The 107,069-nt window shown below is 39.9% G+C and overlaps 8 protein-coding genes across 12 annotated transcripts; 4 read left to right on the top strand and 4 right to left on the bottom strand.

Annotated features, from left to right (window-relative positions):
• Positions 1-4,295: 4,295 nt before the first annotated feature.
• LOC147150455 (myoblast determination protein 1 homolog) lies at positions 4,296-5,820 on the top strand. Its single transcript, XM_086025313.1, has 3 exons — positions 4,296-4,932; positions 5,231-5,303; positions 5,558-5,820. The coding sequence occupies exons 1-3, from the start codon at positions 4,387-4,389 to the stop codon at positions 5,701-5,703; spliced, it is 765 nt and encodes a 254-aa protein (XP_085881439.1). The 5' UTR covers positions 4,296-4,386; the 3' UTR covers positions 5,704-5,820.
• Positions 5,821-6,685: 865 nt separating this feature from the next.
• Positions 6,686-20,262, bottom strand: LOC147150454 (troponin T, fast skeletal muscle isoforms-like). 3 transcript variants are annotated; one of them, XM_086025171.1, is made up of 15 exons: positions 20,104-20,261; positions 17,773-17,812; positions 17,642-17,655; positions 14,290-14,433; positions 12,028-12,045; positions 11,774-11,794; positions 11,203-11,221; positions 11,081-11,126; positions 9,727-9,843; positions 9,564-9,641; positions 9,183-9,296; positions 8,955-9,064; positions 8,742-8,832; positions 8,183-8,223; positions 6,686-6,966 (listed from the first exon to the last, which is right to left on the bottom strand). In XM_086025171.1, the coding sequence occupies exons 2-15, from the start codon at positions 17,790-17,792 to the stop codon at positions 6,927-6,929; spliced, it is 873 nt and encodes a 290-aa protein (XP_085881297.1). In that variant the 5' UTR covers positions 17,793-17,812; positions 20,104-20,261; the 3' UTR covers positions 6,686-6,926. The 3 variants fall into 3 exon arrangements, with proteins under 3 accessions (XP_085881297.1, XP_085881298.1, XP_085881299.1); XM_086025172.1 differs by lacking the exon at positions 20,104-20,261 and adding an exon at positions 18,839-18,975; XM_086025173.1 differs by lacking the exon at positions 11,774-11,794 and having other exon boundaries at positions 20,104-20,262.
• An 8,354-nt stretch (positions 20,263-28,616) lies between these two features.
• LOC147150451 (uncharacterized) lies at positions 28,617-57,540 on the bottom strand. The gene is made up of 14 exons (XM_086026092.1): positions 57,408-57,540; positions 48,130-48,267; positions 45,917-46,169; positions 44,807-44,925; positions 43,709-43,901; positions 42,754-42,876; positions 42,268-42,291; positions 41,186-41,227; positions 40,976-41,007; positions 39,546-39,630; positions 39,283-39,417; positions 38,801-38,893; positions 38,185-38,290; positions 28,617-28,850 (listed from the first exon to the last, which is right to left on the bottom strand). The coding sequence occupies exons 1-14, from the start codon at positions 57,464-57,466 to the stop codon at positions 28,846-28,848; spliced, it is 1,407 nt and encodes a 468-aa protein (XP_085882218.1). The 5' UTR covers positions 57,467-57,540; the 3' UTR covers positions 28,617-28,845.
• Positions 30,606-33,166, top strand: LOC147150453 (uncharacterized). The gene is made up of 4 exons (XM_086025430.1): positions 30,606-30,735; positions 32,176-32,384; positions 32,451-32,741; positions 33,161-33,166. Exons 1-4 carry the CDS (start codon positions 30,606-30,608, stop codon positions 33,164-33,166), a joined length of 636 nt encoding a protein of 211 aa, XP_085881556.1.
• Positions 34,410-35,759, top strand: LOC147150452 (uncharacterized). The gene has a single exon (XM_086025429.1). The coding sequence runs from the start codon at positions 34,410-34,412 to the stop codon at positions 35,757-35,759; it is 1,350 nt and encodes a 449-aa protein (XP_085881555.1).
• Positions 57,541-60,680: 3,140 nt separating the features above from the next.
• foxr1 (forkhead box R1) lies at positions 60,681-67,685 on the bottom strand. 2 transcript variants are annotated; one of them, XM_086025826.1, is made up of 7 exons: positions 67,468-67,685; positions 66,878-66,970; positions 65,118-65,332; positions 64,909-64,965; positions 64,675-64,802; positions 60,892-61,124; positions 60,681-60,768 (listed from the first exon to the last, which is right to left on the bottom strand). In XM_086025826.1, the coding sequence occupies exons 1-7, from the start codon at positions 67,586-67,588 to the stop codon at positions 60,740-60,742; spliced, it is 876 nt and encodes a 291-aa protein (XP_085881952.1). In that variant the 5' UTR covers positions 67,589-67,685; the 3' UTR covers positions 60,681-60,739. The 2 variants fall into 2 exon arrangements, with proteins under 2 accessions (XP_085881952.1, XP_085881951.1); XM_086025825.1 differs by having other exon boundaries at positions 64,903-64,965; positions 67,468-67,684.
• A 1,177-nt stretch (positions 67,686-68,862) lies between these two features.
• On the bottom strand, positions 68,863-78,487 carry atp6v0d1 (ATPase H+ transporting V0 subunit d1). Its single transcript, XM_086026592.1, has 8 exons — positions 78,243-78,487; positions 77,405-77,576; positions 76,941-77,119; positions 75,798-75,877; positions 75,436-75,513; positions 73,087-73,263; positions 71,242-71,319; positions 68,863-70,108 (listed from the first exon to the last, which is right to left on the bottom strand). Exons 1-8 carry the CDS (start codon positions 78,367-78,369, stop codon positions 69,947-69,949), a joined length of 1,053 nt encoding a protein of 350 aa, XP_085882718.1. The 5' UTR covers positions 78,370-78,487; the 3' UTR covers positions 68,863-69,946.
• A 5,534-nt stretch (positions 78,488-84,021) lies between these two features.
• Positions 84,022-92,782, top strand: LOC147150448 (low choriolytic enzyme-like). Of its 2 annotated transcripts, none has more exons than XR_015086080.1 (10): positions 84,022-84,037; positions 84,105-84,209; positions 84,314-84,341; positions 84,434-84,481; positions 84,648-84,779; positions 86,575-86,695; positions 87,912-88,090; positions 89,267-89,348; positions 91,775-92,336; positions 92,564-92,594. XR_015086080.1 is itself a non-coding variant. In XM_086025220.1 (10 exons), exons 2-10 carry the CDS (start codon positions 84,144-84,146, stop codon positions 92,566-92,568), a joined length of 786 nt encoding a protein of 261 aa, XP_085881346.1. In that variant the 5' UTR covers positions 84,022-84,037; positions 84,105-84,143; the 3' UTR covers positions 92,569-92,782. The 2 variants fall into 2 exon arrangements, 1 of the variants encoding a protein (XP_085881346.1); XM_086025220.1 differs by having other exon boundaries at positions 92,212-92,336; positions 92,564-92,782.
• The last annotated feature ends 14,287 nt before the right edge of the window (positions 92,783-107,069 follow it).

The following is a 107,069-nucleotide window of genomic DNA, read 5'->3' as shown; positions in this document are numbered from 1 at the left end:
ATAATGAATTCAAATAACATTTAATTGACTTTTTACGTGTCTGTCACTTTTAAGAAGGATAGTATGCAATATGCATCTCGAGAGACCACCTGCTGCAGGCAAATGACAACAGCTGAAGATGCTGTTTCATCTTTGCAATGGAAAAAAAAAAAAAGATAACAAGGACAAGTCCGCTGACATCAACTGCCCTAAAAAGAAAGATGTTTAAACCATCTGCACACTTCTGCGTCGCCGCAGTTTAATCATGTCCTATTTGAACACTTAGCGACACTCAGTTGGCCACTGTGTGCCCAGAGGTCAACCTCCTCACTTACACAACAGGAAGTACTAATTCCCAGTCTCAACCGTGACGTTGTTCCACCTGTCAGCAGAGAAGTTGTACACCTGTCTAACTCCACCTCTGCATTGACACGTGTCTCAGCAGTTTCTTGCTGGACAAATATCTTTAAAAAAATCATTTTCAGAAAAAAACAACAACCTACATGCATTTGAATGAACAAGCAATGGAGAACCTTGCATTTGGGACATGATACTTCAGTGGGGACTTAAAAGTAAAGCAAGATTCTATCCCTCTGGACTGGACAGCCATATCTGTCCCTTCCTGCAAGTCCAAACACATCCCTGAACAGAATTTTCATGGTTTCCTCATTTGGGCTTTGATGGTCAGGTTGCTGACATGAGGGTAGAAAGAAGATTTAAGGTTCGTTTGTTTTCAGTTGAGTGTCTGACAAACAAGCAGTGCAATGATTTATGACACATGTATGACTGGCAAACATTTCTTGCTTAATCAGATTGACAAGCTTCATTGAGTGATGCTTGATTTTTGGGTGAGATTTCTGGATAAGCCAAATCATTCTTAAATTGATACATTAAATAAAACAAAATATATTGTATTTTCTCTTGTCATCTTCCTCATAAACAAATCAGAGGAACGGACAAATGTCAACATTATTGTGGCCCCTGCGACTTGTTGGCTCTTGTCAGACTGGATTGAAATGGCCGCACACAGAGGCTAAAATCCGATTGACCAAAAAAATCCGACATCCACATACAATGATTTACTGGAAGCGGAGCAGGCAAGAGGAAATGAAGGGAATATACCGTTGGGAATAAATTATCACAATTTCATGGAGCAAATATTAGGTCGGTGTTTTTGATCGTGTTTCGGAAACTTTTCAGACGCTTAAAACTGAAATTTAAAACAAAATCCTCGTATTGCACAATTAGTACATTTGAATATCATACTAACCGTTATATATTTGGATGTGATGTTACCATGATCATGTTGAATTAGTCGTAGGCCTAAACTAATCTTGCACATTTTGTTTTTAAAATGTGGAGCATGTCATGTTGTTCTGTAACGTTTCATAAGAAGATCAGGTCAATAATATGCATCATGATGACAATATTCCTTAACATCTGCACCTGTTTGTTGGAGCATGCAAACCACTAATACTATTCGAACAAAGCTTTACCATCATCCCGCATTTGGTAACTTCTGTACTGAAGGCCAGCTCACAACAATGCAACATGCTGGAGTGTAAACGTGTGTAGGGGAGTATTGTTCTCAGGCATCACACTCATCCGTGTATGATCAGCATGCGGAGGAGTGCTGAAATTCACATTCCACAACAAGAGTGAAAAAAAGGGAAGAATCGTCTAAGGAACTTGAAAATAGCAGTAAAGGATCACAAGTTGACGAGTGAATCACTGACAGATTGTCACTGTTACAGTAATAAATGTTAGGAAATACAACTGGAAAGCTTTTTGATCCCATGAAGGCCTCCCAATTCAAATGTAGAAGAAAATCCCAAATACATTTGCTGTCTTCAATGTAACTGCAATGTAAACAGACTGTGGAGTTGAGCTCCGGGTTAGATTTACGCTGCAGATCTATAATATATAATAATTTTATACCTTTATCTGCTTTTGTTGTACAAATGTACTGCATCGCTATTTGAAGCGGAAATCAACCCAAACACATTTTTTTCAAGAATTTGTTCCCAGCAGGCCCACTAGTTGAAAAACGGCATTCTGATTAATATTGCGTTTGTGGAATATGAGTTATGCAGCAAAATCCACCCTTTTTTAGCCATCTCAGGGGGCGGCCATTTTGTCACTTCCGTCGACTGAAAATAACATCTCAGTTTGTTCAGGTAACAACCTCAGCTTGAGAAAACATTTCAGCAGTGATTGGTCGTTACCTGAGCCCAGAGCAGTTGTGATGTCATTTTCAGTCGACTAAAGTGACAAAATGGCTGCCCCCAGAGATGGATAAAAACGGGTGGATTAACTCTTACTCCACAAATGCAATATTTATCAGTATGACTTGTTTTAACTAGTGGGCTCGCATCGAACATATTCTTGAAAAAATATGTTTGGGTTGACTTCCCCTTTAAGGTTAGTAAAATATTAGACACATAGGGAACTGGCTATAATTAGACTGAACAAGTGGTCATAATCCTTGTCTTGCTTGACGTACAGAATATTTACATTTCTCATAGTTTTGTCTTAATGATGAACTTGCTTTACAATATATACTGTTAATCTGGTATAGCAAACACAACCACACAACTTCTTTAAATAATAAAATAATTTAAAAAATGGAGCTCAATGCAAGTGTTTCCTGCATCGCAGCCAATGTCAACTGGGAGAGGACCCGAGGGCGCAGTTGTAGAAATGTTGGAATACTCGAGTGTAATTAGTGACACATTTGGACACAATGGCAGCCAACATTAATAGATTCGCACCTTCTTCGTAGCATTCAACAATTTGGAGTGAGTCTCACGGACAGGAGGTGAGGTGAATTATTTCACAATAATACCGGCTAAAGCTCAAAGGTCACCTGTCTTGAATTTCATGAGCTGCTAAATTTAAGCGTCTGCCATCCCATCAAAGTGTAAAGAGCTTTACTCTCTCCATGTATCAGCTGTAAAACATTTCGCTCAATTGCACAGGACACATTAATAACACCCTTCATCAACACAAAAGGTTGCTTACAGAACCCAAATAAAATTTATATTCAAAACGACATTGCTGTGGGCAAAAGAAAAAAGGACTTGGGGAAAAAGAAACAACAGACGGGAACTTCAAACGAACCTTAAGCAAAAACAAATGAAAAGTGAATCTGCCAGTGAGTTTCCATCATGTCACCTGTTGAGACAAAATGTCTTAAACTGTTGTCCAGTGATAACCCTCACTGGGAGGGTGCTTGTCCTCCCCAGATCAGAGACCATCTTAGGAGCTTGTGATCTCCTCAGCAGGCCTGTAGATTGACGCACCGATCGGCCCCGTTTTGGCCTCACTCACCAGTTTCATGGTGCTCTCGCAGGACTGCCATCACCAAAATGCGTTGAAAACTTGTTTCCGTTGAAAATAAAGAAAAAAACATAGAATATTGTATTAATGAAGCAAATGTTTTTTTTTTGTTTTTCATAAAAGGTTTTACGTCATATTTTTTTCAAGTCAGTACAACCATTCAAAATATCTAAGAATTTTTCAAGAAAAATAAATCAATAAATAATTACTCTATTTGACTACATTTTATTATTGAGGAAATAAATGATTGCAACAAAAAGAATGTATCAAATCTCTGTTTAAAACTAGCGTCAAAATGTGATGTTACATCTGTGTTGTTCTTAACTGTGTGTCTAAAATGAACTGAATCACTTGGAACAAATTAGTTTCCTGTTATAACTGATCTATTTTCGAAAAGTCAATTACTAGCTTAATTGGGACCATTAAACCTCAATACGGTATTGTTTTAGCATCAGTTACTGAAAGTTACTTACACATATACATATTAAGCTTTTCTGAACCCTTCAGTTTAACAAATAGTGATTAAAAATAAAACATTATGTTTATGTTACGCTATAGATGATTTGAAAACGAATTGATTGAAACAGAGATTGTGAATGGATCCAAAAGATTTGAAGGTAGTCATTGGAGAAGGAGACGTCAACTGTATCCATGTTGTTTTACTGCTCTTCTATTTTAGTTTGTGCTCATCAGATACAAAAGCAGACAAACAGAATAGGAGGCGAATATGGATTAGCTTGCTCTGGAATGTTTTGTGATGTTTTACTTGTGGAAGACTTTCTACACTTGCTACATTTACCGCTGCCTCCCCACACCCCTGTTCTCATAGGTCAGTCACATAGCCCCGCCCCTTAAGTGACTGCTACTGAATATAAACAGTGACCAAGAGCATAGAGTGTTAAGTGCGACTGATCCTTGAAAGAAAGCTGCCCATTACTAGCAATCTAACCAAATCACCTTTTCTTCTGCCTTTTTGTTTTTCATTTCACCATCTTTGCTCAGCCAACGGAATTATTTTGGAACTCAACAGAGGAACTTTTGAAGAATTTCACATTCCTGCAGAGAAAAATGGACCTGTATGACTTTTCTTTGCCTCTTTCTTCTGCCGATGAGCTCTACGAAGACCCTTGCTTCAACGGGGAGGACATGAACTTTTTTGACGACCTGGATGGCAAACGAAATAGTGCCGAGACGCTCAAGTCGCAAGACTTTGACAATTACCATTACAACCATCAAGTCCCAGTGGCAGAAGAGGCAGAAAAGCACGTGAGGGCTCCACGGGACCTCCACCAGGGAGGGAGCTGTCTGCTGTGGGCCTGCAAAGCTTGCAAGAAGAAGACCACACACGAAGACCGAAGGAAGGCGGCAACAATTCGGGAGAGGCGACGTCTCAGTAAGGTCAACGACGCCTTTGAGGCCCTAAAGCGCTGCTCGGCCGCCAACCCCAACCAGAGGCTGCCCAAGGTGGAGATCCTGAGAAATGCAATCGACTACATCGAGTCTCTGCAGGCTCTGCTGAGGTCAAACAGGGACGACAGCTTCTACCCCGTGCTTGAACACTTTGGTGCAGACATGAACGTCTCCAGCCCCCACTCCAACTGCTCCGACGGCATGGTGAGTCCACAACAGCTGAGCGGCTCATAAAATGTTAACTTTGGTTGCTTTGGTCAGTATTCACACGGAATATCTACGTTCACTTCGTAACGTTGAACCGAAGCAACTATTGAACGGACTTGCAGCGCTTCAGTGACATTCACGCTGTTATCATCAACTTTTATGATGTGTTGATTTTTTAATTGGCAACACGAACAGATTCAGAACATAATGTCATGATTTTTTTAGGGTTTCAGAAATGCCTCTCCTTAATCAACACGTTCATTTTGGAACATTTATTGAACAACTTTGTCTTTAGGCGGATTTCTCCTCCCCGTGCTCGACCAGGAGCGAAAACAGCGATGCGTCTTACTGTGGCCAGACAACAGACGGTCAGTTTCCAATTTCTACATGAGTGCCAGTTTACTTCTGTAATTTCCTATTTCTTCTTCATCTGAATCATTCATGCTGATGGATTTATCTCAGTATGGTTGATTTTAAGTATGATGGATTTTAAGTATACAGTTAAATGAAATAGACTGTAAAAGAAAATGTCTATTCTAAAACTTGGCAGTTTTTAATAGTCTCTGCTGTCACTTATTAGAACTCATCAACTAACATTTTATTCTCTTTTGAACTTTCCCAGATTCGAACAAGAGCGCACCATCACTCCTTTCCAGTTTGGACTGTTTAACCAGCATTGTGGAGCGCATCAACACAGAACAGACAATAACCTCCCTGGGCGATAGTGTGGTCCCCGTGGCCCTGGATCCCCTCAGAACAGCCTTATAGTTTGCGAAACTTGTCTCAAACAGATGGACCAACGGACTGACCATTTTCCAAAACAGCAGAAGAGGTTGTCATTAACTTTAATGAGCAAGTCATTTATAAGGACGGCAGTGCTGCCTCACAGCGAGATGCTTCTGTTTGGATTGGGGGTCTGAAATTTAGGCCAGGCCTTTTTTTTGTGGACTTAACACACCCTTCCTGTCCAAGTAATCCATAACTTTAAAACAAGAGCGACTGTACTTGCCCTTGTATTTTTAATTGATGTGTAATTTATGAGTGACATACATTTATTAAAGAATATTTATCTATTGAAATCTCCAGTCTGATGAGTAAAAACACTGTACAAACGTTTGCGGGAAGATGCACTCTGGTTTTAAGTTGTAACTTTAGCTCTGCAGAAGCTTGGGAGCTTTTACGTAATACAATTGTGTGCTGTCAGAATTTGTTGACTCCACTCTTAAATAAGAAGTGTAAGTTACATACGTCAGTATTAATGACTCATATGCAACACAGAGTAAAGGAATCTACTTTTGAGTCTCAAATATTGCCCAACAAATGTAACGAAATAAACATGTAATCGGTCACAGAGGAGTTGATTAAAAGGGTATCTACATAGCCTGGGCTAATTTCGATCCTATGTTTCACACATATACGTAATTTTTTTAAAGAAGTTGTAGTCTAAAAAATGTATTCATGTGAAAAATGCACTAGCCTCCATCTTTAAAAAAAAAAAAAAACAATTCTCAATAGCGAATTCATACATGTGGTTCCCCTGGATCAAAAATCAAATTAGGATCAGATTCAACTCAAATCATCTTTGTTAAAACTCTCATCTGTTTATGTTGTAATTATAGATAAACACAGCCCAATCCGTGGTCAGAAATGGCCAAATCACTGCTTAACGTTTGAAAGCTAACAGTTAAATTCAATTTTGTTTTTGTATTTTTTGACTTGTCAAATGAATCAATCAAACAATGAAACATGCTTAATTATTTCATATGCAGTATTTATTTTCTGGACAGTCACACCATCTTTATACAAACACAATGATGAACCTTTGATGTATTGAGTGGAGGTAAATCCATCCAGAAAACTTTACTAAGCAAACAGAGGCAGTAAGATGTCCAGGTGTCGTTGTACTGCAGGTTTCTTTCTCGTGGTTGTGGTGGTCGCAACATGGGCAACGAGGTTTCCTCTCCGGCCTGACTGGCGAAGACCTCACTTCCTCACTTTCTGCGGCGGCGTGTGGCGGCTCCTTTCTTGCTACTGCAAGGCACACACACACACCAAGGAGAACAGTGTCAGCTCTGGAAAGTGGTTTTGTAAGGATAAGGAAAATAGAACATGAGGTTCAACTAGTACATCTGTGTTAATTTTGTACAGTTTGACCTATTGAAAATAGGCTACTTATTTTAAATCCACTTGTCTATAAAAGGCAGAGTACATCATTATTTCAGCAAATAAGAATATTAGGGTATATCTGGACTCTTCAGTATTTCGTACTTTTAAACATGATTTAGCTTCAAATAAACAACAATGAATGTCCATTCTGTATATTGACAAAATAACATCAGCATTGAATCAGTCTTGTCAATGTCAGTCAATGACATTTGTTATTATAAACTCTACCCCCCATAAAAACAAACAAAATAACAACAAAAAAAACAGCTGTCTAAATCGTTGTATTGCACTCTATCCGTTGTGGTGTAGCGGGAAAAGCGTTAAATGCAACTGACTTTAAAGTGGCAGTCAACCAAAACATTTTTTTTCAAGAACATGTTCTATACAAGCCAACGAGTTGAAACAAGGCATTCTGATAAATATTGCGTTTGTGGGATAAGAGTTAATCCACTCGTTTTTAGCCATCTCTGGGAGTGGCCATTTTGTCACTTCTGTCGCCTGAAAATGACATCACAACTGCTCAGGTAACGACCAATCACGGCTGATCTGTTTTCTGAAGCTGAGCCGTGATTGGTCGTTAACCCTGATAATAAGCGGTGGATTTTGCCGCTTAACTCATATTTCACAAACACAATAATAATCAGAATGCTTTGTTCCAAGCAGTGGGCCTGCTGGGAACATATTCTTGAGAAAAATGTGTTTGGGTTGATATCCACTTTAATCTAATCAAAACAGAATAAATAAAGACATGAAAGACACGTGAAAGATGGCATGCTAAAGAAAGTAGTGCATGCACTAAGAAAACCCACAATTCATCAGTGTCATGGCATCATGTCTTCAAATAAATATCCTCTGGTGTAACAAAAGTCACTTTAACACTTACACTAGTGTAAAGTGTAAACACAACATGAGAACTTTCAGACTGGTCCAGCAAGATTGTAAACCACTCTACTCCTCAGTTTCATCAAATTGATTATTAAGATATTGTTTGAAGTCATTTTACAATATTATGATGCTTGCACTGTGTTTTTTTTTTTTTTTTAAAACAAGTGGCCTTTTTGTACTAATTCAGTATACTTACTGTTTTTGCAGCTCATCAATGCGATTTCTGAGAGAGATCACCTGAAAGACAGGATGATTGAATTGCAAACACTTTAGATACATTTACCGGTATGTTTCCCCATTTTTTTGTTTGTTTATCTTTTATTCCAAAACAACATTAAACATGAAACCCATTCCTACACTTTCCTTACAGTACAACTATTTACATTTGCTCCATAGGTTGTATAAAAAGACTGATGAAATGATTACAATGCATGGAATGTATGTGACAATGTGCTGTTTATCACATGACTGCCCAGTCGATCACATCATTAAAGAATTCGGATTCTTTTTACAACGGGAGATTGTGGATGTGATAGGAAAAACTGTATCAGGCAGATGTGTCACTGCTGGTAAACTGAACCAGAGTGTATGTATCATCAACATTCACACATTGTCATACTCATATATTCATCCTAATCCTTTCATACTGCTTACCGTATGATGGCTGGCTCACAAAATTGTCAGAAGTGTGAGGTGCAATATATATATATATATATATATATATAAAAGAATCCTAATCAATGCCCTTCACAGACCTCATATCGCTGTCTCTTGAGCTTCTCTAAGTGGTCATATTTAATCTCCTCCAGGCTGTGCAACCACTCCCACATCTGCTTTGCCGTTTCCCTGATAAACACAAACCAGCAAGTCAATGTCTGTAAAAATTCAATGGAATGGAAATTGATCACAAAACTGTGAACATGATCAAATAAATGATTGCACTGAGCTTGAGGGCTTCAGCGCGTTACCTCAGTTTGTCGTCACTCAGATCGTCGACGTCCAGAGGTTGGCATCTCTCTGCCAGGATCTTCTTCTTCTTTTCCCTCTCAGTCTGCTTCTTTCCTCTCTTCTGGTCCACCTGGAAAGTCATGGGAATCCTTTTTATTTTTTTTATGACAGCATGTATAGGACCGTACGTTTTTTTTTAATGTGAGCAAGGAAAGGACAAATAGGCTATAAAGAATGCTCCATCATACCCTCTGGAGATGGCTGGTGAAGCCTGATCCCATACTGGACAGAGCAATCTTCTTCTTCGCTTCATCCTCAGCCTTCCTGTGGGCGTCGGCCTCCTCCTTTCTTATCCTCTCTGCCTGTCACATTAATATTGACAATCAGAACAATCAAGTAAGTAAACAGAGCCTAAGAAGCAGCAAGGAAAGTAGCGCTCCAGTGTTGGCGTTTCAAGGAGAAACGCGTTTTTGCTGCCCTCTAGTGGTAAGATCAACTGTCCTGGCTCAGATGTGATTTTCGTGCTGACTTTGGGGTTGCATTTCAAGGAAAAATGTATTCAATGTTCCACTTTTTCGACTGTTGCGAACAAAATGGTAGACGCAAGTTCAGAGACAGGCGCTTTGTACCTCCCGTCTGGCTTGGCGCTCTTTATCCTTTTCAGCTCGAATCCTTTGCTGCTCCGCTCGTTCAGCTCGACGCTTCTCCTGAAGGCAGCAAACAAAAGGCAAGGTCACACACTGAGCAGACGCAACAGCGCTGCTGAACCCTTCTGCTTGGGGGACTTCTCACAATTCTTTCCTTGAGCGCAATTAACTCCTCTTCCTCCTTCTTCCTGCACTCAAAGTGAGCATCGATCAGCGACTGAAGCTCAATTAGGTCTTTGTTTTGACGTTTCTTCTGGATGTCCTGTGTGAAATAAATCAAAGACGACCCTCATTAGAAAGCACGACTGCTTTTGTGTTAGTTTTAGGATTCTTCACATGTGGATTATCTGTCAAGTGCAAGTAAAAAAAGGTCACAATAAGTATTTTGTAATAAGGTAAACCCAAACGATTATTCAACCTGCCTTCATTTGTACGACTGAACAAAAATACCGCAATAAATACATACATACACTGAAGGTTCATGTATGAAATTAATTCACAAGGACGAAAATGAAGGACAATATTGCTTTGAATATGGTTTGTTTTAGTTAGTTTTATAAATGGAACATTTCGTTTGTTAGTTATTGTTTTTTTGTTTTTCAAAAAAACCCTCAATTTTTTATTTTATTTCATTAATAAAGATGTTTTTTCAATTCTAGTTTTGCTTATTTCGTCATTTTTCATAAACTAACATTCAACATAACATTTCATTTCATAACCTTGCTGCAAACTTCTTTGATGCGCATTTACCCATCACTTACAATATTTTGGCAAAACTATTTGGTGACCAGATCATGACTGACACCGACAGGAACCAGAAATGAAAAAACATAATGTTGGTCTTTCCTCACCATCTCGTTTCTAGTTCATCTCAACTTTATGCATGGACTTTATCTCAACTTTAGCAGAAAATGTTTCATTCTCATCTTCACAATGCTTAATGAAGTGGCTGTTGTACTTTCACTAGGATTTAGTCTTTTAGGAAGGTCGGCCATTATTCTCATCTCATCAATTGTTGTTTTTAACAAGGTTTCCATTATGGGTTTTCCACTGCTTACAGTGGCGCTTGTGAACAACAAAGCCCCCTTTTATAATTGCCTCTCAGTCAAACTATATATCTTCAACATATTTCCTTGGCACCAAGAGAGGACTTTGGCACCATCTTGTGGCATACTTGAGCATTTCAGAAAACACAAAGAATGCAAATAGGTGAGCTTTTTTGTGTTTAGGATAAGTTATCCCCTCCCACACACACACAAAAAAAATAGCGAATGGTTGCATTTGTGGATAGCAGTATGTGTGAGTGGCAAATTTGCGAATAGGCGGGAAATGACTGCACATTGTAAAGTAGCGAATTATATATCTGGTGTCTAACCTCTGCATCCCCTGTGGCCAATAAAGATTTCCGTGGCCCTCAAAGTGACATTTGATTGATATGATGTATACTATCATAAACATAGCGACATCGAGCTACATGTTGATCAGAAATGTAGTCTTACATCAAAGTCGACCTTCTCCCCATCAGGGATCTTGGGAGCAGTTGGTCTGTAACAAAATCACACAATGAGTAACTCACATGGCGACAACAAAATCTGTCCACAAAAGCAAGAAATTTCCTCACTTGAACTTTGGCTTCTCTTCTGGATATTCAGCATCACAAGAATGAGAACGAGAAGAGGGAGAGAGGTGAGAAAGCACACGGTTAGAGTTCAAATGTGGAGGAAGACGAAGTCCAAAATGTTGGTTAATCAGGGGGAGGATCCATGTGGATGAGCTGTGTTACAACACAGGGCTGCAAGTGGTTTCACACCTCCAGTCGACGGTTGAATGACGTGAGATTTAGAAAAACTTTCCACAGCATCGCTGCCTTAAATCTGTTAAGTAACTCGAGTTCATACTGTAGTATTACCCGATTTATTGAGTTAATTTGGTCAATTAGTGTGTAAAGGAGACAGGACCAGTTAATCAGTACTACAAATGACCTCAAAAGTTTGACACTTGTTTGACACCCATGAGTCGAATAACTGTTAATAGATGTGCATGGAAAAACACAGCTAGATTCCTATAGGGACAGTTTATAAACTGTGGTTTGGGATGATCTTAGAGTTGTGGTAAAAGGGAGCCCCATTCACACACGGGAAGAAATCAAAAACAAGCAAAGCAACAGCGACTCAGCAGGAAATACAAAGTACCATCTTGATCTCCCTCCTCCACTGGCGGGACACATTCATGCAAAGAAGAGAAGAGGCAGAGATGAGTTTTTTAAGCACGGCTCTGCGTCTTTGGTTCTTCATGTTCCTTTAATGACACCTCAGTTGGATAATGCAGAGGCTAAGTTACGTCCGCCTTTCTTTGGAAACCAAGTTGGTGCATAAAAAAAAAAAAAAAAAAAAAAATGCGCACAGATAAACATGTAAATAAATTAAGATAATCTAGAGCAACATACCTTCCTCTTCATAGTCGTCTGCATGCAGCAAGCGTCCAAAGCAAGGGCAGAACAGAAATCATTAGTGATCAGACTTGCTTGCTGCCGCTTTACAAATGCATGGCTTATGAGGCCCATTTACCAAACTGGGGTGTTGCATCGTCAGCAGGAGCCACTGCACAGTCCCGATACATTTACTACATGCCCAGCTGCTTGCTTGACTCAGTTTGATCGAATGGTCGCTTTGACACGACACGGCAGGGAGGCTAGCTTGTTTCGAGTTGTACTTCAAACGTGAAGTGAAGTGAAGTTAAATCTCGGCAGAATTTGGGGTCAAATCATATTGGTCCTGAGTAGTTACTTTATGGCATAACAACTGACGTAATCACAGCAGTGGGCGGATTTCAAATACTATATTCATATTCTATGATGACTAGCCAAATTACCAGAAGATCAAACATACATTTATGGGATTTTCTCAAAAGGATATTCAATTTTAGTTTGGATTTGGAGCTTGTGTATTTATATACCGTTTTGCTCCCTTTTGAAATGTTGAGAGCAACACATTAACACTTGAGACGAATGCAGTAACTCCCTGCTCTGAATGACGCATTTACAGAGAGTGGGATTTGAAGTGCACCAATTTCAAACCATTGCATTTAATGCCCACACCCCAGTGTAAATATCATATTGCAGTTTGCCACGCTCGCGTCTCATCTACTCACAACAAGAGAAAGACTAACAATGGAATAATGGGGGTTGAACAAATAGCTTTTACATGATGTCAGAATAAAATGACACGTCATCCAAGGTGCGAACAATAGTTCAGTATCAATTTTAAAAATGGTTTCTGTTGATTTCAACACAACAAGATGCAATTTTATTCAAGACCTCGGATGAGATGGGGGCAGTTTAATCATGTAAAAGCAGCTGAATTTCCTCTTCACGCTTATCATTTTATGCACATTTCATAACACACTAATGCAGGAAACACGACGGAATGTTTTGGTTTGATTATGTATCAGCTAACACTGATGGTGATGTGAATGCCTTGTAAATGTTTGCTACAATTCACTCCCATAACAATGGTTCATGAGGGTTTCATAGGTGCACTTTAGGATTCTTTCTGAGAACCAGACTGAAGTGCAAGGTGCAACAGAGCCCTGTTCGCCAGAGTCTACCCACACATTGAAAAGTGTTCTTTGAGGATTTGAATGTCCAAGTGCTCAGTTTTGAGGGGAAAAAATGTGAGGCAGTAATAAAAAAAATCTGGAGCATAATACTGTACTGTGACATTAACATGCTTCACATTTAACATGTTGTGATGCATTGGCTGGTTTGTACAGTGGTGGCAGTGGCAAAGAGGCTTACACTTGGAACACTTACCATACTGAGTAAATTTGATATATGTGGATGATAGATAGGTAAATGGGCTGTTCAGAATAGAATTTGCCTTTTGAGAATCAGCTTCATCTATTATATATGAACAATAATCCCATTTTTGCTCAGTCAGAATCTGTCTCTTTTTTCGGTATAGGGGCACAGCCTCTGGTGAGCAGGTCATCCTCCCAAAAAGATACACATGGTTTTATGATGGTCCAACCACCTAAAATTTTAAATCCCAAATCGTCGAATTGAGTTTCTTCCATGCATGATTGTGATTTCACAAAGCACAACAATGCTGCCTGCATGCTTCTATAAAGCGAAGGCCATGAATCATGTAGAATGATATCATTTTAGTATCTAGCTTTCAAAATTTAAAAGAAAAATCAACTTTTATTGTCATTTATTTCATCATTTTCTAGAAACATTTAACCCTTTAAAGGGCAAAGGGTTGAAATAGGCTAATTTTAACTACAGAAAATTAGTGGGTAGTACTGTACACAGTAAGAGGCTTGTTTTACTAGAGTAATTTGGAAAAATGCAAAAAAATGAAAAATTGAAATAGAATAATGACAAATATATTTTTTGTTTTGCTTTCATTTCTATTCTGAATGGCTAATTCACATTCTAATTCTCCTGTCTTTGAGCGATTATGGGAGGCATCTGTTTTGACTTACTCTTAGTTTGAGTTAGCAAATGTGTTTCCATGCCCTATAAAGAGATTCAAGTTTGCACAGTTGGACAGCCAAGGGTCAAATTTGGGTAACATATTCAATTTATCTGGCAGTAGAGTTGGTTGGCTATTGAAGCTGACTATGTTTTTGAGTACCGACTGTCCTCGAGAGCAGAGAGCTGAGAGGGTAGCAGGGGAAGGGTGAACAGACTGCCCACGGCACGTACCTTCCTCCTCACGAACCACCGCCTGTGGCTCTGGTTCAGGCTCAGGTTCAGGCTCTACCTCAGGTTCAGGCTCTACCTCTGGCTCTGCTTCTACCTGGGCCTCCGCCTCAGGGGCTACTTCTACTTCTACTAGCTCCTCCTGGGCTACGGCATGCACCAAACCGCCAAGGAGAGGGTGTCGAAGGAGGCCATTAATGAAGACCACAGACATGACAGAGCCATTAAAAAACAAAAGTGAGAGATTGCTTTAGTTACACAGAAGATGGATTGGTGAGCGACGGACGGCGCTGCTGGAAAACAAAGAGAGAAACAGATGATGATGATGATGATAATGATGATGATGGGAGTCATTTGATTATTCACACAGAAGCCATGGGGAACTTGGTGACGTGGCAAACTAACTGAAACATTTTACATCTTAAGCTAATGTAAAAACATCTCTAAAAAAATTAAATGAAAATGTTTACCATAATCATGCATTCAATGTAAATATAGATACATTATAAATATCTTTGTATACATTATATCATCCATTCATCCGTCCACCGATCCCTTTTCTGGAGGTTTTTCTTACTAGGGTTGTGGGTGAGCTGGGCCCTATACCAGCTGACTTTGGGCAAGAGGTGTGTTACACCCAGGACTGGTTGCCAGTCAAGCAATCATTCACAGACATTTACATCTAAGGACAATTTAGTTTCAAACCCAAAACCTCAGAACTATGAGGCAGACCAATCACTTGGACCACCTTGTTGCTGGATTATATTATATTATATTATATTATATTATATTATATTATACTATATCATATTATATTATATTTAATGCTGTCAAGCGATTAAAACTATCCATTTAACTATCCATCCACCTATTATCAATACGGCTTATCCTCACAAGGGTCGCGGGGCGTGCTGGAACCTATCCCAGCTGTCTTAGGGCAGTAGGCTGGGGACACCCTGAATTGGTTGCCAGCCAATCGCAGGGCAATGTTTTAACTAATTAATCGCAAAATTTTCCATAATTAATCGCGATTAATCGTATTTTTCAATTACAATTTTTTACAAAGCTTGGAACCGATAATTACTTGAGTAAAATCTTAACGTGGAAAAAAAATAAAGTATATTCCGAATGTCCTAATGGCTTTCTTTGATCCTTGAATACAATTCTTTTCCTGTATAATACAACAGTTGAACGATACACCAAAGACGTACAACTAATATGGTACTTGAATTTGGATGTGCAAAGTGTGCATATTGTTATGGATTTCTCCAATGAGTCATCAAGCAACCTTTTAAAGTAAATACGTAAAAAAAAGTCCGTCTTTGCGACAGTGACTCTCCTCTAAGTGCACAGTGAGCAGAGGTCAGCTGCTACAAGAAGTAAAAAAAAACTGAGTTAACTGAGTTAATTTTTTTAGTGCGTTATGCAGTTTAAATTAATTTCCATAATTAATGCTTTAATTTTGACAGCCCTAATCATATTATGTTGTACTGTATTGTATTGTATTGTATGATATTATATTATATTATATTAAAAACACAATAATAGAAAATTGTGAACTCATTATTCAGATAGTTTTCCACGACCATGGCAGTTGTGTGAAAGTTGTCAATGACAGTTGCACTAATCACATGGCAAGAAAATAAATGCAGTGAGTCTAGGAGCTCAATCCCATTTTTTGCTTAACCATGTGATTTAAAATATCACTCTGAAGTCAGCAGTACACCCTTAACTTGAACTGTTTGCCCGACAGCTGTGTGTTAGTTAACTTTGTGCCAAACCAGAAAATCTTAAATTTTCTCTTTGTACAGACACATAAGTAGAGCTCAGTACCTGGATACCTATCATTGCTCCTCATTTAGGAAAAAAAAAATACTGGCTGCTGTTTTGCGAAAGGACAGAATGTGTTTATGGCAGTTAGGCAGACTTCACTGTTTATGGTACAATTTGAACTCCCTGTGTCTCAATGTGTTCACTTATTCTAGGTTTTGCTTATGGTGAATAAAGTACAGCTGGCCACTCATTACATTTGTGACTATATGTTTTCTATGCTTAACACCAGGCTGTCTATGCCAAACACTTCAACTTAAGCATGGAAACCAGAAGCTATCAAATTAGTGGAGACAGGTCTTGAGAGCTCAGAGCTGGTTCAGTCATGTTTACCTTCCTCGTCTTCAGTTTTGAATAGATAACATGAAATGGGAAAAAAAACAAAAACATATTTTCAGTTAACATCATCTTTACTGTACTGTATACTGTACCACATTATGTTTTATGAACACCCTTGACACTCTGGGCTCTATTTTCGAGAATGGCATAAAGTCTGCACAATGTCACTGCACGGAGGTGGGTTACACCCAGTGTTTGTAATTTTGCAGATGAATGCAGGCTGGCTGATCTCAGAGAGGGAGGTCTGTGCCGCTGTGGGAGTGGTCACAACCGACTTCAATCACGGCCAATCAAAGCGGCTCCTCTCCGTTTAAATGTGGTGCGCTAGTCGTGCATTCGAGTCTCCACGTGCAAGGTGGAGCACACATCTGCGCCGCAAAGTGGGCACTGGGCGACTGCTTCCCCATCGTTCGTGCATGCGGCTGTGCTATTTAGTTGGGTGGGTAAGAACTATAATAATAATAAGAAGAATAAGAATGGTAAACGGAGTGCACTTATACAGCAGTTTCATCTACATCATGCCCAAAGCATTTTACAATATTACTAATCATCATAATCATAATCAATTCAGAGGTTTTGAGGGCGGATCTCAGACATCAACCACATGTCTATGGAGCTCGGTATCTGTCTGCCTGCCTCACCAAAATCGCGTTAGACCAGCTGTCTACCCACTGAGACGTGGTTTGAGCAGGCCCAAGTTTAGATCGACATTCAAATTGTCACCCTGCCAGGCGCATCTTCAACAACTCTCCCTCTGCTGCGCTGGCCCACCCATCTTGGCGGAGAGCCGTCTGACAAATTGGCAAGCGTGCAGAGAGCCTTGCGCTGGCCTCAAAATTGGGATCAGCCGACATTTGTGCCTCACCGCAGATGCGGTCTACGAAAATAGAGCCCTTTATCACATTCCACACAGGTACAGTATGCGTTGCAGTTTGTACTTTAGCATTACACAATATTACAGATCAATCTACTTTGAGTGCATTACAGTCATGCACATTATTGTCAACGCCTTATTCTAGGACAGGTGTTGACATGGGAACATTCTCCAACAAGGCAACAACAAGAAAAAGAGCTAATTTTGTCAACGTCAAAGGACATTTTCATGCCTAATGTGGACACCGTGTGACAGCTGAAATTATTGCGGATGCTTGAAAACTCATTCAAACATTCCTGAATGCTTACTTACCCTCGAACTGATCCCTGAAATATCAACACAAGTCACAATCAATGAAAGGTGAAAATAAATCTGTCTTGAAAATCACCAGTCAACGTGTGACTGCAGGGTGTTTAGTGATTGACAATGTGCGATGTACTTACACTTCCTCAGTGTCGGACATGGTGACAGCAGACCTTGCAGCTGAGGGCAAAGACAAGGAGCCTCATGAGACCACAGTGCGGAAATAACTGCGTCTGCGTCACTTTCACATTTATTTCTGTATTTACTCTTCACATTGTTTTGATGGAAATGTGTAAAAATAGCACCTGGACAAATGCCAAGCAGCCAGACACATCGCACAGTTTGGCTCGCATTTATACATCTAATCACAAAATCAGAATCTGAATCACCTTTATTGGCTAAGTTTGTGAGAAGACATAAGGAATTTGTCTATGGTAGTGGGAGCCACTCTCGTAGTACAGCAAAAGCAAGAAATAATGATCAATAGTTGTTTTTTTTAAAACGCCACAATCACAGAACATGCATTCAGCACCTAAAAACAAATGTATACATCACTGAGAGTCTTTAAGCAATATAAAGCGTCCAGCAAAAGTGATCAGCAACAAATCTAAAATGATGGAGAGTGCTGGAGCTACAACGATGCTTCCAGCGATGTGTAAATCGAAAAAGTGTCGCTGCAAAATGATGAATCAACAGTTAATGGCAAGAGGAAAGAAGCCATTTGACGGACTGTGATAGACACTCAAGTGATGACAATTCCCAACACAAGAGCAATTCTATGATAAAGTGCGAACATGCGACAACGGTGTGTGTCGATGCTAAACACCCCTTCCAACACCCTTGCTATTTAAATCCAGCAGAAGCGAGAGAGGAAGAGCTCAATTGGAGCCGAAGTGTCAGGATTTCAGCATACTGTACTCAACTGTATCACATTTGATATATAAAAAGTCCCGTTGGATGACTCCTTCACACTTAGCGGTGGGCACAGGTGCGGAGGACTTAAAGGATTAGTTAAGGATCATATTTCTACCCATCAGCTGAGGAGCACAGTCCAAATAGTTGCTTTAATCCTCGGGCTGGGACCAGAGGGAGGATCCTCTGCAGTCCAGCAGCCAATCAGCATTAACTTCCAACAAAGCAGCACTTTGATCGACTTACAGCTGGCAGCCGTGTCTCCTTTGTGTTCAGCGTTCAGGCAGTACATACCTACACATCAGCGCTCTGTATATTTAGTGGACGGCCACTTCATTTCTTCTGTATGAGAACATTGAATGCTGAGGAGTATTTCTGAGTCTTTCTGAAACTAAAACTGCAGCGGAACAGGTGAGCCCGGGGAGACGCGCATCTTCGGCCAAACTGATTGCGGATATGCGATGTATTTATAGTCCAATACGTCAGTTTGACACACGCGGAGGGAGAGAGGGAGAGCGGGGCGGACAGCGAGAGAGAGAGAGAAGCCCCTACCAGCCAACAGGACTTAGTCTATTATTACTGTATCTAAATGCCATATATCAACAAAGTGACAGCCGGCTTCCCAGGCCCGGCATTCATACCAGATTAAAGTTCGTTACAGTGATATGCAAGAGGAGCAGGATTCAGCTGGTGATATTCCATAGGTGCATGTGATAAATATTCGAGCCTTTTAGTGCTTAAATGAAATAGAAATCATTTTTCCACTCTGCTTGTGTAGAACCCGAGACCTGTTGCTAAATCTGTGAACACACATAGACATCATTTGCAGATGTTCGGGCACAAGTGCCCGCATAGCTGTCATACAAAAGAGGGGCTCCATTTCAGCCCTTGACAGAAACTTAAGAAATACTCTATATAATTATAGGACTAAAGAATGGGAACTATGTGAACTTTGGTACGTCAACAGGAAAAAAAACCCCAACATTTTAACTGTAATCCTAGTGAGTGTTAATCGAATAAATCGATATCAAGAGACAAGATTATATCAATGTGTGACGCTTTTATTATATCATCTCACTTTAGCGTGGCTGACAGTGGTCAACTTCACCATCACTAATATTGTCTGTTGACTATTATTCGTCTCTTAGTCGTAGTAGATCAGTAGGATCTACTCATTATTCATTTTTCTTTGGTGATATCCCATCGCTTCATCAATTCAAAATCATGAAAAGAATGGCTTACACCAGTGTGCATGAACTAGCTGAATCACGCTACTCAAATAGTGTCCGTGGAATTTGAAATGGTTTTAAATTTTTGTGAAAGTTTCACAAATAATTGCTCATCACTCAAGAGCAACATGAATCAAATTATGAAAAATACTCCCACATGGAGTTTAGAACTCTCCACATTCTTAAAGATATGCCAATTCACGATTTATTCCGACCGTCCTGAATCACATGGTTCATATCGGCCTGCTCGGTGTATGCTGCATATGCAGTAAAAATGGATTCAAGCATATTTAATTTGAAAATGGATTTGCCCGTGCGCCCAGTGCTTACCTCAGGGAGGAAGAGACGCTCCTGTGACGACCAAGATGAAGGTGTGTACAAACTGCTGCCTCTGCTCAGAGAATATGTCCTTGTGTTACAGTGATACTTGAGCTCATCTGGCCCTTATTGGCTGCGGGATGACAGTGAGGTGTGGGTGTAGTCTATATGTTTGTGTGTGGGAAATGTGGGGAGGGGGCCAGCCATGACCCCAGAGAAGGAGATGGATGAAATACTGTGGATGGGAGACGAGGGCTCGGGTTTTGGAAAGGAGCAGCTGAGAAGCTTCTGTTGCTAAATTTACAGTGATGGAAGGCTGAGAGGAGGGCGAGTTACACATCAGCTTGGCATCCAGACAATGGGGAGAGAGTGTGTGTGTGCCTGTCTGGGTGGTTGTCAATGTGTGTTTGTCAGCCACTTCATGAATCAATCCGCCAATCAGTCGAGCATCCCACTCGGGGATTGTCAAATGAATAAGTACGCAACAATGAAAAGTCAGAAAGCCCTAAAATGGAACTATCACAACCACTGAAACATTGTTTCCAAGTTGGACAACTACAGTACAGGTTGTGTCATTTTCACATGCACCTGCAACCTGCTGTAATATTTGGGATTCATTTCCATAAAAGTCGGAAAACAGCAGACCCTTCAGTCCGAGGGGATCATCACTGGAGTCATCACCGCATCATTGATTCTTCTTGCAACTCAGATTAACACATTGTGTCGACACTTTTAAGTCCATTAGATGCTTCTATGTTGTAAAGTCCAAAAAGGTGTAAACAATTCCCTGTTCGATTTAGAAAGGCCCAGAAGGTCTCCCTGGCACGGTCGGTTGAAATATGGTGCCAATGGTATGTTTGACATTCTACAGAATATCCATCAAGTAACAATATGTCTTTCTGTTACATACTAGAACGCCAGCAGAGGTGCTAAGCTCATTGTAGATGCCCACATTGTTTTCACATTTCCAAAAGGCTATTTAGGGCAGTATTACGCATTGTCGCATTCTGTGTGAAATCAAATTAAGCCTGTGAAATGCATGCAAGATTCCCTGTGTAAATCTATGCAACCCACATATACATTTGGGCACCTAATGTCATCTAAAATCAAAATGAATTGAAATGTAATTTTTGGCATCGTTGAGTTATTTTATGGATTGCAAAAGCATCAAGGTTCAGTCCAGTCCTCCAGAGTCTTGGATCCCCTTTACAACTGGTATTAAAATGGCATCTGTGTCCGGACACGTTATCCAGATAATAACAATCCAATCTTGCCTTTGGGTTTGCACCTGTTATTTTTAATGCATTCTCATTATCCTCATTGAGATCATATCTCTGTCTTGCAGAGCAAAACCTGCATGGGATTCTAAACAGTGAATAAGCTGTGGACCAAGTATCAACATTGTATCCCTGTGTTTTGTTGTACCACTTTTGTATTTACCGGTAGACATTCTATATGACGTAGAAGTAGTCAGGAGACAGTTTTTCATCATTGTTCAATGCAAAGAAAGATTATGACTGAGGCAATGTCTGTAAGAAATGATTAGCTGGTACAGGGTCTGACAAAACTGATGTACGCTATTTGACACCTCAAATGGTCTACTGTCACTCAGTCGTTGCCAACACTTGACAACAGTACATTTGAATATTACAGTTCAATTATTTAAATTCTGCGGCAAGGAAAGTGTAGATTTTTAAGATTGAAGCAATGCGTTAGTTTCTTGCGAAACACTGGAATTTACAAGAAAGCAGATTGTCTTGACGTGTAGCCTATAGCCTTTGCAAATGCAGAGTGAAATATAACGGGAACCCGACTATTTCTCGATGCGTCTGGGCCATCGTCATGGCATCACAAACGGCAACAAACCGTGAATGAAAACGTGATTATAAATCTCCTCGTGGTCAAAGAATTACTTATTATTGTGACGCACGCAGAGAATTGTCTTACTGCCAGGCCATGTAGAACAGCTAATATTTTTTTAAAGAATATGCAAGCCTTTGGCAAAATTGTTTACTGTTACATACAGTTGTTCTTTAAACAGAACAATAACAGCAGCAAGTTAATTTGATGTGAAAATATCAACATCGTATTTTTTGTTCTACAAAAAGAGAATGTTGAATATTGAAGCATTTAATCATAAGGGTTTTAATGCATACAACGAACCACCTTATTCTGATAATGAGGTAAGTTGGTGTATAAAAAAAAACTAGTTTGTTCTATTTCACTTTGTTTATGATAGAATATTAAGAGAACTAGCTTGTTCCGATATCAATGTTGCTGTTTTTTTACATTTTTGAAAGTGTATATATATTTATATAAATATATTTATATGTATATATATATATATAACTTTATTTATTTATAATAACGTTTATTTATATATTTATATTTAAATATACTTTATTTATATAGAACATTTCCCAACAGCTACAGTTGTAACAAAGCACTTTACATATAACATAAAATAGCAATAATACAACAACAAAGACAGTTGAATAAGTAAATTAAAAAACGAATTAATGATACTAACACATATACAATAGACACCAGAAAACTGAAAAGCTGAACAGTGTCAGTCTCATGTTGGGTCAAAAGAATAAAAATGTGTCTTCAAACAAGTTTTGCAGAGAAGTTCTTGTGAGTTAAGTTTTACATTTCTATTTTTATTTTTGGAAAGAGTGGGATGAGGAGTTTGTGAAATGGTATTTTGCACCGCCGCCCCAATAACACCAATCCCACCCAAACACCAATCCCCTCACCGACCCCCCACCCCACACTCCTTTTCAGAAGGTGGCAGTAATGCACCAAAAGTTGTGTGCCAACCGCTAAATGACAGGAAAAAAAAAAGAAGAAAGCGTCGCAGTCTCTGCTCGTGCTCAGCACCTCGATTTAGCCAAGCTTGCGATCGCCAAAGAGGACTTTGCCACCATGGAATGCCTTTGCATTGCCCACCGCTCGAACAGCCCATGGGCCTCCCTCCTGCACCTGGTGACCCAGGCTGATGGCGGTTGGTACCCCTGTGGCGATTTCCACCATCTGAACACCGCCATGACCCCCAACTGCTATACTGTCTCGCATATACAGGACTTCGCTCACCTGGTGGGGACTACCATCTTTTCCAAGGTGGACATGGTGTGCGGCTACCGGTATACCAGCAGAATGTATCCAAGACAGCAGTTATCACACTCTTTGGTCTTTTCAAGTTTCTGCAGATGCCTTTCGGCCTCAAGGAGGCAATTCAGATGTTTAAGATGTCTGCCCTCCGGAGTCTGACCCGAACCTGGCTACGGAACCACCACTGGCCCCTGACCCGCCTCCTGCGAAGCGCGGCCGGTGTCGGCCGCTTATGCTGCACTCCACAGCTTTTACCTGTTCAATTATGGACTTTTGTTGTGGTGAATTCTGGGGGGGACTGTGTGATGACCCGCAAGGAATAGACATTCAAAAGGAATGAATAAATGAATGATTTATTTGAACATGCAACATAAACAATAATTACAATAACAATGAAAATAAAATATGAAAAATAGAAATAACAACAACAATCAAAACTTGCCAAAGCACACACCGAACAAAAGTCTTCCATGCTCAAAAGGGCGATTAAAATAAGCTAAAATAAGTTAAGCTAAGATGGCGGACGGCGCGTCAGTGTCGGTATGGTGATACTCCTGCTACAACGGCTTTATTTTCTATTCACAGTGCTTGGTGCTGTTCTGACTGAGTCTGTGCTATGTATGATGGACAATCTTTATTGGATTTTCAACAATGCGTCGGACGTTCGGGTTCAGGTGAGAAGATGTTGCCTCCGCTTCTGGCAGACATACCGGCTGATCTCTTCCACGTTCATGCATGCCGTTTACGGTCAAAGCGCCGCCGTGGCAAAGTGAGGAATACAGTGTGTATGTGTGTGTGAGGGCTCCTTCAAACGCGGTGATGGAACGGATTACATTCGTCAATCAAGGTACCAAGTGCCTGCATACCACACGCATGCACTTTGACACAAATGAATTGGAGGGGGAAAAAAGTTAAGTAGCGTTGGCCTACCAAATACATAATGGCAAGCCATTCTGCCTGGGCTTCATTCATTCATTATCTCTACCGCTTATCCTCATAAGGGTCGCGGGCGTGCTTGAGCCTATCCCAGCTGTCTTTGGGCAATAAGCAGGGGACACCCTGAACTGGTTGCCAGCCAATTACAGGGCACACAGAGACAAACATCCGCACTCACGGTCACACATAGGGGCAATTTACAGTGTCCAATCAACTTACCATGCATGTTTTTGGAATGTGGGAGGAAACCAGAGGACCCGGAGAAAACCCACGCAGGCACGGGAAGAACATGCAAACTCCACACAGGGAGGCCGAGGCCGGCATCGAACCCACGACCTCTTAAATGTGAGGCGGACGTGCTAACCAGTCGCCCACCGTGCCGCCCTGCCTGGGCTTCATTAGAACCTTTCAAGGCTTCATATCTTCAGCAGCACTTGAGTTCCCTCCGTTCTAACACCAGGAATGAACTTCTCAAACACAGGTTGTTCACTAAAGGTCAGGCAGAAAAGTACACATCGTTGTTTCCAAAATTTATTGAAGCACTTGTATCAACTTTCTTTGAACATTTCACGGGCTAAAAAGGTATACAATGAGGGGGAGTTTGTCAAAACATGCAAACGAGTGTTAAAGAGTTAGGGGACATGAGGGAGCAGTATACTGTATGTATGCATGAATGTCTATGCTGTGGCTCTTTGCAGTAACACAGTCAAAATTGTGGCTAATAGAGGACTGTAAAAAGCAACCCAGGCCAGCCAAGATTGACTTTTCTTACGCGCGGGACAGTGGAGGCCACTCGAGGTGGTTGCTCCCCCAGTCTGTCAGTTTCCGTGCCCCCCTCGTGCTTCTTTTGTTCAATACAAGCAAGATGCATTCAAAGATACAGACACATGACAATAGCGGTACTTCCTCTTATCTGCACTTTGTAACAGTCTGCGGTTAAACGTCTTCTGCTGACAGCTTCCTATTTCACACTTTGCACGGCACATTTTATTGCATATGGAGACGAACCGGGGTTGCTGTATCTAATTAATCCCTCTTTGTTTACCCAGAAGTGCAGTTACAGAGCCTGTTGAAATTCGGGGTGACGTTTAGGGAGACAGCGAATTGAAGAGACTTTTAAGCTACTGTGACGACAACCACATTGGACTTAAGTTGAGACTCGAGCAAATAACAATTTGCAGCCCTTGGAAAGCAGAGCTAGGTGTGTTTTGATGAATATAATTGTGGACACTGTAATTTATAATTATTGTACATTTCATTCACTCATTATCTTGACTGCTTTGTCTGTTAATGGGTCACGGGTCGTTAATTTACTGTATGTGGGTCAAGTGTATGCTTTCACATGATGTATTTAGCCAATGTGAAACTCGTTTGTGTTTAAAGCCAATCGTGTGTAAATTTTTGTCCAGCCATCCATCCAAGCCGCTTATCCTCACAAGGGTGGTTGTTTTGTCAAAGAACAACCGATGAAAAATCTCGTTGAATTCATCTTTTCAGGTGAAGGATGCTACATTTGGAGAGTTTGTTTTACAATTTAGAGGTTAAAAACTTTGATTCAAACACACACACACAGGACACAGTCTTGTTCTTATCTGCATGTTTATTTTCTAATCTACATGAGTATTTAACAAAATAATACAATAAAATAAAAATAAACGATCTTTGCAGGAGGTGATGGACATTTCCTAGCCAGACAAACATGCGACTAGTAAGGTTAACCTAACTACTTCAACTATAAACCATTTAAAGCACCAACTGATTCAATCTGGTCAATTCTGCATATGTTAAATTCATAGTTTGTCGAGGTGGGCCTACATTATATCATCAGCCTCTTAAAATAATGACTTGAGTGATATTTTGACAAAATGTATTTATTTTTTTGCTGTCCCGACAAGCTAAGTGGTTTTCGATCATTCATAAACACAAGTTTAGAACTACAACTCTTCCTAAAGCAGGTGGCACAGACAAATTAGGAGTGAACGCTTTGGTCTGAGAGGTGACCAAGAACCCGATGGTAACTCCAGCGATCATCTCTGCGGCACTTTGTACCCTACTTGGAGTTTGCCAAAAGTCGCCTAAAGTTCTCTATTCTTTAACTCCTAAGTCTGAATACCATCACTTGACCAATACGAGCCCGATAGTGAGGCATGGTGGCGTTTTATTGTGGGGTATTTCTCAGCGGCAGCTGTTAGACGTCATACTGAAGAAAAGGTCCACTTTCCAAAAGCACAAGCGACTTAAGCACGCGACTTAGATAACAAATGAATGGCTTCGTTCAAGTGTGCGAATGTCCTTGAGTGGCCCGGCCAGAGCACAGACATGAATCAGATGCAGTTAGATTTGAAACCTGAACCTCAGAACTGTGAGGCAGAAGTGCTAACCTTTAGGACAATGTGCTACCCGTGACTTAGGCTTTTGTTAAATGGTGCCAGGCTATACACACTCCTAAAATGGGCACACACTGTCCAATTTTAGAAGTGTTGTTTTAAATCTATAACTCGCGGCACACTCAACTGTGAGGATATGCCTCCTTCCTCCAGGTGAGGTGGCTATCGGCTGCCTGTAGGGGCTGCACCTTGATCATGTCAGACAGCCTGGGAAAAAAAAAAAACCATGTTTGTCTGCAACATGCATTGGAGGCAAGTGTTTTATTTTTGGAGTACCCACCGCACTGTGACTCTCTCCTTAAGGCTCCAGTTCACGAGAGGATGAGACGGGGCCTAGTGGCACTCTGAGCCGGATTAACAAGCAGAGAGCAGTTTGTCCCAACATCCTCTCACCAAAGGTAAACCGGTCAAACTGTTGCTTGATTGACAAGCTGGTGATATTTCGATGTATCCTTCTCTGGCCTGGCGCCAGATGCTTTCCTCCATACTTGCTAGCAGCATGTGGGTAATTGGAAATCTTAAATGCATGATACATATAATACAGGAGGGGCAACCAAAAAAAGATTGTACTGTGTGTCTGCACAGTGTTGGGCTTGAAAGTCAGTGAGCGGGAGCGCTTACCAAAACATGTGCAACAGTACATGTGACATCTTTTTACTTTTTGCTGGTATTGAGCATTACTTGAGTGTCTCTACCGCACCTGCCTAGTTGAGCTGTTATTGCATCTCCAGAATTAAGGGCAAAACAAAGGAAGTATGACAGTACGTCCCTCAGATTTACAATATATGAACAAGATATGATAAAAGGGCTCGGTCTCCATTTGGTTTAATCGCGTTATTCAAAGACACATTTGTTGAGGTCATGGCACAGTTTTATCAGAGATGATCTTACACTTTCCACCTTTGAGCTGCTTCGACGTAAGCCAAGACACCCAAGCACAGAGCCCTAAAAAGGGACTTCTCATGTGTCCGCTTGCTTCCTTGCCATTGGAGTCGCTTTGACAACCCAAATTTATACTTACTGTTGACCGGCTGAATGGTGTTCATTTTTAAAGTTCAATATGGACACGCGACACCCCTGTTTTTAACTGTTGAGCATTTGTCACGAAAAAACACATTTTACGGTTTGCGCATTCATTCAAAATCTGTGAATGTGACTCCAATAAACTTTCAGTGACACAAGTCCAAGCTTATAGAAGCTCTGAGAGGATTTTGTGCCTCGTATTGATTACCAACAGACTGATGTTGTTTCTGTGAGTGTAAGACATCATGCAGCAGGTGCTCACTGTCAGAATGTTTGCTCTTATTTCCCTCAGACTAAATTTAGACTAGAGACCCTTTCTAGTGGCAACCAAATACACTATTCGTACTGAAAGGAGGCAATTTCACTCGTCTAGCCACCGTAGTACATGGAGGAAAAAAAAAAAATATATATATATATATATATATATACATACGCCATCATTATAATACCAGGTGTTATTGCATGCTGTGTTTACTGCCATTGAATGAATTTTTTTTTTTTTTTATTAGTAAAATAAAGGTCCGCTTTTCTTCATCTAATATAGTAGATTCCTAAGTACTCCCTCATTGGCCAAAAGTCTGTGCCCCTCCTTCATGCGAGCACCTCTTTAGCCTCTTCTGCATGTGTCAGTTACTTTTATATCATGCCAAGGTCATTCTCGAATTTGACCGCCTCCTTGGAGGACTATTTCCATAAGAAGCTTGTCATCGCTTCAATGCATCCTTGCCATAAGCAACAGCTTTACGTTCCTTTCTATTTCTAATAGTATTGCCTTTGGTAGAAAGGCATCATCTTCAGGACCCAATTAAGACTTTCAAAATGTTCAAATGAGTCAGTGATGAGAGCTCATATTCTAATTTCAGCTACAGATTTAGCTCAGAGACATGAAGCCATCTTATACAGTGTCAGAGCAGGCAAGAAGAATTCAGAGTAGAACACGATGGACATGAACACGACTTATGCAAACTGGAGAACGACTTACGCATTAAAATACACAGATACAAATCAGAGAAATCACATGAGATTAAGAAAAAATATATAATCATTTTATTGAATTCCAAAGTAAAGTACTGTAGTACTGATGAATATCTGTCTAATAAACAGAGAAGTGATTGTGTTTGCAATTTTTTGCACATAAGATAAATAGGCGTGGCAGAGAATCTTCAGAACAGTTGAGTAAATTGGTATCATAAATGTTAAAATATAAAGACAACTGAAATCACAATGGCGACAGTTTTAGCAGTAAAGCATTTATTTTGAAATCCCAAATGGCATGTTCCACTTCTGTTTTTCTTCAGGCTGAAAAAAAGAAGAAAATATCACACTTATCAAGGTGAAACGATTATTAACATGGCTCTAGAAGTCAAGGGGAATATATATATATATATATATATATATATATATATATATATATATATATATATATATATATATATATATATATATATATATATATAATGAAGTAATTACTGAAAAACGTTTTGATCAAAGAGATATATTATTATTTGTGTTTTTGAGTTCAAATATATTTTGATTTTAAAAAGATGTGGAACAGTAACAGACTGATAGTAACAGATGTCAGTGTACTGACATTTTGAGTACCAACCACTAACTCTTTTAACTGTTCCTAGTTGAAAGTCCTAAATCATTATCAGGGCCCTTTTTTCCCTTCATTGTTCAGAAAACAAATGTCGCTGACATGAGGATATAAGTTGTTGCTTTGAGACAAGCTCTTGCTCGTGCTGTCTTGTGCCACCCTCTCACGTGCATAGATGTAAACAAAACAAAATAGAAGCATAGATTTAAGATAAGAGTCAGAGCAGAAATGAACTGATTATTATTCTTGGTTTGTGTGCGAGTGGGGTGGCATTACTAAACTGGGACAAGGAGGATTTTTTTTTCCGGAACCAATGAGCATGTTTAATACAACACAATACAATAGTTAAATTGGTCAGCCAAGACCCATTTCGGACCCTACTGTCAGTACAAATCTGCTCTTATCACACCTCAGACAAAAGGTTAATCTTATAGGACGATCTTATAAGACATAAAATAGTCAGCCGTTTGACATCTTTAGTTGGGAAGGGGGAAAATCGGGACAAAAACAGCCCGATTGTCTTTATGTGTACCCATCTTGAAATTCCCTGTCTTAGTGAGACAAAGATGAAATTCTTTGGCTTGAATGCAAGACATCATATTTGGAGGAAAGCAGGCTCATAGCATGGCCAATAGCATTCCTACCGTGTGCCATGGTGGTTTCAGCATAATACTGTGGAGATTTTAAGTGGCATCAGGATGAATGAAACAAAGTACAGAGACACCCTGGATGAAAACCTACTGCAGATCAGTCGTGACCTCTGACAAAGGTGAAGGTCCGTCAACAGGACAACAACCCCGAGTACACAGCCAAAATACACGAAAGGAGTGGCTTCATGACAACTCTGTGAATGTCCTTGTGCGGCCAAGCAAGAGCCTAAACTTGAATCTGATCAAACATCTCTGGGGAGTGTTCTCCATCCAACCTGATGGATCATGAGAATACGAAGCTGTCTCTACTTGTCCATCACAGCACAGTACACTTTGTACAGTAAGCTGTACAATATGTGCCAAGCTTGTGGCATCAGATACAGAAATACTTGAGGCTGTTATTGCTTACAAAATAATATCAATGAAAGCCAGTGAATACTTGTGTACATGTGATTTTCATCCATCCATCCATTATCCGGGCATGCTGGAGCCTATCCCAGCTGCTGCAGGAAGGCGGGGCACACCCCGAAATTGGTTGCCAGAAAATTGCAGGGCACACTGAGACACACAAACATTTACACTCACAATCACACCTATTTAGGACAATTTAGAGTGCTCAATGAACCTACCATGCATGTTTTTGGAATGTGGGAGGAAACACAACATTTAATTAATTACATCTTTCAATTTCTGTCCTCCAGGGGAAAAAGAACAGATTTTTCTGCTCTGAATCTTTTTGTCAGGTTAACATTTTGTATGCAAAACAATGCCAATTGGTTGATATGTCTATCTTTTACAGAACTTGATATGCTGATGGAAGTAAGCAGCGGGTTTGAGTCTGGTCTTTCCCAGCAATATCCACCACCCTTACTGCCCAAACCTGCCAAAGACAATGTGAGACTTCAGAAACTAAAGAAGAAGAGAGTCAAGAAAAAGGGTAGTCTCTCTCAGACACCAATCCCATTTCGTTCCTGCTTGTCACCTGTCAATGAAGCCAGCACAGATCTCGAGCACAGTGACCTGTCTAGCCCACCAAAGACACCAGATTCAGTCTGCACTGTGGAATCCTTGTGGTCCACTTTCCCACTGGACCCCTTTGATCAATCTGCATCTGCATTTCCTCTCATTAAAAGCAGCTCCTACAAGCAAATTGATGGCGTTCTGCCACAGACCTACAAAAGACAGATCAAGACTTCTGAGCAGGTGGCACCACTCTACGAATGTTCCACATTCTTATTTGATGAGTTGACTCCTGGCATGATGCCTCCTATAAATTCAACACCCGTATCAAGAATGAAGGAGGTTCCACCATCCTCCCTTCAAGCTGCTTTCAATTCAGTGTCGCCAAATTCCCTTAAGTCAGTCACAACAGCCCATCCTGTCACTGTGTCGGAGTCCAATCCTAAAATATCAACTCATAACCTGACACGATCCTCAGCCATCCTCAACTATGGCCCAGACCCAACACCTTCTCAAGTTGCAGATCTGCCTAATGTTCCTCCTGTGCTGTTATCAGTTTCAAACACACAAAAAGATAATTGTACTCCCAACCACGTGGAAACAGACACTATTTCAAAAGAGCGTACTCTCCTCCATACACCAACGTCTTGGGTCCCAAGACCTATCAGTGATGGTAACTTGGTAAGGAAGTTATCCCAAGAGACTAGGTGTGATGGCCGTAAAAATTCACGGTACACATCAAAAGCAACATTCAATGAGATCTCTGAGTCTCCTTCCAATCTAGACCTTACTGCCGTAAAGCCAACATACAAAGAAGAATCATTAGCGGTTAGATACACGCGGAAAAAAGCTACAGAGGAAATAAAAGATCTGAAAGCAACTGTGCCCACAATTTTATCTGGAAAACCCGAGACTACATCTTGCACACAGTCAAGAGTATCCACTCACTCTTGTGAAATATCCAAAACGGATCCTCTATTATCTGTAACAAGTACAGCTTTGAAATCCTGTCAAAATGGATCTGCTCCTTCAATTTCCATTGAGCCTCTTAGTAGTAACATGTGTGCTACTAAAAAAGAAGTACAGCAGATTGTTAATGACAATTATAACAAAAGGCAAAACACCAATTACCAAGGGAGTGGTATTCGAAATACCTGTAGGAGTACTCTGAATTTAAGCCTTCCCACTGACACTCTCGTTCCCAAAGAGATTTGGACATCAAATGTTACTACGCCTGACTGTGCCCATAGAGAATCCATCCCAAACCTGAAAACAGACCAAATATCAGGAAGAGAAGCTGCATATTTGCCCAAGGTCCCATCATTTTTCTGCACTGCACCAACGACTCAGACAGCATTGATTGATCCACAAGAATCCACAAGCTTGAACCACCTGTCGCACACCTATCATCGTCCAGTTGCCGAGGTGCGCAAATCTTTGTCATCAGTACTGGAGAATCAAATATCATTAGCCACCTCCAAATCAAAAGCACAATCAACATATTATGGACTTACGCCTCATCAGTATGCTGCTCATGGTGGGATTCAGACTCTAACATCATACCAAAGCCTTGTATCCCGCAGAATTGAGCTGACCTCTTTCACCGAAACACATTCAGAGGATTATGTTGGTGTCTCGAAATTTGATTCAACAAAACAACTTGATGGCCATCAAAAGCAACCATCGTTGGAGAGTACAAATACTGTGCATCCACTTTCAACGCCAAAGGATTCAAAATACCAAACAGAGCGGATTGTCAAAAATAACAAAGATGTATTTGAGAAAAGTCGTGAAGTCAGAACTCAGCATGTGGAAATACCTTCATCTGAAACATCTAGTTTGGAAAAAATGAGACCTGAGCTTCCCCTTGGCTTGGTACGGAAACATATGTGTCAGTCCACAGGTGATGTATCTACACGAAAGGCCTCATACTCTGAGGTTCCAATGCCAATTCCTAAAGCAGGTGAGGTACACACTCAGACTGTCAAAATGTTTCCTATAGAGACAGCTGTAAATGTGACCCCATGCCCAAACAATAGCAGTAGTTTCTTTGATGCAATGGCGCAAGATTCAACGACAGAAACACAGTGTATTCTAAAAGTGATAGATGTTGTGAAATGTGCAAAGAATGACAAAACGTGCATTTATAAATCAGACAATGTTTTTGAAGAACCCAATGTCACAAATTCAAAGCAAAAGCTTGGCAGAAGTATAAGTGGAGTTGGCTCAATATCAGCCAATAATAGAAATCATTTACAAAATACCAAGCCTTTTATCAAAATGGATAACAAAGCTTTACAAAGCCAAAGAGAGCAGTTTAAACAAAACATGAAAGAAAGCAATGAGTTTATTCTACACACTAACATTAACATTGATGATATTTTGCCCTCTGCCGTGACCAGTACTAACGATATTCAGCAAAAAGCAAACAGAGGCTGCCAATTTCAAACTGAAATTAAAAACACAACTTTCACTACGACAGAATCAATGCTTCAACATGAGCCTGCAGCAGCTTCTGCATATTGTGCACACAATCACAGACCCACTGAGACGGTAGGCCACAAAATGTGTTCCCTAGGAGACACTTTTAGTTTGAAAACATGCACTAGCCCTGTAAATACTTTGTCAACCAATAACCCTATGCTAGATACCAAGCTCCCTGACATACCAATGATTACAACCAAATCCCCTTACATATTCCCTTTGGCGAGAGACCACCAACCAAATATAGAAACCGTCATGCTACACAACACAAGTGACAATGGCCTTCCAGACACCAGATTGCAAAGTAAAGTGAGCCATGAAGAAAATTGCAACGTTATCGCCAGCAAGGCCTCAACAGACAGACCACAAGAAGCTCTAACAATTCCAAATGATGTTGCTAAAACTACTATAGACCCGAGCAAAACAAATATGAAAGCCCCGGCACGCAATTCTGATGTGGCTTCTGCGCCGACCAATGGCATTGGTTTTGTAGCCGGAAAATTACCAGGAGACTCTCTACCTACCATACCAGGAATGGCAGGAAATGAAAAAGCAAAATTTACTGATACCAAAAACACCTCTAATCTTTCAAGTGGAAAAACACTGCAGAACATGCTTGACAGCATCAGTAAACAATACAACACACAATTTGTACGATCACATGCTTTCAGCAACAACATTGTTACCCCTCTGGAATTAGGTGATCTTAACAACCTAAAAGATAGAGGCCTTCTGCGTACACCTAAATCAAACAAATCCAACATTCGTGGGAATATTCTCGCCGCTGAAGTTATTTTAGCAGACCCACTGGTAAGTGGTAAACCATTATGTAATACACCCCACATCAAAAGTAATGTGCCCTCAAGCCCTGCAATGACTCAAAAAAGTCCTCAGCTAATAAAACCAGTAACTACAACAAAGGTTCATAAAATAGCTGAAAACATTGAAAATGGAACTGTTTTCACACCATCTGTAATTCAAAATCCTGTGAAAACAATGAGTAACAATGCCGAACAGAGTCAGAGTCAAGGTCAAAAAAAAGTGAAGTTATCAGGCATTCAGACGAAAGAGGAAAAACATATTGAAAAACAACAAGAAGCAAGTGTAGCTGTTGAAAGTGACATGCATAATGTAAACATGAAAAACATTTCACGTAGTGATGCAAATATGCAAACTGCTAAAATCACTCGATGTGTTCCTACCCCGCTGAGCCCCACAACGCAAACGAAATCTTTGGTTGTCCCAAGAGCCTCCTTGTTACAAGAATCAAGATTGTGTAATACACCGACACAAGCATTTCATTCCATTTTACGCCAGTCCTGTTATACTCCTGTGACCAACACCCCATCGCCAGTACCTGTTCAAAATGAGAACATGTCTTTAAACACATTTTCTACCACTGTTCAGGTCTCTGTTAGACCAGATTCCCTATTCAAAAACATTGAAACAAAGTCAGAGTCAAACATGGAAACCAAAAGCAGCCCCCCTCTCCATCATTTGACTGGCAATCCAAACAAACATCCAACTAAGCAGATTGAAATAGGCCCTTTGTCTACCACTGTAGAAAGAAGCCCTTTTGTCGTAAACTACCGCAATCCAGGCAAGACAAACCTTTCTGCCAGTAAGGACAAGCATTTGACAGAGCAGCCAGTTGAGAACATTCCCCCTGCAAAGCCAGCAACAGATATCATGAAATCATCCATAATTAAATCCGCTGTGATTGATTCTCCCACTCCTGCCTCTTTGCCTCAGGCCTCAGTGTCAGTCTCAACTCCATCCCCAAACAAAGGAATGTCAGTGCCATCTCAGCAAATCACTGGACTCAAAGACGAGGATGTTTTGAAGATGGGGGATACATCAGGAACGGCGGAAAGACCAGCAATCGAATCCTCCATGAAGTCAGCGATATCAACTGCATCTTTAATTGCTGAGAAAAATACAGTCAGACCAGGAACATCTCCTGTGCCTACCGAGCCAAAGGCAGCTGAGAAGCCAAAAGGCCTGAAGGCTAAACTCAGTGGATGGACCCGGCTCAAGAAACATATGGTGGTTGAACCAGAGGAACCTGCCTTTCCACAGACACTGACCCAATCTCAGGAGGTGTCCAGTGACACCAAAAGCACAGACGGTGATAGTAAAGAGATGTTGTCAGCAGACCAATGTGATCATCAAGACTTGGTCAAGGAGAGTCCAAGGGCGCTGAAGATGTGGGATGCCCTCCTCTTTCAGATGTTCTCGACCAAAGCTCGAATCATGCACCAGATCAACGCCGCCAAAAGAGATTGCGAAAAGGAAAAGGCCTCCAAAGACAGCCAGGCAGAGGTTCCTTCCTTTGTCAATCGCTTACCAGTTTTGCTCTACAGTCCTCGATTTGATGCGAGGAAATTAAAAGAGGCAGCGGAGAAGCCGTTGACAAAAATAGCAGCGGTGTTTGAAAGGGGACTACTGAAGCGAAAATCTCAGCAGGATGATCGCAAGGACTTCAATAGAATGGCCAAAGGATTTGGACCAACTTGAACAAAATGTATGTAGCTTGGACAGATGTGTCTGGGGTTGGTTGATTAGTCTCTTGAATCATTCAAGACGACAAGGATTTTCTTTTTATCTCGTGTATTGATTTTCTTTTATCTCGTGCGAGCATTGATCGAAATATACACCTTGTGTGTTCAGTTATTAATTGTTTTAATGTAACACTGATTAAACATTTCTTCTTAGTTCTGATCACTCATGCATTTACCCAGTAATGGACAAATTTTTATGGTCTTAACAGTGTAAATGGTTGGGGTGGAGGGCCGTGGTAATGTATCGCGTGCTAAAGCTGTATTAAAGGGGCAGCTTGGCACTTTTCATTTGCAAATTAAAAAAAATGTCAAATCATATAGAAAACAAAACAGGAACCCTTTTAATTTGATGATGAATTTATAGCCAAGGTTGATTAGTTGTACAGTAGCAAGTAGGACTAGATCGTTTACAATGCTGCATCTTTGTAGTTAAGGGTGTTAACTGCTGAAGTCTAAACCACTGTATTAAATTTGGATTTACATTCCTAGATCAATTAAGATGATGCATTTTGAAATGATTAATGGACAGAATGATTCTGTAAGTTAGGCTTGGAGGGCAGCGTGTATGTCAGTCGGTTTTTGGCCAATCAACCAAGTCAGGAAACCAAAGTGTAGATATTGTATAAAATAAGAAGTGCAATCTGAATGGAACTGTGAATCACATGAGAGCATGACCTGTTTTTTGTTGTTGTTTTTTTTTAGGGTTACAGCCGTAACAATACAAACAGCAATAATACTGAGCTGAGGTTGGAATTTGGAAGTTAATAATAATGATGCAATGCTGGTTGCATCTTCTGTTTGCAAACTAATAATGAAAAGAAGTGAAGAGAATGCATTATTTGGTAGTGACACACATCACAGCTTAGAGGTCATTTCTGCTGTGCTATTGTAAGATTATGCGCAGACTGGTTGTAAAGGTTTTGACTATGAATGTCCCTCATACTGTCTTATAATGAAAATGATCTTAATCATGTCTGTGATGTTTTTTGCTCGCGATAACATTAATCATCAAACAGGCCACGGCTCACTTTTCCTGCACGTCCATACACGGAACTGGTCTGTTACCAAATGACTGTAGTGTCGAATCTGCACCAACAGAGGGTGCTAACTCTTAGTGAAACAGCTGTGGAATCCTGATTGCAAGTTAACTGTATGCAAACATTACCACGCCAAGGCTTCTTTATCCCAATAAGCTATCCAGAACCTACTTTATTACGCTGATGTTTTAATATGTTCACTGTGTGATCCCAACAAAGTATGCATACATTTGAATTTACATTTGAAGATTTTTTTACTGCTTGCATTTTCCAAAATCACAATTTAGTTTGTCATTACAATTCAGTAAAATATCAACTGCAAGGTGATACATGGCTTCGAATAAGTTGTGTCTGAAAGATAAAGCCAGTAAATGTGATTTTGTTCTTTTTGTCTGCCACCTCTACGAAAAATTAAAGCTTGAGTTGGTTCAATATTATGCTTGTTGAACACAAACACATTAAGTTACTCTAACATTACCCTAACATACATACACCATATAAAACTTTTATCTACACAGCCATAATCAAACAACATGTAATTTTGTGAAACAGTCGGACAAAAAAAAGAACAACTTTTTTCATCTGGTCGAAATTAATTCGAATGAATTCTAATGGCAATTGTAATATGCCCTTCCACTTTGACGAATGATGCATACTGTGCCAAACTGAAAGAGCCTGCAAGTGTGAAACTTAGCTGGTCAATTACAGCATCCCAAAAATAAATGAAAAATGACAACCAAGACTTGCATAGCAGAGAGGGCAGTTGACCCCAAGGCAAGCTGAGGCCAACAAAGTGCTGTCATAGCTTGTGTTGGTAAAGCAAGTTACGACAAAGGACAGTGGTAGGGGTTGCATTAACGTGACTCAGCCACCGAAAAAAAGCTACTTGAAGATTCACGACAACAAATTTCCCGTCTTTTTCTGTTTTCTGTGTTACACTTTTAAAGCTGTACCTCAACTTCTTCAACTTCCTATGAACTGAGTTTATTTCAAGTTGCTGACTTGATGACTTTTAGGATGTACCTTTGATAATACTGTGGTCCATTGTAATGGTACACTTGACGACTCACTTAACACCACAGGGAGGTGTCAAAGGCAAAACCATTCACTTTGGAATTAAAAATTCAATCCCATGCTGGACCTCAACCCTAGAATACTAACGTTAAAATGAGTAACACCATCAGTAACGTTGGGTATACCAAATATAATATCCCGGATAAAATACAGTTTTCGTCAATTTTTGTAAAACTACAACATTGTATGTCAAATTGGAAGTTGTCTTCTTTAATTTTGCAATATACATTATATTTTAAAAAATTGAGAGTTGCTGAACATCAAGCTTACCTGTCCAGTTTGCATCATCATCATTATGGCCGTCCTCATCAGAAACCTTCTCATACTTGCCATGAGCCATCACAACAAATTTATACTTTTTACCAGCCGAGCAGTCCTGAGTTCATTTCAAGTTCACAAAAAAAGAAAAGAAAAACATTGATTAGACTTTAATTGATGTTGCAATTTTTGATACTTTGTACATCATTCATGTTCATGTCACTTCTAATGTCGTACAATGCAGTTTGCATCGTATTTGCTAAAATCCATGCACAGCCAAACCACGTTGGTAGTGACATAAAATATTTTATGTCACGTTGGTAGTGACATAAAATATTTTATGTCACTACCAACGTGGTAGATAATTATCTAATACAATAATAAATGATAACTATCGATATTTGACATTGGCATGAATTCCATTTGTATATGGTACTTTCTTTTGCATCACTTTAAGAAGATTTACTGGCCTAGGAAGTTGAAATTTGGCAGTGTGTTTGTGCAGCAGTTACTGGATACATAGTTTGATGTAATTATGTAGATTTGTATGCTGCTCCTCAATAAAGAAGAAACGAAATGAAGTAAATGTACCACATTACAGCATTACATCAACACTAAAAGCACCTACTTTGCTATCCCTCCCAGTAGAAGCGAGAGAAACTATATCACTGAAGCTCTCCCACACATTCTTCTTGTTTAAAACCACACCAGGTTGTATTTCCTGAAAATAAAAAGACGTGAAACAAATAACAAAAAACAAATCATTGTTGGACTGGAGTCTATCTGACGGCTCAATTGTCTGAAACAGACACGTACAGTTCTTCCGTTGATGTATGATGAGATGAGAGTGGGTAGTTATATTTATCAAAGCACAGCAGAAGAAAAAGTGGAATGATCTTTGAAACTGAATATACAAATATAAGTACTGTATTGAATAAATGTTCATATTTCATTCACATTTTATATTTTGCTTGTAATGTGGGCAAATGCGAGGTGTGTGTGTCTGCGTGCGTGAGCTTCACTGTAGCAGCGTGTGGGTGAATTGGTGCATGTACAGTATGCACTGTCGCCACTATCATATTACAGCAGTCAGATATTAAATTAACTGACCTTTGGTGGTGTGGTTGTGAACGTGTTTTGGTTCGATGCCCCTCCAGCCTCAAAAAGATTCTTTTTGTGAGCGATGGGACTCATCACATCCACCAGGACTGGACTAGTAGCTGGTTTGCCTTCCTTTGTGGAAACCTGGAAAGAATTAAATTAGAAACAAGTGGGACTTGACGCAGTCAACCATATTGAAGTAGATCTGAAAACAAAGTATACATCTAAATATGGCTTTAGTATATTTACAGTACAGTCTTGCCATGTTTTACCTCAAGAGCATGTGTATACTGCTGCAGTTTCTTGTCAATCTTGGAAACACAAAGAGGCTGTGGAATCTTATTCTTGCTGTTGGAGCTTTGAAAGAAAGAGAAAACACCAACCATACACTGAAAAAAAAATCCTTTGGATCGTTTGGATTTACTTAAAGAGGGAAATCAACCCAAACACATTTTTTCAAGAATATGTTCACAGCAGGCCCACTATTTGAAACACGGCATTCTGATTAATATTGCCTTTGTGGAATATGAGTTAAGCAGCAAAATCCACCCCTCTTAAGCCATCTCAGGGGGCGGCCATTTTGTCACTTCTGATGACGGAAAATGACATCACAACTGCTCAGGGCTCAGGTAATGACCAATTAGAGCTCAGCTTCAGAAAAGAGGTCAGCCGTGATTGGCCGTTACCTGAGCCCTGGGTAGTATGTCATTTTCAGTTGACAGAAGTCACAAAATGGCCGCCCCCGCAGATGGCTAAAAACGGGTGGATTAACTTTTATTCCATAAATGCAATATTTATCAGAATGCCTTGTTCATCTAGTGGGCTTGCATAGAACATATTCTTGACTTCCCCTTTAACTCAGACATGTACAGTACATCGGTTGCACATGGTTAAAATGTGTTAAACAAACATGCATAATTTGAATATTTTCTAGGAAACTAGTAGAATATCATTTCAGTTGACACATTTTAATCATGTGCAACCGAAAGTTAAGTACTTTTTTATTGTGTTTGTTTCGTCTTAAACATCAAATACTTTATGCATATGTAAAAAATAAATACACTGAGCAGTAACAAAGGATACCATTTTTGTCATTGTCAACAGGGTATCAACAGAACATTTCAGAAAGATCTCTACAAACTTTCCTTGGAAGTTTAGCAAAGGAATTTTGCAAATTGGTTGAACAGTTGGTGAACATCAATATTATTGAAGATTGTAAATTGGGGCGTAACAAAGAAACGGCTGATCTGTTTTCTGAATCTGAACCCTGATTGGCCGTTGTGAGCAGTTGTGATGTCATTTTCAGTCGACAGAAGACAAAATGGCCGGCCCGGAGATGGCTAAAAACGAGTGCATTTTGCTTCTTAACTTATATTCCACAAAGGCAATATTTATCAGAATGCCAATATGAACATATTCTTGAAAAAAATATGTTTGGGTTGACTTTCGCTTTAAGCTACATATGAACAATGTTCCTAACGGCCGTGTTCAAAACGACATTGTTGTAAGAGCACGAGGGAGGGCAGGATGGGCAAATGTGACAGACCAAGATCGCCATGGAAAGACTTCAGTCACAATGCGGATGAAAAACGTAGTCGGCTGCAGTAGAAAAGATTGAACCCGGCTAACAGGCCCACAGGCTACTCAGGAGGTCTTTGGGGGCTACCTGGTGACCCCTGCTTTAGGATTACACACAACCCACCTCTTTCTCAGAGATTCTGTTCGCTCTGTGATCTGAAGGAATGGGACAAAAAAATAATGGGACAATTATTAGGTTTCAACAATTCAGCACATAGCTCGTAATGTTAAGTGAACAACAACCTACTGTAAAACATGAACAGAAGCACAAAGAGGTAACCTAACCTGCAACCTCTGAACAGACAGCCAATGAAGACATTTGATGCCAACTTACCACACATTTACCATCTGTTGGTATTCTGCTCTTCACCTCATCCTATACACAGAAACAGTGTGCTGAGACGCATGTCAACGCTCATCTGTATTGCACTACTTGTCTTTCTTATGGCAGCAACTCAGGTCATGCTTGTATCCTGTATGCTATACAAACATTTCGCTGATACGTTAATGTTGCACCTTTGGATTTCAATATAACATTTATAGCACCATTTCAATAATTACTGGATCATTTTATATCAGCATAACATTTCTTGACTGAGCTAAAGTGCATCTAAGGTGAACGCTCCGCTTCAAGTTCCCTGCTTCTTGATTTTAGGACTTCTTGTATGAATGTACAGTCCATACGCTTTGGCTAGTAATAGTGCTGAAATGTTCAATTTCTTTCCTGCCAAAATATACAAGTATGTTATTTTAAACATTTTCTTTTTAACTCCACTGTGCCCCAAAAAGTAACGCTTCTTGACTGAGCTAAAGAGCATCTAAGGTGAACGCTCTGCTTCAAGTTGCCTGCTTCTTGATTTTAGGACTTCTTGTATGAATGTACGCTTCGGGTAGTACTAGTAATTGTGCTGAAATGTTCAATTTCTTTCGCGCCAAAATGTACATGTTGTTTTAAACATTTTCTTTTTAACTCCACTGTGTCCCAAAAAATTACACTTCTTTACTGAGCTAACGTGCATCTAAGGTGATAACTCCACTTCAGGTTCCCTGCTTCTTGAACCGAGACAGAATTATATTTAAGATGTGTTGTATATTTATGTTATGCTTGATGTGTATTAGGAAATAGAGTTCCCGATTCTGATTATGAACTAGCCAACATCTGGTTTCACTAAGAAACATGTTTACAGGATTTGGTTTCACTTGGAACACATTAATCCCTCACATCTGAACAAACCGCTTAGCAGGATGTTAAAGATGCTGTCATGTACCTGGAGGCTGACTTCATTAATCACAAAATGCAGTCTACTTATTAGACATGATTGTGTTGGGATCTTTTAAAAGCATTCAAATCAGGTCATTTACACCGATCCACCATCATCACCACTCAACAAGATGAAGAAAGGACAAGTGACTTACTGGGTAAAACTGAATGAGGAGTTTCTGTTGGGAGAAACAGCATGAGGGAGACATTTTGTTACAGTTAACATGAACATGGACAGCAACATTTCATTAAATTAATTGCCCTATACTAAGATATATATTACACACGACAAAAATTATTTATACTACCAACATCATTTGATTTACTTCTATTGTCAAGAACCAGGAACAAGTGTAAAGTTCAAGCATGCTTGAGTTCATTACGTATGTATTATTTGCCTTCCTAATGTCAGATGTTTGTTTTTTGCATGACGATTGGATGCAGTTCGTCATCTACTGTTACCATGGTAAAAATGTACCCAACAGCAAAAAAACGAACCCATGGTCCTGCTTCCAGTAAATCAGATAAAGCATTTAATTGAACTGAAAAAAAAGGTGACCCTCAACCTTGTCTTGTCTTTGAAGTTTTTGGGTGAATTAGCACGATATCCTTTTTTTTTTTTTTTAAACTCTTCTCCAAACCTTGAATGTTGGGCTCATGGCTCCATAGCAGTTTAATGTCTCATCTTCGTCACTGCTGTAAACAGAAAGGCCAGGCTGCCTGTTTTTTTCTTCATCACTCCCGCATCCTTCTTCCTTTGACCTCTACAACACAAACCCAGCACATAAACCGATAAATTACTATTCCAAAGATTACATTGTTCAATCGTTTGACGTTTTACTCTTTTGTGTGTTGAATCCTGCACTCTGCCATTATTTTCAGTCTCACTGATTTGCTCTTCTATTTTGTAGGGGACAAAAATGCACTTGTGTCCACCTCCCTCCCCCACTGTTTCCACCACCACACGTGGCAACACTTGTGCTGCACACCTTTGCGCGTACCCTTTAAATATGCCTCAAAATGTGTTCATGTTTCACAATGCAATTCCAAACTTTGCTCTAAAGCCTAATGAAAACCTGTCATTCATTGAAGCTTTTGCCAAGTCACATTCCTCATTTATTCACCTTCTAGACCAGAGGGACATTCTTCTCATTTACTGCTCTTGAATCAAAGCCAAATCAAGTGAACTATAGGAAGCCTACATGTAGCTGGATAACATAAATAAGTTCATGTTCCCAAATTTACTAAGAGTACATTTTATACTCCATATTTACAAACAGTGTGAGGAATGTCAAGTTGAGAATAAGCATTTCAAACTGACCTTGAAGTTAATTACCTGGTGTGTGTGTGTTTTTTTTAAATACCGGTATGTATACAGTACATACATTATCCTTTGGCTTCATGGTGAACATGTATGGGCGGAATCGTTGTTAAAAGTTAAGGAAGCAATAAGTAGAATTCCACTCTTGTGTCATGCCTGTAATGCAGGTCTGGTGAATATCTTGTAAAATCAAATACATTAACATCTCCATAGGAGTACTGCAAGTAACACAAGTAGTAGTCACACTTGTAGTCAAATGATGCTTAAAAACTGGCCTCTTCTGACAGCTTCTGGTTTCCCTCAAACTCTGGAAGCCTTTCCTTCATCTCTTCATGTGTGAAGTTGAGATCCTCGGCCTCATGATCAACTTCATATGTGGCTCTGTCACTGCTCGGGCCTGAGCTCCACTTCTTCTGCAAAATCTGCTGTACCCCTCCTTCCTCTTGCTTCACCATGCACGCCCCCTCACTGTTAAGGAAAAAAAAAAGAAAATAATAGGGTTTACTTCAAGTTCTATGGAATTTTTACATTACTGTCTCAGACTTGAGCTACTCAAAGCATGCAAGGTGATTTACATCTTATATGTTCATAAATATTCAAGGTGTTTTCATGATTTTTTTTCATGATTATTTTCATTTTTTATTGTGTTTTCAGTGTTAAATGGTTATTATGCATGCCAGATAGTTAGACGATAAGTTAATTGAAAATATTTGATTGTAGATGGCCGATATATGACACCTGCCATCTATTGGATATCCTTCAGTGTGCTAGTGGTTCAAGGGAAGTCAACCCCAAAATTTTCTTGACAAGAATATGTTCTATGCAACCCCACTAGTCCAAACACAACATTCCGATTGATATTGTGTTTGTAGAATATGAGTTAAGCAGTAAAATCCACCCGTTTTTGTCCATCTCAAGAGCCAGCCATTTTGCCACTTGTTGTTGATTTTAAATGACATCGCAATTGCTTAGGGCTCAGATAACAACCAATCATAGCTCAGCTTCAGAAAACAGGTGAGCCGTGATTGGTCATTACTTGAGCCCTGAGCAACTGAGATGTCATTTTCAGTTGATAGAAGTGACAAAAATGGCCACGCCCTGAGATTGCTAAAAACATATGGATTTTGCTGCTTAACTCGTATATTCGTATACTCGTATCTACGCAATATTAATCAGAATGCCGTGTTTAGAATAGTGAAGGGGCGGTTTACATGTTATTGCAAAGAATTTGGGGTTGATTGCCTCTTTAAAAAGATAACTAGTTGCTCTACCAAGTTGGTGAGAAGTTTAAAGGAATATTTTCAGCCAAATTGTACAAGCACTTTTACATAACTGAAGCTAAAGTAGATAATGAAAGTAGAGCATATTGTAACCTCATCCTTCCAGCCGCTGAGTAGAGCATTGTGTCTGCTGGTAGGTCGCTGGCCTGCTGTTGGCTTGGATCATTTGACAGAAACATTTTGGAACAGAATGGTGGCTTTACTTCTTTTTTCTAAAATTAAAGAAAATGCGATTAAATGTGAGTTCTGTCCAAAATTCATTAAATAAATATCTGAAATGTTGTTGACTGGTAGAAGCGAGTACAGGCAGGAGGAAAGTGTCAGGTGTGAATTTTATGCGGACATACTTACGATCATATACAAAATTCAAAAGATACCTACAATATTATATATATATATATATATATATATATATATATACAGTCACCCATATATATATATATATATATACAGCCACCCATATATATATATATATATATATATATATATATATATATATATATATATATATATATATATATATATACATATATATATATATATATATATATATATATACATATATACATAGCACTTTACATTATAATAACAAAATAGTTTTAATATAACAAGTAAAAGCAGTTAATTAAAACACAAAATACTATATACAATAGACACCGGAAAACAGCAGGAAACTGTCAGTCTCACGTCGGAACAAAAACCAAAGAATAGAAATGTGTCCTCAAATGGGTTTTCGGTGCTCTTGTGAGTGTTACGCTACACCTCCGCACAATAAGAAAAGTATGGTCAAATAAGCGAAATGACCAGAAATCCTCAGAAATAGGTTGAGGTGGCAGAGATAAAAAATGTGTGGTTTCTCTTTGGGGATGATGAGAATGGACATGGTCAAGAAAGACCTCATCAAATGACGCAGAATAAAAGGTTGGGAGACAGAGCTAGAGAGCGGCCGGATTGAGATGGTTGGGACATGTGCAGAGCAAGGACATTAGATATATTGGTAGAAGGATGCTGGAAACGGAGACTCGACGAAAGAGGGAAAAGGAAGACCAAAGAGATTTATGGATGTTGTTAGGGAAGACTTTCAAGAAGTTAGAGTTAGGGTAGAAGAAGCAGAAGACAAGGAAATATGGGGGACGTTGAGTCCTGAATAGCAAAAAGCCCAAAGTGAAAGAGGAAGAAGAATGACTCTGTAGGTCAGAATACCCCGAGTGGAGGGCTTCTTGTCGATTGGAGGGCGTGACTCCTTTCTTTCGGCTGCCTTCCCTCCTGCTCTTCATCATTCTGTTGTTTCTCATTATTTCTGCCTGCTTTCCACTGCTGCAACGACGAAGGTTCTTGTGCCTTGATCCTGACATGCTCACGATCATTCCGCTTTTCCAACCTGTGGCTCCAGTCACTGAACCCCTCATCCTCCTCTTGCACGAAGCAGAAACTAGGCTTCAGTTCTTTGTCTGATCTGTGGAACAACAGTGAAAAAGAAACTCACTGAAATTGAACTTCAGTTGAATTTTGAAAATTAAGTACGGGGAAACACACCACAGTGGTTCAATAACAATCCAAACGGAACTTTTTAATTTCTGTATCTGAGTGAACATTTGATGTTTATTCTTTTGCTAATGTCTTGTGTAACAAAATGTGAACACTGCACCGACTGATTGAGATAAATACAGACACAAAATGACTAGTTCAGTGACTGCAAGGATTGTTTATTAATTTTTAAAAATTTCGACTGGACATTCCTTTTTGAGCACAGAGACTGTGTGGGACCTTAGATATGTTTATTCAAATACACCAGTGTGAAATTGTTTAACATTTTCAATCAGTTTACTCAACTCAGAGTATCTTTACCTGGAGTTAAGCGCATGCACCACAACTATGAAAAGACAGCATGAATGGAGCCCCGATTTGATGAGTCACCATGGCCGTGGGAGAACATTGCTGTCCGGGTCAATAAATGCGGAAATTTCAAGTCCTTTGCAATCACAATAATATAAAAGAGGAAAACTGCTTGCTTCCACCTATTGATTTATTTCATTTAGGTGCAAGGGGGGAAGCGCACTTAACAGCTGATGAAATATAAAAACATTGTTCAAACAGTTAAAACCTTGATCATCATAATCTCATGTGGGTGCACTAAAGAAAAAAAAATGATGGTTGAATTTACTCAATTATATTTTGTCAGGTGGTTGCACAAAATAAAATAATCTGGAGCCAGGTACATTTTTTAAGTAGATGTGTAGTCTACTTAAAAAACAATGTATCTGGATTCAGATGATTCTATTTCGTGCAAACACGTTGAAGAAATAAAATTAAATAAATTAAACAGAAACTTTTTTCAGTGTATGTAGATGATGGACTGTCACATGAAACTGTATCGCTCAAAAATATAATTACACAGAAAAAAAAAGATGGTTGAATTGGTTGAAACTCAATTATAGTTTTTTCAAGTGGTTGCACAAAGTCTAGTTTGCCTTGTTTGGGAATTTGGTAGACAGAGCTGCGGCAAGCTGGGCGTTCTGGCGGACCGAGGGCATTTTATTTTATACGTACCCGTCGCATCCGACAATTTTGATGACAAATTTGATGACAGAGTAAGTAAAATAGACTTTAGACCAGCTAAAAGCAGGTCCAAGTTGTGGTGCAATCGGTGTAATGGTAAATTTTGCTGAATCCGTGGGGGGGGTCGCACACGGATACGAAAAGGAAAGTAAAAGCGGTCTCCAAATGTACTTTACATCATCATTCTGTGGAGGTCTGCTTGGAGCTTGTAATAAACGTACGTTGCGCGTCAATCTCCTTCATGGACTCCACCAAATCAGTTTCTGCTTCTGTGATGTCAAAAACTGTGCACCTCCCACACACTGAATTTAAAAAGATTGAGAGGAGCCACTTCCATTAACTTTGAAACTAGTCAAGTGTGTTCACTCCCATAACGGCGCAAACCACTTTCATTTTCACAACTACTTTAAGGCTAGCTCAGGGATCCACAAAACAAAAACTTTTAAACACATCAGACAGTCAACATCCATTTTTATATTAAATACATCGGGTTAAGTGCAATGTTGTGGACCCAAAAGCAGGGTGCACTGAATCAAGCTGTTTAATAACAAAAACACACTAGCAAGGGTAGTGAGGGAAGCTCTGATTCCAAAATCAAAGTTCTTGTGGGCGGAGAAAAAACAAAACGCACACACACAAAAAAAAAAAAACAGGAAACAAAACACTCACCAACACAAACAATGACAAGACGCGAGAGCGAACCAACAAAGACTGAACGAAACCAGGGAACTAAATACAAGCAAACTGACGAAACAACAAGGAACACCTAACCGGGTACCCACTCTAGCTTTGCCAATGATTCAAAGCTAGTATAATATACTGAACAAAGGAAAAAATATTCATGCAACAAGCCTTACACTCCTGAAAATGTTGGTTTATTTTGCTGGTGAGGCACTGGCAGAGAAGTCTGTTCTTCTCGCTGCCTCTCCCTGGTTCTCCTCCTGCGCTCTCGCTCCGCCTCCTCTGCATCCTCAAGGCTCCGCTGGACCGTCACCCTGCAGCCATCAACATACAATTGAATTGTGAGCACATTTTTAACCTCCTGGGAACATTTACAGAGTAGCAACTGATATACGGGTTTGCGTGAAAGCTTGAAGTGTTGGAGTTTATTTGCCCAACATATAACAAATCTAGTCTTTTAATTGCAATTCTTACAAACTCTAGTGTCTTCGTCTTATTTCAGGTCATATATAGTACTGAATATATCATGATCTGTGTTTTAAAAAATATATATATATTTTGGTTTTGATTGGATTTTGGTTATGTCATGTTTTCCTTTGTGTTCCTTTTTCCATGTAACTTTGGCCAGTACGCGGGGTACGATTCACAATCACACTCACACTGTGTCTAACTATGGACCATGAATGTGTGTGGTTTTTGTGCGTTAGTAATGGTGACCAGTGAAAACCAACTTTCAAAAGTTTGGATAGTTTTGATCTTATACCGTCAAATAAGGTTTGTGGGAAGTGGCTTGCAAATGCATGTCTTCCAGCTTGTCATATATAAACGACGCATATTTAAACAAATAAACAAATAAATAAATAAAAAGCGTGCATGGAGAGCAGCCACCTTAAAACTTGTATTGTGGAGAAATTATTCCTTTTAAATGACAACATGGAAATAAGTCCCAGTCCTATGTAGTTTTGTTACTCTATACAATACAATTTTATTTATATAGAGTTATAATAGAGATGCACACGTCCAACATATTTACTTTATTTATGAAAGAAATCGTTTTTATGGCAACGCTGACTCGTTAATTGAACACAAACACTCTAATTAAACAGATACATTGATCTGTTGATCTGATTTATTTTACCATTATTGCTGAAAGATAGGCGTGAGGGAATGTTTCATTCTTAGGTTGCTTTGACTTCTTGTGTCCACTAGATGTCCCTCATGTTGTCACCGTAGCATCAACGCTTTGTATCTATTTTTTGGCACAATGTCTACGTGGCCATTATTGCACCTACACTTCTTCATTCATTCTTTTTATTCTTTTATGCTCGGGCTTCTTCTGTTTTCTGATGACTACCCGTATAGCTGTGCTACAGTGCCACTTCAGACTTGGCATATGTATTACAGCCTAACAGCATCTTCAGCGTCTTCTTGTGGACGCACACATTTCTTGAAGAGCTTCCGTGTTTGCAGGATTATTTTGAGGACCAAAGCCAGCTCCGTTTCTGTGTGGACATGGCCTCAGTTTATGTCGGATCATTGTTGCTGTTACGTGTCCTTGTCATGTCTTGTTGCCTGTTATGGCGAGTCTATTGCCAGTTTTGGTTTGTTACTTTGAATCTTCCTTTTTGGACTTGTGTGAAATTCGTATTTCTGATTCCTAATGCCTGGTTTTACTTTTTTTAAATTTTTTTGAATAAATAAATATGTTTTGTTTTTTGAGTACATCCTGCATTCCTGCCTTGCTTCCCTGCACTTGGGTCCTCAACCCCACATACGGCCCCATGACAGAATGATCCAAATAGACATGGACACAGCAGAAGCGTAGCACTGCGTAACTTTTTTTTAGCGCGGTGAAATGTTTGACCCAAAAACTATGTTCCTGTTGTGGATGCTGTACAGGGTGTGGATTCAGCCCTAAGCAGCCTGGCTGCACAGGTGGCCAGGTGCTGTTCCCAATCTTGTTCCAACCAGGCGCCAGCACCTAATCTCCTCCACCCGTCTCTGTTCCGGCGACGCCCGACCTGTGCCCGCCACCTGTGCCTGTTATTGACGGCGCACGCTTGCGGCCTCCACTCCTCCCTTCTGCAGCCACCACACGACTTTGTTCCGGCGGCGCAAGCGCTGCGGGGGGTGACCACCATGGTCTGTGTTTGTTGATTTTTATTTCGTTTGGATTTTGTTTGGGTCGTGTTTTTTTTTTGTATCCCTTTTTTTCCATGTCTGTCTCATTAGGTTATTGTGTCCACCTGTTCCCGTCAGTCCCCTGTTGCCTGTTATGGTGAGTCTATTGCTAGTTTTGGTTTGTTACTTTGAATCTTGCTTTTTGGACTTGTGTTAATTTCATATGTCTGTTTCCACATGCCTTGTTTTCCTTGATTTGTTTTTTGAGTCGATCCTGCACTCCTGCCTTGCCTCCCTGTTTCCCTCCACTTGGGTCCAACCCCATGCAGACCTAATGATAAAATCAGTAGTAATAAGCTGTAAAAGTGTTTTCCAAAACTCGCAAGAAGCCACACAAAACTGTCTATTGCTTCTTAATATATCATTTTAACTCAGGCTGCATTTTGTGCACTCTGTTGCTCTAGAATCATTTCACAGGGGGTCATTTAATATGTACGTATTTATGTATGTATGACAAATCAGAACTGTCAGTTCCAATGGGAAGAACTTCATAATAACGTTTTTATAGCACATCTGTTGTAGTGTTTGAACCATCTGCAGTGCAGTGTGAACTTAATGGTTTACAGTAAATTTGAAGAGAGTGAGATCCTGTGAACGTCCGTGATCTTAGGAAATATTATTACAACACAACAGACCTGGCAGGCAAACTCCACACAGAAAGGCCCGTCATGGATGTAGACATAATAGTCCGAACACCTCATCAACTTTCCCTCCAGAGATGAGATCCTCACATCAGTAAATGACAGATTTCTATGGAATGCAAGTTACAGATTTTAGCATTTTACAAGCTAATGAGAGATATCAAAAGAAAAAACGGAAAGATGACGATGAGGTTTAGCGGGAGCTTGTTTCACAATGGAAGCTATGAGACCATGGGCAAAACTGAACAAAACTTGGGAAGTATTCAGTTCAGCATATGACTCATTCATCAGTGTCAAGGCTCTTTGCTTTTTTGTAGTTGCTCTCTGGCCAGCTCGGACACATCGCCAACTTTCATTACCTCAGTGGCGCTGGCCACATCATCAAGGAATCTTCTCACCCCAGTAACTACCTGATCGAGCTGCTACACTCAGCTTGTTGCGATAGGTCACACAGAACTCGGACAAATAGCCTCAGACAGAGATTCTTTCCCAGAGCAATCACTAAAATAAACAACTCAAAATCATAACCAAAAGAACTGTTCTAAAAACGGTTTTAATCATCAACCAGACCTGCAATAATTGCTGAGCTTCTGTGTAAAAATTCTAAATTTCTTTGCAATATGTGCAAAGGGATATGTGGGATATGTGCAATGCAATAATGGTGTTCTTAAGACAACCCACCCCCCACCCCTCACCCCAAATGATTTGGTCCCATTTTTAATGAATTTTTATTTCAGTTAGTTAGTTGGTTAGTATTTACTTTGGTGTTCAATATGAAGTGGCCATAAAAAACGATTCAAAGTCATCATTATTCTTTTAAATATTATCAGAAATCTGTGAGTTTCCCCTTTTCTTGAAGACTCCCCTTGCCATTCATCCTTAACCAGTTGGTTACACTTAGTCGTGTTTAGAGCGTTCTTATTACTTAAAAAAAACAAAAAAAAACCAGTCTGTGTTTTTTCTGTGACCTCGAGTTCAGTGGTACAGGCCTGAGCGTCTGGAATGCAGATTCTGGATAGCACACAGCACCGACTCAAAGCAGCTTAAGGTAAAGAATGTGAAGGATGGACTCTCATTATTTACTTAAATATGATCATAAATCTATGGGCTTCCTTCATTTCATAGTCCAAGGTAAAGAGCACTTGTCTTTTATCTTTAAGGCCGACTGTGACCGACGCTTACACCCTGTGTCACGCTGGAAAAATACACGGCAACGACAGACAGCGACGTTGACCATTAAAGTACCCTTCTGAGCATGCGTGAGATGTAATACCCTTCCATACCATCGGTGGCGGTAGTCACTATTTCTCACGGTTAGAAAAATCCTACCGGAAAGCTATTGGCTGGGGGCGGATTATAAAAACGTAAACAATGCATTCAACTCCCACGCGAAGTAAACCATCACGTTCTTGACACAGTATTGTGAAATACTTACATTGTCAACCCTCGCTCTTGTACTTGTAAGAAGATTAAGGCAGCAAAGGCATGCTCACTGTTTATCCGCATTTGTCACTTCCCGTGGGTGCTCCGAGCGCTGATTTGCTAGCTAACAGCCAATCTGTGACCAAATATCAGAGCTCACGACGCCGTTTCAACATGCTGAAACGCCCACCAGACACTTCTTGAGGGGTTACGACGCTATGACGGTGGTCACTACACCAATCAGACGGCGCAATCAGACGCCAGGACGCTTAACGACTTCCAATGTCGGATTGGAGGCATAATATGACTTTGGTTATTTAATTAAAACACAATTGAGTAATATTTTTCTTCAACTATTTAGGCTAATGTGTGCCGAAATGTAATCTCTGCAACTTCAAAAGTATTTCGGAGCAAACAGTTAATGTGCTGTGAACCAAAGTCATGTGATTAGCCTCTATGCACGCAGTCGCAACAGAGTAATCAACTGATTTGCTACACTTCAAAACTAACGGCATTCTTTGATGCTTCCACCCACCAAGTAGCTGGCGATTGCATTTGTTAATTTGATTTTGATTACATTATCAATTTCGAGAAGGTATTTTTTTTTGTTAATTGAAAATGATGTCTTTGAGTTATTTTGTGACAACACATTGACCATTTGTACATATCTGTACAAATGTACATATTTTCATTTTTTTATCATTAATGCTACAAACACATTTCCAGTGTTTGTGTACTGTAGTAAAACAGACTGAAATAAGCATAGATGGGCACTTCACACCCTTTTTTGCCGTCCGTGACCTGGCGTCCCTTCCGTCCTCGTCCCTCTTTCCTTATTCATAACACTATCGTCGTCCGTCCTCACCCTTTTAAAGCGCTTCTGTCCTTACATTCCATCTGCCCCCCCAACTCCTGCCTCGCCACAAAAAAAAAAAAAAAAGCGTCAGTGAATTACATAATTTCAAAATTATTAGCTGGCTTATGCACATCATCTTACTGGCCAGGAGTATTGTGAGTGATTGAATTGTTTACAACATTTTAATATAGTTTTTAGCTGCCAACAACCACCATTGTGATGTGATGATAATGATGATGCGGACCAGAGCAAGCCAGGGGACATCACGAGAATATTTAAGATTGCTTAATAATGTTATACTATTGCGTTTTGTTGGAAAACGTTTTAACCCAAGACGGTTTCACTTTTTATTGTGTTATTTCGCAATTAAAAAATGATTGCAAAATAAAGCAATGTTAATGTCCACTTCCGGGTCATAGCTTTCAGTGTAGGCGGTGCTGAGATGACCCGTCAGGTTTGGGGAGATTTTTACAGTCATCCTTCACATGCAAAGGTATAAGGTTTGTACTCAACGTAAACAGTTAACAAGTAGTAAATGGTTAACAAAACAAAATTACTCTGCACATTTTTCCTCGTCAGCGAAATGGGAGTCCACTAGAGGGCAGACTATGCCTGTGGGAACAATACTGCAGGGAGGGAACGCACATGGAAAAAGAGCACTGTACAGTGTTGTGAAGGCGGTAGTCATGGCGGCTCCGTGGTATCACGGAAGAGAACAGTGGTCTTTCTTTTTAAAAGAACCCAACACAACACATCAGCCGGTACTTGACCCGGTTAGGGCTGATTAGAGGGACGGACGGAAAGGGAAACCCACCTCTTTCATTTTTGAAAGACTTCTCATCCTCCATCCGTCCGCCCGTCCACAAAATGGGCCTAGACGGACAGACCGTTCCATGCCCCGGACGGAATGCGCATCTCTGCAAATAACACTACAAATCTAATCTGCTGATTTCAAACTTTTCCACAGTATTATCAGTCTTTGTTAGCTGCTTGTGAAACATGCTCACGTGCTGGATTCGTTCACATCCTGTACATCACCTGGGGGCTAGCCCCTTCTGTCTATGCAACCTAGTGACACCCTTGCCCTGATCTATTCAATATAAGGCCTTTGCTCAATCCTGTGCATTTTCCTAAAAGTGTTAACACTTCAGATCAGTAAAACAAAATTGAGGATGAATGAAATCATTGATAAACTATTTCCTACATGCTAACTTAATCAGCTCCCACTGATGCAGTCCCCTGTGAGCCAAACATGCCGTGGTCATTATTATGTGGGGAGGTGACCTAGATAGTGTGATTGAATTTAACAAAGCTGCAAGTGGAGACCATATTTATAACAAGCATGAGTTCATTGCAAGTTAATTTCATCTCTGTCAGTGATGTTGTGTCGGAGTAAAGGCAGCCGAAAACAGTTCAACTTGGACTGTCTGACACTCATTATTGTTAAATCGACAAAAGAAAGTGGAATTTTGGCACCAATTAGGATTTACAATACATTCACGTCTATGTCAAGCAAAGAATCATTAAGTTAAATGAATATCTGGCCAAAGATATGTTCAGTGAAAGTCATTGATAATGTAGTGGGTTACGTACTCTTCTGACAGTGTGGGTTAAATTCTCATTGGTGTAAATGAGAGAATGAATGGTTTCTTGTTCCACGAGGGCCTGGTCACGAAGTCAATCACTAGAAACCATAGAAGTAGAAAACTATTCCCACAATGGCTGTACAAGTCAGATGAGTGAACCATTATCAGTCACTGACTCTGGAAAATAACAAATGGAATGTACACTACTTTTACTCTTCAAGTGAAGCAACTTGAATGCAGACATTTTAAGATGGAAGTTATGAAAAGTGATTTGGGTAGAAGGCAGATAGCCTTCATCTAAACCACTCCAGATGGTTGCAACATTATGTTCCTTGCTTCAAGAATGAGAAGGTAATTGCTGACTGCAGCCAGTCCAAGAAGTACAACTTAAGACACTTTGAAACACAAATATGAACTGATAATATACTAATACTAACTAATGGGGTATTAATCGCTCTGATACCGCATGGATCTCAATTTCCATCATCTCTGCAATACGGGAGCAGGAACGATATAGAGTGGTCTGCCTGCAAGGCCTTGTTTTATTGAATTCACAAACCCAAAAGAGGCCGTGATATCACTTTCTTAGAGGAAGAATGTTGCTACCACTAGTTAGAATTAAGCAAAATGTCAAAATACACAGTAGAGTAAAAAATAATTTGTGAGAATATGGGTCTTGTGGTAGTGCGGGGGTGGATGTTGAGTGCAGCTGAGCAGGAGGGAGTTCAGGGATCCTGCCAGATGATGTCATGGCCATAAGGGAAGTTGCATCTATAAAAGACGCCATTGAGCCTAGAACAGAGTGAAGTCACACACATTTTCCACCAGTAACTGAGGATACAAAAACCTCACTGATAATGAAAACCATGGGGCCTGTTTTTATAATAGAGTGTCCATCAAACACAATAAACGAGCAAGAAGCCGATACTTGAGCAGTGCAATATTTGAAAACACGCAATTAACTTTCAAGGAAAGTCAACCCAAACATATCTTTTATCAAGAATATGTACTATTCAGTCCCATCAGTTTAAACACGGCATTCTGATTAATATTGCATTTGTGGAATATGAGTTAAGCAGCAAAATCCACACCTTTTTAGCCATCTCAGGGGTGGCCATTTTGTCACTTCTGTTGACTGAAAATGACGTCACAACTGCCCAGCGCTCAGATAATGACCAATCATGGCTCAGCTTGAGAAAACAGGTGCGCTATGATTGGTCGTTACCTGACCCTGAGCAACTGTGAGGTTATTTTCAGTCAACATAAGTGACAAAGTGGCCATCCCCAGAGATGGCTAAAAACGGGTGGATTAACTCTTCTATGTTTTATGAATAAGGGCGGAGGCTCGAGTCCGGAAGGGTACCGAGGTCAAGGGCGGAGGGTCGCGGCCGGACTGGCAAAAAAGGGTCAAATGCCCAGCTCTGCCTTTAAGATAATAGAATATTTATTAAGGCAACCATTGAAGTGCCTTGATATTTGCCTCTTTGGTTCGGCTTTCTTCTGGATAGCTATCACAGGATTCTCATGGGTATAGCTGACCCTTCCCTGTATTTTGTACCAATTTTCATGAAATCAACTGTCCAGCCAACCATCCATTTTCAGTGTCGCTTGTCCCCATTCATGTGTGCGCACTGTGCAGGAACCTATCCCAGCTGACTCGGGGTGAGAGGCTGGGTACACTGGACTGATCACCAGACAGTCACAGGGCAAATACATATTCACACTCACATTTACGCTGACGGACAACTTAAGAGTCATCTCTTAAACAGACATGCATTGTTATTGGACTGCGTTAGTTGACCGACTTTCGCCTATCAAATGGTGTCCCTGAGTAGCACTCAAATGTTTACATCAACTATCTCAGGTATCAAATGTTTCCTTGCGTCACATTCTCATGTAGTCATTTCCTTGTTTACATATCGCAACACGTGATAATGCTCATTTACCAACAAAATCACAGCTAAAGACCAGCTACAAATTCAGGTCTTTGGACTGCAACAATTTAATAACGGAAAAGCTCTTCTAAGGCGGAGTCACAGAACTGGGCTCCAGAGTTCTCTAAAGAGAAATATTTCCTGTATGAGACCTCAGAAAGAAGAGCAGAGAAACGCAAGTCCAAAATCTCCAAATAACATCCAAGAGAAACCAAAAGTAAACATTCTTCACTTTCTTCTCTGTAATTCTGTAAATCTTTCCCTTGTTCACATTACAATCTTTGAATGTTACAGTAACTACGGAAAGAAGAAACAGAGCTGAGCTCATGAATTTTGAATTAGATCCCTTGGCAAACTGAATGAGGCAGTGGTTGTGTTTATAAAAACACAGTTGTATTCTTTCACTATATTTCGTGCTGATGTTGGGACGCTTTTATGCTTAATTTTCATGGTGCTCGATGACTCACAAGCTGCAAAGTAAGCGTCCATCTTCATGTCTCACCTGTTCATTGAGCTGAGGAACAGCTACGATAACTATCACAATAACTTGAAATCCCCTTGCTCTAACTGAAAAAAAGCGATTTGGTAATGTATGTAGTCAGATTTCAATTCCAATCATTCTGAAATTTTATACAGAAAAAAATATTGCACTGTACTGATCGCCTTATTAAATGACATTTGTATCTATCAAATCAATACACGTTGCTTACGCAAATTCTTTTAAAATTTAAAGGAAAGGTGATTAAAAATAACACTAGACTCGACTTCAAATAATGTTTTACAGATGTCATTTTAACTAACAGCACAAACAATATATGCATTTTTTTTTCTCACTGGATGAGGTTTTGCAGGAGCTGTCTGCTGGAGCTTCTTCTTCTGATGGACTCTGACATGGTGGACTGGCCTGTTCCTGTTGTTTGTCCTGATATTATTGTAGCATCCAGCTTGTGTCCAGGTTCAGATTCAGGAATTTTAGTCCTACAGCTGCTCCCTTCGTCCATGACTCAACTCTGTATCCGTAGCCCATCGTGCCAGGTCTTTATGTTCAGCAGCAGCAGCTCACCCCTCCCTCTAGGAGGTTTTCATCAAAGTGTTGACTGAGCCCAACCTCCCTGAACAACAGAGGTCATGTGACTCTTCCCAAGAGGATTTGCAAGATGAGTTTATTACAAAGGAAGTGTGATCACTGTATACATTTTAGTACATTTGGAATTTGTTTAGAGGGGAGTGAGGATTTTTATTTATTCCCTGATCTCTTGTTTTTTAAAGTGAAATTATCTGTAACCAAATTAAATGTGACTGCATCTGCTGCAATATAGAATTCTGGTCAGTGTACTGGCCTCATCTGAAGTTATAGTGACATTTAGGTGTTTCAATTTGGACTATACATAAAATAAACCTCTGTACTATTGCACATTAATGTTCAACTTTAGTTTTGAAATGCAGTCCACAAGACAACTTTCAAATCTTTTGTGAAAAAAAATGTGAACAATGGAGGTATTGGTCCCTCCTTTGTCCAAAGATGGACGTTGATTATGTGCTAGCGAGCTCCACAGAAAGAGGAGTTTACTGTCTTCATAGGGACTCGGACGCACTTAATGGGCAGCACAGTTCTCATCGGACCTCATGTAACTTGAAACCAAGTTCTTTTCAATATGTTTTATTAGTACTGCAACACTTGATTAGGTTGCTCAAGCACCTTTTTTTTTTTTTTTTCAAACATCCTCACTTTCTATCGTTATTTTGGCATTAAATGTTCAACTGTAATATGTTCAGTGAGCAACAATTTAAAACTAGCGTTTCAGAGTATCAAATTTTACACTGACATAAAAATTAAACACTGCATTGTCAGTTTTGGAGCCATTTGTACCTGGGCCCAGTAGATAGACAAGTGTTGAATATGTATCCCTCTGATCTTACTTTCTCAAGCAGCAGGAATGAGACAGAAGTGGAGTATTTTTCCAGCTCACACAGATGTGCATTAGGTCACCCTGGCATTTCCAGCCAACACTTATTTACACTCAAACATAAGTTTTTTTGCTTGCTTGCTAGCCTCCCAAAATCCCAGAGGAACTTGAAACACTCAAATTCATTCCACCAAACAGTTGCCACAGCAACACCCCCACAGTAACACAATCTGACAGTTGGAACAGCTCAATCTAAACCTGAAAGAGGGGCTACCTCAACCAACTCAACGTGCCCCACTCCCTTCCCAACCAAGGTGTCAAATCCACCTCAAAACTTGTAAACATACAGTAAAGACTTGGTTGAATAATCTTCTGTTGATTGTTTCTGTTCTTGTGTGGTATAGGAATCGCTTGAGATTGATTATAACAGTATACAACTACCAGATGTACGTTTAAAAAGAAGAAAAAAATAAATAAAAATGAGAAGCTTTAAGGATGTAGGTGTGTAGGGTAAGTATGGAATTTTGCTAGTTGAGCAGGGTACCAGCTGTTACGGGAATACAGTGTGTGTGTTTATATAAGAGAGGCTGCGGAAGCCCACAGTAACATGCATACAGTCGTGTACATTAAGAGTGCTAATCATGTTTGAGTTGGTTTGCACAATACAACAACAACAACAATATAATATGAAGAGATTGTGCAGACGTGATAAGAAAACCCAGAAAGAGGAGTCAGGGCCGCCGCTCCCTATACGCACAGCGCCGTGCACTATCATCTGTGGAGGGGCACTGTGGTGTATTGAGAGAAAGTATTGCATACTGTTGCTGTTTACAAGGTTCCCAGTAGATGGCGAATTCACCTGTTACACACAATGTGAAGATGTTAGAAATGAGAGAGTAGATGTACAAAACGAGAAGTGTTTGTACTTTGTGAGTGCCAGGAAAGAAAAGCTTGAACAAACATCGTGAGATGTTGTATTAAGTTATTCGGCCACGACACAACAGGCACCATCTTGACCGTGGGGATACATTGTGACATTGAGGGTGCACAGGCTTGGGGAGAAATTAAATGCATGTATTTTGTGTAAAAAAATAAAACAAAAACAAAAAAAACAAAATCAATGTACTGGTATTGCGTATTCAGGGTACAAAGAAACCCTAACTCTATTCCATTACTGCTGCAGAAAAAAAAAGTAATCAGATTACAGGTAGGCTACATTTAATGAAAATGTAGATTCATGCGGGGAGAGAGATGGCGCAGTCGAGTCCTCAAACCTGCTGGCCAAACAAGATTTCACTGAGTGTTAGGGTTAGGATAACTGGTCACAATATATCTCAGTGGTCGTCCCACGTCTAGGTTTTTGTTGGCCAACAAGCAAATGACTGAGACAGGTCAGGGCTGGCTGGATACGTGTTGGTTTTAGCACTGTCAGTTTCGAAAGTGACTCTAAGGGAATGAATAGGGACTGTTTTGGATCATATTCACTGCATAATTTATTTTTAAATAACATTTACAAAGAAAAGTGTAAACTGTCAACATCATCCAGACCGCTTATTATGACGGAGCGCTAACAGCTAGCAGGTAGGCACTACGCCCGCAACTTGTAAGAAAATACTTTACTAATCCCGCCACAGCTTTACTATTTAAACGCCATATTTGCAATATCTGCATAATTCGTCACCTGGAATTAAAAAAAAAAATCAATAAATTAAAAAATTTTAAAAAATTCCCGGGTATCCGTCACAGAACATGTGCGTGCGTGCATGTTTGTACAAGATAGAGGGTTGTGGGGCCATGGCCGCCTTTACCAACAGGCTCATCAGTGCTCAAGCATGCATGTTTCTCACACGTCGCTAACGGAAGCACATTTAAAATGATAGACGGACCAACCAATAGGTGATTACAATTTGGTCCGGCTTGACAAAAAAGGCAGATAGACTGACGGCGGAAGGAATTGTGATGCAAACATGCAAAGCACCCATGCTGCCTCCTGTTTTGAAGACTTAATTGCTTGAAAAAGTATGTATATTTGTTATTGTAACTACTACTTTCAACCCTTTTCAAAAAATTAATTGTGATATTTTGCAGGCATAAAAAGTTATAACAGAAACCAAGTGACCAAAACATATACAGTAGTGGCTATATTTCAAAATAAATCAGATGAATGAAGCCTTTTTAAAAAAAAACAGAATATAGCTCATACTGGAAAGGGAAAAGTTTTTGCATCCATTTATTCTTTCACACCTTCGATAATTACAATTACATTCCAAGGAGTTTTGCAATTATATCTGCAATAAAGAAAAAAAACAAATTGGTCATCTCATCATCACCCTGTCCAAGTTGTGTTGCAGTAGCATTAATTGTTTCAGCCAATCCAACTCTTTCACATGCTATAGTTTGATCACGCTCACCTGGACAGGACATGCTCCTCTCCAACTGCTTTATAGATTCCGCCTGCAACATGTGAAGCTCATCCTTCAGTCGGCGATGGCCATCTAGAGTCAGGTGCCAAAAGCAAGACTTCCTTTTACCATCTCTGCACATCTGATGACAGGTTTTGCGGAAGCTGCTGTTGAAGCACAGGTTGTGTCGAATAGTGTTCTTCCAGCCATCAGGAGCTGTCTGAAAGAAAGGGAAGTGTTCTCTGGGAAAGGACAAAAAGAAAGTAATGGTCACGGAGCAGTCTAACGTAATGTATATGCCAAATTAAAGTCTGATACTGAATTAATTTCCATGGTGTATGTGCTTCTAACAATACATTTCCATAGAGCAGGGATGACCACCAAGGGGGTGTCAGTCGATCGCATGGCATCAAATGAAAATTTCCCCACTGTGGGATCAATAAAGGCATTCTTATTCTTATTCTTAACTCGCATGGCTGCCAGCCTTCCCAGTTTTATGCTATTATATAGCTGCCTGGCAATGGCAGTGTATGAGTTAAAAAAACAAAAATAAAAAAAATAAAAAAGTAAATTTCCTGCTTGGCCATTGTGAAATTTGCCACGACATGTGCATGCCTCACATACATACAAGGGCGCTAACGGGCAGAATGAGCAGTTGCCATTTTCTTCCGTTCATTCTAAACTTAATAATAAAGTATAAAAATGGTTAGTGACTAAGGATTTTTGTTTTGCGGTGGGCTCCATAGCGGGTGCGGGAAGTGGGCGATGCACTTGGGTATCGCACCGGTCGGTCCGCTGAAGGAGATAATGTGGAGCAGCAATTTCGGCCCATTGATAAAAACATTAAGTCAACATGACTGATGTTCATTGGGAGGTGAGCGCAGGGCTCGCCATCATTTGCTCCTGTTTGGACTCTTCTCAAAATTTCACACGTTTCATGAGAGTCCAGGCCTGAAAACATTTAAGAACTTATTTTTCATTGTAGTGGTACCCTAGCTCATTCCATTCATTGCAAGTCAGCATTAAAGTAAGTGCAGAAAATACACTAGCTGTATTGTGCAATATTTGGTTAAGCAGTTATGCAAGGTACACCAATCTATAAAGAATTCAAATAAGTACTTAGGTAGACCATTTCAACTTACCGGTAGTCATTTTACAAGTAGCTAGCATGCTGAAAAAGCGCAGACACGTGGAGGAACTCAGACATTTGCAAACAGGGCTGGCTCGCCCATTAGGCCGCATAGGCAGATGTGAAGGGCCCCAAAACAGATAGTTGGGAACAGAAATCAGCTTGAATATTATTTACATTTGTTTCCATCTTAAAATGCAACAGATAGTTGGCCTATGGCTTCAAATGCAAAGCAAGACCCAATTCCCGACGACAACGTACTCCACCCCCTCCAAACTACTTCCCTCTGCCACCCTCTTTTGGCTGATTGCTATCCAATGCTGACGGACTTGATGGTAATGGTAATGGCTAATTAGTAACTCAAATCAACATTTTTATTTTGATGTAGCTGGGCCGCAAAGGGGTTAGGGCAATTTTAAAATCTTGCTATACGTGTGAACCAGACTTTAGTTAAAACTGTCTAAAGCAGAGATGTCAAAGTCAAATTAGACGGAGGGCCAAATAACTTTAGCTACAAGCTGAGGGCTGAACTGATCGAAAGTTCATTGAAAATTTTTGTCCAAATTGGATCGGGTCCTCCGCGCCTGCTGATGACATCACACTTTCTGATATATTTCTGTAATATATCTTTGCCTCCATGTTTGTCACCCCCCAGGCTGCTGCGTTTGTATGTTAGGAGTTACTAAATAAAAAATAAAATAAAAAGTACATTACTGTGACTTTTGCGCGGCAGCTCATGTGTCACTTCCGCTTAGAAAAGAAGCCGCTGCCCATCTTGTGAAACAATAATCAGCGGAACGTTTGTGTTTCTCCTGCCAAACGCAAAGGGCTGCAAGATTGTATGAACTGTACAGAATGTGAAGTATTTCTTAATAAAACGTGTTTTACTCCAAATAACTTTTCATCAAAATCCGATTCCGAAAGCCACGAAACAGTGACGTCTTCAGTCGGCACGTAGACGACCGAAGGACAATCCTTGTTATTTTATTTAATTTTTTAGCAAACACAACATCCATGGGGTGACAAACATTGATGCAAATAAATACATTACAGAAATAGTGTAACGAATTGGGTTTTCTGTGTTGTGGTCGAATTTGTATTTTGCCGAGTTGTGTAGTTTCCGAGGATAATGAATGCATCGCGCGGCTCGCTGGATGGGAGGGCGAAGAGGAGAGACTTAGGCGCAGCACTTTCTTGACTGAACGGTTGTCGTACTGTATTAGTGTCGGCTGCGGCCCACAGTAGCCGGTTGCGCTAATAAAAACATGACAAACTACATTTTTATTTTAAAGCGTGACGTCATCAGCAGGCGCGAAGGGCCCGATCCAATCTGGACACTGGCTGTAATAAATCAATATCATCCCAGGGGCAGTAGAAAACCTTCTACACATCCGACCCGCGGGCCTTGACTTTGACATATGTGGCCAAAAGCATGTTAATTGCTAAAAGGGGGAATTCAACCTGAACATATTTTATTCACAAATATTTTCTATGCAGGCCCATTAGTTGAAACAAGGCATTCTGATAAATATTGTGTTTGGTGAATAAGAGTTAATCCACCCGCTTTTAGCCAGATCAGGGCTCAGGTAACGACCAATCACAGCTCACCTGTTTTCTGAAGCTGAGCCATGATTGGTCGTTATCTGAGACTTGATCATCTATGATGTCATATTCAGTCGACAGACGTGACAAAATGCCCGCCCCCTGAGATGGCTAAAACAGGTGGATTTTGCTTATTCCACAAACGCAATATTAATCAAAATGCCATGTTTCAAATAGTTGGCCTACATAGAACATATTCTTGAAAAAAATGTTTGGGTTGACTTCCACTTTAAACTTTGCACCACATTGTTTCGAATTAGTATGATCATTACTGTTATTAACAATATAGTATACTCTATTAGCACATCAGTTTAAACTGCAATAAACTGCTTATCAACATTATACTCAATCTAATATTCACTTAAAATAATGAATATACATGCTATTGAATCCTTTTTTTGGTAAGTTTATGTATAATCACCGACTGAGAAGAATCTGGCTTCGGGCGCCACATTGGCTCGGGCCGGCCCAGTTTGTAAATACAACAAACGTAAGCCTTTGCAGTCAGCCCCAAACTCTGACATTCCTCCTTCCTGACGCTGCACCAGTTCTCCATCTGATGTGGTGTACCTTGGACCACAAGCTATTCATGAGTCTCAGAAGATTTCTTTTCCCACCTTTCTGCCAAAAGTTTACCAGTGGTTTGCATATTGTTGTAAACTGGCTATTTGCATTCACCATGGTGTCTTTTAAAGGTAGACATACCTACTGTGTATCCTTGATGTTGTGAATAGGATTGTCTCTAAAGGAAAGCAATCTAGCTGTTGTTCACCACACACAAAGTCATGAGAAAGACATTTTGAAGGAAAATAAATTCTTCAGTCGTCTGCGAGAGCATCTGTTTCACTTACTGAACGCAAAACTAAAAAGCAGCCCCCCCGCCCCCTTCCCTCCAATAAAAGCTGCAACTGAAGGCTGAGCAAAGATCGTCCTTGCCTGAAAAGGATTTCATTGTATTAAAAATGTTTATCTTTACAATCTATGCCAATTGTGGTTGAGAATCATGACACGGAACCTTTCATCTTGTACCTTCTTTGCCACATCCGATCCGATTTTCTGACCTGGTGAAATTGTAAATCTGTTGAACTTTGAGGCTCCCATTGTGACTGCTTTTAAGTGCCAGAGCAATGAGGACGCAATAGTTCACTGGTGGACGAGGCCAACACCCTGGCTTCAAGGCTTTGCTGTCCTGGAAACAAACAGACGCTAATTTAAGGTCGCCTTGAGTACATTTTGGAATACCATTTCACAGATTGGCTACGGCATGTATTAGGACCGCATCTCCTCACCCACACTTTTGGGGTTCTCCCCTTGCGTCTGGGGTGTGTCTTCTGGCAAGACGAGCCTTCGCCCTTGGTGTCACAGATAAGCAAAACATTGTTTGCATCAATATCATTCTTTTTACAATCTGATCATCAGTCACACTCTTCTGCAACTAAATCCTTCTGAATATTTATATAGTACGGACTAAATGTGTATATATGTTGCATTATATACACTGTACCATGTAGTCAGTGGCTGAGGAAAGAACATGTGTTCTTCCGTCCTGGGGAGAGAACATGTGCCGTTTTGTGACTTGTGAACACGTAGCCGGGGGATTTGGCGTTTCCTCTGCAAGGTCTTGGAGATTCAGCCGACCTGCTGCAGGTTTTCCATAGACGATCGGACAGGCAATGTTAGGATTGACTAGAAGCCACAGGTTTGGCTTCACGAAGGTGTCTGACAAAAATAAATAAATAAATTTAAAAAATGAGCAGCATTTAGAAATAGCTCTTAATGCTACAGTTCACATTACTAGCCAACAACACATTATAAACAGGCATGTACACATTTGACAAACTCTTTTTTTTCCCCAAGAATATGTTCTATGTAAGCCCACTAGTTGAAACAGTGCATTCTGATAAATATTGCATTCGTGGAATAAGTGTGAATCCACTCGTTTTTAGCCATCTCTGGGGGCGGCCATTTTGTCTTCTGTCGACTGAAAATGACATCACAACTGCTCACAACGACCAATCACGGCTCAGATTGAGAAAACAGGTCAGCCGTGATTGGTTGTTGTGAGCAGTTGTGATTTCATTTTCAGTCGACAGAAGACAAAATGGTCGCCCCCAGAGATGGCTAAAAACGAGTGCATTTTGCTGCTTAACTATACCACAAACGCAAAATTGATCAGAATGCCGCGTTTCAACTAGTGGGCCTGCTGGGAACATGTTATGTTAAAATGTGTTCGGGTTGACTTCCGCTGTAAAAAGTTTTTCCCCAGAACATGTTCTATGCAGGCCCATATGGTGAAATAGGGCATTCTGATTAATATTGCTCAGGGCTCAGATAACTACCAATCACGGCTCACCTGTTTTCTGAGGCTGAGCCATGATTGGTCGTTAACTGAGCCCTAAGCAACTACAATGTTATCTTCACTCGACAGAAGTGACAAAATGGCTGCCCCCTGAGGTAGCTAAAAACGGGTGGATTTCTCATATTCCACAAATGCAATATCAAATCAGAATGCTGAGTTGAGACTAGTGGGCCTGCATAGAACATATTCTGGAAAAAAATATGTTTGGTTGACTTCACTTTAAGTGCAGCTACAGAACAAAGTTCCTAATTTTCTATAATCTATTTTTTTTTTTTTTTTTACTCCATCACTTGCACTACATCGTGAACAGCACCAGAACGTCACTGGGTTAACTTGATGATAAGACATAGGATGTTAAGGTAGCATGTTACAAATCACCAATTAATGCCACAAATCGTTTTAGAAGAGATTATCCCATCGATTATTCCAATTGCCATGATTTCACGGCTGATCGCCCTGCCCCTTGTTTCAAAGCAGAAATTTTGAGCCGACTGTCCCGCCCCTCAATATCATCATTATTATAATATTTCAGAAGTGTGTATCAAACTGGTAGCCCTTGACACAAATCAGCAGCCAAGAAGAAGAAGGTTGGTGACTGCTGCTTTAAGGCAGGGGGTGCTCAAGTACAGTCCTCAAGAGCCCCTATTCAGCCTGTTTACCATCGCCCCCTGCCTGCAACACACCTGATTCAAATGATCACGATCGTTATCGGGCTTGTCCAAAGCTTGCTGATGAGCAGGTCATTTGAATCAGGTGTGTTACAGGCAGGGAAAGATGGAAAACAAGCCGGATAGGGGCTCTCGAGGACTCAACTTGAGAACCGTTTCTTTGAGATGTCTACAAAAAGCACTACACCTCAGAAATTAAGTTTTACTGATTAATTGAAAAGAACAAGTTTCACTCACCTGATGTTTTGTCATACCAAATGAACTCATCTTTTCTTCTGGAGGCTCTTGCCAAAGGCCTCTGTCCCAGATACTGATCACCAAGTTTATCATCTTGAGGTTGAAAAAAAAAAAGAGAAAAAGGCAGCTATCAGATTGCCCTTTATGAATTCTGTGGCAGACACTCTTCGTATCTTACTTGAGCCAATGTAGTCTGTTCTGGAATTTATTTCATTCCATTTTGGCGGGCATCCATAAACCAAGACATTTATAAAAGTGGGGGAAAAAAATCTCACATTTATGCTAAGCAAAACACTGAAATCAATTCACACAGAATCAAACAGCAAATTAAAGTAGATGCCAAACTTGTATGCAGATGTGATCCAAGCATTCAGTAAAATTTTAGGTTAGCATTAAAAATCTCAAGCATTAGCTGTTTGCTGCACTTAACAAAAGAGGTGTTGTCCATATGGGCATTCATTTAGAGAACAAGAACAACTGAAGGCCCATGTCAACACTAGTCAAAGCAACACGCACGCATACATTCATTCGTTTTGCAAGTGAGGTAAGTTTGCGGTGAGTTTAGACCAGAGAGGAGTTTAAATAGTCACCATGGCAAAACTGGTCAGTAGTTGTTAGCAGTTTCAGCTCCTTGTCCATGTCCCAGTCCGTCAAACCTACAGAGCAGTGCAGGTCAAGGAATCGGGCTTGGGTTTGAAGCTTTAAAGTCATGTCAAGACCTTGAAAAGAAAGAGTCCTTTTGCTTTTGGCCTCTTTGATTCAGACAAACCTCGAGGCTAATGCAAGGTGCTGCAGCTGGAGCTCATTGCACTTAATTAAAGCCAAAAACTCTTTTATGGCACTTTTGGCACCATTTGCCCTATAGCTTTGTATTGAATGATTTAACATGGGATTTGTATCAAGATTTGGAGCACAGAAGAAAAATAAATGTACACTCAAAACACCTCCAAGTGAAACCGATGCTTGTTCATTAATTGAGGGAAAACATCAACATAACATTTTTTAACATCATTTGGGGTGAAAAGTAACTTCAGTAGGACATGAGTGAATGATTTAAAAAAAAACATCAATTTTCTTCACTGCTCGTCCTCGTCAGGATTATGGGTGAGCAGCGTGAGCTGGTGTGGATCCCTTTCGACTTCAGGTGATAGTTGGCTACACCCTGCACCTACTGACAAACAAGCATTTATTCTCACATTTTCGAGAGTGGGAAATGTATTATCTTGAAGGAACCAAACAGGCAGACGTGCTTAATTTTGAACCATGCTACCTGGTATGGAGGACCAAAAATGCCAAAATCAAAATTAAATAAAAGTGCAAACAAAAACAAATGTAAAAATATACAAAAAAATAAATGAAATAAAATATATTTAACTGTATCTATATATTTATTTATGATTTTCAATTTTTGTTTTTTTGTTTACTTTTATTTTGTAATAAATATATATTTTTTTACAATAGTATGTTGTATGTAGCCCCACTCGTCTAAACTGTTATTTGAACCATGATTGGTTGTTACCTGAGCCCTGTGCAACCGTGATGTAATTTCAGTCGAGAGCAAGTGACAAAATGGCCACCCCGTGAGAAGGACAAAAACAGTTGGATTTTACTACTTAACTCATATTCCACAAATGTAATATTAATCAGAATGCTGTGTTTAGACTCAGGCGCATAGAACATACTATTGTAAAGAACATTTTGGGGTTGACTTCTCCTTTAAGGCTGCGTGCATCGTGTAAATATTGCCGTGCTGTCATTGTCTTTTTCATATCAATCTGCATTTTAAATGTTAATAAAATCCTATCCAGGGACGGCTGCTGCAAATGAGCTCTATGATTCACACATCAGACTGCTGTGCAACAGGTTGTCTCTTTTTGTATCTGTTCCTATCAAATAAACCAATAAATAAAATAACCAAATTGTTTCTTTTACCCATCCAATATATCAAATCCATTATATGAGTCTTGACTCTCATCCAGACCGTGTGCATAGAATTGTATTTATTTTTTTGTCACATTTACAACACACTTCACAGGAAACATCAAAATTTATATTATGCAATTTGTACAGCATGGAAAAACACAAATAGTTTTTCTTTTTTAAATATCTCTTTTATATAGTTATACATTTCACTTACGACAACGTTTGTCATTCTAGAGTTCAAACATAACACAACAGGCAGATGCACAATGGAAAGTCATGTATTACGCATCTTATATTGAACAATGCTAAAGTTAGCCAACAAAGGTAGCGACTAACATTTTACTCTGTTTTTTTGGGGGGCGGGGGTGCACAACAAGACATTCTTACTTTTGCCTATAACAAAAATATAGACAACTTGGGGTAGCGTAATGTTTTCTTCAGACAACTGGTCAGGGTACTTGTGGGTTTCATTTTACTGATTGCAGAGGTTATTAATCACAGCCCATGCTACAGGATCCTTCAATTGTTAGTGAGCCTGGGGATGAAAATGACCTCAGAAGAGAGTGATTAGCTTTGTCTTATAAATGAAGGACATTTTACTATGCACATTATCAATTCTGATTGCTGTTGACTGTACTTAGGGAAACTGGGAAGTCCCACCTGAAAGCCTTACAAACTATTCTTTTTAAAATGGGGCTAACGAACTCTCGCCACAACCGTTTCAAATATGAAAAACAATCATTTTTAAAGGCAGCTTTCAATTATTGGCTGTATGTGTAATGCTTCCATTACTGGTCGTTTATCGGAGCTATGTTGCAATTCCAGTCAAGTTTCTTTTAGTCAGCGATCCAAACTGTTAAAAAGATGCTTTCCATAACCTGGCATCATGAAGAAAACGTACAATACAGGATTACGAATAATATACAGTACAACGCATTCAAAGGTTATAACCAGCGTTTCACCAATGACCAATGAATGATGAATGAAGACTTGTGTAAATGGCCATAACATGGTTTCTTGAGGACCAACTCATGCCAACAACCAAAGACTGAAGGCTGCTTGGCATAGTGGCATCAGATGCAAGGTGGGAGTGGACAGACCGACTGAATGACATGGGCTGGACAAAAGCGAAGTGTGGGAGGGAGCTTAAAAGATAGGAATGTAGTTGTCAATCTTGGCACGGTGCCGCTGAGCAATGCATTCGGCAATCCAGACAATGTTCCTGCACTCCTGCTCCTTCAGCTTGACGTAAGCGTAGAAAACACTGAAATGGAACTGGTTAAGGAAAGCCAGTTTGTTCAGCTTCACCTGCAAGAGGAGGAAGAAGAACAGGAAGAGATATTAGCAGGCAAAATATTAAAATATGACACAGTCAGTTATCACTCAAAGAGTGCAGTGCACTTCGCCATTCATTTCTCAAAGCAGTGCTGTTGATTGGTGCTTCCCAACTTGCAGAAAAGGCACATATTTTATGGGAGGGGTGGGGGGGATTCTCACAGTAAACCGCAAAAATAAAAAAGTGTCACAGTAAGTATAGTCCCCTAAAGGGTTTCAGATCAAAAGATGAATATGAGACAAAAGTTGAGAATTGCAGCTCTTATTTCATGGTATTTAAATGTACAGTAGATGTGTGAAACGACTCAAGACAGAGCACCTTTTCTTTGAAGCCAGCCACTTTTCAAGTTAGTTAAGTATTGGAACAGAGATTCAATCAACTTGAAGTGACTAAAATTGTATATTTGGTGGCAGAACCCTTAATTGCTATAACTGCATCAAGCTTGCGACCAACTGACTTCAACAGACTGTTGCATTCTTCATTTGAAATGTATTTCCAGGCCTTTACTGCAGCCTCTTTCAGTTTGCGTATGTTTCTGGGAGTTTCTCCCCTCAGTCCCCTCTTCAGGAAGTAAAATGCTAGCTCTATTGGCTTATGGTCCGCTGATTGACTTAGCTAGTATCAGTCAGACCTCCACCCCCCTTTGATGAAGTCCTTTGTTGTGTTGGCAGTGTGTTTTGGGTCGCTGTCTTGTTGCATGATACAGCTTTTTTTTTTTTTTTTTTTTCTGTCTCAATGTGGCCCGGTACCAAACAGAGCACGGGTTTAACACATGTAGATGTAAATACGATCAAATAAAAACTGGAATTCAGAACTTTTGTCAGATATTGATGTTTTGATTGAAACCCAAATGTGTACAACCAAAACAAAAGAATTGACCCTGCCGTTCCAATACGTCTAATATGTTTGGAGGGGACTGTATATATACTTAAATCAAGTTGAAAACACTATAATGGGTACTGCAAAGGACTACTTGATCACACAATGTTGAAAAAGCCGCATGCTTAAATAATAGCATTTTTTTTTTCGGCAACAATATGCTCAATACAAAGCCAACGGTAAGGCAATGAATTTATTCGCAAGCGGGTGGTCTTGCTTTTATCACCTCGTGCTCAAAGAAGCGATCCTCCAGTGTTTTGTCGCCTGGGTTGCTACCAGCACCCTCAAAAAGCAGCTTGTACTCCTGAAAAATACACACACAAACATGTTTAATTTCACAATTGGATGCTCACAAACAGAACACATACTAGAAAGAAAGCAGAGGGATTTAGAAAGTTGTTTGCTTATCAAACACATCCCATACAAAATAAATAATGACATTCAACAGGCCTACTATGTAAAAGAAGACTAGTGGTGAGTAATTTCAGTATCTTGATTAAAAAAAAAATGCTCTTTTTTTTCTGCCTCGAGTACTCGTTTATTTACGTGTGCACTCTCAGGTACAAGTAATCAAGCAGCAACAATTGTTCATGCTATGCTTGACAGCGCCAACTTAAAAAAAAACCTTACCTGACCAAATATGGACATTGATGCCTTGGTAGACTTTTATTTTGAAGTTGTTCCCGGCAGCGTGTCACGGAGTAGCGTCTGACTCGACTGATCTTCCAGACCGTTTGGGGTGTTTATTGCTGTCACAAACTGTTGCTAGTCGGGATGTTGCGATCACACTTTTTTGGCACCCGAGTCGGAGTCAGTATTTGGGTTTTAAGGATCTGTCGATACTGATTCCCGATTCGATATATCGGCACGAAAACGCATACAAATGGTGTCAAATTAATTTGAAATATATATACAGACATGTACGGTACATACATGTGTATATCGACGATGTCTTGCAAAAAACATTTATGTCCATTTTTTTCAGTTTTCTTTTTACGTAAATGGTGTTTCCACGTTACAGACATCGCATTAATGTGAAAATTTAAAAGAAATAAAAAATCCCAAATTGGACTATATGTTTTTCACAGGACAGTGACGATATATCTTTACATTTATATTATATGGCCCAATCTACCAAGGCGTAAGTACCTCAAATGAAACTGAAGTTCTATCTTTTTCCTTTTTTTTGTTCTCTATGTGATGATACACATATTGAGCAACTCAAAATGTGCATTGATCCATCTCATGTTTTATATGATGTCATTGTTTCTTGCCGAAACTCTTCATGGATTTTTAGCGTAACATTAGCAAATAGCCAATAAACTATAGCCATGGCATTTATACCAATAGACATTAAACATTGACACAATACATATCATTATTCAGGACGCTTTATGAAAATGATTTTTCATCTTGTCGTAAAGTGCATTTATGCATTTTATTTCCAGGAGACGCATGGAAACAATTTGTGGAATGACCTTGGAATGAATTTCTCCCAAATGTATTGATAAAATAGAAAATGACAACTTTTTTCATTTTCTTGAATGTTTTCAAAAAACATATAAAATGAACTTGTTAGTGAAAAAGTGGCCCACCGTCCCTTTTAATACATTGATTTCTCCGCCGCGTTTTCACATTATTTTCTGTCTCTACAGCGAAAAGGACACAGTCTATATAAAGACACTCATATACATACATATAAATCCATGCGCCTGGCGCGCAAGGCACACTTTTGGAGTATCGAGGAAACCGACTGCTTTATTCCTGTGGTGAGTGACATGAATATAATGTGTTTTATTGATGGTACAAAATTCAGGTTTTCAAGGGTAATTCCAAAGACCTTAGGTTTTGGGGAGCTGTTGAGCCAGGCGCTTTAGGCCTTAATGGGTTAAGAGGAAATGTGTTTTTTTTCTTCTGTATTCATCACTGTTAATTAACAAAGCAAAAAAAAAAAAAAAAAAAAAAAAACATTTTTACCCGAATACAGGATAGAATTTTTAATAAGATTTCCGAATACTTAAATATTCGATAGTTGCAGCCCTAGAGAAGATCAAAAAGCTTTAGAACTTACAGGATAGTAATCAGCCACAGCCTTGACCTGCTCATAGTCATCAGCCCGGGCCAGCTGAGCAAGGCCTTCTGGGTAAAGCTTGCCACAGTGGGGAAAGAGCTTGGCACGGTCCTCCTTGGAAAGCTCCGTTCCAAATGAGTTGATGGTGATGATGAAGGCTCTTCTATCAGCCTCAAACTACAAAGACAGAAAGGTTAGATTAAAGAAGAGAACAAAGTGCAGCCTGCAGGCCACAAATGGTCTGTCCACATTCTCTGATCGGACCGCACAGTCTTCATGAATTCAAAATAAAAGGTAAAATGTGCAGTGCTTTTGTTTTGAAAGTGGTGCTTTAATTTCAATGTGCGTGTGTGGGCATTACAGCGCGCAAAGGCAACGTCTTGTGTCTTCAGTATTGCTGACCGAGGGATACTTATCTCTATTTAGTGATGGCTAATAACAGTTAATGGTTGGTTTAATTTAAAAATAAATTCTATGCATGCTATGTTATAGGGCTGCTCGATTATTTAAAAAAAATTAATCACGATTATGTTGGTAATAATTGAAGTCACGATTATTCAAACGATTACTTATTTTTTGCTACAAAACAAGAACAGGTTTAAACATGTAAAAAATATTAAGACAAAATTCTACGCTATAAAATTAAAGTTCATTTTGGATCCAACAACATTTATTAATTTTTTTTTTTTTTTTTTTTTAATTCAAGTGCAAATGTATAAATTAAAGTATGGTTTCCTTGTATAAACAAACGAGTTAACTTGCTATGGACTTATAAATTGCCAAAGTAGTAAACTGCTTGGGGTAAAATGCCAAATTTGACAGAATAACAGATATGCTATTCATATATACATTTAGACCTTTGTCTGGAGCCTTTATTGTTTTGTTTTTAAAGTAATATATACACATAGTAAACAAAGTTAAAGCAATTTGCTTCTGATAAATTATAAATTTAATATGCTGATTGGGTCAAACTAATTTAAATGTTGACTGTTACATATTACTACGTAATCTATACAATACTTCTAAATTATAGTAGGCCATATATAAACTGTTGTACAGTATAATGACCAATAATATGTTTGCAAATTGCATTTGAAGCAATTTGGAACAAAAATGAACACAAAAAATGTGACTTCATATTATAGACTACACAAAAAAAAATAACTTAAGTCACAGTGATAATGTTTAGCATGGTTTCTATTTTTGTGCTTGTAAAAGTAGTGTATACAGTATTTGCATAAGATAAGTTATTTAAAATAAATCCCTCGTGCCGATTGCGAAGTGGAGTCTGTGCCCTAAACATTTGGAAGCCTTGTCCGGCAATAGATTCTGTTATCTTTTTGTGTCCCTCCGATGTTGATGGGTAGCGGTTGCTGTGTTCAGTGTTTCAACGACTGAGATTTGCGTTGCGGACGACGCCGAATCTAACTCTGTTTTCTGGGTTTGGTGTATCATAACATCATCGTAAACCAAACGATGGTTGAATAGATTTGTTGTGTTGCCGGTGGATGCAGAGACAACTTGCACTTTATACGTCTTTGCTCGCCGTCTTCCACGGCAAACCTAAAATGTAACCAAATAAGCGATTTCGACTTGCCTTGCTTGTTTACAAGTCATTCCTGTGGCGGATCTTGTGCCATTTCTAGGTCTGTTACTCTGTTAAAACGTTGAGTAGGAGCGTGTACAGTGTGACTTGCGGGGTGCTGGCTGGCTGGCTTGGAGAGGGCGGCGCGGTGGAGTAACTCATGCGCATGCGTCAAAACAACTCAAAATTAGTATTAATAATCGTTTTTTTACGACTATGCCAATTTTGTAATCGTGGAGCGGAATAATCTAAATCGTAGTTGAATTTCGATTAATTACACAGCCCTACTATGTTACGTTATTTTGTGAATGTTGATTAAATGATAATAATGTTAATATAATTATTAACATGTTATTTGTTATTTGGGCGGCAATGTCCGGCGCACGTTGCAAGGTAAAGGTGAAACAAATGTGATGTTGCTAATTACGCTCAAATGTGGCTGCAAGATTTTTACACTGTTTTGGCACATTGGTTAAAAGATTTCATGACCCAGAGCCAACCCTGCTATCACATTAAGATCCAATTATTAAATTCACACAAAAAAATCATATCGCAGGGGACAAACTGAGAATCCCTCAACATTTTAAATCAGAGCTTGTATAATCCAGAGCAAACCCTGAAAGTTTCATGCTTCTTTCGTTTTGTTTACATTATGCTAATCAGAGTTTAGCAGCCTCATGAAGAGGATTCATAGCCACAACTTGCAAATGCATCAACTGAATATTGCGCATTATTTTCAATTTAAAAGCCAAACTGATACTCACCTCCAAGATGGGACACATGGTGTCAGCTGTAGTTCCTCCCAGGTTGGAACAGAACTTGTAGAATGCTTCAAGATAAGCCTGTGGAAATTAATACACAGACAGCAAATAAAATGATTGTCAGAGGTAAAACAATGTAACTTCAACAGAAGAGGACGACAGCATTGAAAAGATTGTGTCTCTATCAGCTCATCTCTCAACTCATATCAGAAGTTATCTGAAATAAAACTGCATTGTTTAAAATATGCAATATTTGCATTATACTTGGTTGATTTTCCTTCTGTTGTTGAGTTCATCCCTCCATTTGATTGGTAAAAGCTTAATGTAATAACAAAGATCTGTTTGAACACCATAAAAGGATTTACCTTGTAGAGTGTATTACGGATGATTTCAATGTTCATTTCATCTAAGTCCTGCTCAGATATACAATCCTGGAAAAATGCAGCTGAAAGCAAAGCAGGACAGAAATTTATTGTTTCTCATTTGCAAACATGCTCTGTTCTGCAGTATTAAGACTATTTAAGCCACTTTTCCATTGTACCAGTTCCACACCAGAATGGCCTTTCTCGTCCCTGAGGAGTCGCTTCCTATTGCATTTTTTCCGGGCCATGCGGTACAATGGAACCACTTTTCAGAACTCCTTCTCAGGTCGACTGGAGTCCTAATGTAACTGTCATCTCATTGCCCGACAGATCTAGGACTTTCTTAAGCGATGCGGCAAGTACTAAACTGCACAGGGCTATTTCCTAGTTTTATAACCAGCGAGACACTGCCACCTGTGGATGCTTGTCATAAAAATACGGTATATAAAGTAGACATAATTGTGCTTTACAACTATACTTAAACATTTACGATTCTATATGTACAAAAAGATGAACAAAGTAAAGCTTGGGGTAAAAACGACAACGAGAGATACTGCCAAATGAATGAGACCAAGATCTCCATTCAGTATGAATTACAGCTGGCGGAAAGCTCTCCCTGCTGCTTGTGAAAAATTTCACCCTAAGCATCACTACTTCAGTCACTGGTGATTATGAAGCTGTTAATGTGGTTACGTAATGTTGTAAAACATACCAAGTGTGTACTGTATATACTACATTTCTGTCTGGAAAGCGGAAGACTGGCGGGCGGCCGTGTCTCGCTCGCTAAAACCCGGAAATGAGTTTTCGTGTCTATGTGAAAGCTTCTGTGCATTTGATGGGCTGTAATTTACGATGTCGTCACATCATGCAACAGAGATTCATATTTTGAATTGCTGGGAAACCAGTGAATGAGACTGGCCACTTGAGAAATGTTATGACAGAACCATGCACGCTGTGAATGTGACCTGTGCAGTGGAGGCTTGCACAGTTCAGTTGATACCCCCCTAATCACACCTCCCGTCTGTTGTAATCGAAAAGCAACGGAGGCCAGGCCAAGCCAAGCCGGTGCGGTGTCGAGCCGTTGTGAAACTTGCAATGGAAAAGCGGGTTTAGTGTCTATTGACTTGAGGGTAAGAGGGCAATTACCCAGGGGCGTGTCCACCAGAATGGCATTGTACAGCTCAGCTGGAGTCTGAGCGATATTTACCGCCTCCATCTGCTCAAAGCTGCCCAGTGGGTGACACTTGGGTACCAGCTCAGAGATGGCGCGTTGGTGAAGGGTCCCCGTGATGAGCAGGATGACGTTATCAATCATGTAACTGTACCTGTGGTCACCACCAGAGGGCAAGAAGTATCAGTCTTGTTTTTCCACACCCAGCAGACCAGCACATCTTGTATTTTCATTCATTTCATTTCATTACTAACTAGTTTAATCATTGTCTGGCACTTATGGGTCTCACACAGATCAATGTAGAAGAGTTCTTGTTGCTGCAGCCCTTGTACTGGACCACATTAGCTTGTTTAAGCGGTCAAATTACTGTTGCGTGCGGTTGGTGTGTACAGGAAATGTAAGTGTGTAAAGTCTTAGAACACAAGTGCGACTTCCTCACGTAATGAAATCCATGAAGCTGGCCAGTGGCTCATACGACTGGTTCCTCATGTGGCGAAACTCCACGACCATCTTCTCCTTCAACTTGTCGTCAATGACGGACACAGTGAGAGGTGAAGCCTCGTTTGCCAGGAAGCTACCATAATCTGTGCTCTGCAGGTGAAGTTTCAGGTCTGCAAGGGAGAAAAAAAAATAACTGACGGACTGAGCCATGTAGTACAGTTAGCAAACAACACTAAGACATAACTACAATGTCATTGCAGCAAGAGTGACAAGCAGCTCATAAAAAGGACAAACATAGTCAATACTACATCACAGATGTTGAAATTAATAATTGAGTACGTATAATTAATGTTGCTATGTTTTGTCCACCACAGGGCACTCGGTGTCATTTTGCTGGTTCAATTTCTAAGACGAAAACGAGTTTATCATTTTAAAATAGGTCGATAAGAAAGACGTTTCCGAGAAGACTGTTAAACGAGGTAGTATATCTAGTACAAACGATGGTGCACCTAAGGCGTATCATTTATCAACAATCGACACAAAAAAAGATATCCCTATCATTTTTAGTAAGGTATGATGTCGTCATTATACAGTAAATCTACGACTGCAAGGACGCTAGCACAAATTCGACAGGTAAAACTGTAGTTCCCATTTTTCGAATGACAAATACAAAACGAGTGGTGCAAATAGATTGTTAGTCCCGAAAGGAAAAGAAGACCGTTAATACTTAACGTCACCTACTCATTATTGTTAATTTAACCGGCTAGTGTGTCCAAAATATAGCATTCGTGTAATTAGCTTGCACGGCTAGCGAACAGTTATCATATGAAACTCACCTTCGAGGGTCTCACATTGTACAAGGTTTAGATAATCAGCCTGAGACAGTATCCCAGCTTTAAATCCCCTGACCAGGCCCTCAAGATAGCCGTTATCGACGTTAAAGTAAAGCTCAGAGAAAGGCATCTTATCTGGTCGTCAGATCTCTCTCTGCCGCAGAAACGTCCGTCTCGTTGCTTAGCATTAGCATTAGCATCAGCTGACCATACCATGTGACTGTCACCTGATCAGTCATCAGTTCGCTTCCGCCCTCCGCACTTGTTATGGGATTCATTTTAGGAAATGTACACTAGATGACGCCAAACCCTTATTTTAATATTGTGTCAGTAAAGCTACTACATTTAGAACCGATTTCAAGCAGGCAGTTACAAATAAAGTGATGAAGTGTCCTCATATTAAAACAAAACAAACTGTTGTACTGTAACTGCTCATTATGTTTACATTTTAAATATACACCGTTCTGTAGCCTAGGTAATGTGATCACAGCATACACATTAATCTACTAACAAAGAGGACAACGTTTGTTTCACTATAAACCGAGCCAGTGGTTCAAAATAGCCACCCGTATGAGGTGCAGCATGGTGGGTGGTGGACTGAGGAACGTCGACACACATTAGGGGGGGGCTATTGACAAGTCCAAGCTTACGTCGGAGTGACGTCACAAGGAGGGATGGCGGTCAAGTCGGTGAAAACAAACTCTCAAAAAACAAAAGCATAGAACTTTGGGTCGTTGTCATTGGATTTGTGACTATTATTTTGATTTCAAAATTAGATTAAATGTTATTTGACTACTGTAACAATCTGCCTGCAGAGGCAAAAGTGTGAATTTAAAACAGAATTCTGAGGTAATTGGCAGAGATGGGGACCTCCAGTACTTGAGTCAGACTCAAATTGCTATTTTTAGGACTTGCGACTTGCTTGCCCAAAACATGGTAATGACTTGACTTGGGACTTGGTATCTATTGTAACTGACTTGATTTAAGACTTGAACTACATGACTTGACAAGTCATCTTGTCTATAGTTTTAAATCTGCATTTTAACACCGTTTGCCTTTTTAAGGAGGAAAGGGTTGGTAGGGTTTTTGTTCATTCATGCCAACCTGGCAACCCAGTCAGCGTCACTTGTTAGTGTGAAGTGGCCAGAGGTGGGTAATCCAGGTGCAGAAAGTAAAAACCCTGCCACAGTTTGGCTTTAGCCAAAGGTACTTCCATTCAATGGCAGGTAAACGAGCTCAGTTGATTAGAAGCACCTGTGGCTGAAGCCAAACTGTGGCAGAGTTTTTACTTTCTGGACCTGGATTACCCACCTCAGGAAATGGCGTTGTAAACACCAACAGCGTAGGAGCAACTCCGAGGATCATAAATCTGAATTAATGATTTTGTCCATGACGTTGACAAAAATAGTACGGCAAAACACATAGTTTTCACCTCATGCAATGAAGACACAACAACATATAACTTTGTCATTACAAAACCCAGAGAGATTTGAGATAATGTCACAGTTTAGTTAGCGAGACGAACACTGGGTTACGACTAGTAAAAAATGTGATTATGAACATTTAAGTACAGCTAAGTAACATAACTAGTAGGGTTGCCAACCGTCCCTTGAAAAACGGAATCGTCCTGTATTTAGAAATATAAGTCCCGTATTGAGTTGTAAAGGGACCCACTTTGTCCCATAATACCGTGAGGGTCAAAAATAGTCTATAAAATGTCGATGGAATTAATGACCAACAGTTCCTTTGTATGATTTATAGTAACGGTCCTAAGGCCCTCCCCTGCTCTGTGACCAATGAGGTGACAGCACATTCGTGCGTATCAGGATACAGAATCCGCTTAGGTTAGTATTGGAATGTGCAATGAATGTCAGCATTGTATGGACAAACAACATAATTTTGGGGTGGAATAAACATGTACAATTGATTGAATAGTACATTAAATAGATAGGTAATACATTGACCGGTCGTCAATAACACATCAAAAGCTTGAGAACTGTCAAACTAAGGCTGTGGGAGTTACACTTAAACCAACAGCGCTCTTGTGTGGTTGACGGCTGCATTATTACATCAGCAGTTGCTGCTCATCAAAACGCAGTAACACAGTGTATAACCAATACATCTGAGTCGGCACACAGCAGTGATAGCTCGATGTAGCGAAACCACACACGTAAAAATAATCCCGAAAAATACCCCAAAACGTCAAGAATTGATAGAAATTCTCTGAAGTAAAACGGCTTCAAAACAATGGCGCTGGACATGACCATACACGGCATTGCCTTATGAGATTTTACCGTAAATACGTCACACCACTCCATGCATATAGCCCATTATCCCGCCGTGCGTGCGATAAACATTGAACACTGCATGAAGATCATCAAATTGAAAACGAGGTGACAGAGAAGATTCCACTCTACATCATATCTTAATATAGGTGTGAAAAACACATTTTTATCAAGCCATGGCTAATCTTTCTGAAAAGATGCCAAAACAGACCTGTACGACGAGATCACACGAAAATGGCATAATGAAAAATGGCTTAAACGAGTCAGTTGTCACATACCGACTATAGAGTATTCTTAATTAAATAAGCTTCTAACATATGTGACCAGTTGGGTGCGTTAGTCCAACCACCGTGTACCTGTCTACCCGAAGGAATGACACACGCATGTCAATAGGACACAGAGGATCACGAAATAGTTTTTTTTAATTTCAACCCAGTGTTAAGATATAATAAAACCAGTCTTTTAGAAAGGGGGCGCTGCTTGGCGCTGTGGGAGTATTTTGACTGGGCTCTTGGATGCTACCTTCATCCACACTCCCCCACTCAATGAGCAGCAGGCCCACTAGTTGAAACATTACATTCTGATTAATTTTGTGTTTGTAGAATATAAATTAAGAAGCAAAATGCACTCGTTTTTAGCCATCTCTCAGGGCGGCCATTTTGTCTTCTGTCGACTGAAAATGACATCACAACTGCTCACAACGACCAATCATGGCTGACCTGTTTTCTGAATCTGAGCCGTCATTGGTCGTTGTGAGCAGTTGCGATGTCATTTTCAGTCGACAGAAGACAACATGGCCACCCCCAGAGATGGCTAAAAACGAGTGGATTAACACTTATTCCACAAACGCAATATTTATCAGAATGCCCTGTTTTAACTGGTGGGCTTGCATAGAACATATTCTTGAAAAAAATATTTTTGCGTTGACTTCAGCCGGGATTGGTCGTTGTGAGCAGTTGTGCCCACATTTGCTGTAAAACCCTAAACCCAGGCTCTTTTAACTCATATTGTTAACCCCTAGCGATTAAGAATAGCCAAATGTGCTGGGCACCCCAGAAGCAGAGACTCAGACCAAGAGACCACAACAGGAGTTTTAATTAGTACCTGAATTCCTATAACAATCTAAGTGCATTAGTGTCTTGAGTCCAGTGTCTTGAGTTGATCAAGTAGTTCGAGAGCTGCAGGAATAAAGAAGTTGAGTAGGATAAACTTGAGATTCAAGCGCGAGACAGCTTCAAACTAACCACAATGGTCAACATTCAAGCACCGGCTGCTTGTCCTCAGCAGCTTTTGAAGGGAGCCGTCTTAATCGAAGGCGGCTGAAGCTGGCCTGATTGGAATCAGAAGCCTGGCTCAGCAATGAGGAGGCGGGGGAGGAACCCTTGCCTCGATGCGGCACAACACATATTGCACAAACACACTATTAATCAGAATGCCGTGTTTCAACTAGTGGGCCTGCTGGGAATATATTCTTGAAAAAAATATGATTGGGTTGATTTGCGCTTTAAACAGATTTCAGAAAAAAAAACAGCTTTAAAATTCTATCAATTCTGATATGATAATGTAAAAGATGAGGAGGGAGTCTATTAACCAATCAAGCAAGGGGGGTTCTACTTTCAACCCTTCAATCATCTCTTTGCGTCTCCTTAGCTCATGAAGCATTTGGTTCTCATTCCAAAATCAAGCTCTTCCATTTGCAGCACAGCCCAGCAGTTCCTCCAGAGCTCTCCCACGACGTGTCACACATACATTGACATGGCATTTGGAAGCTACATGTGATACATGTTTTAGTGATAGTTCACCCAAAGCGCAAATCTAGCCAGGACTGCCTCTGCCCACACTCATACATACCACAGACACCACAGTGTCGTGCTTCTGAAAAGCAATGAGCACTATCAGAAAAAGGAATGCAAAGAACAATATGTAGCCCCACCACATTCCTGTTTCATGAAGAACAGTTTGTTCTGAAACGTCATCTCAGTAGGTTACGTTAAAATTTCAATTAGGAGTCGGTGTTCGAGACCATAATTGGCAGCTTCTAAAGCTTCTCACAGTGACAGGCCGTTGTCATAATTACATAGTGAATCCATCTGTCATCTGTCATCTTCCAAACCGCTTATCCTGTACAGGGTCACGGGGAGGTTCTGGAGCCTATCCCAGATGACAATGGGCGAAAGGCAGACTACACCCCGAACTGGTCGCCAGCCAGTCGCAGGACACACACACACAGACACCGTCACTGAGCGGGAACCGACCCCACGCTGCCCGCACACAACTCAGGCGTGTGTACCACTACACCATCAGTGACCCCATCTGTCATCCGTTCTTTCCATTTTAAATTGGCAGTCAAAAAATCATAAAAGTAAACATTTTTATTCTAACAAAATAAAAATCTTGATTTTATTATAATCCAATTTCAGACTACGATCAAAAATCAAAAATGGAAAAAATATATAAATTTGTATTCCATTTTATTTGAATATTTAATTGTTCGGGTTTGTATGACCAGGAAGTTTAGTCACAAGCATCAAGAAAGACACATTGCCTCGTTAGCCGCACAAGTCAGTCACGATCACAACCACAATCCATCAAATGATTCATCAGACATAATCAAGGATAAGTGTGTTTAAAACATTATTGTAGTCAGCTTCATGCATGACAGGACGGCTGACACGGAAAACATGCTTTCACCACTGTTTGTCTGTTTGTATTATTTTCAATTCATTTACATTGTGTCTACATGGAACAGCAACTGTATGGACTACATTTGCATCGGGTCTCACTATCCTTTTCTATACAGCCCACAGTTTTGGCTAATAGATGGAGGACGAGCAGAGTTATGGCCATATGCAAGCAGTATATTTAAGATGTTTTTTGACCTTCCGCATGGTGTGAGTACGAAGACTGTGAATTCCCCTGGTGCTGTATAAATGGTTGAAGCTATTCATTCATGACATCGGACTGGATAATTGGTCGAAAATGTAAAGACAGTATGTGGTGTATAGCAATTGTTGTGAAGTAGACAAAAAGTAGCAAATGAAGCCAAAATCAAAAGTAAATATAAGACACAGCTGACAGAAATTAACATTGTAAGAAAAGAACACATTTTCTTTCTTTTTGATCAACTGGGTACAGGCACACTATGATAATGTTTAGTTCGTAGGATTATCATTACCGCTATTATCTATGTACCATCAACTTGTTTTTTTTTTTAAGGCTGATGGTAATTCGCTATAATCAAGTTAGCAAAGTATTAACTATAACATTATTTAAAGAATCACCTTTTATTTTCATGTTTATTAACATGCTGACTTAGTTGTGCTGGAAAAAAAAAAACGTGCTATACATAATACTTCCTGGAAATCTCTTGAAGATACTTCCGCAGAACTAAATAAGTTCACCTGACAACAATGATGCTCAGGTATTCCGACCTCAGACACACCCTTTATGAAACCAATATAAAGATGACAAGCTGAGCATCTACATTCAAGAATCAAGGCCCTGGTACAGCAGGTACACCAAGTTTACCGCAATACAATATACTTAATATGAACAATTTACTCTTGCTTTATCCCTCCAGATTTGAAGATTAACAACAGACTACGATCAGACAGCAATCATGACTCCAGTCATGACACCAATAATTCCCTTTATAGTCCTACTGATACTGATGGGTGTTCCTCCAGTAAGATTACACAGGACTGTACATGTGTTGATTTAAATACTTTTCATTTATTTTTCCTTATTAAGAAAATATATGTGTCATATAATAACTATTTTGTATTTCAGACAGTATCTGTGGGTGGTGAGAACATAGGCAAGTAAAATCATTCACAAAACCAACTACTTAAAGGCAGCAGTAGTGCTAATTTATAAAGTCCTATTCTGTTCGCTCTTTTCCCCACCCAGAAAACATGGACGTCAGTGAAATAATTGAAAAGGCGAATGCTAACACAAGTAAGAGAACACACACATACATTTCTAAACAACCAATTAATTAAATGAACAAAACAACTGTTTGATAGATTCAGGTATTGTCTAAAACTGTAACCATGCAGACAAATGAAACCACCAATATTGATTGCTTGATAGAAAATAAATGCTTCTGGTTGTTCTTTGACAGCTACACCTCTGATCCATGGTGACATTGCAACGGATTTGCTGAGGAATGCAGATGCCTGCACAGCCATAGGATGTAAATGGCCTAAAACCGGGTCTTACGTCTATGTGCCGGTTATTATCTCCAGTGCATACAGTAAGTCACACATCCCTCTATAAGAACTGTTGGTAGTGTGGACACGAGTTGTCAGTTCCCAGAATTGTAATATCATGAGACTGAAGAGCTGAATGGTTTTCTTCGGTCAGATTTACCCCTGAGTTTTGAGGAATGACTCTAAATTTTTTTCACATAACCATTGATCAAAGAAAACTACTGTATATAACGCATAACCCAGGTTTACACTAATATTGATTATTAAAAAGTTTGCGCCATTAACTGTAAAGGATCTTGAAACATCACTTTTTGAAGCTTTTTGCCCCTTTTCATTTATATCCTTCTCTCTTCCATGCTATGTTTTCCAGATAATCCAGTGGGAATGTCAATGGCATGTGTTTTGCTCAGTTTTTTTTCTCATTTGGTATTTCTTAGCTATCTATGAAAACATAAATTAAAGTATGATTGCTGTTGGGGGTTGACGGAGTGACGATTGATGGACTGGAGGACTAGTGAACTTTACTGACGAAAGAGATAATGGCTGCTCATTTAAAATAACATGACGGACTGACGATTACAGTTTGGTTTGTCTTGAAATAATGACGAACTGGTGATGACGGACGGCTGTCCAGGCTGCTGACGAATGACGGACCAGCAAAATGTATTTAATGGCCCACCTATGATCATTGTTACTTGTTATTAATTGGCAATACAAAAATAAAAAAAGTAAAAAAATGACAGAGCAATGTACTAAACCTGATCAATTAGATACTAAAATCAAATTCTGTCTATTTTTTTATCCAGCCCTAAAATGTACATAAATGAAATAATTAGGCATTTCTTTATTGTTTTGTGTTGGATTAAAAACAAATAATAAAATAATCAGTTTTTCAACTATAATGATATCTTACAGAAGTGTGGAAATTCCAATGTGGAGTAAAAAATTTGAACAAGCAAATACGTTTGAACGTATTTGCGCGTACGTTCGAAAATTACTTGAAGGCTAAATGCTACAAACGTAGCTTTTTTCCCATAATACTATGGGGTATTAAGTAGTTCAAACATATTTCCAAGCGAACGTATTTGCACGTAAATTCAACGTTACATTAGAATGTACTTCCAACTACTTATTTGTCACTCAAACAATTTTACTCCACAATGACGGTTCCACGCTTCTGAAATATCATGTCTTTTAGAGAGGCAAAATATGTCAAAGATCATTCTAAATTAGAATTTTCTGTAGGGAAGGCCACACATTTTCAAGGACCTTGAAAATACATTTTCAATGTGCAAAGTTTTTCATGACTGTATGAACCTAGATATATAAAAGGAACATTCAGTATATATTTCTATTCAGAGAATACACTTTGGATTAAAGCGGAAATCAACCCAAACATATTTTTTTCAAGAATATCTTCTTATTTTAGCCATCTCAGGGGGCAGCCATTTTGTCATTTCTGTCGACTGAAAATGACATCACAAATGCTCAGGGCTCAGGTAACGACCAATCACAGCTCGGTTTCAGAAAAAAGGCCAGCTGTGATTATCATTTTTAGTCAACAGAAGTGACAAAATGACTGCCCCCAGAGATGGCTAAAAACGGGTGTATTAACTCTTATTCAACAAACGCAATATTTATCAGATTGCCCTGGTTCAACTAGTGGACTTTCATAGAACAAATTCTTGAAAAAAAATATGTTTGGGTTGACTTCCTCTTTCATGGCTACAGTGCTCTCAGTACTGTAACGTAATTGCTTCTCCAGCAAGATGGGTTTGTTTTATTTATCTATTTATTCATTTATTTATTTATTTTCTTGTTCAAAATTTGACTCCACAGCCTCACGAGAGCGCTCTATCATCATTGATGGCTTGATCAGTTTCTATGAAAAAACCTGCATTCGCTTTATGTGGAGGCGCCGGTGGCAAAGAAATTACTTGTACTTCTTCTCTGGATCTGGGTAGGAATATGCACACAATACCTTAACTGTAGATGATGTTGGTGTCCTTTTTAAATCTGATTGGATCCTAAAGAAATAAATCACTCATGTTTTTGAACTCACCAATCCCTTGTATGAGGTGTGTGAGAAAGATTCCACAACTGGTGTCACAAAAGAAAGATTTCAAATCCGAATGAGTTTTCCCTTTCAAAGTAAACCCTCCGGAGTCAAACACACTTTCCCACTTTTCCTGCCACGCCTTCATGAGCGCTTGGAAGAATTCTTACGGGATCCTTCACAGCTCTGTCGCCACAGTCACAGATGTTGTCCACGTCTTCAAAACAGGTCTGTTGATGACCCCCTTAAGTTTCAGAAAGAGGAAGAAAATCAGAGCCAGCTCAGGTGAGTAGGGAGGTTGCTCCAGCAAGGAGTTTTCTTCTCAGCCAGGAGCTGTTGAATGCGCAGGGCGTTGTAGGGTGGCACGTTGTCATGGCGAATCAGCCGTGCATTGTCCTGCCACAATTCTTATATCATCTTAAAGCAGAAGTAAAACACAAACATATTTTTTTCAAGAATATGTTCTTTGCAGGCCCACTAGTTGAAACGCGGCTTTCTGATAAATATTGCATTCGCGGAATATGAGTCAAGCAGCAAAATCCACATGTTTTTAGCCATCTCAGGGGGCGGCCATTTTGTCACTTCTGTCGACTGAAAATGACATCGCAAATGCTCAGGTCTCAGGTAACAACCATGATGGCTCAGCTTCAGAAAACAGGTGAGCTGTGATTGGTCGTTACCTGAGCCCTGAGCCACTGTGATGTCATTTTCAGTCGACAGAAGTGACAAAATGGCCGCCCCCTGAGATGGCTAAAAACATGTGGATTTTGCGGCTTGACTCATATTCCAAACAAAATGACAAAGTGACAAAATGGCCACCCCAGCGATCGCTAAAAACGTGTGGATTAACTCTTATTCCACAAATGCAATATTCATCAGAATGCCACTGTTTCAACTAGTGAGCCCGCATAGAACTTATTCTTGTAAAATATCTTTTTGGGTTGACTTTCTCTTTAAGCACTGACAAAGCAAACTGCCAGATTTCTTTGTGGATGTGCTGGTTGATCATCTGGGCCACAGAGAGGGTGACTTGGAAAGGGGAAAACCTCAATTAGGATTGGAACATATCTTTTGTGACACCAGTCTTGCAACCTTTTTGACACACCACCTATATGCTCAGGTGTTGGTCGTACCTTGGTCGTCAGTCGACCGGACAGCCAATCTCCTTGCAGAAAAATGGGTGTGTGTTCCTTGGCACTGTGCAGCACGAGGTTCTTCATGCTCTTGGATTCCACCACGAGCATGTTCGGTCTGACAGAGATGATCACGTCACCATTAATTTTGAGAACATCATTTCAGGTGAGCCTACATTGTATGACCTTGTAGAGGCCGAAGTACAACAAACACACAGATTGCGTTTAGAGCTACAAACTTAATTGCGTTCAGTGTTTTATAATGCAACTAAGACTAGGTTCACACTGCAGGTCTTAATGCTCAATTTGGATTTTTTGGATAAAATCCAATTTTTGATCTCGGTCTGTCTCGTTTGTGACCATGCGTCACCCAAAGAGATGACGTAACTCACGACGTAGTGTTTATGGATGTAAATGTGGTCCAGCGAGTTGGGGCACTGTCGGAAGGAAACCTTATATGACCAAATAAGGTTAATTTAATATTTTTCCACAGATCAATTCAAGTGATCAGTCTCCACATGGTCTATTATTATTATTATGATGATGACGATGATGATGATGATGATGATGATGATTATTATTATTATTAACGAATCTAAAGTAATGAAAATAGCTTCAGGGCAAATTATCTCTCTCCGAAACATGAAGTTGCTGGGAACTTGGTTGTATAACTACATCTCTTCCTCACTCACGCGGCACAGTGTCGCCTCAAGATTAAAGGTCTGTATGTTGTAAACAGGTTAGACACAGCTCATTAGGCCTGTTTTGTTAAATCCGGAAAGCTGTAATTCTTCATAGCAAAATTGAAGATAATTCTATGTTTTGCTTTGAATGTTTTAAAGCACTTTGAGTTGCATTTTTATGTATGAAAAGTGCTATATAAATAAAATGTGATTGATTGATTGATTGATTGATAGCAGCAGGAAGCTGAAAGCTGAAGTCTATCAGCTAACAATTTTTCTTACACTAAATGCATCAATCTGTAATAGATTTGAAGATGACATTAGCTATTGTTAAGTTTAAAGCCTTTTTTTTCTTTTCGATAACTCATCGCTAGTATAGACTTTGATGGGCATGGCTGCCCGTGTTCGTAACATTCTAATCAAGGAAAGCTTAAGAACTTATAGTTTTTTTAAGCTAATTAAATAATCAATTTAACATGATTATGTTCAAATGTTGTGTTAATGTCGGCGAGGAATAGTGTAGGATAGCATTATAAGGTATAATACCAACTTTAGCAATGCAGTGTAACGAAACTGAAGCAAGACTGGGTTTTTTTTTAACTTCATCCCAGACAGCAACAACATTTAAATATTTTATTCTTGTCTCCTTCATTGTGTAGGTGTTGAACGCAACTTTCAGAAGGAGGAGACCAACAACTTGGGTACCCCCTACGACTTTGAGTCGATAATGCACTACAGCAAGTGAGTGTTTATCTACTGTATTTTTCAGACTGTAAGTCACTCCAGTCCAAAAAATGCATCATGAAGAAGAAAAAAAACCATATATAAGTCACTCTGGATAAGTCAAATTTTGGGGGGACATTTTCAAAAAACCAAGACCAAGAACAGTAGAGCTCAGACTCGTAAACAAAAATCCCTGTTCGCCAATGGACTGAATCTTGACGGAAGCACACAACGATTGGGTGGGGTCTGTTCGCTGACGGACTTCTCACCTTGTCCAAGACACAGAATGATAGTTATCTGGTAGCCTGAACGACAAACATGTAGTTTTAGAAGTCCATTCAGATCACAAAAGGACCAGCGTGTTGTGAACGAAGGTTTCGGGACAGAACACATGTACCACTAAATTAATGAGATAGGGAGGTGGTATACCATGTAATATTTTATGATTTAATGGCATAACCTTAAAATCGCATCTCAAGTGGACCGGGAGCCAATGCAAGTTGGCTAGTGTTGAGGTAATATGATCGAACTTTCTCATCCTTGTGTAGTGACCTGGAATTGAGGTAGAGCAGGTATTCAATATTCAAGATATTTTACCCATTCACAGGTTTGTCCCGAATGAACAGAACGAGAGACTGAAGCTAAACTCGATGGTTAGCGGGCATGTAATCATTAAGCGGTTGTGCTTTGACTTTTTCAAGAATTTTCACAGTGAACAGGAGATATAATACCAGCCTATAATTACAGTGACTTTCCAGGTTGAGGTTTGATCGCTTAAGTCTGTGTTGTAGGGGTCTTCTTCTTCTATTTCTTCTTCTATTTTTGGCGGTTGGCAAATACTTTTGGTGCAGTAATGCAGAGTCAGAGTGCTTCCCAACCGCCAAAAAGAAGCCAACACGATTAGGGACCAGGGATTTTGGGTGCCAGTCCGAGCTCTACTTTTAATATACAAATAGCGCCTGAGTATGGGTTACATAACCAGCCAAACTATGAAAAGCAGTGTGATTTACAGTCCGAGAATTACGGTAATTTGAAATACTGTATCAATCTCTTTATGTACCGTATTTCTCGATTGAGTTTGACATACAACTTGTGACTTGGGGCTCGATATTCATTCAGCTGCCTTCAAATGTAACAACTGGCACATCTTGATTTTTGTGAAGGTGCTGTCCTTGAGTGCTCTGTGCTATGGTGGCATAGTGGTGTTCCTAGGTCATTTCCTTTGACATGTTCATGGCACACCTGACAATTTGGTGGCTGAAAGTAGACAGAATGTCACTGTGCTGGAACAACCTCTAACTATTGGCGCAGGTAGAGTAACACGAATTTGCTGATTTTGATCGGTGCACAGGCAGATTCTGTGCTTCTCGTACGTCTGGTGGATGCCATCATATATCATTCATAAATATTACAACCGAGTGCATCAAACCCTCTGAATCATTATTATGATTATTATTATTATGATCTTTAATACGTTTTTAAAATCACCCCCTTGGCTGCGGCACACCATGTTCATGTACACTTTACATTGTGATGACCTTTGTAACCTCAGTGATCCATGTGCATGAAAAGAGTTAACCCTATAAGAATTAGGCTGCAAAACCAACAGATATATAGCTCTCCAGTATCTTGCGCTTCAGATTACTTTTAAATATAGGGAATGTGGGCGATTGTTTTATATAATTTTCTAGCTCATTCCATATTTGAGGACCCTTATAACATATACTGAAATGAGCACCTTTCAATTTCCTATATTTACCTTTTGTGCACCCTATTCCTGGTATTTTGTCGGTGAGTGGAGGAGTCACTCACACCAATGAGTATTTAGCCTATTAACCACATTGTACATTGTGCATAAATTATGAAAGAGATTACATTCAGGAATCTTTAGGAGACCATATCCATGGAAGAGAGCGTTTGTAGAATAATTGTGCTTGGACCAGGATATTGCTCTTACAGCTTTTTTTTTTTTGCAATATAAGCAATTTGGTGGTATACGTAGGGTAAGTATTGTTCCAAATAATATTACAATAATTTATATGAGGCTCAAACAGATATCAATATAAAGATAGCAATGCCTTTAGTGGGAGCAATTGTCTTAGTTTATAAAATAATCCCACAAATTTCGATAATTTTTTGACCAACTCCTCTATGTGTATTTTGAAATTTATGGATTGGTCAATGTAGATTCCTAAAAATTTTGTAAACTCAACTTTATTAATAGGTATACCATCTATAGTTATTTGTATGTTACGATCACTGTATTTATCTTTGTTAGTGCTGAAAACAATATAATTGTTTTTATTAATATTCAAGGATTATTTGTTACATTTAAACCAGGTTGTTACCTTTGTTCACTGCTCATGCAAAAGTGTTTCAACTTTGCATGCTTTCATCTCATGCATGGACTCCAGCATAACAATTTATACTTCTTCCATGTGAAGGACTGCACCTGCCTATCATGCGCCGATTTAAAAGGAAATGGCACGGCAACGACCGACCCTCGTGAGGATAAGTGCAGTTCGGAAAATGGATGGATCTATGAGACGAGCCGCTTCGATTGCTTTCTGATCAAGTCAGCTACCGATCACGCCCATAAAGACGAAAAATGCCCGTTTCTAACTGCGCCAGGCACATCTGTGAAAATACCGAAAGCAAATATAGCCCTCTCCTGCATGGATTTACACCTCTCATGAGACTTCCACTGGGCATGCATAGAGCTTGTGCTCTTTATTTCTTGATATTAAAATGCAAGATGCCATGAAGTTACCCTAATAATAAATAAGACATTATAATTTGTTTTGTGTATAATTAACAGGTTTGCATTCAGGTAATACGTCAATATGCAAAGATGTTAATTTTGATGTCTTCTTTAATGCAGATTTGCTTTCTCCAAAAATGGACAACCAACCATTGTGGCCAAAAGTGATCCTGACCTGATGTTTGGTCTTTCAAGAGAGATGAGCAGCAATGATATTGCACGTATCAATGCACTTTATGAATGTGGTAAGTTGTAAAACTGCACTTGTGTCATATGTGTGATAACACACTGAGCTTGCAGATAACGTAACTTCTATTTTATGTCTTGCGATTAAACTTAAAAGTAATCAAACTGAAATATGTAGTTGTCAGTTATAAAATGCGTATGTATTGAAAATGTGAGATTTTACATGAACGAGGATTAAATAATTTGCAATGTAATCCATTAATAACATTCAAATTGTTTTTTCCAGATTGATAAATAATAAAGTGGAAGGTGTTGGCTGTCAGAGTTTCCCAAGTTTTATTTCATCATGGTTATACAAGCTGACAGCGGCTGTGGTGAAAACAAAATGACTACAAAGCAGACATACATGGCTGTGTTAGCTGAAGTCAACACTTTCTGATTAGTTTTATTTTGCTGTTTGTTCTTTTCCTTAGAGACCAAATAAATAAAACTCATGTGTTGTGTATTTTTATTCATGGCGTGTATTTCCTTCTACAACACATTCAAACTCACTGCCTTTTGGAACTCCATGTCATGATTTTTTTTTCTCTGTTTTTGTGTGCGTGCGTGTGTGTGTGTTTGTGTGTAGCTCAGTTAAAAAAAAAGTTACTGTTTATGCATGATACTGCTAATGAGGATGTAATACACCATGTAAAAAAAGATCCAAACTTTTGCATTAAAATACTGTATACAACCTATTTAATAGTTAAAACCCTACCTTTGAAAAGGCTTCATTTTGTTTTAACCTGCAGGATGGATGTACGTTTATTCTCTCTTATTCCATCTGCTGTAGGTAAGAAGAAACAATGAATAAAAATCAATAGACAAGGCATAGGAGTTTAGCTACAACATATTTTGTTCGATTGTCCGTTCCGGCACCACATAACCCCCTCATGTGATGCTTTCCAGCAGTATTTTTTTATTCTACATTTGCTTTGAGTACACACAGATGTACTCGAAGGACTGGAGCGCGGGTTTGATTTATCCAATGTAATTTTGATAAAGACTGAAAATAATGGTCCGAGTAGATAAGGTGTTTTTAAAATTTACGGCTGGAATAACCAACTGTGTGGGTCCCTTCCGCGCACACTGAAAAAAATGGTGTGTTGAATTTGTGATTGCACGAAATAAAATCATCTGGATTCAGATACATTTTTCAATTAGACTATACAAACTCAAATAAAATGGAGTAAATTCAACACACCATTTTTTTCAGTGCTGTAGTCCATTTCTCAGATCAGCTCTAGAAAAGTGCAGGTCACTTTGAATTGGGATTGTACTTGAAATTTTGCTTGTTTTGGGGTCACTCATAATACGATCAAAATTCACTATTCGTTCTAAAGTACCAAAAACACGTGTGTGGGTGTTGATCTTATTATGCCTGTATGCCGTCTATGGCCCTTTATGACTCCCAGCCCTGATGGCTCATGGACTATAAGGCACACACGTGTACAGTTGTATTGCACGCAGGCTTCGCTGCAAGATAGGGCCTGTCAAGCGAGTTTGCCCGACTCTTTTTGTATACGGCACCGGTCCATCCCTTTCAGTCCTGTCGCCTTGTATCCTGGAAAACCTCCATTGTGTGCTGTCTTAGAATATTTCTAATTTGCAGCTGTTTTCGGCTTGGTTTTTGTTATTGCGATTCAAGCATTTCTTTCTTGCAGCGTTTTTCGTTTTAATGTGTTTTTCCATCCATCCATCCATCCATCCATTATCCAATCCGCTTCTCCTCACAAGGGTCCCAGCTGTCATCGGGCATTAGGCGGGGTACACCCTGAACTGGTTGCCAGCCAATTGCAGGGTACATAATGTGTTTGTATTTTATTTGTTTGCATTCATGTGTTTATGACTTTTTGTTTGTATCATTCCTGTGTTTAAAGCGTCCAGCCATTGGCAGCACGTTTTCTCGGCCACCATATATGTGACTCTGAATTAGGCTTACAAATTAGATACAATGCAACCCCGGTTCATGTGCTCATTTCATTTTCTGTTTGTGAACTGAAATGTTGGTGTAAAGCAAATGTTCCCATTAAAATAAACGTGTACTTTTACACATATTTTGATTGGAGATGGCAAAATGAAAAAAAGCACAGAAAATTAAAAAAAAAAAAAAACACTTGGGTTAAAGGTCAATTCTGTCACGATCACGTGCCCAGAACTCCAAAACCCCAAAGCAGAGCCAAACAAAACTTATGAACAAATACAATGCTTTATTGATCCAAGGGAGCACGCAAACGCGAGCAAGGATAAATATATTCAAACAAAGAAAAACATCAGCATAAGGCTGACGTGATAACACGAAATACCAGTGGATGGGCGGAGCGCAGTGGAAGCTAGATGCCGGAAGAACAGACAACAACACTAAAAGGAAATTAATGTAACAGAAGTGTAGCAAAAGATTAACAGAGGAACTCAGCCCAATTGGGAGAAAGACAAATGAGTGCAATAAACAAAAAGTCAAAAGGAAAGACAGAATCTAGACCAGATTGGTTTAGAAACAAAAGAAAACAAACCTAGTCCAGAATTACCAAAACCGGAATTACTTACGTGTGACAAAGTTAAACGACGTATTGTGTGGCTGTGGAAATAAGCACGCGATGGACAAAGGGGGAACACAGCAACAATATTCCGGCGACTAGCTTCCACTTCTCCAGCACCTATATACCCATCTGATTGTCATGACAAACCAGGACTGGAGGCTCCCCCCATCCACCAGACTCAGGGGACTGAAAAAAAACAACAACATGACAAGTGCTTTAAAATCGGAAAATTGGAAAATAGCCATGACAGCAAAGACTCAGACAATTCTCTGCTCCAAGTTGATCAAAGATGACCGGCGTTACCTGTGAGTACTGCGACAATTGCAAACAAACATTGGTGAAGCTATTCTATCAGCAAAATGCCCGCTAATAGCTCCTCTGTTTAAAAAAATGTGCTGAAGAGGTTACTATTTGCCAAGTAACACATCCAGGCCTATGGACTATATGCACTATATGTGGGTCTGACATATTTCTAGTAAAATCTCATAAGGCATCGCCCTTTCCGGTCATGCCCAGCGCCATGAAGCCGTTAAACTTCGGATCATTTCTATTAATTTTCAACATTTTGGGGTATTTTTCGGGATTATTTTTATGTGTGTGGTTGCGCGTATTTGTGATGTGAAGTATGAGGACAGTACATGGAGCCATCAAGATATACAGATGAGGTTCTACACGGTGTTATTCCTCTTTGATGAGGATGGGCGCAGTGGGTTGCTAACATTCAACCACACAAGGGCGCCGTTTGTTCAACTAGAAATCCCAGCCTTAATTTTGACAGCTCTAAAGCTTTTGATGTGTTGTTATTGTTACTCTGTTTGCATAGATTAACGATGTTCCTGGCCTTTCAAGTTTTCCTGTGTCTGCATAACTATTATTCTTATGCTGCCATTTTATTGTATTAAAAAACATACAAATATTTATGAGTCTTATTCCTGCGCCGGGTTTCCATATTAACCACTTTCAGCAACATTGATTTTTGAGAAACGTCACCTTGGTCAATAAAAAAAAAAAAAAACCTGTTATACAGTAGAGGAAGCATTACATCTCTTTCAGAATGGTGACCAGGCTGATCTAAGGATTGAGACAGCGAGTCTGAGCAAGAGCAGCCTCATTCTAGTGAAGAACTGCTGGACCCAGCCAACAACGCAGGGAATCAATATCAATATAACAGTGTAGTGAGTGACACTCAACCTCCACACGGTGGTATTGCAGTACCACCTGTAACAGACGGGACTCGGTGGACTGGCACAAGCCGTCAAAATGGAACGGTCTAAAATCCTTCATGTGAAAAAGCTTAAAGTGGCTTAATGTTAGAAAACTACGACCAATTATGCACGGTGATCGACTGGTTAGCACGTCCGCCTCACAGTTCAGAGGTCATGGGTTCGATCCCGGCCCCGGCCTCCCTGTGTGGAGTTTGCATGTTCTCCCTGTGCCTGTGTGGGTTTTCTCCGGGTACTCCGGTTTCCTCCCACATTCCAAAAACATGCATGGTTAGTTGTATGGACTCTCTAAATTGCCCCTAGCTGTGATTGTGAGTGCAGATGTTTGTCTCTGTGTGCCCTGTGATTGGCTGGCAACCAATTCAGGGTGTCCCCTGCCTACTGCCTGAAGACAGCTGGGATAGGCTCCGGCACGCCCCACGACCCTTGTGAGGATGAGCGGAATCAATAATGGATGGATGGATGGTTTGAAAACCCAAAACTCGAGCGACTCCACCAGACCAATCAACACTGGCTGATCGGGTAACAAAAATACGAACACCATACAAGGGTTAAGTTTTTTTTTACACACACATTAAACATTTTAGACTGTCCAATCAAAGAGAAATGAAGGCTCTAGAAGATCTAAGTAGTTTTATAATTCAGGTGGTCCTAGTGTTAAACAAAGGAGCCGTTCCTGTTTTTTTTTTTGTTGTTTTTGGGCCGTTATGGATTTAGGGGTAGAGTTACATCACATGAACAGCGTGCTCAGCCACACCGTCTACCCTGCAGTGCACAGGAAGCTCCAGTGCCTTACGGGCCAGTGTCTCTTTTGGTCATTGAATGTCACGTTTGAAAATGGTTTGAAATTGAAAAACGACTCGTTAGATTTTCGTTTTAATATCAAAATACCAAAATTGAAATACAGCTTGATTGTCTAGTTTGGTGTCTGGAACGAGTAAGAAAATGTACAAAATCAGTTTGATGTTCAAATTCTAAAACGAAAATAGAATATATCACGAGACACAAATCGAAATACGGCTCATATACTGTATTGGTTTTAGATTTCCAGAAGTTGTCACTGAAAGTATTATTCCTAGTGACCAGGAGATGGCGACAGCGGAGCGCCTGAAGACGATATGGTGAACTGTATTGTAACCTGGAGAAAATTGTTGGTATACTGTTAAATTAGTAATAATAATAATAATAATAATAATAATAATAATAATAATAATTAAAAATAACAATAACAATGAGAAGAAGAAGAAAATAATAATAATGAGAAGAAGAACAACAAGAACAAGAAGAAGAGTAATAAAAACAAATAAAAAGTGAATGAAAACTAACTAATGAAAATCAGAAATAGCTTTTGAATTATGGTTGAACAGTTTTATTTGAAAAATGATAATCATAAACTCATGAAACAGGCCTGGACAGAATGGTGGTACTCCAAGAAAAGAAAGAAAAGAATATAATTTGACCATATGGACATGTTCAACCAATGTGCTGTCAAATTAGTATCACAGATGTCTTCCAACTTGTAAGAAGTCAGTTGGCCAACATTTTCAGGCATTCATACTCCACTACAACCATGGGGAAAGACCAACATTCTCACCTGGAAGCATCCAACAGTGATAACACACTTAACACACTCCGAAGAAAGTGGTGGCGCAAGCATTACAACACAGTCGGTCAGCGTCTGAATTTCCGCTACCCGATTTCCAACAAACACTTTGTAGCGGCAGGACTCAGATTGCAGTCAGCGGAGTACAGTGGTGGAATCGGACCAGCAGACAACTTGGTGGATCGGGATGGTGAGTTTGGTATCAAGCAGCTTGACGAGTTACGCACCGGTTAATGCTGCACTGAGTTCAAGCCGAGGCATAGAAAGGCACTTCTTGGGAGCAACCCTGGAACGGGCTAGGACAAAGGCAATATGGGTAATGCCTTGGTCGTCAGTGGTTCACAGGTAAGCGACTGAACCGTATGCCCTCTCCGAGGCATCACAGAAGACGTGAAGCTACCTGGTAGCTGTGGAGGTATCAGCACCTCGTGGTGTGTAGGCTCTAGGATACTGCACTTGAAGGAGGTTGGGAAGCACATCAACCCAGACAAGCCACTGCTCTTTAAAATGCCTATGTTCTATGGGGTCATCCCAGCTCAGATCATGCTTCCAGAGATCTTGGATAAGAACCTTGGCTTTAGTTGTAAATGGGATTATGAAGCCCAGTGGATCATATTGGCTGGCCAGAGTCTTGTACAGGTTTCTCATTGTGGGTTGAAGAGGCTCTGGTGAACGGTGTCGGTAACTCATGGTGCCGTCGAGACAGTTCCACTGCAGTTCCAGCGTGAGCTCATCCTGGTCGGCACTATCACGGGACAACCACAGTTCGCTACTGACAGATCTCGCATCGTTAGGCAAGTGTTCAATAACTGAAGGCAGATTGCTCACCCATTGTCTGATCTCAAAGCCGCCTTCAGCGAGGAGGTTGCGTAGTCCATCCACAACGGACTTGGCATGTGCGGGATCAGGCATGCTATAAAGACAGTTGTCAACATAGAATGCTTGGGTCACATCGTCAGCAAGTCCTGGTTGGTTGACTTCGGAGTCCCCCACATGCCGCTGAAGAGCGTATATTGCACAGCACGGGCTGCAGGTGGTCCCAAAGGGCAGGACTTTCCAATCGTAGATCTCGGGTTCTTCCTCTCTTTGCATGTTTCTCCACAAGAAGCGCATGATGGGTTTGTCAGCAGCAAGCAAGCGTACCTGGTGAAACATGCTTCGTATGTCGCCACTGATGGCTACGCTGTGCTGGCGAAACCTCAGGATCACCCCCAGTAAGGTAGGACCTAATGTAGGACCTCATTTAGAACTTGGCCTTTGCATTGAAAGGAGCAGTAAAAAACAATACGATCCTTGCCAGTATGGTGAACAAGGTGGTGGGGGATATACTGTAGACTTGCATGCTTGATCCTCTGTGATCTTTGCTACGTAGCCTTCTGCTTTCAGCTTTTGAATCTCAGTAAAGCCTTTGATGGGTCTTTGGCAAGCCTACGTTCAGTGCTGCGAAGATTTGGTAGAGCTGCTTCCTTTGGAGCATGAAGTGGAATGTGAGGTGAGCGGCGGAGGAGTGGAGTGGCATAACGTGCAGTTCCTCCTGTGTCCACCCGGACTGTGGCTGCTTGGAGAAGATTGAGTGCTTGTTGGTCAAGCATAGACCTCGTAACTGCTTTCTCGCAGTAAAGTAGTGTGTCCAGCTGCCCATGATGCATTAAGTCTGTGTTTACTGAAGCTGTAGAGATATGCAAACATTACGATGGACGATGACAGCTCTGTACTGGAGTCATGGGACCTTGGAGGCACCAGCCGAGACGCGTGCAAACTGCAACTGGTCCATCTGGAGGACCGTGAACGGTTTCACATTCTGATGTATCGTCTGAATGGGAAGGGTCTCCGGCACTCCTGGAAGCTTGAGGGACCGAAGTACTTGTGACAAAATAATCGTCCGTTCTGAGCAGTCATCTAGGATTGCGTATCCTTCCATTGCCTGCTTGCCGCGATGAATGAGGATCTTTATCACCTTTAGCATCACACTCTGCGCACGGTTGGGTCGGTCGAGATAGACCCGTGTGGAGACTGGATTCACTACCAGAACTGCATTGGCGTTTTCACGGATGGAATCATGGAGGACTGTGAGATGTTGTTCTTGGCAGACCTTACGAGGACGTTTGAGGTTGCAGTTCTCTACGAGGTGGCTGTGGCCACATTTCCAGCAGCGGTTTCCATCCTTGATCCACTGAACAATTTGATTGGGCGTGAGGTTCTTGACATTTTCACAGGAATTCAGGTAATGATCCTTATTGTCACAGTGAGGGCAGTAAGGCTGTGGCTTGGAAGCTGACTTTGGCTGAGTAGACTTGTGGCGAGGGGACTCTTCCTTCACAGTTAGAAGGACAGGTGTGGACCGCTCCTTATAAGTAGTTGAGCTAGAATTCTTGGTAGATTCAGCTGGCTTGCTTGACTCGGGCTGGTACAAGGCTGCGGCACGGCTGGAGATGCGTTTAGCATGTGATTTGACTTGGAGCCACGCAGCAAGATCAGGAAGCGTGTAGGTTTGGTCAGAACCTGACCGTAAGATCCCTCGGTAGCCTTCTAGTGTCCTCAGCATGCCCACAAGTGATTGGAGGGACTGAGCAAAGGAGTCAAAACTGTTGGCATCGCTTATCTTGACTGCAGAAGAGTTCAGAATAGCACCAATCTCTGACCGTATTTATCTTGTAGTTCGTTGAGGGCAGCTGTGTACGGCCTTGGGTGGTGCATATGTGGCTTTGCGAGTTGGAGAGCACTAGGCAGCTTCAGTTGGCTTAGCAATACTTGATATTTATAATGCTCACTTAGATGGGTGTGGTTATTAAGGAGACTGTCCAGCGCCATCTTCAGTAGAGCGCTCTCACGACCGCTCTCGAACACTGGTAGCGTGGGCTTTGGTATGCCAAATTACTTTTAGTAATTAGTATACACATTAGTTCAGTGAGTCACTGGAATGCAACAACCTATTTTTTGTTGTTGTTGTTTTTTTCTTTAAATCTGTTTTTACAGTAAATATTTGAGATTGAATAGAATAATGCTAAAAGTGCTATTTTGAACAGCCCAATATTGATTTCTTTTCATTTTCTGTAAAGTAATTGAAATATTGATATATTTATCTACATGTTTTGATTTATAATACTGTAGACTGCAATGACACCAATGCATCAAAACAAAAACATTAATGAGAACACATTTTCAGCTCACTGCTATTATTTTGAACACCACTGTACATATCACGTGCAGTGATGCTGATGAACAGTGACATGATGTGGAATGAATGTCGAGAATATGTAGCAACACCACATTCCCACTACATGGAAAATGGCTTGTTCTCACACTCTTTCCTGGAAAGTCAAGTTCAAGTGCCTCGAAACATTTTCCCTAGCACTGTCAATGACTGCCGACTATGCGTATATTTTAATAACTTTTTGATATGTTTAAAGAGGAAGTCAACCCCAAAATTCTCTTCACAAAAATATGTTCTATGCAGCCGAAACACTGCATGCTGATTAATACTGCGTTTGTGGAATATGAGTTAAGCAGTAGAATCCACCCATTTTTGTCCATCTCATTTTGCCACTTGCTGTCGACTGAAAATGACATCACAGTTGCTCAGGGCTCAGGCAACCAATCATGGTTCAACTTCAGAAAACAGGTGAGGGCTCATCCAATTTCAAATCTTTCAAGCTAAATATGTGTTAGAATAATTGTACATAAGTTATCCCCTATTTACTCTTTTCTAGTGTTGGAAAGCATTTTTTCATCAGGATAAATTTGTTTGTCAAGGTTGCCTGTGATAGAAGAGAACAGGTCTCGAGAAACAGCTGCTAATAAGAAATTGTGCCTTTAGCTCAAGAAGACTTTCCTGTCTCTAAATGCAGTAGTCTGTTTTAACATTTTTGTGTTCGTTATTTTCAAAGCATTCCAATCTGTGATCTACAATTCCCAACTGTTGGAGCAAATGTCAATGGAACAAGAAAAAATACCCTTTTGTAAATAAAAGAGGCAACGGACAGAGTGTGCACAGAGCGGTCGGTGATTTGTTACTGTGCATGTTCTCCTCATGAGAAAAGTTAAACTCTCTTGTCTTCTTTCCTTGTGTAGAGTTTTTTATTAAATGTTTCAGGTCATCTAGAACCTGACATTATTTTGGTCCTTCGAGCCGGATGCCAATACACCTAAGGATTCCAGCGTGCATGGTGAACTCCAGAAAGACCGTGGCCACGGCTGGCTTCCTAGAGTGAGCCTACGATCCTTTTCCAGGACTGGACTTCAATCTGCCCCACGCTGTCCGCACACAGCTCAGGCGTGTGTACCACTACACTATCAGTGACGGGAATACAACAGTACTGAGATAAACTTCTTTAAAGGGAGAGGTGAAAGACTGGAGGTCATTGCGCGTTAGGCTTCTTTAAAAGGGGAAGTAAATGACTGGAGGTCATTGCGCGTTAATAAATAAAACTGTGAATACTCAATGGCAGGTAAATGAGAGACGGCGGAGTCCGAGAAATTCCGTGAAAGAGGACGGCGGAGTCCTGTGTACACTGAAAATTCGCTTTGTTAAATGTTTGTAAATTGTTCGAAAAACACCATGTGAAGTAAATGTTTGTAAATTGTTCGTCAAAAACCCTGAGTGAAGTGTGTGAGTGAACAGTGTGATTGGGAATTAAAATACCACTTGGTATTTTATTCCATATAACATAGTAGGATTATAAACAGCAGACTGGTGTGGATGCATAGGCAAGAATTCTCCACCTGAAAAGGTTGACGTGAGAATTACCACAACAGAAAATTTGAATTCCTGTCCTACTGATAAGGAACCAGTTTTTAGAACACCCTAGGTGTTGACAAACGGGACCAAATTCTCTAAAATTGGGATATGAAGTAGCAAAACAAAACCAAGGAATACACTGTAGTGTAAAGATAAAGACAAAGAAATTTGTCAAAAAACAGGGTATATACATATACAGTGCTCAGCGTAAATGAGTACACCCCCATTGATAAGTAACATTTTAAACAATATCTCTTTTAACACAAAAACAATTTGCGAAGCATCTATATAAGTATATAAACATCTGTTTGTATACTTATAACATGAAAGTAAGGTTATTAAAATAAATTAGATGACCCATTTTTCAGTTTTACTCAAATAAGGGTGATGCAGAAATGAGTACACCCCAAAACAAAAACTTTTACATCTAGTACTTTGTATGGCTTCCATGATTTTTAATGACCGCACCAAGTCTTCTAGGCATGGAATAAATATACTGGCAACATTTTGCCTCATCAATCCTTTTCCATCATTCAAGAATGACCTCTTTTAGAGACTGGATGCTGGATGGAGAGTGATGCTTAACTTGTCTCCTCAGAAGTCCCCACAGGTGTTTAATAGAGTTCACATCAGGAGTCATAAGAAGCCATCAGAATCACATTTAACCCGTTCTTCTTCAGAAATCCAACAGTGGCCCTAGATTTGTGCTTAGGATCATTGTCATGTTGGAAAAGTGCACGACGACCAAGGGCACGAAGTGATGGCAGCATCTTCTCTTTCAGTATGGAGCAATGCATCTGTGAATTTCTGATGCCGTCAATGAAATACAGTTCCCCAACACTAGCAGTACTCTTGCAATCCCAGATGAGGACACTGCCACCACCATGTTTCACTGTAGGCACCATGCATTTTCCCTTGTGTTCCTCACCTTTGCACTATTGTTGAGGTGTTAACTTCCGTTGATGACCTGGATGACTCTGTGAGATGGTAGCAGTTTTATCTTTTTAAAATGTTTCTACCACTTTTACTACAGTGTTCTGACTGATAGGTAAAGCTTTGTTGATCTTCTTTTAGCCGCCAACGTTTCGATTAAAAGAAATGATTTTCTTTCACAGGTTTTGTGACATTTCTCTTCCATTTGGTGCCATTGCTAACAATGTGAAATGGGAAAGGGTTTTCTTGATATAAGTAAGTCAACTGTGTGCTTGACACCTGTGTAATGAATAATTAGACTCATCTTTGGACATTTGTAGTCCAAAATCTAGCTTTGCTCCAGAGTTTTTAATGGGGTGTACTCATTTTTGCATCACCCTAATTTGAATAAAGCTGAAAAAGATGTTCTCTGAATTTTATTATTAACCTTACTTTCATGTTATAAATTAAACAGATGTTATACAAATTTAGTCTTGTCAACATTTTGGAAATTGTTTTTGTGTTTATTGACATATTGTTTAAAGTGTTATTTTTTCGAAGGGGGTGTACTCATTTATGCTGAGCACTGTATATATACACACACACACACGCACGCACACAGATGCAGGGACCTTCAGTAAATGACCCGGGCCGGCAGCACATAAGGGCTTATCAAAATTCAAAACTTAAAAAAAAACAATAAGATTTTAAAAATCCCATTTTGTTGATTTTTCTGTCAATTACTTCACATTCTTGGCATGAGTTAAGCAAACCACCATGGCCATAATTGTAGTGTTTCAAAAGTCTTAATAGTTTTATATTTTTTTGCCACTTGTTGAACTTTCTGTCAGTTACTTCGCAGCTGCAAAAGCTGACAAAGAAGCCCATTCTACGGGCCTGTAGCTTAATGCCAAAGGGCCTATCGGAGGGCATTAAATTCCACATTATTCTGCCACTTGTTTATTTACCAGCAGAGCTGGGCATTCAGTCCCAGGGACGGAAAGGTCTGTGCGTCCGTCCTGGATGGACACCCATTTTGGGGGCGGAGGACGACAAGTTTTTTTTTTTTTTTTAAAGATGGACTAAACAAGGACAGAAGTGGGTTTTTGTCCGTCCTTGTAATCGTCCGTAACCGGGTCAAGTACAGACGGACCTGTTGTGCTAGGTTCTTTTAAAAAGAAAGACCAATGCTCTCTTCTGTGTTACCACAGAGCCACCTTTTTTAATTGCCTGCAATAACAATGTAGAGTCCTTTTTTTGTTTTGTTTTCATGTGCAATAACATTGTTCTCATAGGCATATTCTGTTCAACACATGTACTATTTTGTATTACGCCATAGAACACCTATTTCACTGATGACTGACAGAAACACACCCAGCCTGTTTTGCATGTGTATCCCGCCAATACACTACTTCAGACTATATGTACTGTATTTGTGTCTCGGTATGTATGGGGCGTAGGAAAAAGGAAGACAGCAATTTTCTTTTGTTAACTTAATGTTAATATTTAGAACATGCCTTATCCCTTTGCGTGTGAAGTATACCCTTATGAAAAAGTAGTATACAAGAAGTATACTTTGTAAAGTATACTTGAGTATAAATATAAGTATATAAGTGTACTCTGAACTATGTACTTGTAGTGTACTACAAAGTATACTAATTTAATACTTTTTTATACTAATTCGGAACAAATTACGTTTATAAAAGTATACTATAAGTAAACTCATGAAGTGTACTACAAGTACACTCACTTATATACTACTAGTATACAAGTCGTATACTTCTAGTCCACAATTTAGTTTACCGGTTTATGCTTGAAGTGTCCTATAAGTACACTCATTTATATACTACGAGTGTACAAGTCATATACTTCTAGTCCACAGTTTAGTTTACTTGTTTATACTTGAAATGTACTGCAAGTGCACTCATTTATATACTACTAGTATACATGATATGAAATATTTCTTTATTGAGAAAGATAATTCAGGATTTCAATTGTTTCCATTCTCCCCATTTATTTGTTTCGTATAACTAATATTACATTTTTTCTCTAATTATCTTCCTCACATCTTGGATTGTGGATCAGGGAACTTCACCTGAGTATGTGCTGTGGGTGAGAAAAAACACGTGAAATAAGGCATGAAGGGTTTTCTATACCGTTCTGAATTTAACTTAAGAGCAATAAGCAATACATGCTACAGGGGAACTGGATCAAATGAGCCACTTCAAGAGGTAGTGTACACTACATAGTATCCGAAATCATTGTGGGTCGTTTACAACTCTCATACAATGCACTCACCAAGTATAGCATCACGTTTTGAATCCATCCAACTTCGTTGTCCAAAGGGCACTCCGTGATTTGTTTTGGGTAATTTTAATTTTTAATTAATAATCTTTAATTTTTTTCAATACCAATAATAAATGGCAAAAGCCATGGTCTTATTTTAATGCTTATAAAAAAAAAAAAAGCCCGAGACGACACGAAGCAAAGTATCCGTTTGAACCTTCTTTTGATTCAAGTAAGCTTTGGCGCCAAGTTTTAAATCTGCTACTCTCGCCGCCCATTGGTTACATGGCAGCGCCTGCTGATGATGTCACGCTGTAATCATATATTTATGTAATTTATGTCTTTTCCGTTATGTTTTTCAAACCATGGTTCTTGTGTTGGTACGTTCTGAGTTACTAAAAATAAATAAATAAATATAAATAACTAAAATAAAGTGCATTATTGCCACATTGGTGAAGTCACTTCAGCATATGTCCGACATTTTCTGCCCGTTGTCGCGGATGGCAACACATGTGATCGCGGAAAGGGGGAAAAAAGATGCGATCGGGCTGCAAAGTTGTATGTATGCGAAATATTTATTAATAAAAGGTGTCCATGTTCTTCCTCTGAATAAACAATAACCAAATTCCGATTCCCAAAGCCACCATATATTCTCGTGACATTCTCACCTGCCTTCTCGCTATAGGTTTGCAGGCGATGCCGGGGGGCGAAACAATGCCTCGCTAATATAGCAGTGAAGCACTTGTTTTATTTATTTTTTACGTTTAGTAACTTGGAATACACAAATACAACAGCCAAGGGGCGACAAAAATAGCGGGAGAGAAATATATCTAAACTAAAAACAAGACCCTGATGTCATCAGCAGGCGCCCTCAACTCGAGCCGATGGACAAACCCCCACCTTGTGACCATTGTTATCAGAGACTCAGTGTCACTGCTGACTGGCGAGACAGACATGGACACAAGCATGTTTCCAAAGTGTTTGTGTTGATCTGTAGACCACTGAAGAGGTACAACAGTGCCATGTGCTAGAAAGATGGTACATGTTGTTTAATCAAACCTGCTTCTTTTTAAATAAACATCCATCCATCCACCCATTATCTGTACCGCTTCTCCTCACAAGGGTCGCGGGGCGCGCTGGAGCCTATCCCAGCTGTCTTCGGGCAGTAGGCGGGATAACGAATAATGGACGCTCAATTTTGAATAAAATAGCTCTGCTATTTTGTGATTAGGAGGAAAAAGAGCCTTCTCCAATTTCTCTTTGTATTCTGCGATGGAGGGTAGTCACGCTGGCAAGACATCACAACGGCACATTTCAATTCTCTGGCTTTTGATCCGACCTGAGACAAATTTGCGGCTGTTTTCCGTGTCTATGGTATGTAGTGTTTTGTGCTAATTTATTGATTTCACTTGTTGTATTATGGCTATTTTTGTTGATGTTTGTAAAGTGCT

The sequence above is a fragment of the Filicampus tigris genome, chromosome 3 (assembly GCF_054856515.1).
Source record: "Filicampus tigris isolate MCC_2025a chromosome 3, RoL_Ftig_1.0, whole genome shotgun sequence".
NCBI lineage: Eukaryota > Metazoa > Chordata > Actinopteri > Syngnathiformes > Syngnathidae > Filicampus > Filicampus tigris.
This window is presented reverse-complemented; position numbering and strand designations above follow the sequence as displayed.

What these genes read in the sequence shown, in the direction of transcription:
- LOC147150455 (XM_086025313.1), top strand. Translation starts at nt 4,387, where the DNA reads ATGGACCTGTATGACTTTTCTTTGCCTCTTTCTTCTGCCGATGAGCTC. An exon ending in CCAACTGCTCCGACGGCATG is followed by an intron (nt 4,933 to 5,230) that starts GTGAGTCCACAA and finishes CTTTGTCTTTAG; the next exon opens with GCGGATTTCTCCTCCCCGTG. An exon ending in CTGTGGCCAGACAACAGACG is followed by an intron (nt 5,304 to 5,557) that starts GTCAGTTTCCAA and finishes GAACTTTCCCAG; the next exon opens with ATTCGAACAAGAGCGCACCA.
- LOC147150448 (XM_086025220.1), top strand. Translation starts at nt 84,144, where the DNA reads ATGACTCCAGTCATGACACCAATAATTCCCTTTATAGTCCTACTGATA. An exon ending in TACTGATGGGTGTTCCTCCA is followed by an intron (nt 84,210 to 84,313) that starts GTAAGATTACAC and finishes TTTGTATTTCAG; the next exon opens with ACAGTATCTGTGGGTGGTGA. An exon ending in TTTTGAGAACATCATTTCAG is followed by an intron (nt 88,091 to 89,266) that starts GTGAGCCTACAT and finishes TTCATTGTGTAG; the next exon opens with GTGTTGAACGCAACTTTCAG.
- LOC147150453 (XM_086025430.1), top strand. Translation starts at nt 30,606, where the DNA reads ATGCTGATGGAAGTAAGCAGCGGGTTTGAGTCTGGTCTTTCCCAGCAA. An exon ending in GAAGAGAGTCAAGAAAAAGG is followed by an intron (nt 30,736 to 32,175) that starts GTAGTCTCTCTC and finishes ATCATCGTCCAG; the next exon opens with TTGCCGAGGTGCGCAAATCT. An exon ending in AAACACATTCAGAGGATTAT is followed by an intron (nt 32,385 to 32,450) that starts GTTGGTGTCTCG and finishes CCATCGTTGGAG; the next exon opens with AGTACAAATACTGTGCATCC.
- LOC147150451 (XM_086026092.1), bottom strand. Translation starts at nt 57,466, where the DNA reads ATGTCAGAGTCCATCAGAAGAAGAAGCTCCAGCAGACAGCTCCTGCAA. An exon ending in ACCAGAAGCTGTCAGAAGAG is followed by an intron (nt 42,877 to 43,708) that starts GCCAGTTTTTAA and finishes TTTGTGTTGTAG; the next exon opens with AGGTCAAAGGAAGAAGGATG. An exon ending in CTACTGGGAGGGATAGCAAA is followed by an intron (nt 38,291 to 38,800) that starts GTAGGTGCTTTT and finishes AAATGAACTCAG; the next exon opens with GACTGCTCGGCTGGTAAAAA.
- foxr1 (XM_086025825.1), bottom strand. Translation starts at nt 67,588, where the DNA reads ATGACTTTAAAGCTTCAAACCCAAGCCCGATTCCTTGACCTGCACTGC. An exon ending in TACTGACCAGTTTTGCCATG is followed by an intron (nt 66,971 to 67,467) that starts GTGACTATTTAA and finishes TTCAACCTCAAG; the next exon opens with ATGATAAACTTGGTGATCAG. An exon ending in CAGATTTACAATTTCACCAG is followed by an intron (nt 61,125 to 64,674) that starts GTCAGAAAATCG and finishes GTCCTTTCCCAG; the next exon opens with AGAACACTTCCCTTTCTTTC.
- LOC147150452 (XM_086025429.1), top strand. Translation starts at nt 34,410, where the DNA reads ATGCAAACTGCTAAAATCACTCGATGTGTTCCTACCCCGCTGAGCCCC.
- LOC147150454 (XM_086025171.1), bottom strand. Translation starts at nt 17,792, where the DNA reads ATGTCCGACACTGAGGAAGT. An exon ending in TTGCGCTCAAGGAAAGAATT is followed by an intron (nt 9,642 to 9,726) that starts GTGAGAAGTCCC and finishes TGCTGCCTTCAG; the next exon opens with GAGAAGCGTCGAGCTGAACG. An exon ending in CTGAGTGACGACAAACTGAG is followed by an intron (nt 8,833 to 8,954) that starts GTAACGCGCTGA and finishes TGTGTTTATCAG; the next exon opens with GGAAACGGCAAAGCAGATGT.
- atp6v0d1 (XM_086026592.1), bottom strand. Translation starts at nt 78,369, where the DNA reads ATGCCTTTCTCTGAGCTTTACTTTAACGTCGATAACGGCTATCTTGAG. An exon ending in TCTGGTGGACACGCCCCTGG is followed by an intron (nt 75,878 to 76,940) that starts GTAATTGCCCTC and finishes CTTTGCTTTCAG; the next exon opens with CTGCATTTTTCCAGGATTGT. An exon ending in TCCGTAATACACTCTACAAG is followed by an intron (nt 75,514 to 75,797) that starts GTAAATCCTTTT and finishes TAATTTCCACAG; the next exon opens with GCTTATCTTGAAGCATTCTA.